This window comes from Pogoniulus pusillus, chromosome 1 (assembly GCF_015220805.1).
Source record: "Pogoniulus pusillus isolate bPogPus1 chromosome 1, bPogPus1.pri, whole genome shotgun sequence".
Classification (NCBI taxonomy): domain Eukaryota; kingdom Metazoa; phylum Chordata; class Aves; order Piciformes; family Lybiidae; genus Pogoniulus; species Pogoniulus pusillus.
In genome coordinates, this window is record NC_087264.1 from 16,758,413 (window position 1) to 16,902,591 (window position 144,179).

Sequence of the window (144,179 nt, forward strand, 5' to 3'; positions counted from 1 at the left end):
GTTTAAGTTGTACTTGCTTACTGAGGGGAGAGTTGGACGAGATGATCTTCAAGTTCCTTCCAACCCAACACATTCTATGGTTCTATGCTATGATTCCTAATGAAATAAAAGTAGATTAGCACATTTTTGCTGCAGGATTTGAGCATGCATACAGGATCTTATCAGAGTGTCTGCCACCTGCAAACTCCCATCCTTGCTTATCTTGCAGTAACCTGTTATAACTTCCTTCAGTTCAGGAAACTATCGAAATGGGCAAAACTGTAAACAAAAGAAACTCAGGATTGAAACTTAGCTCCCTTGAAAGGCTTTGAAGAAGCATCAACAGTTGGTGGTTTTACTGTAGATTTTGATGAGGCCACATCTTTTGTTCTACAGCAACAAATGTAGTCTGCAAAAGTCTTGAAGGAGTTCAGAGAAAATTTCTCAGGATTGCACCAGGCTGTGAACAGCTGAGGCAAAATATCAAGGCTCAACTTCATTGTACCACTGTTTGAACAGTTTAAGGGTCTACAGTTGGCCCTGAAGATGCCTGGGGAGAGAAGCAAATGCTGAGCAGAGACCTGACACAGACCTTGCTTAAATCAGGGGAGAAGGTTCCTCTTGTCATTAGCTTGTTTGAATGAGGATCTATTTGAGAAGCAACAGTCATCATCAGACAAGTCCAAAATGTTAATTCCTTCATATTTTTTCTGTCTTGCAGTTGCCAAAACACCTCCTGCTTTAGTAGCTATTGCAGAGTGTCTCTTCACTTGACAGGTCTTGAGCAACCCTTGCTTTTCCCCTTCCTTTCATGTGCCACAGCCCATTATTAAGCAACTTTAAAAATACATAGATCTATAATGTATACATTCTTCATTGACTGGCTTGTGCATTGATTGAAGAGTTAGAAGGAACATGTGGTGTGGGAGGTTTCGGTCTTATTATGGCCTGAATCCTCCTTTCAGCAGTTAAGTGGGAAGCTGCAAAGTGCCACTAATCTGCCATCACATCTCTGCAGGACATCCTAAGTCAACTAGCTTTCCCATGCTCAGTGTGGATGTGCTTATAATCTTTCTGCTCCCAAGCAGATCTAAAAGCATACTTAGATTTTGAGGATTTTCACAGATCACTGATTGTGGGACAAATGAGCTAAATAACTTGGGGCATATGTGATTGCCATAGTTTAATGTAGTGCATGGAACATTGCAATTATGATAAATCCAATTCCCTTTGCGTTTAGTGCCACAGTTGCAATTTGCACTGTTTCTTCAGAGCCATGAAAATGATTAAGGAAGTTGAGCATCTTCCTTATGAGGAGAGACTGGGAGAGCTGGAGCCTTTTAGCTTGGATAGGAGGAGACTAAGGGGTGACCTCATTCATGTTTACAAATATGTAAGGGGCTAGTGCCAGGAGGATGGAGCCAGCCTCTTCTTAGTGGTGCCCAGTACAAGGGGCAATGGGTGGAAGTTGAGGCGTAGGAGGTTCCATGTGAACCTGAGGAAGAATTTTTTCACTGTGAGGTAGCAGAGCACTGGAACCAGCTGCCCAGGGAGGTTGTGGAGTCTTCCTCTCTGGAGATATTCAAGAACCATCTGGATGCATTCCAGTGTGATCTGCTCTGGGTGATCCTGCTCTGGCAGGGGGGCTGGATCAGATGATCCTTCGAGGTCCCTTCCAGCCCCTGACATTCTATGATTCCAGGATTCAGTGACATACCCCACATTTTCTCAGGTAGAGTTTTCATCACTAGACCTTTTCTTCCTTCCTCAGACATACTGGCCATGCAATACAGTTACAGATAGTTCCAGTTACTCAGAACCATTTTGCTAGTTACCCTGGCTGACCAAGTTCACTACATCTCTGAGGTTCTTTGCTCCCTCTTTCAATGCAATTGCTATTGGTTTCTGCTGTTTATTGTCCCAGAGCTCATTTTCTTTGGTCTGTTGTCCGCATTGCCTAACAGAAAACCTTTCAGGAAGTGCAGCAAATCTCACATGATGTTTAATCTTCATCATAAGTCTGTTCATGGATGATCATGGTCTCCATAGACCACTGAATTCATGCTCATTACGGTAATTAATTTATTTTATAAGTGTGATTTTCACTCTGATTATGAAGTGATGGATGCACACAGCATCCCAACTCCCATTTCTTTGGAGTTATTCAAGCCTACAGAGCCCTTGGCTGCAGCTAAAAGACATTCAGATTGTTTGCTTTCTGCTAAATTAAATAAAATCCCATTTTGCTCATCTGTTTGCTTGTTGTAAACAGTGCAAAGTCCAGATCACTTTTAAAGCTGTCAGAGCTGTGGTAATGGAGCTTAGCTTTTTGAATACAACTGCAGATAGTTGCAATAGCATAGCTGGAAACAGCACGTATCCTGAACAATGGGTTGGTGCAGTGGACCAGAAGAACAACCACAAGTGTGGATCGAATATTTCACTCTAAGGTTATTTCATCCTAACAGTATTTCACAGAAGTGGAGAAAAAAAGAGAATTCCAACCAGTGTGAATAAGTCTCTATCTGCATCTCCTCTGAAAGAACAAAGTTTCTTCTTTCAGAAGGATGAAGTGTGTTCTGTTAAGTATGAAGCTCCAAAGTACATCCCATTGAGAGGTTACCTTTCAGATCTAATCTGCATTCCAGGCAGTGCTTTGCCATGAGACCAGGATCACAGGATCACAGGATATTAGAGATTGGAAGGGACCCAAGGAGATTATCGAGTCCAACCTCTCTTCCAGAGCAGGACAATACTATCTAACACAGATCACAGAGGAACACATCCAGACAGGCCCTGAAAGTCTCCAGAGAAGGAGACTTCACAATGTCTCTCAGAAGCCTGTTCCAGTGCTCTGTGACCATTACAGTACAGAAGTTCCCCCTTGTGTTGAGGCAGAACCTCTTTTGCTGCAACTTACACCCATAGCTCCTTGTCCTATGACACAGAGCAAGTCAGCAGAGTCTGTCCCACTCATCCTGGCCAGCCTTCAGATACTTATAAACATTTATTAAATCCCCTCTAAGTCCTCTCCAGGCTAAAAAGCCCCAGGTCCCTCAGCCTTTCCTCATAAGCCATGCCCTCCAGTCCCCTCATCATCCTTGTCCACTGGATCCTCTCCAGCAGATCCCTGTCCCTCTCAAACTAGGGAGCCCAAAACTGAACACAGCACTCAAGAGGAGGTCTCACCAGGGCAGAGTAGAGGAGAAGGAGAACCTCCTTTGATCTGCTGGACACACTCTTCCTAATACACCCCAGGATCCCTTTGGCCTTCTTGGCCACAAGGGCACATTGCTGTGCCATGGTTAACTTGTTATCACCAAAGAGCAATGGTACAATATTATTTTTATGCACTCTGCTTTCAGGAAGGAGTACACTTACACTTTTTTTTCCCCTCCCCCGCCCCCCCCCCCCCCCCCTTTTTTTTTTTTTTTTGTTTTGTTTGCTTGTTTGGTTGGGTTTTTTTTGTTTGTTTGTTTGTTTTTGTTGGTAGTTTGGTGGGTTGGGGGGGGGGGGTGTGGGTTTTTTTCTTTTCCATGCCTCTATTTCACACATTTCCTCAGTGTGCAGCAGCTTGCTGCTGTCAATTTTGAATCTAACTTGTGTAATTCCTACTACCCAAAGTTTTTGCTCAGTCACAGTTTCAATCATCACATGGGTCTATGCACCAGGATTCAGTTTACAACAGCCTGTGACCTCTCTATTTCCTAATTATTAGTAATTCATCTCCTGGTGCAATGTTGTCTATCACTCTATGAAAAATCCCTTTGAGTTAGAAGTCAGAAAGGACCTTGCTATGCCATACAACTACTGGAACTTGTGAATTTCCATAGTCATGCAGTCAGTTACATTTTTGCTTCTTCTTCTGCATTGTAACATCCATATGGGCTTGGGCTGATTGTCACAGAGGCGTGCTGAGCGAGTCTTGCAAGATTTGCTTATTTCTCTATCTTCTGTATGCAAAAGAGCTGTTTGCAGAGATATCTAAGCGAGCTCTGGTTGAACTAGCTTGAGTATCAGAAGCAATCATTCATTGTGGCATTCTGATACAGGGTACATCTTTCTAATTAGAGTTCCTATCTTGGTAGTACTCTGGAATCTCACACGTTTGAAACAGAGTGTGTGGGATACTGTCTATAGATTAATTCTCTATCAGACAACCTCTCTTAGTGCAATGCTAGAACTGCTGCCTAGGGCTATTTCTCATTTCATTCAAAAGTCCCTCTATGCCCAGAAAGCAAATCAGATCCTGGGCATTATCAGGAGAAGTGTGGCCAGCAGGTCGAATGAGGCGATTCTCCCCCTCTACTCTGCTCTTCTGAGACCCCACCTGGACTACTGCATCCAGTTCTGGAGCCCCTATTATAAGACAGATGTGGTCATGCTGGAGAGTGTCCAGAGAAAGGCCACTGGGATGATCAGAGGGCTGGAGCAGCTCTCCTATGAGGACAGACTGAAAGAGTTGGGACTGTTCAGTCTGGAGAAGAGGAGGCTCCTGGGTGACCTTCTTGTGGCCTTCCAGCATCTGAAGGGGGCTACAAAAAAGCTGGGGAGGGACTTTTTAGGCTATCAGGTAGTGACAGGACTAGGGGGAATGGAGCATGCTGGAGATGGGGAGATTCAGAGTAGATGTGAGGAGGAAGTTGTTGAGCATGAAGAGCGGTGAGAGGCTGGAATGGGCTGCCCAGGCAGGTGGTTGAGGCCCCATCCCTGGAGGTGGGGGTTGGAACTAGATGATCCCTGTGGTCCCTTCCAACCTTGACTGATTCTATGTGTTGAACTCCATTCAGAAGAATTTATTGGATGAAAGACTTGGTATTTGTGTTCAATTTGTGCAATGTGATGTCACACTAGACACCTAAGTTTGCTCTGAATAAGGTGATGTGAGTATATGAGAAGCACATTGTGCAGAGCTCAGTTGTCACATTTGAACAGTAGCATAGTCACATTAGCATAAATTAGCCTAAACATTTAGAGGCCTGCATGATTTCACCCTGCCTCAGCTATCTTGCCTTCAGTTCTGTGACAACCAAGTATTCTACTGCACATGACAGCAGTCTTTAGGGTTAGCTCCTGAAATGGAAAAGCTTGTTTTTCAGTCCTAATTTCTCACAGCTCTTTACTTAGTTTTATTTTTCCTTTGGTCCTACAGCCAAAAGTTTCCTTTCTGTGTCTAATTCCTACATGGAGAACAGTACTTCTTGCTTTGTAAGACACAACTTCTTCCTTACCCTTCTCAGTTAATAATCTCTGAGGTGTTACTTCATGTCTAGCAGAAGCAGCTTGAGAAGGTATTGCAGTTTAGGTTAATCTGTCAAATTCCTCCCCCCAAAACCTGTGAGACCAAAACAGCTAATGGATCAGATCACTAAACACTTGCTGATGTGTGTTTGATTACATAAAGTGCCTTGAGATTTACTGATGAAAAATGTGCTAGTATCTGAGTAAACTTTCTTTTTTAGATGCACATCATGAAAGAGTTCTGTAGATTGCCACTAGTCTGATTACATGCAAAAAAAAGTCTTTTGTTTGTTTTGAGAAAGCCATTTAGAAGGGAAGGCAAACCTGGGCAGAATAAGGAAGAAAAAAGAATTAAGATATTTTTGGTATGGTTGTATATTTATGAATGTAATACAAAGAATTTTCTCGTGATCAGTGTGAATTTTGTTTTGAATGCAGGGGAGGTTTTCATCTCTGTAGTGTTTTTCCCTCCTTCTTTATTTAAAATGTCAAGAGCATGTGATGGGGTCTGACAGTAGAAAGCCACTAAACTTGGTGTCTGCTGCCAAGGGGTGAGTGCTTTGGGAGAATCTGGGATTGTTTAGCCTGGAGAAGAGGAGGCTCAGGGGTGACCTTATTGCTGTCTACAACTACCTGAGGGGTGGTTGTGGCCAGGAGGAGGTTGCTCTCTTCTCTCAGGTGGCCAGCATCAGAACGAGAGGACACAGCCTCAAGCTACGCCAGGGGAGATTTAGGCTGGAGGTGAGGAGAAAGTTCTTCACTGAGAGAGTCATTGGACACTGGAATGGGCTGCCCGGGGAGGTGGTGGAGTCGCCGTCCCTGGGGCAGTTCAAGGCAAGATTGGATGTGGCACTTGGTGCCATGGTCTAGCCTTGAGCTCTGTGGTAAAGGGTTGGACTTGATGATCTGTGAGATCTCTTCCAATCCCAATAATACTGTGATAGAGATTGTTGAAAATAGAGGAAAAACAGTACTGTGCAGATTTCCCCAGCAGACAGAAGCTTAAAAGCTGTAAAATGTCACCAAAGGCTGATCAAGGAAAATCAGCAAGGATAAGCTGTTAAAATCACAAAAAAACTGAAAGAGTGGGACTCACAGACCACTTGCGAAGAGAAAAAAGAAAGGAGGTTTCTCTTTTAGCAGGAAAGTCCTATTTAGCTGAAGGATATGCTGAGAATGTAGGGAGAAACAATTCCCTGGCTTCGAGGAGAAGCCATGGGCAATAAACCAGTACCAGATCTTCAGTGGGGTGATTCTCCAGCTGTCTTGAGGCAAACTGCTACTTGTGTTGTGTCCTCACCTCTCCTTTATTTAACATTAAGGCTAAAGGAGATGCAAGAGGTGAGGGCAAAAGGTGTCTGTGGAGGCAAAGGGGACTTGGCAGTCATTGAAAAGTTCTCCAAGGTGTGAGTCATTTATAAAAAGCCCCATTTGCACTATTGTAGGGAAATAGGTGTCCCAAATCAGATGGATCACACAGGTTACATAGGCTGCATACTCTCATCTATTGTATTTTCAGGAGAAAGTACTGCCAGCTCCAGAAAAGTACAACTTAATACCAAGTTGTTTTCCAGTCCCTGTTGCCTCCCTTTTTAATTATGATTATAAGGAAGTGCTTTAGTTTCAATAGGACAACAAATTAAGAGATTCTTCTATCTCTTTGAAGGTATATACACACCTGGTATCTGTGGTTTAGTGCAGGAGAAGGAGGGGCTATGGAGTCTTGTTTATGCAGTAGAATTCCCTACTTATGCCACCAGAGGAACCTTGCATAAACAAACTTCTTTCAACCTCTTTACTCAAAGCAGATGTATTAACACTAAGTTTTGCCATCCTGGGCTTAAGCCACATACAAACAATTTGGTGCTGGCTGTGTTAAGCAGCATGGGAACTTTTTTAAAAGTCCCCAGTGTAGGTGACAGAATTTCCTTGTCACTAAGCAGATGATATTTTTCACACATGCAATGTTAATTTGTAACATCCCAGTCTTAAAAATGGAATTCTTAGTAAATAGGTTATGATACAAATGATTGTTTATAGTTATTGAAGTTTTTTCATCATAGGCAGGAACAATGCAGCTGGGTCAGGGACTGTTACCTTTTACCTACCTTCCTTTCATGGCTTGACACTGGAAAGATATGATGTTAGGAAAAAAAATTCTGTACAGTAAGTTCTTTACAATGAGGATGGCATAATACTGGAACAGGTTGCCTGGAGAGGTGGCTGAGGCCCCATCCCTGGGGATATTCAAGGTGAGGCTCAACAGGGCTTTGGATGACCTGATCTACTTGAGGATGTCCTTGCTCGATTTGATGACCTTTAGAGGTCCCTTCCAACCCTTCTATGATTCTATGACAGACAGTTTGGACTTTCTTTAATACTAGTGTCCAGAGATTCACATTATTCATAAAAATCGATCTTGTATTGGTTTTCTCTGCTTTCCTCCCAATTACAGGGGAGGCTTTTCCATGTTCAGTAGCAGGCTTTCTCCTGCAAGTGTCCTGAGGTGTGGTCTAGGCGTGTTCAAATCCAGCTTAGTCATTCATCCGTCACCTTGTCATTAGCATGGCGTCTGTATTTAATTGGGCTTCCTTCCTTTCTTCATCAGAAATCAGTTTTTATAGACCATGGAAACTGCAGCCCATTATTAAAAGTTAGCTCTGAGTGAGATTTTTGGCTCTTATTTATACAAGAAGTAGTGAAAATAGTATCTCAAGTGCTCTTTCAGATGAGAACACAGTACAGTACACTGCCCCAGAGCCTCCTATTTCTCAAGTTTTAGTTCATAAGCAACTGGTTTAAGAGTTTGGATTTTTAGTTTAGTTTTGTTTTGTTTTGCTTTTTCCCAGTCTATTGATTTGCTTGATAGGTGCTAATCATCAGCTTACATTAGTTCCATCTTTGCCTCTCAGAAATTGTTGCTATGTTACTACTATGGTTAGTATTTCAATTGCACCCAGAAAGCGTGTTGAGATGAGCCCTTCATCTGTTTTGTGTCGAGTAAAGATTAGTCCCTCCTCCAAAATGCTTGCATTTAAAAGGCAAAATGAGAGAAAACAATTTCCTCATTTTAGAACTGGAGACATGAGATGTTCTGTTTGGGGGTCTGAGGCTCCCAGTGGAGACCAAGCTGACTATGAGCCAGCAGTAAGCTCTTGCAGGAAATGCAGTCAACATCTTCTTGAGCTGCATTAAGGAGAACACTGCCAGCAGGTCAAGGCAAGTGATACTTCCTCTCTAATCATCCCTGGTGTGTGTGTCTGGGTAGCTGCATCCAGTGCTGGGCTGCCCAGTGCAAGAAGGGCATGAACATGCTGGAGTGACTCCATTAAAGTGCCACAATGGTGACTGAAATACTGAAGCATCAAACACATGAGGAGAGGCTGAGACTGCTGAAGCTGTTTAGCCTAGAGAAGAAAAGGTTTGTAGGGATCTTACCAATACATGTAAGTAGCTGATCTTTGATGGGAGAAGCAGTCCTTTCTCAGTGGCATCCAGTGAAAGCACAAGGGACAATGAGCACAAACAAAACTACAAGAAATTCAATTTAAATGTAGAGAACATTTTTGTTAGTGTCAGTGTCATTAAACATGGAAACACTGCATAGAGAGACTGTGGAATCTCCCACATTGGAGGAAGTCAAAACCCAAGTTGAACACTGTTCTGAGTGACTCACTGTAGCTAACACAGTTTTGAACAAGGGATTGAAACATATCACAGCCTTCAGAGAGTCACCTTCTTCAACGCTTCTGCTATTCTGCACCCATCAGCTTGCTCCAGCAGTCACAGGATTTTATTGTAATGAGTAGAGCTGAGCACAGGATAGCAGATGTCTGATCTGACCCAGCTGAACTTGGCATTCGATCAGAGGGGCCTGTTCCCCACATCCCAGATCACAAGATAGTAAGCTGATCTAAAGACTAGCTCTATTTAACACCCATGTTCCTAGGCTTCCGCCCCCTGTCCCCAGGCCATGTTTGTAACCAGGATCACCTGTGTGAGATGGCCTCCCAGCTGCATTCCTTCTGGGCACAGAGCCATGCAAGTGGCCCAGGAGTCACTTGATGCCAGTGGATTCCCTGTGTGGGAGTGTGGTAGTCACACATTCAGAGCAGCATTTGCTAGTGTAGCAAAACAGTGCTTTAAGCCCTGCACCAATTAGAGTCGTCACTGGTTCACCTGGAGACAGTCAAGCCCAGGCACAGATACGCAGCAGACAAGCAGGCTAGGTCACAAAAATTCAGATTGTCCCAGTGTATCAAACCTTGTCCTCCTGCCTTAATGGCATCAGGACTGTAGGCACTGGAAATTACTTTCAAGCTATTCCTCTATAGTTACTACTTCTGAAGACTTTTTGTTCATAAAATGGTAGATTTGGCTGTATGAGTGCTTGATATTAAGAAGAAATAGGTTCAGATTGAGGAAAATTGGTCTGAATCTAACTAGGATGATCACATCGTCATGAATAACAAAAAGTCACGTGTGAAACATATATTCAGCAAAGTTAGGTGTCCAGTAAAACTAGTTTCAACATTGCACTACCTAATCTCTAAAATTATAATGTGTGAGTCACAGCTCTTAGATGATCTTAACCTTTACTAGAGGATACCCTGCTTTGTGTTCAGCAGCATAAACAACTGAACAAGGACCTGTGCAGACCTAGTGAATACAACAGGACCCTTCTGACTGTACTGTAAGTAATGATTTTTTTTGTGTGTGTGTGTGGAAAAATTGTGAAACGTTCTATGCACAGTAACAGTTTCTGAATAGTCAGTTGAGAAATTACCAGGTTCATATCCAAGTCTGCAATGTAAAGCTTGTTTTGTTTGTTTGTGCTTGTATAGCATAACTCTTTTTTGGGAAAACTGAATTTTCCAATGTTTTATAGAGCTAAATTAAGTAAATGGATGATAATAAATGCAGACATGGAATGAAAGGAAGTGAAGGAATTAAGCATTGCTTTGTAAAGCTTCTAGAGAGTTTGGAAGAAGAAACTATGGATAGAGGTAAAGGCTAAAATAGAGTGATGGTGGAGCAAGTCAAAAACACATCAGAGCTCAAATTGAAAGTGAAATGTCTGAAATTGGTTTGCCATGGGGCTCAGGCCCTTCCTAGTGGTAGCAGTATTGAAATAACCATGATATTCAAAGGCTGTGAATTAAGGAATATTTGTAGCATATATTGTTAAAGCAGGGATCAGAATTCTGAGATCACTTTGTGTTGGTGAACTAAGGTATTAGAAAAATGGAGAGCAGAGATGTGGGCTCATAATGGGAGTTGATAAGAATTCCATGACTTTAAAAGGCATGAGAGTCTGAATATCATTTCTCATTGCAAGTCAGAAACTTACAATATGTTGCCCCTCTGAAAATTCTTATATTTTCCTCTAGAGAGTACTTATTATATGAAAGATTCTGTCAGTAAAGGGATCATATACCTACCACAGGTAGATGTTCTGGAGTTCCAGATATTCCATGTATTTACTTTGTCCTGTACATTGATAAAAGTTGTTGAAAGTGCCAAATGTGGTACAGTATTATTCTCTAGAGTTGAAAGTGTTGCCGCTTGTGTGAAGTGGATGATTTCCATGCTGCTGTTGAAAAGACTTTCCTGTTCTGTCAGTATCTTTTTTGTATCTTTGCTCCTCCAGAATTCAGTCGTTCTTCTTGATGTTGTACCACAGTAGCCTCCCCTGCCCAAATCCCCTTTAGCTATCTTTCTGGCGATGAACACCATGCCTGTTCTAGATCATCTTCTGTTTTATAATTTACTCTGTTTTTAGGTGCCTCGGTTCAGTCACTGGGCTGGACATGTCTGTGGATGCAGCAGGCACATTTGCTTCCATTTGCAGTTCTGTGTGCATACTCATTTTCACTTTTCAGCAAGCAGTGCTGTATTTCTAGGATCTTTATAACTTCCTGATTGCTCAAAGTACATTTCTCTCTGGTGTTAATGATGTGGGGTTTGTTTTGGTTTGGGTTTTATTTACTTCTTTGTTTAGCTGGAGGGGGGTTTGTTTGATTTTTAAATGGTGGTCAAATGCTCTGCCTTTATGGAATCAGTGTAAATCTTCAACACTTTCTCATTTATTAGTGCATTTGTTTGTCTTTGGTACACGACCATGTATTTTCACACAGCCTCTTAAGAGATGCCTAATGTTTAAATCCTCGCAGTGGAGGAACTTTGTGCCTTTCTTCTGCTTTGATTTTGTTTAAAGTCTTGCTAAATTTAACTGACTTGCCTTGACTGGCTTTCTTACTTACTGCTGTGTAGTCCTGCACTTTTGACTTAGAACTTTTTATCACTTAAAGCAACATTAAAAACAGAACACTGGAAGCAAAACTGCTGCAAAAGAATTGTAGCCTAACCTTAATGAAGGTGGCTTCAGTAGTACTGCATATCTCTTTGACTTCATTTTTTACGCTTTCATAATTTCTCCAGTTGAGTAATTTTCCAGAATCTACTTCCTTGAAATAGAAAGCTGGTGTCCCTGAATTCAGATGGCTTGGAATTACTGGTACCAAGGCAGCTCCATATAGCATGGGAATTGACTTATTGTGCTACTTTGAAGCTACCTAGAATGTTTTGGTGAGAAGGACTAGATCATAGGCTGCAAAATGAAAACAAAAGTGATGTCTACTTTCCTCATAGGCTTGCTGTGATGTATAAAAATATAAGTCAAAACATAGAGAAGACACTCGGTACACCACTCTAACTTGGGCTGCTGGCTGAGCTGCATCTCACTAACCTCACCCTCCATTTTGGACAAACCCACTTTGCTTCCTAACCCCCCTGGCCAAACCTCCAGTCTTCCTTGGGACTGGGGTAAGGTTGAGAGAGGTAGGGGGAAGGTGAAGGGGTGGCTGAGAGCCCCTCCTGGGGACTCAGGTTTCTGAGAGGGGAGTTGTGTTTCAGTATTACCTTTTTACCTTGTCTATTTCTGTCTATAACTGTATATACTGTAAATATCTGCTTGTATATTGTGCCAGCTGTAAATATAAGCTTCATTCATATTTCCAGAGCCATCTGAGTCTAGTCTGGGTGATCTCTAAAGTGGGGAGAGTGGGGCAGAGAACATCCAAACCATCACACTTACTGGTAAGCACAATGTAAAAAGCAAAATGTAATGTTTCTTTCTTTTTCTTTTCTTTTTTTTTTTTTTTTTTTCTTTTACAGAGCTATAGAAACATGAAGAATTTCTTTTTCCTGTGCATTTTAACTGTTGGGATCCCTACCAACACTTATTGCTATGGACGTAATTACCAAGGTGTAAGGAATGAAAACCAAAGAGGCCAAGAAAACCAGAATGTTGCAGAGAGCGCTGTAGGGAACAGTCTTTGTCGGTTTGCATGTTGTTTCTACAAAGAGATTTCTTCTCAAGACAACAGTGGGAATGTTTTCTTCTCTCCTTTGAGCATCTCTACTGCCTTTGCCATGCTGACTCTGGGTGCCAGATCAGACACTCAGGCACAGATTCTTAGGGTCCTTAGCTTTAACCCACGTGAGATTTCTGAAAATGAAATACATGAAGGCTATCGTGAACTCATGCAGATGGTAAACAGGAAGAACGAGGGGCTACAGCTGAATATGGGAAATGTCTTGTTTGTGCTTGACAAACTGAAGCCTCAAGAAGATTTTTTAAGTGATCTCAGAAGATTCTATGAAGGAGAAGCTTATCCTATGAATTTCAAGAGGGCCGATCAAGCCCAGATAAAGATCAACGACTATGTAGGACAAAGAACCAATGGAAAAATCAAGGACCTCATAAGTAACCTTGATCCACTTACTGAAATTCTTCTTATTAGCTATATTTATTTCAATGGTAAGATATAGATATCATATTCTCCTACTTCATATGTTATTTCCTCAGGTTGGTCTTGGACTTCATCACCTGTTTTCCTCAATATGATTCTCCAGACGGCCTCATAGCTTGTTTTCCTTTTGGTCTTCACTCACACTTAATTATAAACAAAGCTATTGGAAATTATGTTCTGCTGGTAACTGAGGATAATTTCTAGAAAAAGATAAAGCAACTTGTCCTACACCTTTAAATATATGTATTTTTTTCCTGCTGAAGAGTAAATGAGATACGCATTGAGGAAGGCATCTCTATTTATTCAGTAAAGCACCTAGACACTTAAAACTGAGTGGCATTTAAGCGCTTTCTTTACTGATTTGTTGGCTAGGAGTTAATTTCAAACCCATTTCAGCCATTTTTGGGTTTGTTTGTTTGTTTAGCAAGTTCAGTTCCATTCAAAGAACACTGTTAAATTAAAAAGTAGCATCTTATCTAAAAGAAAACATTGCTTATGTAGTAGTTTTGCTGTTACTGAGCGTGTGCAGGTATCCAGATCTAAACATCTGACAGTACCTTCAGTTTCACCTTTTCTTTTTCACTAACTGTGCCTTTTCTGACAGTGTAGCTGTAGTCTTGATGTGTTTAGAGGCATAGATTTTCAACTTTGTTTTTTTGATTTGCAGATTCTAATATTTTCCAATGAAGAGGTGGAACCACCAGTATCAATTACGAGCATAATGTTTTTCTTAATTAACTTGTGCAATCTGCTTAGATACAGTCTACAGACCTTCCTAGAGCTTTTCAGCCTGCCAATCTAATGAGAAGAAGAGGAGCAAGGCTGTAAGGCTCAATCAGTGGTCTAATAAGAGATACTGCACTTTCTTTTGAACCTTCTGTCTCTGCCTCATTTTATGGTATTCTGAAAGCAAGACAAATGTACTCAGAAAAATACTATTCTATAGCACATCTAATAAATATATCATCAAGCTTTTAAACTGAAGCAGAGGTGACATACTAGAAATGCTATTCTCTTAAAAGAAATGCTATGATTTCAAAACTCTTAACCTGGATGGTTCCATTCTCCTCCCCAGTATGAGACTGCCCTTAAAAGTATTTAAAAACCATATTTTTTATTTTGTTGTGCTTCTCGTCTGTGTCTCTGCTCCCTGCATTAATCTTTGAAGATTTGGCCACAGCTAAATGGAAGTGTTTGGAATGCAGATGATTGATGCTTCTTAATTCTCTTGCACAAATACTTCATCAAACTCAAGTAGTGTTTTCAAGACAGGCTTTTATTTAGCGTGAAGAACATCTTTCAAAACCAGGGAGAAAAATAGAAGAGCTGTTGATTTTTCTTTACTGAAAGATATTTGAAGAAGGAGTAATAAATTTGATTGCATAATGGGCAAAAATGTTTGAGAAATCTTGTATTAAAAATAACTTTGTCTTACAGATAACTTTTAGATCACCTAATAACAAGATCTGTTTAAAATGAGATATTTATTCATGTTACTGAATTAATTCCTCAGCTTTTCCAAAGCTGGTGGAGACTCAGTTTTCACTTCAGAAATTTTATCTTGAAATCAAGAAGCAGTTAATGTTAGTTGGTCTAGAAGCTGGTATTAATCTTGAAAGCATCTCTAAATGTCATATATCTTTATAGCCACTTTATGCTTCTTGGCTTTTGTCCACACTCTGTGCGTTACAACCTGCCTTGCACAGTACTGGTGACTCTCCCCCCACCTTGTTGTGGTGCGGAGTAATGTAGAAGTTCTTCCCTGGATTGTGAGTCTTGGAAGTCTGAAAAACAGTTTCCCCATTCTGAGCCCCCAAGCATGTCACTCTACAGTAAACCAGTTTCCTTCATCATGCCCTAGCCAAGCTGGTCACCACTTCAAGGTTCATGTTTTTCTACTTCAATACTGTGAAGTATCCCTGGAAGGTAGCCTCCTAAGAGAAAGGAGAGGATAGGAATGAGTTCATCTGAAACAGAAGAAAAGGATTACTATCATCTTTGTCTAATCTGTGTGCTAAACCTTACCATCTTACTCAGTTTTTAATCAAGTAGAGCTCTATCTGCCACCAGTGGGTGTTTTCTCCGAGTTGAGCATTCGATAAAAGTTGTTTGGGTGTTTCAAGACTTGTGTCATTGATGTTTCTGTGAATCATTCTGCCTTTATATTTTTTCCTTAAATGTATGAAGGCAGAAGCTACACCTGTTACATATCTGATGGTGGAAAATGTCACTGTTACTGAAGAACATAAAAGTGGCAACTTTTATGGTCTTCAATTTGATTTATATTTGAGTTGTCTATTTATATTTTTTTCAGACATGCACAGAGCCTCATCTCACCCTCTCCAAATATTAAATAATTGCTGTTTGTGTCTCTTTTACAGATGGTGGAAACAGCAGATGACAATTATTTAATTTGTACCCAGATGCCTAGTAACCATTTGTTCAAATAGAAATCAGAAGGCAAAAGAGGTTGCATCTTGTTTCATAGTTTTCTTGATGGTGTCTATTTTGTTGAGCATTATGACTACTTTTGAACACTAAATTTGTTTTAAAAACATATATATCAGTTCCAGAAAGCAAAATTTACTACAGAGCAACATGCCTTCCTTTAAAACAAAAGCAAACCAAACTTAGAAAGCAAACACCTCCTCCAAATTTTCCTCTTTTTCCAATCTGCTTGGCCTCTCAAATGGTGGATGTCTGGAATTTGGCATAGAAATCAATCTCTACTAAGAATAAGAATCTTTTAATGTAGACAGTTTGTTTAACTATGTCTAAGTGAGGAGCCTTAATGAGGAAATTTAATACTGTGAGTATCACAGCACAAAAGGTTTCTGTTATTGCTTTGTTTTGTTTTGTTTTGTTTTAACCTAGAAGTGTGGGAGAATTAAGTCCTTCATGACTTTATTTGCCATCAACTAAAGTAGCATATGAAATTCCTCTTTTCAATTAACCTGAATCCCTTAATTTATGGAAAAGACATCCTTCATGCAAACCTTTGCAAGGCTATTTTGGTGTAGAAACAAGGAAAGGAAAGAACATTTTTTTTCTTATGAGCTCTCCTTTAAAGGCTGCATTATATGAAGGTGTTACAGACTCCTTAAAACTCTTGCCATGGAGAAAAAGATGAGATACAACACTTGGTATCTCATCTAAATGGAGGACATTGCAGCCTTCTCTAAGATCTGAGGGAGTTTTTCACATTGCACTACAAACTGTGTATTGCTATTGAATTATTCTGAGTATTAAGTAAGACCAAGTGCTCGTTGCAAACTAGTTGTCTTTGAACTTAATCAGCTGTAACAGTTTCTGTTATCTACTAATGTTATATGGTTTCATGTTGTCAAAATATCCTGTAACTCTGTCTCTTATATTTCAAGCTGAATGGGAAAAACCTTTTGATCCAAAATACACCAAAAAGAACAAATTTTTTGTGGATGGGACAAAGACTGTTGAAGTCCCGATGATGTATGGAATGGGCATGTTCAAGCATGGCTATGATGAACAGCTGTCTTCCACTGTGGTGCAAATGGATTACAAAGGAGGTGCTTCAGCGTTTTTTGTTCTGCCTGATCGAGGAAGAATGAAGAAGCTGGAGAGAAGACTGTCTTGTGAACGTATGTCAAGGTGGAGCTCGTTAGTCTCAAAAAGGTAAAATCCTGCAGTTCTTGGTTCAGATGGCAGGCAGAGACATACCAGTTTCAATCTTTTGTACTGTGACACAGAATTAGGATAATAATCATAGCTCTGCTTTAATCTACAGAAGAATTCCCACTGACCAAAGCTGAAATCTGTCTCCGGTGTCTCTGTGTTTTCATATTCTGTACTGCACAACGTGAAAACATTCACAACTTTAGGACTTTTGCTGTTTCCACATTTTGCTTCCCATCTTTGACTGTCCAAAGACTCCATTTTTCTGTCTTAAAATATTTTCTTAATTTCTGGGAGAGATCTTCTGCCTTCTCCTTACCATTTCCCTCCAGCATTGTTTCTTATCTCTTGCTTCCTTTCTGCCTATTACAGTTACCAATAACTGCACTTTCAGTGCTGAAATAACAACTTGCTTTTGGCAATTGCGAGGACAAACCTCAGTGATAAGGGCATAGAGCTGCTGTATTCAGGTTCTCTAAAGAGTTAGGAATGGTGAAATTGAAATAAGATGCAGTTGCTTCAAGTTGATCTTGAGATTAGAAGGCAAAAACGTCATATGCTTTCCAAAAACAACTTTAGACTCCTCTTTAGTACCCTATATAGTAGTAGCATTTGGACAGGATAAAATAGTTATAAAATCACAAGTGCAACTTGTTTACAGAGTCAAGCTCTTTTGCTCCTTCATGAATCTGATGTGTCATGTTAGAGACCTTCACACGTATACATATGAATGTCATACTGTTCTCAAGACAAAAGGCATCCAAATACAGACAACTGAGAACAGTGTCATGCTCTTAACTCTGATTTACTGTTAAATCTTAAAACAAACAAACCCCCTAAAATTCTATTCATTAAAAAAAAAAAAAAATTTTTTTTGGTAATTCTCTGTGCACCTTCACTGTTTTGAAACTTGTGGGAGCAGCTGCGTGGTTTGTGACTAAAATCATGGCAGGACAAATGGTGAATCAAGACACTTAGGCATTGTTTTGTCAAAGGAATACAATTTCCTTACAAATTAGTCAGAAAGACACATTCCATGGAGGCATTCAAGGCCAGATTGGCTGAGGCCTTGAGTGACCTGTTCTAGTGGGAGGTACCCCTGCCTATGGTGGGGGGTTGGAGCTGGATGATCATAGAACCAACCAGGTTGGAAGAGACCTCCAACATCAGCCAGTCCAACCTATTCCCCCCAGCCCTAGCCAGTCAACTAGACCATGGCACTAAGTGCCTCAACCAGTCTTTTCTTGAAGACCTCAAGGGACGGTGCCTCCACCACCTCCCTGGGCAGCCCATTCCAATGCCAATCACTCTCTCTGGCAACAACTTCCTCCTAACATCCAGCCTATACCTACCCTGGCACAACTTGAGACTGTGTCCCCTTGTTCTATTGCTGGTTGCCTGAGAGAAGAGGCCACCCCCCACCTGGCTACAATGTCCTTTCAGGTAGTTGTAGACATCTTTGAGGTCCTTTCCAACATAAACCATTCTATGAGTCTATGATTCTAATTAAAATTTATGATTCTTCTCCTTGTCCTGTCCCTCCTCCCCACATTGGAGTAGTCCACCTAAAAGCTATGAACAGGAGGTGTAATTCTTACAATATAAATCAACATCACTCCTATAGATGAGATTGTTCCATGCAGCTCCACATTTTTCATTGTGACAATTCTCTCCTGCAAATTAATGATATGAACTCCTCCTTTTCCATCTAGTTTTCAAAGCAACCCATTGCCTTCACTACTGTTTGCAGTCCCTGTGGTGCCTTAATAAATGGCTTTAATGTAGGATAGGTGATGTTTTGAGGGTTGTGGCCAAGCTGGATTTGTCCATGTCTGTGTGCACACTGACATTGACACAAGTTGAAGAAATATTGTGAGGAATATTTTTCATTACTGTTGGCCATTGAACATGGGATAGTGTCAAAATATTGCCAGTACAAGCAGTTGAGATCTGTTTAATGAAAGAACTGTGGAGAAAACATCACTGTCTCCCTTGGAGAATGTATTGGTGTTTTTCCAGCCTGGTCATGTTGTTGCTGTGTGCCTTTCCCTTTCCTGCATGTTGAAAGCAAGTGTGGACTTGCGATGGAGTGTCTTTATGTAACAGGAAGACAGATGATTTAACAGCAGTTGCATCCTTACCTGAGACAGCAATCAGCACGGGCAGAATCAAGAGATGAGCAACCTGTTACCAATCCACTAGCACTCTCATTTTTGGTTACCAGCCAGACTTGACATTTAAATACTGTATTCCTCTGGAGGTATGGGCCTTTTCCTTCCCAACATATTGCTTGCTCTTTGGTGAGTTTCACTAAGTGCTCCACATCTCTGTCCCTGACCTGGAACCTTGTACTTGTCCAGATTTGTCACCAGAAAAGAGAAGCTACTGTCATCATTACTACTAACTTTTGTCTCATTATACTGCTTCTAGATGCAAATGTTGACTTTAACCTTTGAAAATGAATTGTCAGTTTCTTACTTGAAAGAGCAAGAAAGAAATTAGTCAGAAATATGGAGCCTTGGTTAGTTTATAGAAAGCATCAAACTAGTCACTTTCCAAACTAGATATTTAATAAATCAGGCCTTGGCCTTGACATATAAAAACATTTATCTTTTGACTAACTCCATTTTATTAAGGTGCTTTTATCTTTTTTTTTTTTTTTTTTTTGCCTTTTCATCCATAAAATCACCACCACATATTGTCCTATTCCTTTGTTATATCTCTTTTGTTTTCTCTATCCTGATTCAAATCTACATTGTCAGTAGTGGAGCAGGATGAAGATGTTTCCAGCAGGCTGTACAAAACACCAGTAACTTCTGAAAATGTCAGATGAAGGTCCTTAAGGTGGTACAGCAGCTCTGCTGTGCAGAAAGATCACTAGTTCAATCTCAATGTTCATGTGTTAGATTCCTGCACACAGGGAGCCAGCAGCCTGCAACCCTGTCCTCTCAACTAGCCTTGTATCATTGTTATAACCTTTATTTCCTCTCCTCAGATTAATGTTACTATACATTTCCCATGTAGGCTTGAGAGAGCCTGCAAGCAAAATGTATTTGGGCAGAAAGCAAAAGGAGATTATCTCTTGGGAATCTATGTTATACTGTGATATATGATCACAAGTCTCACCATATTCTTGCACTTCTTTTTTGGCAGGTCAGCAAATTTGTATCTTCCAAAATTCACTCTTTATGGGACATATAATCTAAAAGATGTATTATACAGAATGGGCATCATGGATGTATTCACTGATAAGGCTGACCTGTCTGGGATCACTGGGCAACCCCAGCACAGAGTCTCCCAGGTAAGTTATGTTTCTTTTCATTTTGTGGGGTCATGGTGACTGATATTTGCATCACTTTCTGTACACTACATTCATGATGCAAAACTTGTGTAAGGAGGCTTTCACATGAAAATGCAGCTGTTGGCATACAGAATACTTTGCACTATCAATACAACTGAGTTGGAGTAGGTTACAAGTCCAGTGTTTAAATTTGTGAGACCATTTTATCTTTAAAAGGTAACCTGATAAAACAGACATGACCAAGTCATCATCTCTCTACACTTTGATAACCTTCCAGCAGTGTGTTGTTACAGTCACTACACTGCCTCTTCAGTTTGTGTCTATCTCCTTCAGCCTTCCTGTGAGCAAGCAGGGAGCTGTAGGATGTATCCTACATGGATGAGAAGGATGGGAAAGGATGGATGAGAAGGATGGAAAGGAAAAGGACTGTTTGGAGGGAAAACGCAGTTAACAAAAGCTTCAAGCTTGTGAGCAATGACTGTCATTAGTGCCAGGACTAGGCAAAAGCTACAGATAAGTCATATATCAGCAAACTTAGAGCTTGAAACTGGCAATTGTTGCAAATTCCACTGTCTAATATGAGCAAAACATCCTCCTTTGTGATTTCATTTGGAGAATAATAAATTTGGTTCTGTAACTGTCTTGATTTTGTGAGATAAAACATATGTTTCTCTGCTCTAGCCCTTCTTTTCTGGCTCTTCTTTGCTCCTGTTTTTTTTTCCCCAAGACATTAAGAGCACAGGAAACTTCATTTCAGGATCTTATTCATTGTGTTAATCTGCATGTTAGTTCTTGAACTTTATGAGCTTTTAATAGTTAAATGCAATCCTGGTAGCTTAACCTTTAGTGTAGATCCACAAATCTGCACAAGTGGAAGCAGAGAATAAGAGAAGAAAGCAAGCAAATATTTTCAGAGGCAGGTACATGCTCCTTCACTGGAGCTGATCTTTTCCTCTCTCTGACTACAAAAACTAAGCTGTATGCAACTTGATTATTCTTTTTCCAACACTGCTTTCTGTGCAGTGGACTCATACCTGCCAATCTGATACTTGTTTCTCACCACTGACTTCTTCAGGCATTTTTCAATCAGGTTCCTATTTAGGTGATTAGGTTTTGTTCTCCTTTGACTGGTAAAATGTCTGTTTATTCACAGGCTATTCATAAGGCTGTGGTAAAGGTGGATGAGACTGGCACCGAAGCAGCAGCTGCCACAGGAATGGAAATAGTGCCTATGTCCGTTCCAGCTACCATTGTGTTCAACAGACCCTTCCTAATGGTCATAACTATGAATCAAAAGATACTCTTCATGGGGAAAATTGTGAACCCTCTGAAAAAAGATTAAGTTGATGTACATATTAGGTATGTGGTGATCACCACTGTTCAATCAAGTGTTTAACTTGATGAGTGTGGTATGGCTACAGAGGATCTTGTCCTCTTAACTGATATTGTTATTCACTGTTTTCAGATGACACTCTTCATCAATTCAAGTTGTCACAGTTACATGTTTGTTTGGGCCTTAGTTTGTTTTTTTTTTTACTTTTGTTTTGTTTTGTTTTTAAGAAATTTGCATTCATGCAGAACTGTCATTAGATCTAGGATAAGACAGGCCTGTGTGACACTGACAGCATACATACAATTTCTAGCAGGGGACGTGAGGAGCATGTAAGTGGAGGGAGTTGTGTAAGCCTGGTTGTTCCCTCACAACTGACTTTTCACCTTTATTTTTGCATTGATTAACAAATGGGTACAAGTGATGGGAACTTACTACTTGCACCCATTTTCCTACCAACATAAAGTTCATATCTAGCATAGCTCTTAACATGCATAATGCTTACTACCTTGCATAGTACCCTTGTTGTCCAATGAGTCTATTAAATCCTTGCCTTTCAGCTGTCATCCCAACTAAGCTACTTCAAAGGGGTCACAAAGAAGGTGTGATTTTTTTCCCTGCAGATATATACTGTCATGCTCACTGCTTCTGTGAAAATTTAATGTCCAAACTCATTCAAGAGTAAAAGTTAGAGGATCTAAGAACTAAGTCTTAGAAAAGAAGAGATGGACCAGATCTCTGCAGTTAAGTGCCCTGGAGCCAGCCTTTGTGAATCAGACATACAACTCAGAGCAGTCAGAAGACTTCTTTTAGCCTAAGTCTGCATCTAAACCACCTTTTGGAAGCCCCCAAGCAGCAGGAAACACAAGCCATCTCCCACTAGTGCCAGTGCTTGTGCCATTACCATCTGGCTCTGGGAGATTACCTATGGTAGTAAGCACCATTCCAGTACTATTTGTAGAATGGAGCACTCCTGTCAGTGACACCTGTACCCTACCAGTAACACCATGTCACTTGACATCACCCCTTCTGTTCCCAGGCTGTCCAGCAGTACAACACTGGTACTCTATTTCTTATCTGCTTCATAGTTAATACAGCCAAAATATTATAAAGGTCTGGTTTTGCCTTTAAGATACACCATACTGAAAGTCATATTCATAATTCACATGCTTATTTATTTTTATCTTGTCTTTCCTGTCTGTTTTTTCCTTCTATTTTTCACAGCATCTACCATTATTTTATTTCTTTGCTCATGTTCATGGTATACATCTGATCTCTGGTTGCAGGAGGGGTAAATTACTGACTAAAATGGGTTACTCTGTTAATAGATATTAAGCATTAACAGCAGCCTTTGTACAGCCTTGAAATATACAGACAAATGTACTATGGTAGAAGAACAGCAATGAATAAACATAACTCTAAAAAGTTTCTAATTTTGCTATTTTATTGTTGTAATTCAGAGTTCAGTTTTGTTCAAGAAGGTTTTTTGGCCGCTGTCAGCAAACTGCTGCTCATGTATTAATATACTGCTCGTGTACTTAGTTGAGGATGGCAATGCCAGCAAGGAGATTCAGAAAGCCCTCTGCTTTAAGCCTCAGAAGTAAATCCTTCTTTAGCCTATAGCAGGCTATCCCTGTTAGAAGACCTTTTTGGGAAGGTTAGGCACTTCTTTGATGCAGAGCTGCTTATTTCAAAGGCTATGGACAGCGCACTGCTTCGCTCTATCTAGTGTGAAGCTTTGTGTCTATTTCCTATCTCGCTTCGATAAAGCTCTCTTGACTCCCTCTGCAGCTCTTACCAGTCTTCACATGCATTTTGAGCTATGGCTCCTGCTATTTCATAAGCAAAATATGCTCCATCTAGACCATACTTCTTTAACAGATTATGAAAGGAAAGCAGGAAGAGTGCTTAGAATCGCCCATGGTTTTTGCAGTGACAACAGAATGAGACTCTCTTAGATGAGTCGGAGAGGAAAGACAGAATTATTGGAATGGGCTGCCCAGGGAGGTGGTGGAGTCACTGTCCCTGGAGGTGTTCAAGAAAAGCCTGGATGAGGCACTTAGTGCCATGGTCTAGATGACTGGCTAGGGCTGGGTGCTAGGTTGGACTGGATGATCTTGGTCTCTTGCATCCTTATTGATTATATGATTCTATATTTGAAAAGAAAGATACAGGAAAATTACAGAGATTATTCAGCAGTTCCTAGCAACCCCCTTAAATCTCCTCCATACCTGAAGCTAAATCTACACCCCGCAATGGTCAGCGCCTCTGCCTGCTGCTAGACCCAAACAGGGTCTCTGCAGCCATAAGGAGACCATTCCTGGCATCTTTACCTAGGTAGATAAGTAGCTCCTGACGGAAACAGCAGGCAGGAGGGAGAGAAAAGGAGAGCAAACTGGCCTCTACCATGAACTTACAGAGAGATAGCAGAGTTATGGGACTGAATAACAGTTTTATGACTCTTCTAGTCCCTAGAGGATTTTTTTAACCCTATAGTTCTCAGCCTGTGACAGAAGCTATCAGCTTTTTGCCGAGGATCCCAGTTTCGATTAAAGCCATAGTGCAGAAAACAATCATCTGTGTGGCATTTGAATTGAGTAACAAGGCAGAATATGTTCACTATTTTACATAAGCTACGTGTTATAAGTTTGTTCTCATTTAACATCCACAGCAAACCTGCACAGGGGTTACTTTTTTACAGGTTCTTGCAGATCTTTGTAATTTATGTTGATCTGGAAGCACTGCAGGTCTTGCTAGGTCACAGCTTGCCAATATGATAACCAGATCTTAGAGCTTGATTTCCTCTACAAGTATCTATCAATCCATCTGGATGTAAGTAAAAAAAAGCCTAACCCTTAAAAATGAAAATTGAAGGAAAAGCCCTAAAAAAGCCTATTCAAGGCCTGCTTACATGGGAAAGTAAATCAGGCATTCTGAGGAAAAGCTTCGAAGAACAAAATGGGAGTCACCATCAAACCAGGCAATGCCCTCCCCAAAAAATCAGTCCCACAATATTACATCTAAGACTGTAATACGAAAGCACAATGGGACCTGTGAGGGATAAGCTTGCAGTAGTTATAGCACATGACAGTATGTTCTTTTTCCAAGACATCAGAAGACACCATGCCAAAAAAAGACCAAGAGGCCAGTAGAGGCCAGAGGAAGGGTAGAAGTGCTCAGGGGTGTGTTGCAGAGGCAGGAATTAATGTGTGGCCGAGTTGGGAATTTATCAAAAAATAGTTATTTTTATTTTCCTAAAAAACCTGCCCCCAAAACTATATATACAAAGATTAATTTAGTTTAATTAGCCGATTCAGTCGCATGAGAATTAAACTACAGGGATACTATCAATAATCTGACTATTTTGGAAGTCAGAAGTTGGAAAAGGCTTTAGCTATTAATTCATAGCGGGTTTCTTAGTAAAGGTAAGCTGAGCCGAGTAACTCATGATCAGGCTGGCTTGCTCGCGGTCTGTCTTTCTCCGCTCTCTTTTGTGCGGCTCTACGTCGACGATTAAAAGTTGTTAAGAGGTATTCAGGTCTTCAAAGGCGTCAGTAGGAAAGCAATCCCTTTGAAGGTCTCTCTGCAGTCAAGGCGAGGAGAGTGGGGGAGCTCAGGCAGACACGAACGTCCAGGCACTGGCAAACTCCAAAGCGGGAACCCCAAAGGCGGGAAGACCCCCAATAGTTATAACCTTCGCTAGACAAAGGGCAGAGTTACCACACCTTAGGCGCGAAAGCGCATGGCCAATCCCAGCCTGGGTCCAGCGTGGGGACTCACGGGGCAGTCCTCCCCCCCTTCACGGCTGCAGGGCAGGCAAGGGCGGAGGGAAACCAGGTGGCTTTCCCCCTTTCCCCCGAAGTCAGGGCAGGAGAGGAATTTAGGGGTACAGGACTCCAGGACAGGGTGGTACCGACAAAACAGAAAAGCTCGACCCATTTCACATGTGCTTCCTTTGCAGTCGTAGAGCCTGTGTTGAACTAGCAGCAGTAGAAGCATTTTTAGAACAAAGAGTCAAAAAGCAAATAGCAACACATTGCTAGGACTGGTTAGTACGAGAGACCTAGTCATCTCAGAAAGAAAACTCTGAAGCTTTCTGCTGTGATGTATCAGTGAGACCTGCTGCCTGGGTGAGAGGAATAAAAAGTGACAAATGTGATTTTTTGGGTAAAGATGCAGGTGAGCATGCAGTGAGTTTTAGAACAGTTAGGCCAACGTCTTTTGTAGTTACAAAACGGAAGATTTTGTAGCATGACAAAATATTGAGATACTAACATGATTTTCACAGAATCATAGAATTGCTTAGATTGAAGAAGACTTTAATGACCAGTAAGTCCAACCGTTAACCTAATAATACCACGTCCACTACTAAACCATGTTCCTAAGTGTCTCATCTACATTCCTTTTAGTACATCCAGGGATGGTGACTCGACCACTTCCCTGGGCAGCCTTGTCCAGTGCTTAAAATTCTTTTTGATGATTTTTGTTCCCTCCTAACATCCCTCTCTTGGTGCATCTTGAGGTCTTTTACTCTTGATCTATTACTTGTACTTGGGGAAAAAGACTGACTCCCAGCCAGCTATAACCTTCCTTCAGATAGTTGTAGAGTGATGAGGTATCCTTTGAGCCTCCTTTTCTCCAGGTGTGGCCTCACCACTGCTGAGTACCAGGGGAGGGGCACTTCCCTAGTCCTGCTGGCCACAATTTCCAATACAAGCCAGAATACTGTTGGCATTATTGGCCACTTGAACACACTGCTGACTCATATTCAGCCAGCTGTTGACCAACATTCCCAGGCCTTTTTTCTGCTGCTCAGCTTTCCAGCTGTTCTTCCCCAAGCCTGCAGCATTTAGTGGGGTTATTTTGACAGAGAGGACTTGGCCCTGTAGAATCTTGTACAACTGGCCTTGGCCCATCAATCCAGCCTGTCCAGATCTCTCTGCAGGGCCCTCTTACCCTCAAGCAGATCAACATTTCCACCTAGCTTAATGTCATCTGCAGACATGCTGAGGATGCATTCAATCCCTGCGTGCAGGTCATTTATAAAGGTTGTAGACAGAACTAGCCTCAAAAATGAGTCCTCGGCAACACCATTTGCCATCAGCCATCGACTGGATTTAACTCTGTTCGTCACAGCTCTTTGAGCCTGGAGAATGCTGTGGGAAACGGTGTCAAAGGCTTTACTGAAGTCCACATTGACAACATCCACAGCCATTCTCTCATCCCCTAAGCAGGTCACCTTGTCATAGGAGGAGATCAGGTTAGTCAAGCAGGACCTGCCCTTCATAAATCCATTCCAACTGGGCCAGATCACCTGGTTCTCCTGTACATGCCGTATGATGGCACTCAAGAGGTTCTGTTCCATAGCCTTTCCCAGCATCCAGGTCAGATTGAAAGGCCTGTAGTTCCTCAGGTCCTCCTTCTGGCACTTCCTGTAGGTGGCCATCACATTTGCTAACCTTTAGTCAACTTACAGGTCCATGGTTAGGCAGCATGGCTCATAAATGACAGAAAGTGAGCACTTCTGCCTAGTCCCTCAATACCATTGTGTGGATCCCATCCTGCCCTATAGGTTGGTGTTCACTTACGTGATGTAGCAGGTCACTGATCATTTCAGGTTATACAGGCTCCATTCTGGACCCTGTCCCTGTCTTTCAGCTCACTGGGCTTGGTACCAGAGAGAGGTGGTCTTCTATGTTAGGAGGAAGTTCTTCACACAGAGAGAGCAATTTGCCATTGGAATGGGCTGCCCAGGGAGGTGGTGGAGTCACCGTCTCTGGAGGTGTGGCAGAAAAGCCTGGATGAGGCATTTAGTGCCATGGTCTAGATGACTGCATAGTGCCAAGTGATAGGTTGGACTGGATGATCTTGGAGGTCTCTTCCAACCTGGTTGATTCTATGATTCTATGAAGCAAAGAAGGCGTTAAGTGTCTTGGTCTTTTCCTCATTTTTTGCCACTGTTTCTCTCATCTTTTGCCATTGTTTCCCTCTAAATCCAACAAAATGCAAGAAATGAAGCATTGTTTTATATTTGGCATGATGGTCTCTTAAGACTGCCCATTCAGGATGGAGACTTTGCAGTGATGCAGGACAGACTGCTGAAAATGTCATCTCCATGATTAGTGCTGGTAAAAAAGGAAACCAAGCACTGAGAGATAATAAGTAAACAAGAGAGGGAAAGGAAACATTAGGGTGTCCCCTTGGCAGACCAAGCCTTTTTTTAACATGGTTTACAGTGGTCTTTTTCTAAGTTCTTTGAATGATTGAGATGGGTGAATTTACACTGGTAAGCATATTTGCAGTTTACAATTACTGATCATCCTTTTTATGGTCACACAAATGCCTTGCTATTTGCCAGTGTACCTTCACAATGACTCTAGCTAGATCTGTTATAGCTCCTAAAGTTTCTGGGTTTGTTTTTAATTTAGTCTAATAATTTTTAAATTTCATTTTTAATGGGAATTTCTCATTACTGGCCTGTTCTTCTCATCAGATTAATACCAAACTTTACTGTTTAAGATTTATTTTTACATGTTAATTAGGTCTCAGTACATCAATTCTAAACTAATTGTCCCCTACATCTCTGGTCTTACAGTATATGACAAATTTATTTTTAGTCAAATAGATAGATCATGTCTGTAGCCCTGTATTGGTGTTATCTTATCATCCCATAAAAGCCATTTCTCTCCCAAAAGGAATTTCAGGTTGCTGAATTTTCCAAAGTTGTGACAAAAAATTAAAATCTCAGCAATCTTCCTGAAAATTGTATTGATATTTGCTTCAATTTTGTTGGTGAATGGTAGCAAAGTTTACCACCTGATAGCATCTTATACAGTAAGTTAGAGTGGAGCATTTTCATCATTTCTGTTTGAAAATGTTAGCAAACCAAAGGCATTCCTTACATGGAAATTACTCCTTCAGATAACTTCCAAGATTTTTTCTTGAGAAAGAATTTTTAAAGAGGACAAGGGTGACAGAAAGAATCTGGATAGTCTGTGCAGGCTAATAAAATTTCTCAGATACAGAAAAGAGTCGAAGTGAAAAGTTGCAAAGTGGTTTGTAAGTAATACAACATTGAAGCCGTAGCTCAGTTATAAACCTACTTCTATCAAAGACGAAATAAGGATCCACGGTTTTTAGGCTTAGTCCTGGCTTGCAGGCTTTTGTTTCTGGTGAGGAGCTGGTAGTCATCGTGCCTCACAAATTACCTCAGCAGGAATCTCAATAATTCGGAAATCTCCAAAGAGCAGGGGATGCTAAGTGACATCTGTGCTGTAATATTTGGGTGTTGGGTTTGAAGTTATAGCAATTATGGATGTGGAGGCGAATTAGAAAAACAAACGTGTTTGTTAAGAGATTAGTTCAATCATCATTAGCATGAGAGCTGGAGCATTCACAAAGGCTGGAGACTAGTTCAAACTGGTTTTCATAATCTCCACCCACCTAAGTTCTACCAAAAGCATTAATTTAAGAGCATTGCATCACCAAGGAAAAAAAAAGTACTCTCACTGGCTGATCAATGAACCTGAGAGCAGCACATCGTCACCTAGAAAGTTCTTGTGACCTGATTAACCTTTTTGCTCTCTATGGCTGAGCTCCATTCTTGCTGACCCCAGCCCTAGGAGTACCAAAATGCTCTGCTACACTCTGGAAGAAGACATCTGTGAAAATCATTCTAGGTTTTCCCTGGACCACTAAGGTTGAGTTTTAATGAAGGCTCTTACTGTCACACATTTTTCAATAGCCTTTACTGGCCATTGTTCTCCAAGCTGATGGAGGGAGCATAGTGTGCTAAAAGGTGAGAGTGGTTTGCAAATTACTATGGGAGATGTGAAGAAAGGTAGGAAAAGAATGTCAGATATCAGTATGCAGTACATAAGAACCAGAACTAGGCACAGGGTAGAGAAATTCTGGTCTATTCTGAGACAGTCACAAATCCTAGTCATCTGTTAAAGGTAACGAGTCTGAGATGCTTGGCTGATTACATGGGAAAATGGCTTCATGTCTGCATGTTCATCTAAAGCTATGTAGTGTTGGCCTAAGTCTTATCCCAACATAGTTAAAATCAGTGGCCAGAGCAAAACTTAATCTGCCCTAATTAAAGATAAAATTGAATTCTGCCTCCCTTCTATGCTTGTTCCCTGCTGGACAAACAGTATGATTGTACCCCGATTTTCAACAGAGCTGCTCTGTATGAACAGAGAGACTGACAATGAGTAATAAATAACGTGAATTACCTCTGGTGCTTGCAAGACCACTTTATGGGTTCTTTCTCTGAGCATTAGCCAAAACGTCATTACTGTTTACTTCAATCCACTTTGATCAGCCTTAATTGATCAGCTTCATGATTAAAGGTAGGCCTTCAATTCAGTATCACTCAAGAGTACAGAGGAGGTAAAGGAAGCAATTCAGATGAGATGGTCTCAGATAGCAGGGTCAGTGGACCAAATGGGAAGGTGAAGAACTCTATAATGAAGGCTTTCCAAATAATGTTAGTTGCTTAAGTCTTGAATTACTCATTGGGATGGTTCTTGTTAACTATATATTTCCTGCTGTATAGACACACATTTATTACAATTTTAAGTACTATATTGCTGTTGAAAACCCATAATTAATTGATTAATTTCTTTCTTTCTTTCTTTAATGGAAGAACATTATTAGGAAAGAAGGCTGAGCCAGTAATTACACAGCATTGGGCTGGGACTTGGAAGTTTCTGCTCCTCTTCTCAGCTCAGTCACAGGTTCACTTTCTATAAACTTAACTTCTTCTCTGCTTATAGCTATCTACTGAGAATGATCATCCTTCCTCTCTTTGTTTAAACAGGCAGAACAGCATTCAGGTGCCTTACTATAAATAAATAATATGATTTTAAAAGCACAACGCTGGACTAGCAGTAGACAAAGAGGTTCAGGTGAAATGATCCTCACTGGCATGGTGCTTGTGTCAAACTAGAAGGTGAAAAAAACTCATTTTCAGTGAGCACAATGATCTTATCAGTCTCATTTTTCCTGTACAAAATCCTTGTATTGTAACTAGCAACAAATATTTGCATTTTCTAGTCATGAAAAAAAAAAAAAAGTCTGGTAAAAGATCTGTCTTGAGTAGTGTCATGTGGTGCATGCAAATTATTAATGCTTGCAATTTATGTGTGCTTCATCACCTCTCCCCATGCTGTAATTTACCTAGGTAGCTACCACCTCTTGGGTGCAAGTACTAAGCACACCAGGAAAGAAGACACTTTCTATAAAGGCTAGAGAACTTTTTTTACTGAAGATAGCAAAGCGAAGAGCATTTCCAATTTCACTTTGAAGATGTGTAAAGCTGCATCTCGCAGACCACAATTTTTCAACTTATGTCACTGTTACCCAGGAAAGTGCCAAGGGATCCAACTGATAAAAAATGATCCTGTCTTCATTAAACTCAATAAAGAACTGAAGTGATGCTCGTTATTTTTATGTCTTCATATCTCAGCAAGGAGGAAAACTCACACATCAAGGAGACAAACTCACACATATGTGATGCTAATTCAAATGAAAATCAGTTTTGTGAGCAGAACTCCCCCCTCTCCTCATGAGCGTTCTAGTGACTGTACACAGATTGAATTTTATCCTAATTTAACATTCCATTTCTAAATTAATAAATTTCAACTTCCTGGCAGGTGGATGGAGGAGATTCTCCAATAAGTATTGAAAACATGGCATGACCAATGTGTGTAGATTGGGCCTTTTTCCTTCATTGTCCAGCTCTTTCAGACTGGAAGCGCCATTGTTCATCAGACACGCATATATTAATCTTACTAATTTTCTCTGCATTCTTATTGTCCAATCCTCAACAAAGACTATTAAATAACTTCAAAACTATCTGAGGGGGAAGGGAAGACAATGTTCATTTAATTCCAAATTCCAGTTTCTATCATATTGCTGTGCCAATATGCTTGTGGGCTATCTACTTCACACTTAACAAATCTTAGCATTCCTTATAAAAGAACTATACAGATAAAGCTGTTTTATGTATATTTGAAGTAATCTGTGTCTCTATGAACCACAGACCCAGAACAGTTACTGTGATTGCTAAATTGACACAAACCTTGTCATTTCCTGAACTGTGAAAATCATAACAAAACCACTGAACAAGTTGAATGGTTCTGTTGTTGTTGAATATAGCAGTTACTGATTATGCAAGATCTTTTTAAACCTGCTTCAGAATGGTTTGTTCAAAACAAGACAAATGGGTGAGAAGTTGTTTGTGAGTTATTGCTAAATGTACAAATATCATATGGGTCTCTTTCTTCGAAACAAGTCAATGTGTGAATTTGAGCATGATAGACACTGACCTACTTGAAGAACACAGACTTAGGTAATGCAGATTTTCTCATGGTTTTAATTATCCAAAGGACTAAATCACATCTGTTTTGTTATTTCAGTATTTGTGATTTTTATTCCTATTAAAAATCAGTAGAGAGGCAAGATCTGGTTCAATAGAGGCAGAATCTGGTTCAATAGATAAATGATCAGTATGAATCTGGTTAAAGTGGTTTTGTGACATAGTTTTAGAGTGAAACTGTGGTCAGCAAAGAGGTGGGACGGTAAATGGCTCATGGCAATGCAAGGTACACCTACCACACATGCATATGTTCACCATTACAGTTTAAACCTCATGTAGCACCTCATTGCTGTTGCTATAATGAAACACTAGGTAAATACCTTGTTAAAATACAGCTTAACATTATTAAAGCCAAAACAGTAATTACAAGGTCTCATCAATGAAAAAGAAAACAAGAGGCTTATAAGCATTTTGTAACACAGTTCATCCTTGACCACCATGACGTATCATTCACCTAGGCTTTGATGAGTAATATAATCTCTGTGTTTGTGACCTTTTACGGTCAGAATTACAAATAACAAGCAAAAAGGAAAGGGGGGAAAAAAGAAACAAAGAGGGAAAACTAAGAAGGAGAAACTCAAGACAAGGTTTATCCATGTTCCGTCTCCACGTTTATGTTTATATTGACAAAATTAAATGAGTGAACAAGTACAGAGGAAAAAGAGTCATCACAAATGGGGAAATGTATTTCACGTCACCCCTCATCATGGTCTTTATTGTTTACTGGAAACATTAAGTCAATTTGATCCATTAGCATTTTATTCCTATTGGAAAACGTTAATAGAAGCAAGTAGTGCTTTTCTCCATTCCAGTAACTTCAATTTGTGTGAGAGGAGTCAGGAGAAGGAGAAGTCGGTGTGCACATGCTTGCTGCTTGTATTGCCAGTGTTTGTCTGAGGCAGTGAATCACATGCACACAAAATTGAGATACTAAGGGGCCACTTCAATCAGAGCAGGAAACCCATCAGGGAGACATGACTTACCCTCTCAATGACGTGCAATTGCAATCAGATCAAGAAGATACACAAGTAGTTCAGAGGCCATATTCAGGCTGAGGATGTGGAGGATAAAAGTCAAACTCTGGTCAGACTCTGGAGGAGCATGAAGATGCTGTGATGTGTGTCTGTGAGCTCTGTGGGTGCTTCACTTCTGGCATCTGGTTCCAGTGGCTTCAAGCACAACCTCCTGGTTTCCAGTAGGGTCTCAATTACATAGTATTTGTCTAAGCTCCTCCACACTGTCACAGGCAACAAACAGAAAGTCACAGCTACTATTCAAATGGCTGAAGATGTCCTCTCTGTTGGCTAAATTGCAGAGATGATCCTCAGATACTCCATCAGTATTTGTTCTGTTTCCTATTGTTTTTTTTGGCTGGGTCTAATTTTTATCGCATCTGTTTAATGTTTAACAGTGGAAATCAGCAGAAGATGATGTAGCAGTATAAGTAACAGTGTGGGGAAGAGCACAATCAGCTGAATACATCAGAGCTGCTGATTCTGTAAGTAATGCACATGCATTTTTCTTAGAGACTTGCAAATGATGCTTTCTGCTGTCAGTGGAATTTTCATGTTAGGTTAGTTTCATTTATCTGCTTGTGACGTGGTTGTGTGCAGATGCTGCAATGAATTATTCATCAAGCAAACATGCAAAGGACCAGTGGGACCTGCTGTTCTAGGGGAATGTACTTAGCCTGAAATGAGAATAAAATAACCTTTGAAGTCATGGGGGGTTATTAAGTAATCGTTAAAGCAGAATGATGAAATCACTTTTTATGTTGGAAAGAGCCTTCATGGTGACTCAAAGTTAGCAGAATTCCACTAGTGACCAAACAACACATAAACTCTTCTGGTGACCATGGAATTGATAAGGCTGAATTCTCTGATTAGGACCAGGGTAAGTGTAGGGGGTTGATGGAAAGCCACCATTTAAATGTAATTATTGTTTTTATTCCCATAGATGGAGAATTATTTCCTGAATTTCCCATTTGCATATAAAAGGTAGAGCCAAGATTTAATAAAGCCTTTCCAATTTCTTCAGCTTTGAAATGACAACAAAAAAAAATCTATGGCTGAAATTTTCTACTTTCAAAATATTCTAATTAATGTGATAGATATACCTAAAGAGAACAGTATGTGGGGAAAACTTGATGACAATATTCAGTGCCATCTAGCTGCTGGTAGAATTATTCCTTTAATATTTTTTCTAGAGAGCTGTGATACTGGGAAGAGGGTTTTTAAAACAGTCTTTTCTAGTAGAGGTTAAAAACAAAGTCATGCCTAATAGAAAACTGCTGCAGAAACCCCATAATCTGTGCATCAGAAATTCTTTGAAAGTTAAGGTAAGCTTTGTTTGGACACAGAAAGTGGTCATGGACAGACAAAATTTATCCTCTTTTTCACTTCTGTATGTGGTATCACAAATGACTAGAGAAAAGGAATGTGTGAAATGTTAAACCGCAAGTGCTTTTGAAACACCCTCTGTACTCAGGATTGCTTCATTTCTCCACTGTGCATAAAGAGAGGGGGTCTTGTCTGAGAAGAAGCGGGGAAGTTCTGCCTGAAACAGATGCAAGTGGTTGAATCATATTACCAACTAGGGCCGTGCTCCATCTATTGTTTAGCCTGGAGAAGAGGAGGCTCAGGGGAGACCTTATTGCTGTCTACAACTACCTGAGGGGTGGTTGTGGCCAGGAGGAGGTTGCTCTCTTCTCTCAGGTGGCCAGCACCAGAACGAGAGGACACAGCCTCAAGCTGCGCCAGGGGAGATTTAGGCTGGAGGCGAGGAGAAAGTTCTTCACTGAGAGAGTCATTGGACACTGGAATGGGCTGCCCGGGGAGGTGGTGGAGTCGCCGTCCCTGGAGCTGTTCAAGGCAAGATTGGAGGTGGCACTTGGTGCCATGGTCTAGCCTTGAGCTCTGTGGTAAAGGGTTGGACTTGATGATCTGTGAGGTCTCTTCCAACCCTGATAATACTGTGATACTGTGTGATATTGGATTAAGGAGACTAAAGTTTAGATGTGCATGTCATACACAGATCCTAGCAAACATGAGAACACACAGCTAGTGTGTATCGTTGCTATAAACAAAAGAAAAATCAGCATGCTAATAAAAAAAAAATAGTACAGCAACTGACTAATCTCCAAGAATCCTGGAACATGGGCTACCATCAGAAATTCCATCTAAATCTTGATTAAATAACAGGTACTGATATTTATCTTTCATCCTTCACGTCTGGGAATGAATACTGGACTGAGAGAACTTCACCTTGGCAGACATGGGAAAATGCATTCCTGGAAGAGACGGATACAAAAAGACTCTTCTCCCAGGCAACCAGCAATAGAACAAGGGGACACAGTCTCAAGTTGTGCCAGGGGAAGTATAGGCTGGATGTTAGGAGGAAGTTCTTGCCAGAGAGAGTGATTCACATTAGAATGGGCTGCCCAGGGAGGTGGTGGAGGCACCGTCCCTGGAGGTGTTCAAGAAAAGCCTGGATGAGGCACTTAGTGTCATGGTCTAGTTGACTGGCTAGGGCTGGGTGCTAGGTTGGACTGGCTGATCTTGGAGGTCTCTTCCAACCTGATTGATTCTATGATCCTATGACTATATTGGCTGGAAAGGAGTCGTAAGAGCAGAAAAGTTCTAGAAATGTTTATTGCAGAAAAGCCATGAGGGCAAAAACCTTATTTTCATGGATAGGAAAGATGTCTTAACAGAGACTATCATGAACTTTGGCTCCATACTTCCATTGCCAATGAGGAGAAATACCTTTTCAAGGCAATGAAATATTGTGGGCTTATTATGCTTGACATTATAATTTAGCATTTGTTTGAATTCATTAATGACATTTGACACCTTGAATATCCTATGTATATTAGATTGTTATAGCTGCAATTTATAATCTTTATGTTAGCAAACTATTATTCATTACTGTCAAACTCAATTACCATCTGCTCATCTAATGATTGTTTATTTTGTGACAGAATAATTTGAAAAGAAGATGAAGTGTCTCCTGCGCCTCTGTTTACTCCTTACTGTTCTTTGTGCCGTGACCCATTGCCTCCATCAAGATGTTTGCCATGAAGTCAACAGCACTGATCTACACGATGGAACAGAAAACTTGTTAAAATATAACTGTGACAAGCAAGCCTCCAATTATGCAGATTTTGCATTTAGGTTTTACCAGCAAGCTGTATCAGACGAAGCTGATACAAATGTTTTCTTTTCTCCCTTCAGCATCTCTACTGCATTTGCCATGCTGGCTGTTGGTGCTAGGTCAACCACTCTGTCTGAGATTCTGGTGGGGCTGGGTTTTGCCAATCTGACTGAAACTGACATACATCATGTGCATGAAAGTTTTTATAAGGTTTTAGCGGTAACTAACTGCACTGGTGTTAACACCACACTAAATATAGGGAATGCCCTTTTTACAGCTGATGGATATGAACTACAGGAGAAGTTTTTAAAAAACACTGGGAAATTTTATGATGCAGATATTTTTTCTAGCAATTTTCATCAACTGGAAGAAGCTAAGAATCAAATCAATACATATGTGAAAGAGAAAACCAAAGGAAAAATTACTGAATTAATTGATTACCTTGATCCAAGTACTGTATTGGTTCTTCTTAACTACATTTATTTTAAAGGTAAGATTTTTAAAGTGATTTTCCAACAGATTATTTTGATTTAAACAAACAAAAAAATGTAGTGAAATCCTGATGGTTTGTTAGCAGAGTCACTAGAAAAGCACCAAACTGTGCAGGACCTTCCCAATAATGGTTTGGGCTGGTCAAAAGCAGTATATATGATTGCTGATAAATACTGACTGCCTGATCTTGGCCCAGTTTATCTGAAGCTGTAGGCAGAAAAGTCCCACACTAGTGGGACAGGGACCCAGTGCATGCAGTGTCATTGGTTTGAGGATGTAACGACTAAAGATATTTCCAAGACCTCTATGCTGATTTTATCTGCCAGTCAAATTGAGTGGACTGACGTCCTTGCACTTCCAGAGTGTCCAGTAGAAATATTAGGTACACTGCTTGAAAACTCGGTACATAGCATTTGGAGAACCTGTGCTTCTGGGAGCTGGGGTTGTTTAGCCTGGAGAAGAGGAGGCTCAGGTGTGATCTTATTACTGTCTACAACTACCTGAAGGGAGGTTGTAGCCAGGTGGGGGGTGGCCTCTTCTGCCAGGCAACCAGCAATAGAACAAGGGGACACAGTCTCAAGTTGTGCCGGGGTAGGTATAGGCTGGATGTTAGGAGGAAGTTCTTGCCAGAGAGAGTGATTTGCCATTGGAATGGGCTGCCCAGGGAGGTGGTGGAGTCACCGTCCCTGGAGGTGTTCAAGAAAAGCCTGGATGAGGCAGTTAGTGCCATGGTGTAGTTGACTGGCTAGGGCTGGGTGCTAGGTTGGACTGGATGATCTTGGAGGTGTCTTCCAACCTGGTTGATTCTATGATTCTATGAAGCCCTGAAGCATTGGAATGGGCTTCCCAGGGAGGTGGTTGAATAAAAAACCCTGGATGTGTTTAAAAGTTGTTTGGATGCGGTACTTGAGGATATGGCATAAGGGTGAACTTGCAGAGTAGGGAAAATGATTGGACTTGATGATCCTGAGGGTCTTTTCCAACCAGCATGTTTCTGTGATTTCTGTGAGTACATAAATGTTAGGATTCTTTATTCTGCTGATTAATTCCACACGAGGCTGAGTGCAGTCAGCTTGCATCAGGTACTGCCTAATAGGAAAGGGATAACAAAGTACTGTGGTGCAATTCAAATGACACAAAAGGCACAAGTGATGAGAACACAGGGCTACAACAGAAGCAGGTATTATTAATTATTCCATTGACCCTCGCTAACCTTTGGTTGTTTTTTTAGCAAGACAGGACTCACTCACGCTAACTATGCTGAACATATCTCATGGATGAAATGCCTTCTTGTGTGTTATGCAGAAGGTTGAAGTGATGTAGTGATCCTCTTCTCCCAACACCAGCCCTCCAGCATTTTAATGTTTTTTTATGACCTTCACAGGTTTGAACCTAATATCTTCTCTTTCTCCCCTTTAGCTGCTTGGGAAAGATCCTTTGATTCTTTGCGTACGCGCCAGGATGATTTCTTTGTGAACGCACATACACCTGTTAGAGTCAACATGATGCAAAGCGATGCTCATTACAAAAGTTACTATGACGAAGACCTCTCTTGTGAGGTGGTAGAGCTGCCTTACCAGGGCACTGCACGAGCATTGCTAATTCTGCCAGATGATGGAAAGATGAAGCAAGTGGAAGACGCTCTTTCCAAGGAAACTGTTTGCAAATGGAATAGAAATCTTGAGACCAGGTAACTGCGGCCATTTGAGCTAGATTTCTGGCTCAGACACAGGGAGAGGTGAACATTCCAAGGATAGGCCATATAATGGCAACAATGGATAAGTTAATATCATTTCATTGGAGCATCAAGAGCTTTATGCCTAGAAGTACAGCTTGTCCTTTCCCCCTTTTGCTGGCTTCTGCTGCTTCAGCTGTGCCTGCCTGCTGTCTTCCCCCGCTGCTGTTTTGGCTGCTGCTGCTTTTGCTGTTTGACCCCTTCCCCATCTTCCTTAAGGTTATTATGCTTTCTCTAGTAATTTATTTCACTTTATACTGTTATACTTAAACTATAAGAAATACAATTTCATCTTTCCCTGACTTTCAAAAAAAAAATCCATGTTGTGGTGAGCTTATTCTACCAGGGGAGGGATCCACCTTGACCCGGGACAGCAACTTTAGGTAGATGGATTACTATTTTGAGGATGTATCATTATTTATACTGAAAAGTCTCCCCCTGGCTGTAATGTCCCAACTAGGGATTCCCAACACGAGTCAGAGCAGAACATAAATAAATAAGCAACTGGAAGCCCTCTGATCTGAAAGAAGGGAGCATATCATCTTAACAACTGCCTCAAGACTTGCTTGGCTACTTTTTGGTTACCATAGCTCTTAGGTTTTATCCTCCATTTCCCTTCTAGACTTTCCACAATTGGTCTGCTTACTTTTTGTGTCCTCTAAATACAAAACTCTGCTGGCTGTGCATATGGCAGTGGGATGAAAGAATGACAGTGAAGTCAGTTTCTTTTCTCCAAAATCAAAGAGAGAATGTAGGTGCAAGAAGATGGTGCTCCTCTCTGGATGCTGAAATTTCTCTGGGAATACAATTGCAACCATCAAACAAATTAGTGTTCAAAAGAATGCTTTTAAGTGTCACTGTATTGCATAATATCCAGCTTGCTGGATGAAATAAGGCTGCAATGCTTCATTGCTGTTTTGTTTTCTTTGTTCAACAGGTCATTACATCTGCAGTTACCAAAGACTTCTATTACTGGGTCTTATGATGTTAAAAAACTGTTCATGAAAATGGGCATTGCCAAAGTATTCTCTAGCGATGCTGATCTGTCTGGAATTATTACTGGCAAACATGATCTTCAGATTTCACAGGTAGGTGAACAGACATTGCTGGTGATGGGGTGACATTAGGGTATGCTGATCAATTGTACCTAGTGTTTTTTAAGATTTGCTTTCTGGAGCTCCATGTCTTACTGAAGTTGTAGGTAAAACTCACAATGACATGTAGGGGCTTGCTCAGTACTTGAGTTTTTCTACAGAGAGGGTCTGCTGTCCCACCTTTGTATTGTTTTAATATTTCTATTAAAAATCTGGATATTAAGTACATGGAAAAGTTGGACAAGGCTTAAAATCATTTAGTGTCCCTAGAAATATACCTTTGCTATTGTTTATATGTTTGCTTACATGAGATAGTATCAAACAAATGCTAAATAAGGAGTATGCAATGACATTTGTGTTGATTTTCACATTCTCAAAGTTTCCAGGAAACTTCCAGTTTACAGTAGCAAGATTTTACCAGGTCAATTTAAGCTATAATTTCTTGTGGCAAAGATGCTCCTGTTATTAGCATTTAAATAGCAATCTTCCATTAGCCTTAGAATAACAGAGAAAGTGCTGCTAGTGGAAGTTCAAATCATCTAAGAAAATAAACCAGATGATAGCACATGGGCTGTTATTATTCCACTCTACTCAGCACTGGTAAGGCTGCATTTAGAGTGTGTCCTTTTTTGGTTTTGCCCCTCCTCATTCACTCCTGACATGTAAAACACCTTTGTAGGTTGTTGTGCAGTACAATAAAGTTGATCCAGTGGATTTTACCACTCCTTTCTTCTCCAAAATATTCCATAAGAAAAGATTTTATAGCCTGCTTGCTGTCCTCCCTCTCTCTCTCTCTCTCTCTCTCTCTCTCTCTCTCTATATATATATATATATATAAACCAAGATGTTTGCTCTTTTTCTTGCAGGCAATTCACAAGGCTGTGCTGGAAGTTGATGAGGCTGGAACTGAGGCTGCAGGAGCCACAGCCTTGATTGTAAACAGAGGTTTCTTTCATTCTGAGACTGTCAAATTCAATAGGCCCTTCATTATCTTGATTTATGACAAAGAAATGAGCACAATACTCTTCGTGGGGAAAATTGTTGATCCTACTAAGAAGTAATTGCTGACTTAGACATCAGTTTGCACATGTGGGCCATTTAGTGCTGCTAACTACTCACTGATTGAGAAATATTAAGAAGTAAATGAGGAATTTTCCTCCCAACAGCTGACTGTTTTTAAATGTAACACTTTCCCAAGTTGAATAATTTCAATTGTAAATACTTTTTTTTCCAAATTTGCTTTGGAAGATAATCTTTTTGTAAAAGCCTGCTGTTATTTCTACAAGTGAGTTCTCTCTGCTAAGCAGTTTCATCCAGACTGCTTTCAGTTCTGGATTATTCAGCAAAAGCTTTATCCCAACAAGTAACAAATCTCTTACAATTCAATCACACCTTCTCCAGGACGTGCTGATGGTCAGTATTCACCTGATCCCTACAGAGATCTTTCTTGCTTACATAGCCCTTTGCTGACTAGGCTTTTGTAGGTTTCCTTCAGCCAGTCTATTCTTTCTCACATCTTACAGCCCTTTAAGTAGGATGTCTTAAAAAAACAATGACAAAAAAATTAATTAAAAGAAAAAATATCTCCAAGACAATGGACTTTGAGAGACAGTGAATTCAGGCATAAACTGCCAAAGAGCTGTTCTGTGACACCATCCATTAATTATTTCTATAGCCAATGAATCAAATAAATACCATTATTTAACATCCATCACTTAAAGACTGACTCCAGTGTCCTGGTATCACTCTACAAATCTTTCAAAGTCAACAGAACTTTCAGGCATTCTTACTAACATAGCAGCATGTTAGTTACAAAATGTTACTAACATTTTGCAGGCTGTTAAATGGCTCAGACATTTTTCACATGAAGATGACAATTATTTATATTCTCTTCTTGTATGCCTACTTGGATAAAGCCTGTTTGCAAGAGATACACAAACACACAGGAACTTCAATGAAGCACTGGGGTACAGTGCTCAGCCTCACTGACCTCTACAGCAAAGCCTTTATTGCACAACTTCTGTCCCAAGGAAGGCTGACACCTGCTGCAACAGCTGATCTCTCACCACACTGTTTTAACTCATGCCATTGCATATTCACCTCAGGTGAACTTTTTGCAAGTGTAGTTTAGTTCTCCCTGGCAATATGAACATACATGGCTCATGTCTACAGTGGTCCTAGCAACGTGTTGTGAACAATGTGAAGGCAATGCAACCCCCAAATCAACAATAGACAAGCTCACTATCCCAACATTTATCTGCCTCTCTGACCTGTTCTCCCAAACTCGCTCCACTCTGCAGTTAAGTGCTGTATTGAGACCCATCAGTGATATTAGCATGAGTTTGGTGTACAGAACTCTATGTTTCTTACTCAAAGACTTGGAGTCTGCTGCTTTGTACTACTCTCTTTGCTCCAAGCAGTGAAAACACATTGGAAACCCTGAGGTATTGCTTCTGCTGGAGAAAGATGCCATCCTTCAGTGGACTAGGAGATATCATGTCTCTATGCAAAGCAGTGTCTTTTACAGAGCTAAGGTCAATGATAACATGCTGTGGTGTGAGGCAGACCTTTTTGTGGTGTTGTAGAAACTCAATAAGAGCTGGGAGCAGCTCCAGCGAGATCTCATTCTGATAAATCGGTGTACTGGTACTGATTAGAAGGTAGGATGGTGAGATTTTTATCAGAGCAGGCTGGCAGAAGAACAGGTTCTTGGTCTATTGCTAAAGGGAAAGATATTAGGAAAAGTCTTACAGTTGCTAGGACAAAGCAGAGGCTTTGGGAAATAACACGTGGAGCAATTTCCTGCTCCATCTACCTCCCAGTGCTTTGCTTTTGAGAGTGGAGGCAAAGAACTGCAGAAGAGCTGCACCAGGGTTCTTTGCACTAGAGTATGAGTGGCTGAGTCTGGCAAAAGTATCAAAGCAGACACCTTTTAATGTTGGATGGGTTTGAGCGGAAGCTACTGAGGTGTGGGACATCTCCAGCTGAAGAACTTAAGATTGATAGGAGCTGTGATAGGGATCTGGATCTGGAATAAGAAAAGAGATCATCTTAAATTTCTCACAAAGGAAAGGATGAGTGAAAGACAGGAAACAAATTAGTCTTGTGCCATACATATGTCTAAGGCATGAGAATGCCTCTAGTTCACAGTATGGAGACCTGTAGAGCCTAAAGACCAAACCTACCTGGATGATGTTATTCTCAGCATAGTCCTGATGATGTTCATTAGGAATTGGACAATTTTGCCAAGTTTTTTTGGTAGAGAGAAGGGGAATTTTGTCCTAATTCCAAGAAAATCTGACTACATTGGCTTACCTTGAATTACTTGTCGTTGTTGCTTTTGTCTATCTTAATGTGTGCCAGGAAACATCCATCTTCATGCTGTCTTGTTGTATTAAAGGTAAAAAAGGAAATGAAGGATTCTGGTAGACATAAACTAATTTTTTCACGTAGGGACTGTGCATTCATTCTACCTGTGGTAAACATGTGTATTGTAGAGTGTCATTCATCTGTAGTTGATTTTATTAACATTCTTCAGCATTCCACTACAACAAAACTGGCTCCTATTAGGACAGCTTAATCTTACACATGCATTTTCCCAGTTTATGAGACACTGGATTCAAACTAAGCCCTGAAAGAGAACTAGAGCTTCTTTAAACTCTACTAAGTGCCATTGACATGACTTCCATCAGTGACAGCCATCAGAAAGGGATAATACAACTCTGAATGGAGTATATGACCCCACCTATCAGAAACACTTGAGACAAATGACCCTTTGTGGGTGCATTAGCCATGATCTGACATGCTGACAGGAAACCTTGAGAAAAAGGACTTACCTAAAGAGCAGGTATCTAAACTGAGAACCCCTGTAAGGGAAGATGGAGTCGCTGGGCTGTGTCCCTGAAAGGTAATTCAACTGTGCCCTATGAGACCTCAGTGCCAGCCTTCTCCTGGCAGCCTCTGAGCCACGTAGGAGACAGTGAGTTTGTTCTCTTTGACCTTGTTCGTGGTCTGCTGAAACTGTTTGCTAATGGAATAGCATCTGTTAGTAAAGCTCTGTTTGCTCTACTCCATGGCAGAGTCCATGTAATACACTGTCACAAGCCATGAAGCAGTGGAATCACAGAGCTAATGTGATATGTGTCCAACGCATTTTATCTTTCATCTGTAAGAAAAGAGGCTTACTCAATGCCTAAAGGCACAAAGCAGTCAGACAGTCACAGAAACACCAGTTGCTCACATAAGCTTTTTCATTCCATTTTTACCAGTACTTTGGACTTTCTTACTTCCAGCTATGGGATTCAAACCTCAACTCTGGTATCTGGAGAACTTGCCCTTGAATGGACACACCAGTCCTCTATCCACACCTATGTAATTCATTTGGCCCTTGATTTCAAGGAAGTATGAATTCACCCAGATGTAAACCAATCCTATTCTAATCGTTTCATTAGACTCAGTACAACATAAGGCCTTTTCCCTGCATTCACTCATTTCAAGTAGACAACCACTAAGCTCTTAAAACCCAGGTGATTAGGATAGACTACAGAGTCGGTTTTGACTGTGGATTCTGAAAACAAAGAGTACCTATTTTGAGGCAGTCTCAGTGCCTCAAAATCCAGATCATCTTTGACATGAAGAAGCAGATGATATATCCTATAAGCAGCTTGGAGAACTCTCACAGTTGTTAGTCCTTGTTCTCATGGAGGACTTCAACTTACTGCTAAGAGGAAATGATCAGTGACCTGCTACATCACTTGGATACACACAAAGCCATAGGGCAAGATGAGGTTCACACAATGGTATTGAGGGACCAGGCAAAAGCACTCACCAAAACCTTTCCTATCATTTATGAGCCATGCTGCCTAACCATGGACCTGTCAGTTGACTAAAGGTTAGCAAATGTGATGGCCACCTACAGGAAGTGCCAGAAGGAGGACCTGAGGAACTACAGGCCTTTCAATCTGACCTGGATGCTGGGAAAGGCTACAGAACAGAACCTCTTGAGTGCCATCATACGGCATGTACAGGACAACCAGGTGATCTGGCCCAGTTGGAATGGATTTATGAAGGGCAGGTCCTGCTTGACTAACCTGATCTCCTCCTATGACAAGGTGACCTGCTTAGGGGATGAGGGAATGGTTGTGGATGTTGTCAATGTGGACCTCAGTAAAGCCTTTGACACCATTTCCCACAGCATTCTCCTGGAAAAACTGACTGCCATTGGCACGGATGGGTGTGAGCTTTGCTAGCTTAAAAACTGGCCAGGACCTAAGAGTTGTGGTGAACAGAGTTAAATCCAGTTGCTAACCAACCATAAGTGATGGTGCCCAGGGCTGAGTACTGGGGCCAGTTCTGTTTACTATCTTTATTAATGACCTTGATAAGTGGATTGAATGAACAACTCAGTGCTTGAGGGTAGAAAGGCTCTACAGAGTGATTTGGACAGTGTAGGTTTGATGGCCAAGGTCAGTTGGTAGGTCCAACAAAGTCAAGTGGTGGATCGTTCACGTGAGTCACATTCAGTGCTACAGGCCTGGGGAAGAATGCCTGGATAGCTGGCCAGAGGAAGAGGACCTTGGAGTGTTGGCCAATACCTGGCTGAACATAAACCAGCAGTGTGTCCAGGTGGCCAAGAAGGCAAATGGCATCCTGGTTTGTATAAGAAATAGTGTGGCAATTAAAAGCAAGGAAGGGATCATGTCCCTAAACTCAGCTGCACCTTCAACACTGTGTTCAGTTCTGGGGCACTTACTGCAAGAACGCCCTTGAGGTGCTGGAACATGCTCAAAGAAGAGAAACAAAGCTGGTGATGAGTCTGGAGAACAAGGCTTATGAGAAATAGCTGTGGGAACAGGAGTTGCTTAGTCTGGTGTAAAGGAGGCTCAAAGGAGACCTATCACATTCTACAACTACCTGAAAGGAAGTTATAGTGAGGTCAGAATTGGTATCTTCTCCCAGGCAACAGGAAAAAATTTCTTCCCCATAAGGGCTGTAAGTCTGCCCAGGGAAGTGAATGAATCACTATCCTTATAGGTATTAGAAAGTCTTGTAGACATGGTGTTCAGGGATATTTTTCAGTGGTAAGCTTGGCAGTGTGATTGCTAACACTGCCAAATCTCTATGGTATTTTCTAGTCTAAATGACTTTATGACATGAGTCTAGGTAGCTTTCCAAAGTATAAAAAAAAGCTTCTGGCACTTACTCCCTAATCCTGCATTCAGCTTTTGCCTTCAAAGCAAAGAGGCACCAGGGTTTCCTAGCATAAAAAAGTGAAAAAAAAAAATACAAAGACTTTTTTACATGTGACTGTTCCACTGAAAACTATAAATATTCACTGCTGTGGGAGCTAGAATGAGTGCAGATTCTCAATAGGGAAAGGAGCATGAAGATCATCATGGACTATGTATCTTCAAGTCCTTCAATACAACTTTCAAATCTTACCTATTCATTCAACATTCCCTGTGTGGTGCACCTCTGTCCCTACCTGCACAAAGCTATTTTCTTAACATTTAAACCGTACACATGGATGATATCATCCATTCTCTGTAAACTGTTAGTCAGCAAAACTGGTATGGAAAAGTCATAGAATCATAGAACCAACCAGGTTGAAAGAGATTTCCAAGCTCATCCAGCCCAACCTAGCACCCAGCCCTAGCCAGTCAACTAGGCCATGACACTAAGTGCCTCAGCCAGGCTTTTCTTGAACACCTCCAGGGACGGTGCCTCCACCACCTCCCTGGGCAGCCCATTCCAATGCCAATCACTCTCTCTGGCAAGAACTTCCTCCTAACATCCAGCCTATACTTCCCCCAGCACAACTTGAGACTGTGTCCCCTTGTTCTATTGCTGGTTGCCTGGCAGAAGAGGCCAACACCCACCTGGCTGCAGCCTCCCTTCAGGTAGTTGTAGACAGCAATGAGGTCACCCCTGAGCCTCCTCTTCTCCAGGCTAAACACCCCCAGCTCCCTCAGCCTCTCCTTATAGGGTTTGTGTTCCAGACCCCTCACCAGCTTTGTCACCCTTCTCTGGACACATTCCAGCACCTCAACATCTCTTTTGAATTGAGGGGCCCAGAACTGGACGCAGTACTCAAGGTGTGGCCTGACCAGTGTTGAGTACAGGGGAAGAATAACCTCCCTTGTCCTATTGCCACACTGTTCCTTTGTTAAGCTCCCAGTCCCAACAGAGAATAGCTTTAAAAAATAACTGGGTAATTGTGCTTTCTTCAGACTTACAGTTTACATTAAAAAAAAACCCTATAACTCATTCATTTCTTGTAGATTTCCTTGAATATGATTAATACCCTGATTACAGGAACTCTGCCCAGCATTGATCTTGCTGCAAATGACTGATAGCTACTTGTGAAAGAAAACTTCCACGACAAAGGCAGCTTTTCAGTTCAACCCTACCCCTCAAGATGAACTTATTACAAGTGAATTAGCTTGATTTATCCAAATGTGTCTTTAATTCTCTTATTTTTGGCTTCATTTTTTAGTTTCTTTTCCATGAGACATTTGGAAAAAGAATACTTAGGATTTATTAGAGTAGTAAACCAGAACATACCCTCTGTGGTTGGAAAACTTCTGTTAACAGCTATGTAATACTTGTATGGAAGGTCTAAAGGGACTGCTTAACTTATGCAAATATTTTATGAAGGAAAATATTGCTGTATTGTTTACTATATCTCATATAGAAAACACAGATCACATGGAAGATGCTCTGCTGAAGGAAAACAATTGGAAAGGAAAAAATAACAAAGTAAGGTAATTCACTATGTGTTGTAGTTCTCACAATGGCTTGGTCACAGATAGGAAAGAATCTCTGAGTGAGAGAAAACATCTGTGCACAGAGGATATAAAAGATGTAATGAAAAGTGGGTCTTAAAATGCATACAAATGCAAAAGAGAGCATGCTCCTAGACCTATTTAAAGTATGTGGTTCACACAGATGCAGATTCTTTAGCCACCAAAAAAAAACCATACTCGGGGCATGGATGGTGGAATGTACAGCCTGAATTTATTTTCTGCTCCTGTATCTTCTCTCTTTTGAGCCTGAGCTCTGTCTCTCTGTTAAATGCTATGGGTTGTGGCCAGGAGGAGGTTGTTCGCTTCTCTCAGGTGGCCAGCACCAGAATGAGAGGACACAGCCTCAGGCTGTGCCAGGGGAGATTTAGGCTCGAGGTGAGGAGAAAGTTCTTCACTGAGAGAGTCATTGGACACTGGAATGGGCTGCCTGGGGAGGTGGTGGAGTCGCCGTCCCTGGGGCTGTTCAAGGCAAGATTGGATGTGGCACTTGGTGCCATGGTCTAGCCTTGAGAATTGTGGTAAAGGGTTGGACTTGATGATCTATGAGATCTCTTCCAACCTTGTTGATACTGTGATACTGTGAAATGTTAAGACAGTTGCCTGAGCCAGAGGTTAGTGTCTTGTGCTGGTGCCTGTCACTGTGCTGTGTGTCGTAGTCTTGATGTATTGACAGTTATGTCTATGTTGTCTGAGAAGCAGCAGCAAATGCAGGAAAATATGCTTCAGCAGTTCTAGATGCTTCTAGGATGGTAGAGTAGGAAAGATGATGCAGCAATCATGACAGAAAGCCTGTGTAAGTAGACACAGCTTAGATATCAAAGTGTCCTCTGGTGTCATACTAGCGCAAGCCAATGATGGAAGTAGAATTGTGCTGAACTGCCAGAATGTGAGCTACAAAGGCTAAAGATAACCACATGGCCTCTTCTTTTGCCTCCAGTGAAAGAGGGAGGAAAAATATTGCATTAAACCATCTTGGTGACCTGTCAAAATCATATAATATATCTCACTTTATTGACTATATTCCTTCAGCTTGTTGATCTGCCTTCTACCTTTTCACCTTGGCCCGCAATATTAGATAACAACAAATGATAGCACTTAGAGAATTTTAGCCCTGATACTTTCTAGTTGGCTTTGGGTGCTGGTGTTCCTCTGCATAAAAGACAAGGGCTAAGAACACTTTCTCGAGAGAGGGTTCAACTCCAGCCCAAGGAGACTCAACCACCTCTTGCACTGCCAAGCTCAAGCTTTTGTTATTGAGGGAAAATGCAAATTCAAGTAACAGAAAAGGTCAGAAACGACCTATGTTTCTCCAAGTCCAGTGGGCAGACTCACTATCATAAGCTGGAGAATACAGCATGTTGTGTCCTTCTTCTGTTACACAGGTACTAACCCAAGAAAAATCTAACCTCTGAACAGCTGCCTTCTATCTTAGAAACATATTTCTGCATGGGAAAAGTTAGTGTTTAATGCTATCTATCCATAAACGTAGCTTTTGCACTGACCATAAAGCAGCAGAAACTTAGGTAAGCTGCATTTCTTTGGTAAGCAAACCATTTTCAGTCCAAAGTATGCAAGGAACAACAAGTCAAAGATGCATCATTTCATCATTCGCTAGTTCCATAGTTCACTATCCATGCCTGGAAAACTCTTTTGAGATTACTTCTGCAGGCCTCTATTTTAAGACTCAGTCACAGTTATCGCAGTAGATTTTATCAGATAAGGAGAATAAATCTTAGATTGAGGAGCACATTGCTTGTAGATTTTTTTTTCTTGAAATTCTCTTATTCAGTAGTATCCATTAATGAATGACACAAAATCCCAAGCGAGATATGCGATGATATGGAAAACTCAGTCTGTCCTACTGTATCATTTGCTTCGCCAAGTGCTGGGCTGCCTGTGAGCTCTTCCTGGAGAGGATGAAAACCAAAAGTTAATGATGGTATAAATGAAGACAGATAATGATTAAAAGATAACATGTAATACTTTTTTATAAGTAAATGTAAGTATGATAAAAATATTTGTAACAGCTATTTGAGAAATAGAAACACGTGGAATATGAAAAGAACTGAGAAAGTTTGACTCATAGAACCTCAAGTGCAAATCAAATAGAATACTCAGCCTGGTTTTCAAAGGAAATGTCAATGTTTGTAGCCACTTGCCTTCTCTTAACTGTTCTCCATAATCTTGCAGCTTATTGGCAAATTTCAGCCAGGCTTAACAGAGAGGAGATTTAAAAATATGATTCTAGTCTGTGAAAATTAGTGACATCCAAGTATGTATCTGCTTTCAGGAAGGCAGACAGGACTCAGCCACTTAAAGCTGGCTGTGTGCAGCACTCAATGAGCATGTAGCAGGGAGCCCAAACCCCAGTTCTAGTCCCAGTCTTAGCCCCAGCCTTAGATTAGCCTTAGCCTCAGCCCAGCTCTCCTGCCTGGTGGGAGTCATCTTGGAGGCCATGAAGAAAACCTGTGGTAAAGTAAATCATAAATACTTGTTAAACTAGGCTTTATTAACTCCACTGCTTACAGAACATTTTATTAAGTATTCTGTCTTTTCGTCTGTATCAGAGGTTAGTTTTAGGTTTGGGTTTTTTTCTTTGTTTGTACTGTAAAAATTTCATATGTGGTGTGAATCAGCACGTTGTGCTACTAAACTGCACTAGACCAGAACAGAGGGATAGGCTCTGGTTTTTAATTTCGTTCATTTCTCCAGGCCAGCTTGTTGGACGCTATTGAAGTTGATGACAGGATAATTATCCAGAGGATAGTCCACAGAGGAGCTGGATACATCATAATACATGAAGACAAGATAAGACAGGAGTTTCTTTCTCACCACAACTTGCTGGAAGGAGTCCATGTCTAACTGAAAATGAAATGTTAAAGCAGCGATAACTTTTTACAGGGTCTGTTGTTACGACAGATTGACTGAAAGAATTCATTTCTCTTAGCCAGGATATTTACAGCCTTATCAACTTATTTCATTGTCTTTAAACACGTGATTTTTTTTTTTAACCTTTCATTTTCAATTAACAGTGATTGCCAGGTTTTTCTCCCAGGCAACCAGCAATAGAACAAGGGGACACAGTCTCAAGTTGTGCCAGGGTAGGTATAGGCTGGATATTAGGAAGAAGTTCTTCACAGAGAGAGTGATTGGCATTGGAATGGGCTGCCCAGGGAGGTGGTGGAAGCACCGTCCCTGGGGGTCTTCAAGAAAAGACTAGATGAGGCACTTAGTGCCATGGTCTAGTTGACTGGATAGGGCTGGGTGCTAGGTTGGACTGGATGATCTTGGAGGTCTCTTCCAACCTGGTTGATTCTATGATTCTATGATTCAACAAATCTACGTAAATTAATGCCATTTTACATCACTGCCTATCAGGATGGAAAAGAAAAAGAATCCTGGTTTTACTAGCTCTTAGCAAAAAGCCATTTAAAACAATTGCATATAAAACCCTGATAAATGTGCAGCTCCTCAAAGCTCTTAAAGGAGTGTTTTCAAGGTATTGTTATGTTAACGAAACAGCACAATTACTTTGAGATAGCATTTTTTTCCAGTTCAAATCATAATGCGGTAATTATCGCCACAGGTTCTGATTTAGCAAAGATAACAATTATCTGGAGCGGATGTACTCATATGAGTAGAATTAATAACACTTGCACATCTTGTGCAACCAGGTATCACATTCAAAAACAACTCCTAGGGGCTTTGTTTCTTCCACTTGAATTGACTTGGAGGGAAACCTCAATTTCCTATCTCCCAGGCTTGTACTTGCATTATTAGATTAACACACCACAGTAGCTGAACTTCCTCTGGTACTGTGAAGATCTATAGATGTGTGCACATTTGGGCACATAAATATTGTATGTCTTTCACAGGTAGATGAAAACACACATAATTACTCACACATGATTATCTACAGTCTCTCATAAGCAGATCTTTAAGCAGATCATCCTCAGGAGAAAGGCTGGGAACTGTCATTCTCTTCACTTTGTCATCATCCTTTTGCAGCCCAAAGATGAGATGTGCCTCTTCCAAGTGGATTTGGGTATGATTATCTCAGAATGTAAAACCTGGTAGTTTGTAAAACTTGAGGATCTTGTATGCAGATCAAATGATCAGCCACTCAAGTCACCAGATAGTAAGCAAAAGATGATTACTGCTGAGTTAAAAAAGCAGATGTTGTGTCTTGCCTTGTTTTGCTGCTGGATTATACATAGCATACAAGCTATGGAACAAGACCCTTGGTTTGAGATTGAGCAAAAGAAGGTGCAGTTCCTTTTCCAGTGTTGCCTTCAGACAATCTAAATGCAGCTCCCTACCAGTATGCTCCCATTCAGATGCACTGAACAGCTCATGCAGGGCATTTTGACATCTGATACAGTTTTAGAATCAACCAGGTTGGAAGAGATCTCCAAGATCATCCAGCCCAACCTATCACCCAGCCCTAACCAGTCAACTACACCATGGCACTAAGTGCCTCATCCAGGCTTTTCTTGAACACCCCCAGGGACGGTGCCTCCACCACCTCCCTGGGCAGCCCATTCTAATGGCAAATCACTCTGTCTGGCAAGAACTTCCTCCTGACATCCAACCTATACTTCCTCCGGCACAACTTGAGACTGTGTCCCCTTGTTCTATTGCTGGTTGCCTGGGAGAAGAGGCCACCCCCCACCTGGCTACAACGTCCCTTCAGGTAGTTGTAGACAGTAAGTTTAAGGTTTCCTCTCTGAAAGCACATGCCTGGAAGCTCCCAGAGAGGTACATGTGTGCTGAACTGGCCACTGCTCTTTGATATGCATTACTATAGCTCTCCCTCCTAGCACTGCCTCTCATCTGTACTAATGTTCTTTTCAAAGAAATGTTGGAATTCTTCACCAATGCAGTAAAAAAAAAAAAAGAAAAGAAAAGAAAAGAAGTGAAAAGAAAAGAAAAGAAAAGAAAAGAAAAGAAAAGAAAAGAAAAGAAAAGAAAAGAAAAGAAAAGAAAAGAAAAGAAAAGAAAAGAAAAGAAAAGAAAAGAAAAAGTACCTTTAAGTATCTTCATAATTTACACCCTGTTTATTTTTAAGTTTGCAATTGATAAGAGCATCTGCCAGATTATGTTCTCCTGCATGTAGTTCATCAGCAAGTCAGCAAACATGTGAGCAGGCCACATCCACACAACAAAATCCTTTTGGATTACAGTACATGTGTCCACTTTTCCTCAGCTTTTATGTTGAAATTCAGTTATCAATATATGGAGAATGAATTTCAGGAAGACAGGAAAAGAGAAATCTGCATGAAGTAATGAGCACATCCTGATGAAGGAATGCCAGTTCAAATGGAGGATAGAGTTAATGGAAAAAGAGAGATGTCTTCTAGATTAGTCCTTGTGCTGGTTTTGATTGGGGTAGAGTTCCTTTTCTTTACAGTAGCTAGTATGGAGCTATGCTCTAGATTTGTTCTTCATACAGTGTTGATATTTCATGGATGTTTAAATTACTGCTTATTTCATGGATGTTTAAATTACTGCTGAGCAGTTTTTACACAGAGCCAAGGCCTTTTCTGCTCCTCACACTAACTCATCAGTGAATAAGCTGTAGACGCACAAAAAAATTGGGAGCGGACAATTGACTCCAACTGTCCAAAAGGATATTACATACCATATGACATCATACACAGCAATATAAAGTTGAAGGAAGAGGAAGAAAGGGGGAAACATTCAGAATCTCAGTGTTTGCCTTCCATTGTGACCATTATGTGTGATGGACTCTTGTTTTCCTGGAGATGGAAGAACATTTACCTACCAGTAGGAAATGCTGATCAGATTCCTTTTTCTGCTTTGCCTATGTGCATGGTTTCTGCTTTACTTATTACATCATCTTTGCCTCAGTTCACAAATTTTCTTGCTTTGACTCTTCTGATCCTCTTCCCACCCCACCAGCATGGAGGACTGAGGCAGTGGCTGTGTGGGGCTGAACTCCCAGTTGGGTTTAAACCTTGACAGTCCCTTAAGAGAACTTATTGTCAACATGATCTGTCAGTGAAGTATACAAGTTGGTGAAAGTTTGAAGAAGCACGAGAAAGTGCACTCTCTTTTCCAGATCACTGAATTTTTTAATTAGCAAGGGGTATTTTATTCTCTCCCTCCAATACCTTGGCAAAACATGATAAGCATAGATATATATATATATAGAGATATAAATAATGAGCAATGTAGAAAGAATTTGTCATTCTCAGCAGAAGTTATCTATGTTTTTCTTTAAAGGCAAGATGTGCTACAGCATACCAACAGTGATTTATGGATCATGGATATTACTCTAATGTCAAACTCTGACTCTTACTGTCAGTCTCTTGGGGTGTTCTGACATTGTGAAAGCAATAAGATGCAGACTGCATATTTCAGAACTACATCATGGGAATGTCAGTAAAACTGAGGTTGGATGACAAAATTGTCCTGCACAGTGGAGAGGAGTCCAGTAGGGACAAACAGATCTGCTAAAAAAAATAATGTATTGCTTGGACTGTCCTTGAGTGATCTGTTCATATATGATATTCAACCCTGAACATCAACCAGTGATGTCAGCATGTCTTTAGCACTAGCTGAAAGGCGCAGTGTCTTTAGGACTACTGACTGGTAGCTTTTGTGTGCTGCTGAGGCTCATTTCAGTTGTACATAATACAGAAGACTGACATGATTAAAAAGGTATTCACTGACCACCAGTTGGTGTCTGGAACCAAACAGTGTCAAAACTCTTCACTAAACTCCTAAATAGTCACAGATGATGGCCTACAGTAACAAGGGAACAGCTGTGCTGACTGTGTGTCAACAAGAGTAGTATTCTCTAAAGAAACCCAGACATCATTCACCAAAGACATAGAGCCTGCTTCCAGTAAGAAAAGCTTCAAAACCACTTCAGTCTGGTGTCAAAGGTTGTGACTGAGGTACACAGTAAGACAGAAGGACTTTCTAAATCCAACACTTGTTTTGAAATCCTAACAGAGAGCTTATGACTCTGGCAGTGTTCTCATTCCATCAGTTGGTTCCCCAGGACCAAGCTAAGAGGGTGGTCAGGCAGGGAGGCTGTGCTCCATGGTGAGCTGTGCTTCATTTCCTGCAGCCAGATCCAGGCAAGGAGCAACCTTCACCTGAATTCACAGTGTTTCACTTCAACTACAAAGGATATGTCTATGACTGTCCTGCCAGGCACCCACAGCAGTGTGCTTCTCATGTCAAATCACAAGTACAAAAGCAGCTGGCGACACAGTCCCTCCTCAGCTCCCTCTCATCCGCAGCCCCACCACACAGCACTGATAGTTTGTGTGGAATCACAGCAATGGGTTGAAGAAAACTATCCAGAATATTTGGCATTTACTGCTTGTTGTGCACCCCTGCTGTCAATTTTTATTTGAGTTAATTAATGATTAACAGGAGTACTCTGCTTACTCCTGTTCAATGGTACTGAAGAGAGGAAGGAGCAGACAAGACCAGATGGACACAGCAAGATCTTTTCCATATCAGTGTAAGTACCCTTTTAGTTTTCCCTCAGATTGTTGTGATATTTTATTTATGTTATTGCCTGGGAAGCAAGGGGGTATACATGTTATGCAAAAAAGTCAAAACGTGTCAAAAGACATCAAGAAGTGGCTGCTACGGAAGAGAGGATACTTCACAAAATGAAATAAAATCAGTTTTGGTAACAACAGAGATGCCAATATACTTTGTTATCACAGCAGTCCAATATTTTATCTTTGAAGGAACTCTAGAAGTAATGTTGTGATTTTGGCCCTGGACAGTATTATCTCTGTTTATATTTTATCTGTTATTTAAAACAGATTTAATTATCTAGTTGTTTGGTGAATGGAGGAAGACCAACAGGGCTGCAGTAGCTGAGTACAAATCTAACCTCCCTACAAAGAGAGACTGAGAAAACTGGAGCTTTTAAATCTGGAGAAGACTGAGAGGAGGTCTTACTGATGTATACAAATATCTGAGGGGTGGGTGTCAAGTGGATGGGGCCAATCTCTTTTTACTGGTCGGCAGCGATAAGACAAGGAGCAATGGCCACAAACTGGAACATAGAAGGTTTCACCCCAACATGAGAAGAAACTTCTTTACAGTGAGGGTGACAGAGCACTGGAACAGGCTGCCTAGGGGAGTTGTGGAGTCTCTTTTTCTGGAGACTTTCAAAACCCACCTGGATGGGTTCCTGAGTGAACCACCCTAGGGAATCCTGCCTTGGTAGGGAAATTGGACTTGATGATCTCTGGAGGTCCTTTCCAACCTCTAAAGTCCTGTGATCCTACCATGTAATCTGGGGAAAAGCTCACAAGCTTCCAGTTATTTTCAAACTTAAGAAAATGTGGTCCTGTGCTTATTTAAAAAAAAAAAAAAAAAAAAAAAAAAAAAAAAAAAAAGAAGTTAATATAGAATCATAGAATCAACCAGGCTGGAAGAGACCTCCAAGATCATCCAGTCCAGCCTATCCCCCCAGCCCTAGCCAGTCAACTAGACCATGACACTAAGTGCCTCATCCAGGCTTTTCTTGAAGACCTCCAGGGACGGTGACTCCACCACCTCCCTGGGCAGCCCATTCCAATGCCAATCACTCTCTCTGTGAAGAACTTCCTCCTAACATCCAGCCTATACCTACCCTGGCACAACTTGAGACTGTGTCCCCTTGTTCTATTGCTGGTTGCCTGGGAGAAGAGGCCACCCCCCACCTGGCTACAGCCTCCCTTCAGGTAGTTGTAGACAGCAAAATTGACCAAAATTACTTCTTTGGAGTACTTGGAGAGAGTATATGGTTATGCAAATAGTGTGTCTGGAGGTATATTCCTTCTGCAGATCAGTGGCAGACATCAGGACTGTGAAACATAAAAGTGTGGGATTCTGGAGAACAGGTGTTTTTACTTGGCCAGGGCACATGACATGAAGAAGTTAATTTCCATGCCATGTTTTGTATGTCTATCTCTTTTTCAGAAACAGTTAAAAGGAAAATGAAACCTACCTTATCCTTGTGTTTGTTGCTGGCTGGTTTATGTGCTGTTGTCCAGTGTCGGCACCCTCGCTACCGCAGTAAGCAGGATGATCCAAAAGCATCATATTACCCAGGACGCAGTTCTCGTGAGGAGGTAGTTTATCCATTTAGGAACAAAACCTTTGCTAAACTGATTCCCAGCAATGCTGACTTTGCATTTTCATTTTACAAGCTGGTCACATCCGAAGCAACTCATCAAAATATTTTCTTTTCACCCATAAGCATCTCTGCTTCCTTTGCAATGTTGGCACTCGGTGCTGAGGCAGCAACACTGACGCAGATTCTGGAAGGGCTTGCCTTTAACCTGAAAAAGACTCAGGAGCAGCAAATACATGAGGGTTTTTGTCAGCTCCTCCACATGCTGAACCGTTCAGACAGTGAGCTCCAGCTGAGCCTGGGTAACGCCCTTTTTATAGAAGAGGCACTAAAACCACTACAGAAGTTCTTGGATGATGTCAAAAGCTTTTACAATTCTGAAGTCTTTTCTACTGACTTTAACAACTCCTCTGGTGCTGAGAATCAGATCAACAGTTACATTGAGGAAAAGACCAATGGGAAAATTGTTAAACTAGTAGAAAACATTGATCCTCTCACTGCAATGATTCTCGTTAACTATGTCTTCTTTAAAGGTAAGAAATATTGAAGGGTGAGAAGCTTGCAACTTAGATCTTACTGAGCAAATACTTGAGAGAAAGAAACTGTAGTTTAAATATATTAAATAGAGGAGACCATGTTTAGGATCTTGAAAATACTTCTGTAAAACCATATCTGTGTATTTTTTGCTAGCACAAACATAATCTCACCTGGTTAAGTGAAGGAGTATTGAGTGTGGTAAATTCTTTAATGTGATTGCAGACTCATTTTTCTAGTGAAATGCGGTGTTTTCAGAATTATCTGTCCGAAATTGTCTTTAAGCAGTGCTGCAATATTTGAGGATGCAATAACTTTTAAAAAGTATTTGCTCTAATCAAAGGAAGGCTGTGGGACTGGATTCTGGTTTATTCACTGTGACAAATTCATCTTCATATTCCACTGAATTATTCCACTGAATTATTTTTCCTTTTGTCATAAGCCCATTGGGAGAAGCCCTTCAGTACTTTGTATACAAAACAGGAGGATTTTTTTGTGGATCAGGAAACATCTGTAAAAGTTGACATGATGTATCGAAAGGGTTACTACAGAAATTACTTTGATGAAGAGCTGTCCTGTTGGTTGGTTCAGATACCTTACAATGGAAATGCTGCAGCATTATTTGTTTTGCCTGACGAAGGGAAGATGAGGCAGGTGGAAGATGCTCTCTTGAAAAGAACTGTTTCAAAATGGGAAAAGCTCCTCCAAGACAGGTAAGGTTTTTTGCTAAGGTAAGAGGTGACCCTGTTATAGATTAGTATTGTTTATCTCACCAAGACAAAACATTAAAGACCATGTTACTGAAATCTGTTCACTTACTGGTCCATCTTTGTGCAGGACCAGCCTTTTCTGAGCTGGGAAATGAAAAAGACCTGTGGGTATGGAATAAATAGGACATTGAATTGGAATCTATCTTGGCCTAAATTCTCTGCTCAATGACAAGTTACTTAGCATCATTATGAACTGAACAGGCACTTGCTTCATATAGGTATTGTGAAACTACTTAAGAGCAGCTATTGGATGTTAGGATGTGACAATGCCACATGTAAAAGTGGAAATTTTATTCATTAACCATTGTTGCAACTACTGGGCAGTAGTAGCTCTGATTTCCAGAAAGTTGGTATGGTTGTGTCTTCCACCCCACTACTTGAGCCCTGCTGTGGAGGCAGAAAATAACATGGGCTCATTCTGCTCCAGCTCTGCATGTTAGATATATAACCTCTGAACAAGATAGCATTTAGAAAAGTAAATGTGAAGTGTCACTACACTGAAGCCATTGATTATTACCAAGATGACAATTTGTCCATATTTGTGTTACTTGTTACAGAAAGATACACCTGCACGTTCCAAAATTTTCTATTTCTGGTACCTATGATGTGAAAAAGATAGTCAAACAAGTGGGTATGATTGATCTGTTCACTGAACAAGCTAATCTGTCAAGGATTACTGAAGAGCCTGGACTGATGGTTTCAAAAGTAAGTCAGCACATGAAACACAGCTGTCACAGGGTCTGTCTATTAATATTGCATGAAAAGTGCATCCCAATCTCTCTGAAGCATCACTAAATCATCAACAACTGCCAGTCTGAAGGCAAAGCCAGCTGTGCCTTTGCTAAACCTGAAGCCAGATCTGTGTACAGGGGGTTATGGATACATGGGCAGAGAACAAAGAAGAAAGCATACATGTAATTAAATGTTCTTTGGCTACTAAACAAAATTCTGTAAAGGTAACACATTAGCTTTGGTAAAAATGCCTCTGAGTGTGCCTACAGAGGGCAAAAGGCTGCTACTCACACTCTTGAGTGTTCTCAAAGAGTTTTTTTCTTCAGTTCGATGATGGGGTAAATTCACAATAATACATGGAGCTGCCAAAGACAGAACGAAGTCTAAGATAAAATTACCAGGTTTCTTTGCTTCCAGTTTGTTGCCATCAGTAATCTTGAGTGCTCTTAGGCAGTCTGTTGGTTAAAGGTTGCTCAGTGAAGGAGGCTAGCAGGACTGGTCTGATGGCTGGATTGCACTGCGGTGGGAAGGCAAGTGGCTGGTGATGACCTGCCCAGAGGCTGGTGCTGCTGAGCCTTGCCACAGGCAGGAGGGGGACCAGCTGCTCTCCTCTGGCTCGCCTGTCAGCTGGAGGTTGTTTTGCTTTGTGTCTTCACAGGTGATTCACAGAGCTGTGCTGAATATTCATGAGAATGGCACTGAAGCAGCAGGGGCCACAGTGAAGGAGATTACTTGGAGATCTGGCGATTTTCCTCACCCTCCTCGAGTCAAATTCAACAGACCCTTCCTCCTAGTAGTCCTGGACAAAAACACCCGCACGGTCCTCTTCATGGGGAAAGTAGTGAACCCTCTGAAAGGATGACTGGTCAGACAGAGAACATGTACTCAGTGCACTTTGCTGGATAAATTCCTGTCATCCAGCACCTACTGCAGTGTCCTAATGCTCATCTTCCAGCCTTTCTCTTTATAGACACTGTTAATCCCCTGGAACATAAAAGCTATCTTTCCTTGTCCAAAAGTCACTGGTATTTCCCCCTCGTGTATATAGCTCGTAGTGGTAATGAAATCATTCCATTTTCACCATTTTTTATAAAAAATCTGTCTTGACACGCTCCTTTGAGGTTTTTGAGGGTGTTCAAAGTCTACAGATGATGTAGCTGTGGCTGTACACACATGGTGTGAGTGGAGGATAGCAGAGGGGAAACAGGAAAGGAGGTGCATGTGCAGGTCCTGTCTGTCCAACTCAATATTTGCTGACAAGTCTTACGTATAGATTCCCATTCTATTGGAGTGAATTGCCCTCAATTAATCTGTTTTAACCAAGTATGGTATATGGTGTGAGGCTGTAGGACCAGTGGCTGGGATATCAGAAGATCATAGAATCAACCAGGTTGGAAGAGACCTCCAAGATCATCCAGTCCAACCTAGCACCCAGCCCTAGCCAGTCAACTAGACCATGGCACTAAGTGCCTCAGCCAGGCTTTGCTTGAACACCTCCAGGGACGGTGACTCCACCACCTCCCTGGGCAGCCCATTCCAATGCCAATCACTCTCTCTGTGAAGAACTTCCTCCTAACATCCAGCCTAGACCTTCTCTGGCACAACTTGAGACTGTGTCCCCTTATTTTATTGCTGGTTGTCTGGCAGAAGAGGCCAACCCCCCACCTGGCTACAATGTCCCCTCAGGTAGTTGTAGACAGCAATGAGGTCTTCTCTGAGACTCCTCTTCTCCAGGCTAAACAGTCCCATCTCCCTCAGCCTCTCCTCATAGGGTTTGTGTTCCAGGCCTATCACCAGCTTTGTCACCCTTCTCTGGACACCTTCCAGCACCTCAACATCTCTCCTGAATTGAGTGGCCCAGAACTGGACACAGACTCAAGGTGTGGCCTGACCAGTGTTGACTACAGGGGAAGAATCATCCTGCTGGCCACACTATTCCTGATAGAGGCCAGGATGCCACTGGCTCTCTTGGCCACCTGGGCACACTGCTGGCTCATCTCCAGCCTACTATCCACCAGTACCCCCAGGTCCCTTTCTGCCTGGCTGCTCTCAGCCACTCAGTCCCCAGCCTGTAGCACTGCTTGGGGTTGTTGTGGCCAAAGTGCAGAACCCTGCACTTGGCCTTGTTCAATCTCATCCCATTGGCCTCTGCCCACCCATCCAGCCTGTCCAGGTCCCTCTGCAGGGCTCTCCTATCCTCCAACAGATCAACACCTGCTCCCAGCTTGGTGTCATCTGCAAACTTACTGATGCTGGACTCAATCCCCTCATCCAGATCATCAATAAAGATGCTGAACGGGACTGCTCTGAGATAAAATTATGGTTCACAGTCTGTGACATTGCGCCACATTCCTTTTAATGGATTTGTTGTCACTCTTTTCTTCTGTTGACACTGCCTTCTCTATCACACTTTCCAGCTAGGAGACTTCTCAGATTTTGGTAGAAAACAAGAGGAATGAAAAGTTATAACTGCATAGGGTGTATGTTTCCTCAGTAGGAACAGTAGTGTTTTCCTAGGCACTGTTAACCTTCTTTAAGCTATCATAGACACACATACAAAACACAGATAATAGCTGAGCAATCACTTTTCTTAATGTTAACAGTGAGTTAGTGTCACAGAGTGAAAACATAGTGACTTGCCTTTTGTAGCCTTTCACTTCAAGGGTTTTGAATCTAACTTATTACTGTTGTATTGTTGCCCAGTGGCTCAGTTGACATACTGCCTACATTGGACAGTTGTACAGTAATGAAAGGAACTCAGCAGAAAAACACATTAAAACTTTTTTCTTTTATTTTTTTACAACAATATTCTATACCATGTCATACTAAAGTACAGAAAGCCAATGAAATTACATGCTGATGAAATTGTTTGCTGCAGGATGCCTCAAAGCAGTAGGAAAAAAATAAGTAAAATATAAATATAAAAATAAAAAGAAGTAAAATGTAAATACAAAATCATTTTAGACTTTAGTCCTGTAAATGTACAACAAAAAATAGAAACTATGGTAAATATTTCTGAAACATAATTATTTTGGTTGCTTTGGAGATAATTATTTCCTTTTATATTTAATTAATGTATCAATGTTAGAATATTCTAGATCTAAGTAAGCATATCAACCAGGAATAGAAGAACCTTTCCATGTCTGTCAGCCATGTAACACCTGGCATTTACCATCAAAGTCCTCCTCAAAATCATGTAAAGCAGTGGTAAAAGTTTCTTACTTAAAACCATGTTGTGATGGTTTGGATGTTCCCTGACCCCCACACTTTGGAAATCACCCAGACTAGTCTCAGCTGGCTCTGGAAATATGAATGAAGCTTATATTTACAGCTGGCACAATATACAAGCAGCTATTTACAGTATATACAGTTATAGACAGAAATAGACAAGGTAAAAAGGTAATACAGAAACACAACTCCCCTCCCAGAAACCTGAGTCCCCAGGAGGGGCTCTCAACCACCCTTTCACCTTCCCCCTGCCCCTCTCAACCTTACCCCAGTCCCAAGGAAGAATGGAGGTTTGGCCAGGGGGGTTAGGAAGCAAAGTGGGTTATCCCAAAATGGAGGGTGAGGTTAGAGAGATGCAGCTCAGCCAGCAGCCCCAGTGAGAGTGATTAATGTTTTTGTTTCTTGTTCCTATACATCTCACTAAGCCTATGAGTGAAGCAGACATCACCATTGTTTTCCTTTTACAGCCTGCAATCTAGTTCTTCTCACCAAAACATTCTAGCCTGCTTCAAACTAGCACACATGTTCAGTCTGTTCAGCATTTAGTAACAAACAGTTGGCTTCATGCCTCTAAATCTATAAGGACTTTGTCTTGGAGCACCACAGATAAACTGATTCTGCAGTAAAAGTCGTTGGCAAATCTCAGGGCTATTTCAGGACAGAATGTCAAAGTCCATCTATGCCATGACAAATTACTCCCTAGGCAAATACTAAGAGACTTTATGTTTGTTGTACCTTACAGACCTCAGATCAATAGTCTCTGTCTGTAAGCAGGAAAACAACCATTCTGCCAATCAGATCTCTCTTTGAGAGGTAACCTTGTTGCTTAACTCATCTGAAGGTGGGTGGAGAAAAATTGATCTGGATTAAGAACTGGGTAATCAAAAAATACTATGCTGGTAGGGAGTCATCTTCAAATGAGATTAGAGATTACACACTTGTGTCTTGCCTTGGTTTTCTTTCTATTTTGACAAAATACCAGGGAACACCCATCCCTGGCAAAGTGCAGCAGACAGCAAATTTCTGTGGCAAATAATGAGTACAGAAGGATTGCATGACTCCCTGAAACATGTCAGCTTTAAGGTTGTGACAAATACAGTGCAGTCACAGTTTGCTCAGGACAGTGTTGCTTCTTTCAGTCTGTTGGGGGGGCGGTTGCTGCTTCTTTTCTGGATCCTTGCTTTTTGTTTCCTTGTTTGTTTGCTCACTGACTGTGAATTTAGAGAGAAACCTTAGTGCAACAGTGCAAAGACTTTCCTCTCAGCTAGTCGAGAGATTCTGCTGTTGTGTGTAAGTACTGTGGTGCGTCACCTCAATGCAGTGACATTGGTAGAGGATGGAATTGGCTTGGTAAATCACCCAAGGGTCAAAATGAAAAGGATACTTTCTAGCCCAGCCTGCACCAAAGCCTATATACAAATCTGATGTAGGAGTGCCTGCAACCAGCACTGCCTATGTGGACTGAAAGAGAAATTTGTGATGTTACAGTGAAAAGTAATCTTCTATAAAAGCTATTTCAGGTTAATGGCGCTACAAGAAGAATTGCCAATACAGTAGAAGCTTTAGAACAGCACACAGTAAGCATGTCTCTGTTGCTGGCTGGAGAGCAACCCTGAGGAAAGGGACTTGGGGAGCTGGTGGATGAGATGCTCAATGTGAGCCAGCAGTGCGCATTGCAGCTCAGAGAGCCAACCAGATCCTGGGCTGCATCAGAAGTGTGGCCAGCAGGTTGAGGGAGGTGATTCTCCCACTCTATTCTGCTCTGCTAAAACCCCACCTGGAGTACTCCATCCAGTTCTGAAGCCCTTATTACAAGAGAGATGTGGACATGCTGGAGTGTGTCAAGAGAAGGGCCACTGGGATGATCAGAGGGCTGGAGCAGCTCTCCTATGAGGACAGACTGAAAGAGTTAGGGCTGTTCAGTCTGGAGAAGAGGAGGCTCCCAGGTTACCTTCTAGTATCTGAAGGGGGCCTACAGAAAAGCTGGGGAGGGGTTTTTTTAGGCTATCAGGTAGTGACAGGACTAGGGGGAATGGAGCAAAGCTGGAGATGGGGAGATTCAGAATGAACATGAGTTGTTGATCATGAGAGTGGTGAGAGCCTGGAATGGGTTGCCCAGGGAGGTCATTGAGGCTCCATCCCTGGAGGTGTTTAAAGCCAGGCTGGATGGGGCTCTGGCCTGCCTTATCTAGCGTAGGATGTCCCTGCCCATGGCAGGAGGGTTGGAACTGGCTGATCCTTGTGGTCCCTTCCTACCCCGACTGATTCTATGATTCCATAAGGAAGAAAGTAAAACAAGGACTGTGTAAATAGCAGTAAACTGTGTATATGCTGTCACGACTTGGAAGGAGTTAGCTACAGAAGTTAAAAAAAGAATAGTCTAAAATGATAAATAAGGATCTCAGAAGCCAGGATTAATCCATAGTGGAGATAGATTTAATGATTACCTACAAAGCATATCACGTTCAAAAGACATCTGAAGAAAACTAGCAGCCATTTTGAGTAGCACTAAAGATCATAAAAGAAGGAAGAAGTAAAAAGAAGCGAAGTGTGTATGCCTGCTGGGGCAGAAAGTGAAATTATAAGCTTGAATTAAATCTAATAAAATAACATATTTCAAACGGTCAATGGTCAGTGCCAAAGTGCAGGTCTATTGTCAGTGTTGCATCTGCTAAGAAGAAACTAGAGGCGTGCAACCTGCAACACATGCAGCAGCCTTAGAGGCCATGGGCTGAAAAGCAGATTGCATGTTCTGCTGAAAAGACCTACTCACTCTATGTTAAATATAAGCACAAATAAGAACCCATATTTCAACAATGGTTGAAAGCACAGGATGTTTAATGAGAAAAATTCCTAACACAGCTAAGGTGCATAGCTCAAATCCTCATCAAGCTGTAGTTAACAATCCTTGCTAATTCTTGGCAAAGCAGACACCTTTTAATTTGTTTTCTAATATGTAACAACTAAATAATCACATTTTGTAACATTATCTTTTTGCTGAATAACCTCCGATGTTCTTGTACTGTATGGCACTGTTCTTTCTGTATGTTACACTTAGGGTATAACAACAAGGTAATTTTAGCATGATTTGAAAAGTTCTGGTGGGCACTGACCCCGCAATATTTTACATATGGTAGGATAAGAGTCTCTCCTTAATGACAGCATGCCTTTCCTGGTGCTCATCATTGATCAGCACATCCACAGCATTAGCATTACCTTAATAGGAAAATAGTTATCCCTTCAGGCTGGAGAGCTGGGCAGAGAGGAACCTCAAGGTAACAAGGGCAATTGGGAAGAAATAAACCCATATATCAGTACAGGTTAGGGATTCACTTGCTGGAAAGCAGCTCTGCAGAGAAGGACCTGGGAGTGCTACTGGACAAGTTCTCCATGAGCCAGCTATGTGTCCTTGTGGCCAAGAAGGTCAGTGGGATCCCAGGGTGCATTTAGCAGAGTGTGATCAGCAGGTTGAGGGAGATTCTCCTCTCCCTCCACTCTGCTCTAGTGAGACCACACCTGGAATGCTGTGTCCAGTTCTGTGATCCCCAGTTCATAACAGACAAGGAACTGCTGGAGACTCTTCAGTGACGTGCTACAAAGATTGATCAAGGAACAGGAGTCGTTTTCTTATAAGAAGAGGCTGAGAGACCTGGTACTCTTTCAGTTAGAGGAGACTGAGAGGTCTTATCAATGCCTCTAAATATCTAAAGGGCAGGTGTCAAGAAGATGGGACCAGACTCTTCATGTCCCTAGTAGTTGGACAAGAGGCAATGGGCACAAACTAGAATACAGGGAGTTCCACCTGAATATAAGGAAAAGCATTACTGTGAGGGTGACAGAGCACTGGAACAGACTGCCCAGAGAAGTTGTGGAGATTCCTCTGGAAACTTTCAAAACCATTCTGGATGGTTCTTGTGCAACCTGCTCTAAGCAAACTTACTTCAACAGAGGCATTGCACTGGATGATCCCCATAGGTTACTTCCAACTCCTACCATTCTGTGGTTCTGTGGGAGTCTGTGAAAACAGTGCCACTCATGGACCAGGCAGCTGGGGTGTCCAGGTTCTCAAAATCAGTTGTCATGTGTTTCATTATGTAATCAGCCCAGCAATTATCACACAATTAGTAATTAACAGATATTCCTGGGCAATAGGATATGAGTTTCTCAGCTCTTCAAGAGCTTTGTGATTATTCAGGGCTGAAAACCTAGCTTCAATTGTCATCAGGAATGAGGCAGCTACAGAAGTACTGTGGCTAAGATCCGCGCAGCCAGCATCCATCACCTGCTAATCACACTAACACCTAAGCTCAGGAAGCCCATTTGAAAGATGTATTGCTCAAGGCAGTGCTCTCCTGCTCTCTTAGTAATTCTAAATACCATGTGTATGTTGCTGACATGTGTCAAATGGAGTTACCAGCAGCATAACCACCTACATGGAGTATGTCTGAGGCTCAAAACCGGGGCTCTGAAGGCACCAACAGTTCAATTGAAATGAATCTAAAATATGTTTTCTGAAATGGAGTGTATTTAGTTGTACAACTGGCTGCTAAGAGACTACAAAAGCCAGCATGAAAAAAAAAGTGAATTCATTTCACACAAATGTTTCCAAGCCTTTTTAATACAAAGCTTTAATGTTAGCACAGTAATTCTGCTACATATTAGGTTTCTGGCTTGTGCTCTCTCCTTCGGCTAGGAGAAAAATTGTCTGTGACGAAGAGTGGAAGGTCTGTGATTATTTGACTCCTTCAAAGGCTTGTCAAAGAGTTGTATTTCTTCTCTTCAAACATAACATGTTTTAGTCATGTCTGTCTTAGACATAGCATGACATTTCCTTCCAATTAGGAAAATACACACAAAGAAAATCCAGTACTACGACAGATAGATGTTGATGCACAGAGGCAAGTCAACCACTAGAAGTGCTGTTGCCCTTCACTCCTTTACTTTTCTTGTTTGAACCTTTCCTTCTGTGTATGTGGAAGTTTACTTTGTTCCAGGCTACAACTTTCTTCCAGACAAAGATTCACAGAATGCTTTTTTCTGAGAACTGCTTTAGGACTATAGCCTCAGAGGGTGAAGTTATAGAGCTGTCAAAACACCTCACTACTTCACCTTTCTGGGAATAGCCACATGTTTCAGCATCCAGAAATCTAAGGCTGGCATGAACCAGAAACTATTTCAGCAGTAAACCGTTTCAGTCGGGAGGAAAGGGATGGGAAAGAGGTAAGTTTACAATGAGCATCAGAAATCGATGGCTCCATAAACAAAGTATGCTCTAGCTAAAGCTGTTTCCTTTCCATCCCATTCTTCATACCTTTCATGCCCTCTGTGTAGCTGACATTTCTTGTGAGAATTCTTCACTTTAAGTGGACCTGAAACTGTTTGTTATGAGTGAATCAACAAATACATCTCAGATTTCCACCATAACACCTCTAGAAGCACTGCAACAACTATATTTCTGCAATTAAAAAAAAAGAATAAAGAAAGGAGTGAAAAGTAAAGGACCTTCCTCAGAGATTGATTTACAGCATCCAGGATTATTATTTTTAGCTTTTATCACAGAAACACAACACAGTAGGTGATGGCAGGGACCTCTGGAGATCATCTACTCCAGTTCTCCTCTAGTTCACCTATTCAGTTACCTGATGCTGTGTGAAGTGCAAGCATAGAACAAAGCGCAGAAGAGGATATCTTGACTAAAGGGGCATCTTGCAAGTGGCATGGGCATAGAATCATAGAATCAACCAGGTTGGAAGAGACCTCCAAGATCATCCAGTCCAACCTAGCACCCCAGCCCTAGCCAGTCAACTACACCATGGCACTAAGTGCCTCAGCCAGTCTTCTCATGAACACCTCCAGGGATGGTGACTCCACCACCTCCCTGGGCAGCCCATTCCAATGCCAATCACTCTCTCTGGCAAGAACTTCCTCCCGACATCCAGCCTGTACTTCCCCCAGCACAACTTGAGACTGTGTTCCATCGTTCTGTTGCTGGTTGTCTAGGAGAAGAGACCAACCCCCCACCTGGCTGCAGCCTCCCTTCAGGTAGTTGTAGACAGCAGTGAGGTCACCCCTGAGCCTCCTCTTCTCCAGGCTAAACAACCCCAGCTCCCTCAGCTTCTCCTCATAGGGTTTGTGTTCCAGGCCCCTCACCAGCTTCGTTGCCTTTCCCTGGACACCTTCCAGCACCTCAACATCTCTCTTGACTTGAGGAGCTCAGAACTGGATGCAGTACTCAAGGTGTGGCCTGACCAGTGCTGAGTACAGGGGAAGAATAACCTCCCTTGTCCTACTGGCCACACTGTTCCTGATACAGGCCAGGGATCATATATTTACTGAGGCTTTAGAGCTGAAATACTCTCTTCAAGGCTTTTCAATATGAAAATACACAAGCATTTTGCACATATCTTTGTAATCAAGTTGTGTTCCTCACTGCTTTTTACATAAGTAACTGTTAAAAGAAAAAAAAAAAAAGAATACATTAAAAAACCTTGGAATATGATATTTGTTATCCTAAACCCATGATTCTAATGGTGGTCAGGAACTGAACTCATGCTGTATCTTGCTGGACTGACAGGTAAATCCTTGTTCTATCTAGATTCAGTGAGAATCATAGGTATACACACCTTACAGGTAATTTGATGATACTGTTCATCATTGCACCTTCCATAGTCATAGTTTGAAATGGTTAGGTTTACCGCTAAAACTGTTCACATCACTTTATTAAAGACACTATAGAGTAACAAGCTCCTAACTTAGAGGTTTCGTTCATCTCCATCTACATCATAAATGGACAGGTAGGACCGGTAAGATCAGCAGGTTAGTCTCTTCAGAAGCAGGTCCTGAGGTGGACCGGCTGTTGTCTCTGCTGACCCCCCCTGGCAGGAGAATAGATCTCTTCTTCAAGCCACCACCACATGAGAAGCCTGCTAATTAAAACAAAGAGGCAGATTTTGAAAGTTTCCCAGTCGGTTCACCCTGACTTTCAACAAAGGAGTAGTGCAGATGAATGTCTGAAAAGCAAAAGTAGCTGCATTTGTGACTCTGCCACAGTTTTCTCACTGTACTGAATCACACTTCGGTTCACCTCAGAGCCATGCAAGGAATTTGGAATTAACCTCAGTCCCTGTGTACAACTCTTCTTTACAGCATTAAGTCTCTCTGCTGCTACCCTGCAGCTGGCCCACAGATACCTAGAGGTGCAGTTATCTGCAGCTACTTGCAGCTGCAGATAGCCTTGTAGCTACCTACCTGCTGGACATGCAGCTGAAGAGGACTCCACTGCCCAGGCCTCCTCTTCCGATGTGACTAGACCAAGGCTCAAAGAAGGGCTCTGAACTTGGGATTGTTTCTCAGCTGATGCTAAGTTCATTTGGGGAGAAAACATGAGTTGCATGCTAATTACCCCTCCTGCTCTGCTTTTCACAGAACTCAAGTCCACTTGGTTTATCAGCAGGCATCTGAGCTGCGCAGCCAGGAAACTATAGCTCCAAGGCAGTCCGTAACATGCCTCAGGAGGTACTTTTGAAGTTGTTTCATTAGCTAGCAGTAAGCTAAGAAAGCATATCTGGCTGTAGATACTTTGCTGGGAATCTAGCTGCATAACCAAGCCATGCACTGAAGGCAGCACTGCTGGGAACTGGGAACTGCTGTGCTCACACAATTCTAGTTACATGTTTTATTTACGCAACTCCTTGGCTCTTCAGGATCCAGGGAATTGTGCTGGTTTGCAACTTGCAGCAAAAGCACAGGGGGACTGAACAGGCATTCTCCTAGCTGGCTGATCAAACCATAAATCTAAGTAGTCCATTCAGCTATGGACACCTGTAAGCCAGCTTCACAGCACCTAGCTTCCTTTGGAAGAGTCCTAGGAAATCAAAATACATCTTTGCAAGAAGCTGAGACTTACTATTTGAGACTGCCTTGATTTGTTACTAGCTAATGCTATTGGCTAGCTGTCTTGTGTGATTAATTATTGGTTGAGAGATTGGGACTTGGTTTACTGTTTATATATGTTCCAGCAGTTAGATTTGTTCAGCATTGTGTTCAGGTACTCACAGTGACAGCACGTATATTTCATACAGCCTTTTCCAGTGCTGAATTCCACATAAAGTAATTTTCAGATCTTTGTATATTAGGTGATCCTTAACAGAGACACAAAGAGAATTATTAGGTTGTGAGAAGACACTGTGTCTGAAAGATTACAGGATTGCCATCCAATAGGCAGCTAAAATTTACCATTCTTGCAGGAATGAATGAGGTATCTGCTTTATTAATGAGGATGAGAGGACCCACTGGTTTCTGAATAGTGACTAGTGGGGTCTCTACTCTGTAGAAATAAGAGATGAGATGGTCCCACTTAGGTGCAGTTCAGTAAACTGAGTAGTATGGCTGAGCATAAGTTGTTCTCCTTTAGTCCTGACCCTGATATTCAGAGTTTAGCATAGGGTAAAATTCGGTATCTGCAGATGAGCAGTTATCTCCATCTCTGGTAGCACATAGCTTAGAGTAGCTGCTCTTGGCACAAAAACCTCACTTACAATAAACATTTGCTTAGGAGTTGCATACTCTTTGGGACACAACACTCCCCACTGCTGATTAGCTGGGCCCTGTGGACTTTGCTCTCTGTTTGATGTGGACACATGCATACCGTGTCCAAGAAAACTAGCTTCATCAGCATTCAGCTTTGTCCTTCTACGTAACATGTGTTTGAAGTCATCATTTTTTAAAGCAGCAAGAAACAGCATGAGGATGAGTCCTGGGTTGCTCAAAGGCCATGTGGGAGACTGGAAAGACATGAGCTTATACCAATAGGATACACAGAAGGTCAATCTGTTTATTGAAGCTAAGAGTGATACTGACATAGTGGATTTCAGTACATATGTGCATAATTTTGATAGGCTCCACTAACAGCAACACTTGCTTCATTCCAGGGCTGACCAGCCTGCCTCCCTTCAAGGCCCCCTCACACAGCTCAGCTACAGAGAGCAGCTAACTTTCTCAGCTTCTCTGCTAGCCTCCCCAAGACCACTTCCCTGCAGCTGTGCTTCTTATGAGAGTGACCTTAGCCTTACCCTGCCTGTTCTCCTTATTTTTCAGACTGATCAATTCTGCTCAATTCTACTCAAACCCCGATAAATCAGATCTCTTAAAATGTACTGTAGGCACTTGGTTGTCTTTACTTGTATGGCATTCAGCTAATGAGTCATGAAGCACATCCATTTTCAAGGTTTCTGAGGACTCAAATGGCAGCAGAACTTAATTTCAAGAAATATTGAATAGCAAATCGTGAGTACACCTTATAGTGACACTGCAGAGTACAACCCTGCTTTGAATAGTTATCTCAAATAGCTCTTTCCTACCTAGAAGAAGAGATATTATATCAAATATCTCTTTCCTACCTAGAAGTCTGTTTCATTAAAAAGGAGAAGTATCCCAACCATCTATCTTAATTTGTATCATTACTAATGCTTACAACCATGTAACTGGAACTGATGGAAACGAGCTGTTTATTTCCACCAACACGGGCCAAAGGGATTTGCAAATTGAATTTGCTATATCATCCTAGCCTGGAAGTCCTGATTTATTCAGATCTCACAAAGCAAAGCCACGAAAGGACAATTTGGCTCTTTTTCATCAGATCTTGCCAATCAGAGTGCTGATACAATGTGAGGGAAAGCCAAGAAACATCTCATGTGCTCTGCCATAAACATGTTTCAGAGTGCATTTGACATTGACGGTGGGTGAGCAGCTAACTCATGTGATCTTCCCTGAAGCTGTTCTGCTTCAGGTAGGAACATTGGGTGAAGGCTATTAGGAGTTGCCTTTCTAGTCATTACTGCAATTTTTAATTGGAAAAACTCTTTTCTGACAGATTAGACACTCTAGACACCACAAATCATCCCAATACATTCTTGAACTAATCTGCAAAAGAGAAAGCAGTGCACAAACATGGAAGTGGCCACAGTTACTGGAAATGGCCAAGATGTCACAATCCAGGCTCTTTACTGAGCATTCCTCTGGCCACAGATCTGTTTGCCATACAAAGGGATGCATTCCTGCTGACACAAAATTTGGAAAGAGAGACCCAAGCCTGCACTAATGACCTCACTCCCCTATGACCAAAATAGGAGTACACACAGAGAAGGAATATATCTGTCAGATGTGTCACATGAATGGTTGTTTAAAATGAAAGACTATATTCTGATCTAATCCAGTATTGAAGCAGAAAGAGTTTAGCATCTCTCGTGTGATTAGACAGTTTGTATCAGTTTGTATGTCAGGAATGAGAGAAAGAATACAATTTTTTCACTTGTTCTCTTCCTCTGATTCTTATTTTTCCTTAATACTCACATGTTTCTCCACATTTCACCAGTAACAAGGGAATTTTGTATCTAGATAACCGAGTAGGCAGCAATGGATAGGAATTACAGGCATACTCAGGTGCACAATGATTTAAAAAACACTTCCATAGTAAAGGAGCAGATCAGGAGCGGTTGCCAGATAGGTGTTGAAACTAGTAGCAAATAGAAACAAAAGATGGGATGTTGACACAGCTCTCCTCTAGCATCCAAGACCATTTCATTCTTTGTACAGTAGCTGCAAAGGATAATGAAAGCCATCCTCCTCGTGTGCTTACTGGTGGTCGTGTTTCACCTCACTGTCCGTAGCCTGACTAGTACTGACCAACACAATGACCAGTTCAAGGCAACTGACCTCCAGGAGTATCCCCATAAGGGAGATCCTCTTGGGTCCTGCTGATGGATAGTCTCCAGCGACAGGGACTTTGCCTTTCAGTTTTACAAGCAAGTAACCAAACAAGAACGTGGTAAGAATATTTTCTTTTACCCAGATAGTGTCACCACTGCCTTGGCCTTGATGCCTTTGTATTTCCAAGCCACTAGCTAGGCACAGGTGCTGGCAGTTCTGGCCTTTGACACCACTGACAAGTGAGAAGAAATAGAGGACACCTTTCATCCCCTCCTCCTCTTGTCATTACTTGTAATTCTGTGAGCTGTACATGTCATTTCTAAGTTATCATACTACTATATTTAAGGGGTTTGTGTATGGTCTTATCTACTTGACTTTGATGTATCTTTTGGAAAAAGAAGTTCAAGCTACAATCCAATGTGAGAGTAAGTTTTTGGTCTTACAGTCCACCTGAAACTTAAAAAAACTTTGTAACTAGTTTTGAAAAGCCTCAGCAATATCAAGCAGGCCTACAATTAGGACATCCTCACCCAGGAACTTGATGGAAAATATATCAGTAAAACCTGAGATGAACTCCCAGTGAGAGAGAGATTACTCATCTTGAATATTAAATTGTTGCTTGATTGACTCCAATGGAATTCACATCAGGCCTCAGATGCTTGTATGCTCTTGCAAACACATTTCCTTTGAGTTCTAGGAGATTAGGTACAGAGAAAGCAGAAAAACTAAAGTAGCATTTTCTGCAAACTGAAGAAAGCCAGCACATTAGTGGAAGTATCTGTTATGAGAAAAGGATTTGTGTGCTGGAAATAAAAGAACTTTATTTCCTTCTGGGATATAAACCAGAATCAAATAATAATATTATTAGATTCTGTTAGTATATCTTTCATCTTGCAATCTGTGCCTTCGTATGAAATTTTGATTCAGAGATTCCTATTGCATTGCTTAAAGAAGCTGGAAACAAAGCAGAAAAACTCCACCTTTTATTCCTGGTTTTATCTTTGACTATTTGCTTACCCTTCAGATTTTCTCTTTCTGTCAGTCATGCTGGCTTTTTAAATTGAGCCACAAGAATTTCCCTCTTCTGAGGTGAAGAGATTCATAAGACAGGGAGATCATTTTTGGGGTGCCCTTTAAGGAAACAGAGAAAAACACAGAGGACTTGATTTTCATTCTAACTACAAAAAAAAAAAAAAAAAAAAAGTTGCAATTGTGCTAATCTCCTAATTTTTATGGAGTTATCTATGTCAAGAAGTTTATTCATATGAACTTTTGCAGACAGATCTTGAGTGATACATCTTTGTATGGCAACTGGAAATGGCTGCATAAGTTCATATTTCTCTTGCTCAATCCTTATCATCTTGCTGATGTTGTCTTTCCACAGTAAGAAATAGTTTGCTCTGTAAAACCAAGAAATAAAACTCACAAAGCTGTTGTACAATACCCTGACAATCAAGTAGCAACAGGAGTAAGTTAACAACATGGGGTGAAACTGCTCCTTTAAGGAGGAACCAAGACATTGCATAATGGAGCAGAGACAGTGGCAGACAGTAAGGAAGAAGATAATGAAATTGTTCCTTAATCCCTTCCATATAAGCTGTTATCATCTAAAGGGACAAGCGCACATAACCCTTTGATATGGCTTTCCTAACTCCTGGGTCAGGAGTCCCTCTGTTCCAGTCACTGCTTTTCTAGAGGCATCCAGGAGCTCCATACCCTCCTCTGTTTATTTCCCCTGGATGGATCCCCTTCCTGTAAAACTCTGTGCTGACTTTTCAGTTTGGTCTCACATTTCACAGTGACTTCTGTTCTGGGGACATAGCCATTTGCACCAGCAGAAATATGGAGAGAAGTAACAAGCTACTTTTGCCTCCCTGAATTCTCAGCCATTGCCACCTGGCAGCTATGCCAGTGAGACCCATGTGTGCTGATTCACTCTTGCATTGCATTCAACAGGAGAGATTTATGCTTTCCAAGAGTCTGTTTCTGATGGGTATGACCTAAGGGAATTTTTCAAAGGACTAAGTGTGACTGATGCACTCATTAGCCATGATGATCTGTCTGGAATTGTTGAGAAGTTGAACCATTAGAAATTTTGTTGTGGTAGGCCTAAGCAGGCCAAAATAAGTTTATACATGTCCTGGCTTGCCCAGACATGTTTTTCTGCTCTCCCTCCTCCTGTTTTGGGGAGAAGCAACCACAGGAAATAGGACAAAGAACCTGGAGCCACTGAGTTTAAGGACTCTGGCCTGCCCAGACATGTTTGCATCCCGTGATAAACAAGATACACACGTTTAGCTTGTGCCTGCCTCATTCAAGGCCTATGCTTTTCCCAAATTTGGGTAAAGCAAGCCCACAATTTTACCTAATATGGTCAAGCTTGACTAACTGCCATTCTTATTGCTTATTCTGGGTCCAAAGGTCCATTAGTCTCTGGCTACATTGATAAAAAGAGATATGCAGGTAAACACAACGTGCTTTCCTGCTGTATTTGTGCCTGCTGCTGCCTGCTGCCACTCTATGCTAAGCTATAAGCTAGCTCTGCCAGAAAGTAACAAGCCCTGATACTAGGGATTTGTTTGCCTGGAATCTGTCTGCCTCAAGTTTATCAGGAACGGGCTCTAAATGTTTCCATGCGATTGGCCTGCATAGCCAGAGTGACATTGTGCTACGGCTGCACATCACAAAGCATCCTGCCTACACCTGAAAGTCTCCTGCCAAGATGGGAAGTCCTGGATACACAGATCATCCAGAGGAGAAAAGTTAACGTCAGAGACAGTCTGCCTCCTTTCCCCAGAAGCCTGGGAAGGATCAGAAGTCTCAGCAGCTGACAAGACAGTAACAGAATTTCCTTAAAGCATTTAGGTACTATCTGAAGCTGTAGCTAGCCTCATGAATCAGGAGATAATTTTGTGAGTAAATACTTAAAGCCTCTTGCAATTCACCATTGCCTTCTAACATAAGCAGAAAGAAGCTCCTTGAGTCCATCGAGTGGGCATGCAGTATATTGTCTGCAAGTGGTACACTGACTGCAAGAACCTTCTCTTCTAGTTCAATTAATGGTTATATATTTTTCTATTTATTTCTAGATCCTCTAGTTATTCCTTTGTATGTTTCCATGACTGTGTGAAGAACTGATTATTATTAAAACTAGTGGTCAGGGGTAGTGAAATTTCTGGATATCAAAATTAATAAGTAATATTAATTTTGGAAAAATATCATCTTGCATTCATTAGTTAGCTCTCTACAACGTATTTGTGGACAAAGACTAATTTGTGAGTCTGATGTAACTGCTGGTCTTAAGCTTGCCTAGGAAGACTTGGGCCAGGGTCAGAGAAGCTGGTGTCTGGGCATGGTGAACAGGAACAGCAGCAAATTTACACTTTTCCCCTGACATACTGAGTCTTGCTGCATGTCCTCAGAGAAAAGAGAGGAATCATTGCAGAGGTTCTGCTCTTCCCTCCTGATGAAAACAGTGGCATTCTTAAGACAGTTAGCCAAGTGTTAGGGCTGGGTGGAAAAATTCATACAACCTATGCAGGCAGGCCCAGACTTGAGAAAAGTAGCTTGCTTTTGCTAGAGTTAAGCAACAGCATACTTGCTTCTGTTGAACCTTGGTCATTTTACATAATACTGCAATGAAGATTTGGGGTACTTGCACATATCCTGATGAAACAAAGACCCTTTCTGTGGAAATATGTTCTGAACAACTCTGCCTCTGTCTTTTAAGAGACGGCAGTCACACAGCAATAACCATGCTGTGTTCATGGGTAGATTCATATGTGCATCTACACTGCAGATTTACCTGGAGTGAAATGATGTACATTCAATGGAAATAATCAGTCATTGCTAATTAGGATGAATACCATGTATGTCATCTTATAAATGTCTAAATTCGGGCATTTTCTCTCAGCTCCCTCTGAGAGGAATCCCAAGTCACATACAGTATGCATAGAAATCCTGCCTACCCAGTGTGCATGTAGCAAGGTGTGAAGAAGATCTATTTTCTCCAGATGACATGGTAGACTGCTCATTTCATTCTTCCATTTGTCTTCTAATTTTTGCTATTTTCCAAACCATGCTAATACTTTAATTTTCTCTTCAGTAGTTTATTAAAATAATCACCAAAGGCCTCTCAAAAGAGCTAACCAGTGCCTCTGACTATGCTTTATCTAATAGTTTAACAAGTCCTTCTAATATCACCAGTTAGGGCAAACCTGCATTGTGCACTTCAGAGCAACAGAGATACTGAGCTGTTCTTGACAAAACTTGGATACTGCCTTCGATACTCAATTAACTGGCATAATTGGATTGGGATCTTCCATGCAGGAAGTTCAATGGAACACATCATCATATTTATAAACAGACATTGCTTTGGTGCTATCACAGGTTTCCAGTTCTTCCTGGAACCAAAGATCATTTACCAGGGTTACGCCAGGCTACCTTGTAAGGCTCTTTTGAGCACAATTTACTTTGAGTCCAAAAGTAGCAAGGTTATTCCTTTTTATCTCCCTTCAGAGCCCTAGGTGCTGGCATCATTCCATCTATATGATGGGAAGAGATGTCTACAATGTTTGATGTCCAGAAAATAACAGCTTACTCAGTCTTTGCTCTGCAAATAAATCTTATTTGCTCTGTTTAATATTTACCAATAGGCATTAATTTAATACTCCCCTACTAAATGAAGGATAGGAAAGAAGCACTGTGAGAGAGAGGTCCAACACCGTAAGTACCATATTATACTTTATTACAAGTCTTTCATTTCATGTTAACTGTGATATCTGCCATTTATAGCAAAAGATTTGATTCTGAGATGAATCTATTTCATAAAGTAATTAGAAATTATTTTAGCTTCTGCCAGCACGTTTCAATGTTGGAAGCAGCATTCAATCAGTGATTCAGCTACTAGGTATAGAGGCAGGATGAGTGGGACATGAGATCCAAGATGAAAATTCATTAGTCAATATCGTGGGGGGGGGAACAAAACCCTGTTTCTGCTCCCAGAGGAGTAAATGTAGTTGCAGTGTTCTGACTACTCCAGGCTGATTCAGGGCTAATGAGAGTAGCATCCCTGTACCTCCAGTGTGCTTAAAGACCAACCTACTTGCAGTCAAATGGCCTGGAAGAGAAATTAGTCTCTTCAAAAGCAGATTTGGGGAACTATGAAAATCATTCTTACCAGACCAAAATTTATTGCCTGCATTTAGGATGCCTCTTTTTGTTGCCTTTTTTTTAAGACCTGATGTTTTTGAGCAAATATTTTAAACATGCTGAGCACAGCTCTTCTAATCAACATTTATACCTTTAGTGTCTCAGCTTACAACTCTATGGTTTCATATAAGACAGCCAGTAAAAGGGGAACCCAGAATTCGCAACCCTCTCTGAAAAGTTTGATGTAGGAACTAAACCTGGAATTAAACACACAGCCTGAGGCAGACCTTGGGGCAGAATCTTAATGCACATAGTCTCCATTTTCCTGCAGGCCACAGCCTGGTTTATGTTTTTGAGTTTCTGTCATTTGAGATAATTTAGGTGAGGCATCATATGAAGAACATTCTTCTCCAGTATATTCCATGGTTCTTCCTCTGAAAGCACAGACGAGAGACTGTGGAGTTATGTGGAATTGTCTTATGTCAGTTGAAGAAGTCATCAAATTGCCCATACACAGCAAAGAAGATTCCATTACAGTTTTTCCTGAGTTCTTGAGTCTTGGGCTTTGCAACCTTATGGATAGCTCACGTGCAGTAGAGACAGTCAATAAACTTTCTTGATTTATCCTCAATTTGCTCAATCATTTAAGGTAATGTTTTGGACAAATAGAGTTCTTGAGTTCACAGATACTATGACAATTTAAGGGATTGAATGTTTAGATGGGTCTTATTCACAGCTATAACTGACATTATTCCTGCATCACTGCCGTGCTTGAAAATCCAAGTCATAACAAAACCATAGGTACTACAAAAACATATCAGCAACAGTTGGTCCCTCTACCAAAGCACTTCCCAAAAGGGGAACACAGCCACGCATCCAAAGGCACTTTGGAGTGCAATGAGGCCATGGATGCCACATTAATATCTTCCTTTCTTTGCTCATTGGTCAGTTTCTGAAGAGAGCAGTAATTCTAAAGACTGCTATCTGAAATAGAATACAAAATCTAATTTTATGTAGGCAAGATCAAATTCTCTGGATCTAAGAGTTGCTCTATACTTTCTTCACAGAACTATTGAGAAGGAAGATGAAGTCTGCATTGTGCTTGTGTCTGTTGCTTCTTGGACTTCAAGTCCAGGGTCACCATAGACCCAACCTCGATGAACAGCAGGAACAAAAAAAGTCCCATTCTCTGAAAGACCTTTCCAAGGATGAAGGTGAAAACTTGGCTCATGCCAAGATAACCCGCAGCAATGCTGACTTTGCATTTAAGTTTTACAGGCAGGTCAGCGAGGAGGCAAGCAACAAGAACATTTTCTTCTCTCCTATGAGCATTTCCATTGCGTTTGCTATGCTTACCCTGGGGGCCAGATCAGACACTCTCAGTCAGCTGCACAATGCCCTCGTCTTCAACCTAACAGAGATGGAGGAACGGGAGATCCATGAGGGATTTCAGCATGTCCTCCAATTGCTGAATGATCCTCAGCAAGAAGTCCAGTTGAGCTTGGGCAATACTCTGTTCGTAGATCATCAACTGAAACTGCTCCAGAAATTTTTGGATGATGCCAGAAATTTTTATTATTCAGAAACTATTTCTACTAACTTCCAGAATCTTGCAGAGGCTGAGAAGGAAATCAATAAGCATATAGAAACAAAAACCCATGGGAAAATTGTTGATTTCCTCAAAGATCTTGATGAGGATACCATGATGGTTTTGATTAACTACATTTTCTTTAAAGGTGAGTGACAAACATGGGTAGCAGTTATGCACATAAGTTCTATAAGTGCTATCCAGATCTAAGAAACATTAGTTTTTTTTCATATTGTGAATTATAGAATCATAGAATCAACCAGGTTGGAAGAGGCCTCCAAAATCATCCAGTCCAACCTATCCCCCCAGCCCTATCCTGTCAACTAAACCATGGCACTAAGTGCCTCAGCCAGTCTTTTCTTGAACACCTCCAGGGACGGTGCCTCCACCACCTCCCTGGGCAGCCCATTCCAATGGCAAATCTCTCTCTCTGGCAAGAACTTCCTCCTAACATCCAGCCTAGACCTCCCTCAACACAACTTGAGACTCTGTCCCCTTGTTCTATTGCTGGTTGCCTGGCAGAAGAGGCCACCCCCCACCTGGCTGCAGCCTCCCTTCAGGTAGTTGTAGACAGCAATGAGGTCACCCCTGAACCTCCTCTTCTCCAGGCTAAACAACTCCCAGCTCCCTCAGCCTCTCCTCATAGGGTTTGTGTTCCAGGCCTTTCACGCAGCTTTGTTGCCCTTCTCTGGACACCTTCCAGCACCTCAATATCTGTCTTGAATTGAGGGGCCCAGAACTGGACACAGTACTCAAGGTGTGGCCTGAGTGCTATCATCTAATTTAAAATATGTCTTTCTACTTTTAAATGACCTAAGGTAATATTTGAAAGCTATGTGTTAAGATTATTTTTATATGAATGTTAAAAGAAAGAAAAGAAAGGAAAAGAAAGGAAAAGAAAGGAAAAGAAAGGAAAAGAAAAGAAAAGAAAAGAAAAGAAAAGAAAAGAAAAGAAAAGAAAAGAAAAGAAAAGAAAAGAAAAGAAAAGAAAAGAAAAGAAAAGAAAAGAAAAGAAAAGAAAAGAAAAGAAAAGAAAAGAAAAGAAAAGAAAAGAAAAGAAAAGAGATAAGATCAACAATGTACTGATTAATGTCATATCAGTTTTAAACCAGATTTAGATCCTGAAACATTCAGTAAGGGTGAACATGGGAATTTATGATCATTGTTCAATGGCACAGATGTTTGTCTGTGCAGGACATGCTCAAACATGGATGACACTTTGATGAAAAATACAAGCCTGGAGCTTGTATAATGTGAGTCTGTGCAATTTTTACCAGTTTGTATTAGCAGGCAAAATCTCCTATCTTTTCCATGGCAACTCTTAGCCTATATTTCTCTTGTGTAATTTTTATTACAGCCATTGAAATGATCTATAGCATTTCTCCATAGAGTGGGAATAAGCATCCTTTAACTGAGATGGGCTTATTGTTGCCTTTACAGTTCAAATACACTGTTTTAAACATGAGCTAATGTGGCATACCTCTATTAGTCCTTTTTTTTTTCAGCTTATTCAATATTATACTCATTCTTTTGTCAAAAGGCTACTGGGAAAACCCTTTCAATGAACGGGCCACTGCAGACGGTGACTTCTTCTTGGATAACAAGAATTCTGTTAAAGTGAAAATGATGCATCAGAAAGACTTCTTTAATGTCCATAGGGATGAGAAGTTGTCTTGCTGGGTAGTAGAAATCCCATACAAAGGAAATGCTGCTGCATTGTTTATTCTGCCTGATGAAGGGGCAATGAAGCAGGTGGAAGATGCTCTGGTAAAAGAAACAGTGTCTAACTGGACTCAGTCATTTCAAAACAGGTAATCTTTTAACTGCTGCTTTGTTTACCAGGGAAGTAAAGCTCAGGATGCCACAGTGAGTTGCTAAACTCAGCTCTGAGAAACAAGCATTGCATTGTTTCTTTACGTAAGGTAAAATCTCAGGCACTTTCATACCTAAGGGAAACCCTCTACTCGACTGCCTGATTCACAGCAAGTGGGAGTGCTACCAGCTGTGAAAATCCTGCATATGGCTACACTGCCCTCAGGAACCTGTCTTGAGTAGGAAGATTCCAGTTCAGTATAAAATATCATTTACTTTTCTCCAGTCTGGATGATGCTTTCCAGACAGTCACTTTCATAATCCAGCTCAAGGTCCCTTTACCACTGACCAGACTGGCTGGTAGCCCTGTTGGAACAAGTCCAGAAAAGGGCCACAGAATTGATCAAAGATATGGAACACCGCTCCTGTGAAAACAGGCTAAGAGAGCTGAGGTTAGTTAGGCTGGAGAAGAGAAGGTTCCACAGTGAATTTGTTGCACCCTTTCAATATTGGAAGTGGGCCTATGGGAGAGATAGGGATAGTCTCTAGCAGGGCGTGTTGCCATAGAACAAGGCATAATGGCTTTAAACTGAGAGAAGACAGATTTAGGCTAGATAAAAGGAAAACCATTTTTACAATGAGGTTGCTGAACTGCTGGAACAGGATACCAAGAAAGGTGGTAGATGGCCCACCTCTGGGAACATTCAAGGTCAGGCTTGATGGGGCTCTGAGCAGTCTGATCCGGTGAGAGACAGCTCTGCTTACTGGAGGGCAGTTGGACTAGAAGACCATTCTATGAGTCCATGCTTCTCTAACATCAAATTTATCACTGTCTTAGAAAGCCAAGCCTTAGATACGCAGGTGTTTGCAGTGACTATATACCTGCAACAGCTATTGCCCCGAGGGATCTTGCAATAATAAACTTACATTTTCCTTCTATTTTTCAACAGGAGAATCTACCTGGACCTACCAAAATTCTCTGTCTCTGGCTCCTATGATCTTAAGAGACTGTTTATGAAAATGGGTGCGACAGAGGTGTTCAGTAACAGCGCTGATCTCTCTGGAATATCAGAACGTACTCTTCTGAAGGTTTCCAGAGTAAGTATGCAATGAAGATAGTAATCGAGAGATGTGCCTGCCTTAGTTACATGGGGGTTTTGTATCTGCAAATAGGCTGCTACCACTTCTGGGGAATCACAACTCACCAATGGTAATAAAGGAAGAAGAAAAAGAGGTTGGGGATTGAATGGTTGTTGTTCCTACAGTTTAATTTCAATTATCTCTGAAGAAGAAAACAGAACTGGAAAGTATAACAGGAATAATTTCACAAAAAGCTGATGTGAAATGATTAACAAACGATGAGTCATATTTATAAGCTTGGGAATAACCATTCTTATCCTATGTATAGACCTTTCATTACTGCATTAGCTGACCACCTCAGAAGTATACATGGACAGCCGATTTGTGGGACTGGTTTGCCTCATTTCACAAACAGGAAAGTGGGATGTAGATAAGTGAAGTCATTTCCCTAGAGTCTCAGACAATACATGCCCTGTATCATGAGGGAAGTGATCCTTCACCTCTGTACTTGTGAGCCAACATCTGGAGTAGTCTATATCCAGTTTGGGGCTGCCTATTGGAAGGAATATATGGACATACTAGAGCAGAGTGAGCCCAGTGGAAGGTAAGAAAGATGGTTATGTGGCTGGAGCACGTAACCAAGAAGAAGCTGGAAGACTTGGAGTTGTTCATCTAGCAGAAAGGAAGATGAAGGGAGTTTCTTAATGCAGTCTACAGACACCTATTATGAGGGCTTGAAGAAGGCAGACTCAGACCCTTCTCATAAAATGTACATTGACAATAGATGATGAACACAAGAGAGAAAATGGGGAATGCTCATCAGATATTATGAAAAAAAAAAGTCACCATGAGAGTGAACAAAAACTAGGATGGTTTACCCAGAGGCTAGGAAAATTCAGTCTTTGGACATACTGAAACCCTGACTGGATGAGACCCTGAGAAACCTTATGTGGTGTCAGAGCTGACACAGTGCAGAGTAGCTGGTCGATCATAATGGATGATCTCCAGAAGTCCTTGGAACTATATTGTTTAATGTTCTTATGGTTCCTCACACTGAATAATACCTTCTTACATGTGTAAGCACCTGGATTACAGATGCAGACAAGTAAATAGATGAAGGGTAGCAAGACCTTATGAGAGGACATTTCAGAGGCCTTGTGGACAATGAATTAAAAAAATGAAAGGCTGACTAAAGACAATGGAATAAGATCACATGAATTTGGAAATACGAATTTGCTGCACCTACCACAGAAAAACCTGTAAAGTCATATCAGTGGGCTGTGTGGCAGAAAGACATCCTATAAATTCATGCAAAGTGGTTTTTTTTCTTCTGTGCTAAACTCTTACTCTGAGAAACAATAGAACAGTAAACATTTCACATGTTGCTCAGTCTCTGCAAGCAGCCAATCACGACTCTGCCAGAGTGTTGAAGAAAACTCTCCCTGAACTCAGAACAAACTTTGATCATCTGGGTGCTAGGTTGGACTGGATGATCTTGGAGGTCTCTTCCAACCTGGTTGATTCTATGATTCTATGATTCTATGATCTGGGGAAGGCTGGCCATAAGTATCTTTTTCATAGAATCATAGAATCAACCAGGTTGGAAGAGACCTCCAAAATCATCCAGTTTTTGACACCAGTTCTACATACATTCTGTGTTTTCATTTAAAAACTGCCTTCTCTCAATGTTGAAGCAAGCAAGTCTATCCCCTTCTGTTTCCTACCCTGGTGTACATAAATTTTTCTCTTTTCTTGTCTTGCAGGCACTTCACAAGGCTGTGGTAGATGTTAGAGAGAATGGCACAGAGGCTGCTGCAGTGACCGTGGTAGAAATTGTACGATTGACTTCAATGCTTTCTTCTCCTCCTCACATCACATTCAACAGAGCCTTCCTGATGATGATTGTTGACAAACCCACCCGTAGCATCCTCTTCATGGGAAAAATTGTGAACCCAGCTAGCAAGGAAGATTAGGCCAGAGCTCTTGTGATCTCAAGTGCAGAGAAGAGAGCTTGTGCTCATCCCAGGGACATCTTTGCAAAAAAAGGGACTGTAATTCCTTCCTAACTAACAAATAAATCCATATTACATGAAGTTTTTCTTCACTTACAGAGAGTTGGGAACAAGCATGAGTGGGCCATGTTTAAAAAATCATAGAATCTTAGGATGCATTGGTTGAAAGAGCATGATGACCTTTAAAGGTCATCTAGTCCACTCCTCTGTGATAAGTAGTGGCATCCTCAATTAGGTCAGGTTGCTCAGAGTCCCATCAAGCCTGTCTCCTGGGGTGGGGCCTCTACCACCTCCAGTGCTCCACCATCCTCATAGTAAAGGACTTTTTCATCTGTGGTGTCTTAAACAGATGAACATCTCCCTACCTCATTCACTCATCATCAGTTCCATGATCTCTTCCTTGCATACCGATAAAGCTTCCTACTCCTGAGAAAATCCTAATGCTGACCACTTCCTGCATAACAAGTCCTCAGCCCAGAAATCACTAATGTATCCCCTTCAGTTGAGGAACCATCCTTTACTTCCCTCTCATTCCACTGCCAGTCCTAGGAGGGCTTTGTCTTTGAGGTCTCTCCAGGACTCAGTGGCTAAGAAGGGAAACAAAAACACAGACATGCTAAGACTTTCCTCTCCTAGATGGCAGATACCCCTGGTTAAAGAATAAACATTTTACTTCCAACCTGATAACTCCTACCACCTCCAAGTTCTTGCTCCCATCTCCATTCCTTGTTAGTTACTTCACTGTAAAGGGCTCAATATTTCTGGCAGGGCAAAAATGTAGGTTCTGTATCAGTGAAAGCTGCACATCATTGCACAAATGGTTATCCTTTATGGTCTTGTGCATGTACAATAATGCCTTGTCTCCCTGGGAGAAGTGGACATGGCAAAATCCACCCTCTGGAGACGTGGATATGGCAAAATCCACCCTCTGGTTCTAGACACTGGTAATATCAACCTGTGACATCATGTCTCCATTGTCCAAATGCCAGCTAACCATGCTGCTCTCCACCTGCTTCTGCAAGCATGGGCTGATGACAAACACTAAGAGATTCCTTGCTGTTAGAATGCTGGTGACCTGAACACCTTCTTGACTGTTTAGGAGGCACAATCCAGTGTTAACAGCAGCATGTCATGAGCCAAGAGCTGAACTGCAGCAGATTAATTACATTTTATAACAATGAAAAATAAAGTAGGATGGTAATAAACAAAGATATAATTTACAACATCTTCCTCCCATGTATCCCCTCTTCCCAGCCTCAATATCATTCTTCACTCTCTCCCTCCTCCATCTGAGCAGCTTAGAAGAAAGGGGAATGGAGATATGGGAATTGGATTCAGTTTAGAATGCTTCATCATCCCTGCTTCAGCATCGTATCCCCACACAGGAGGCAGTTCTTCACAAACTGCTCTGACATGAGAATTTCCTACAGGGTAGACTCTATCAGACACAGGCTGTTCTAAGTGGACTCCCCTCCATGTGGCTACAGGTTGTGCCAGGACCCTGCCTCAGGCCAGGCTTTCCATGGGCTGCAGCCTTCTTTAGGTCACATCCACTTGCTCTGGCATCAGGTCCTCCGAAGGCGGCAATGTGGATGTCTGCCCCACCGCAGTCCTGCATATATGTGGGGGAAGAACTTGTCTTATCACAGTCTTCTCCAGAAGCTGGAAGGGAATCCCTTGTCTGGCACCAGGAGCACCTTCTCCCTGCCTTCTTCACTGACCTTTGTGTCTGCAGGGCTGCTCTCTCCTACTTTTAACTGCTCCCTCTCACAGCTCTAACGCAGTGCTTTTTACCATTTCTTAAGTATATTTTTCCAAAGGTATCATCATCTTGGCCGAGGGCTCAGTTTTGCCCTGCAGTGGGTCTGTTTGAGCCAGCTAGAATAGCCATGCCTGGCAAAGAGCAGCCCCAAGCTGCTGGCACTTCTGCAAAGGCACTCAATACACAGAAATGCAATCAGTGGTAATGTTAAGTTCACTAAGGGTAATAATGTTTCATGGATAGGTACAACACTTTGATGGCTCTAAGGAAACGTCTGGAGCTGCCATTAGTACCCTTTCAGTGTCATCTCAGCATCAGGAACTGGTGGGCCTCCATGCACTTCACAAAGGCATCCTGAGCTAAGTGGCAATGCCTTCTGCCAGCATTTCCAATCTCTACCCTGCTTTCCTCCTGTGGAGGGGCTGGAATTAAAGCTTCACGTGAGAGGGCTGGGGGGAGTCCTTGCCACGGCTTTGGCTTCTGGCTAGGCTGTGTCAGGAATATGCAATGCTTCTGCCATGGTGGCTTGGTTTGCAAAGCCCTGACAGGCCACATGGATGAGAGAAAACCATGGTATGCATATTTGCAGTCGGAGGCCTTTCATGTGGGCAAGTAGAGACTTTTTCCCAGACCTGTGGGTAAAAGAAAACAGCCTCTTGTCACCTATTTGCACAGACCTACAGATTTGCTTAATGCAAAATATTTTCTGTATAATCATCCCTTTGTCTCCAGACTGTAAACAAACAGCAATGCTTTAAAAGGGCTTTCTGGAAAATCTTAGTCAGATGTATCTGTCTGACTGATTTTCAGAAAAATAAAATTAGTTGTTTCAGCAGTGCTTGAAGGGGTAAAATCCTGCTGCTGGAGCTCAGCCAAGGATTTCAGCTCTGCACGGTTCTATGTCCTGCTTGAACGGGCGGGCCCAGAACTGAACACAGTACTCCAGGTGAGGCCTCACCAGGGCAGCACAGAGGGGGAGGAGAACCTCTTATCACTTGCTCCCTGTGTTAGGACAAGGAGCAATCGATGTTAGCTGCAGCACAGGAGCTTCCATCTCAACACAAGGGGGAACTTCTTTACTGTAAGGGTCACAGAGCACTGGAACAGGCTCCCCAGAGGGATTGTGGAGTCTCCTTCTCTGGAGACTTTCAAGGCCTGTCTGGATGTGTTCCTCTGTGACCTGAGCTAGATCATGGTCCTGCTCTGGCAGGGGGGTTGGACTCAATGATCTCTTTGGGTCCCTTCCAGCCCCTGATATCCTGTGATCCTACAATCCTGTGATCCTCTGTCGACCTACCAGCCACACCTCTTTGAATACACCCCAGAATGGCATTGGCTCACCTGGCCATGAAAGCACATTGCTGGCTCAAGATCAACCTCCCACCAACTAGGACCCCCAGATCCTTTTCCCCTTTGCTGCCTTCCAACAGATCAGTCCCCAACCTATACTGATACCTGGGGTTGTTCTTTCCCAGGTGTAAGACTCCACACTTGCCCTTGTTGAATTTCATTACATTTCTTCCTGCCCAGCACTTAGTAACTCTGCCTCCTTTGTGTCCTCTGTCACCAAGGCACCCACCTCATTCAGCAGAGGGCCTACATTGCCTCTAACCTTAGCTTTTCCTTCAGTGTATTTGAAGAAGCCCTTTACTAAAAAGTACATAGCCATCCACAACTACATTCCAGTCTCGTGAGCTGTCCCACCATGTCTCTGTAATTGCCTCCAGGTGTGGTGCAGGGTTGCACGGGCCTTAAATGGCCATGTTTACAAATCTATTCATGCCTGGACATGTTGCCCCCCCCCCCCCCCCATAGGGTGTTGCCCTACCTATACTTGGGGTAAACAAGTTAAGGGGGACAAAGGGACACAATAGCCTTGGTGCCTTCCAGTCTGGGTTGCCTCCTCGAAGGTCGAAGTAAACACGTTACATAAGCTCACGTGCCGAGGGTGGGGAACCCACCTGAGGCCTCTCCTTATTTGGGGGTACCGGACCCCCAGACTTCACCTTGTTTGGTATGTTTTGGCCTGTTGCCAAGCCCTCATTGGACAGAATTGTGGCCCAAAGACCATCAATCGCGGGGTCAAAACTCATAAAAAGGGACAATACAGTGTCCCTGCTACCTACCTACCTACCTACCTCCCTCCCTCCCTCGCATCTTGCCTCTCGCTCCTTGCCACCTCCTACCACCCATCTGCTTCTCCTAGCCGCTTCTAGCCGCTTTTAGGGACCATCGCCGCTGCATGACTCCAGCCTACAGCACCAGCCCAGGGAACTGACTAAGGCCTCCCGGCCAGCTGCCGCTTCAGCTGCCGCTTCTTGCTGCCACTCCTAGCTTGACCGTGCCCATGGAAGCTCCAGACAGCGTGCCCCAATAACCCCTGAATTATTTAAACCCATGACATTTGGGACCATCAAAACTGACTCCAGCCAGTGAGATCATAGAATCATAGAGATCATAGAATCATAGAATCAACCAGGTTGGAAGAGACCTCCAAGATCATCCAGGCCAACCTAGCACCCAGCCCTAGCCAATCAACTAGACCATGGCACTAAGTGCCTCATCCAGTCTTTTCTTGAAGACCCCCAGGAACAGTGCCTCCACCACCTCCCTGGGCAGCCCATTCCAATGGGAAATCACTCTCTCTGTGAAGAACTTCTTCCTAATATCCAGCCTATACCTACCCTGGCACAACTTGAGACTGTGTCCCCTTGTTCTATTGCTGGCTACAATGTCCCTTCAGGTAGTTGTAGACAGCAATGAGGTCACCCCTGAGCCTCCTCTTCTCCAGGCTAAACAGGCCCAGCTCCCTCAACCTTGAAACTCGATCCAAGCCAGCATGAACTCTCAATAGCTTACCATTGGCACTTTCATGCCACAGACTCTCTTCCTAAATCCTTTCAAACCTTTGCTAAATTCCCAATTTGTTGTACATAGACATTCTGTAATATAATCTCGGAACTGCATACAAAGAACTTGTGTGGGGTAGCTGTAAATAAGTTTGGGGAGGGGGGATTCCTGGTGTATATAATATTAAATTATTTAAGCCCTTTAAAATTCGGCCTCATATTTCATTCCCCCAAAACCCAGACGAACTTCTCCACGACACCAGGTCACAACCTCATGGCCGCACACGGGTTTCTATCTCCCCTTGTTTATTGCCTGTGCTGCATGCATTGGCATACAAACATTTCAGGGATGGAGTCAAGTATGTAGTTTTCAGCCTTGAAGGGGGAGCTCTCATGTTTTGTCCCTGGCTAACATAAATTTGTATATCATAGAATCATAGAATCAACCAGGTTGGAAGAGACCTCAAAGATCATCCAGTCCAACCTAGCACCCAGCCCTAGCCAGTCAACCAGACCACAGCACTAAGTGCCTCATCCAGGTTTTTCTTGAACACCTCCAGGGACGGTGCCTCCACCACCTCCCCGGGCAGCCCATTCTAATGCCAATCACTCTCTCAGGCAAGAATTTCCTCCTAACATCCAGCCTATACTTCCCCCAGCACAACTTGAGACTGTGTCCCCTTATTCTGTCGCTGGTTGCCTGGGAGAAGAGGCCAACCCCACCTGGATACAGCCTCCCTTCAGGTAGTTGTAGACAGCAATGAGGTCAGCCCTGAGCCTCCTCTTCTCCAGGCTAAACACCCCCAGCTCCCTCAGCCTCTCCTCACAGGGTTTGTGTTCCAGGCCCCTCACCAGCTTTGTCACCCTTCTCTGGACCTCAAAAGCATACTGCAACATCTTGCTGGGTTGAAGCCTTTTTCTCAGTCTTTTCAAGTCCCCTTCCCTGTAGGGTTACAGTCCCACTCAGTGCAGTGAGGGTTACCTTTACTAATGATATTAAAGTATTAGCTTTACAACTGTCTTGCAAGGAATCTCAGGTACACATGGGTTAAAAGAGTTCCTTAAGACTGAGAAGAATGCACTCAACTCCCTTGGTCAGAGAGCCAGAGACTGGGAGCCCACCTGGCACGAGTTGTTTCTATCAGTACTTGGAGCTCCTTGGCGGCTGAGTATTCAAGCAAAGAATTTCTCATGAGCCCTTGGGAAAACTACTGGCTTAGACAATAGCTATCATATACACAATTAAGTGGATTTTCTTGCCAACTGTATTTCTTTAAAGATCTGGCAGTCTTTTAAAACTGCAGCCATTACTAGCTCTGTTAATTTTTCCATTGTTACTCTTCATTTGTAAACCTGTGAGTCTCTGGGCAAGTAAATCACTTCTAGTTCAAATTCTGGCATGCCTACATGCTGTGTGGACATCAATGGGAGTTGTAGATACCTATTGACTGTACTGCAGGCAGGATTGATTTTAGCATTTCAATATGGCACTGAAAAAAGAAACTGAAATCCACAGCCTCTGCCTAATTTGCAGACCTTGTTTCCAAACTTCTGAGGGGTCCGTGACTTTCACTGCACACAGTGCTTTTGCATGGTTCTTTGCTCAATTGCCTAAAGCTGAGCATTATCTGCAATTCTGTTCCGTGAGGGACAGTTTTAAACCCTGGACATTCACCTTAAGACCTAAAAAAAATAACCTCAATAATTGAAGTGTTGTGGCTGTTCAGAAAGTGACCAGGCTGACCCTGATGAAGTAGTTCACAATGAAGAAACAGGTCCCTCCCAAAAGCAGCAGATGGTATTAGACTAAGTTTGAGATGCTGGTTCTCAAATGTCCCTGTTCCTTAATCAACAGCCCTGATGAGGCCCACACGTGCACTTGCGTGAGAAAGGGAGAAAGCAGAATCCAATTTGACCAATGCAATTTCCAATCTATCAGGCTGCTAAGTGTAAGGATGTTTGGCAATCCATAAGGGTTGTAGGTGGAATATGAATTGTGTGAAAGTCCTCTCATAACTTGCAAATTAATTGCATTGTGCCAGCAATTCTAGACAAACAAAACAAAACAAGCCAAAAAAAAGAGAACCCAAGGCCCTATAAGGAGAGGCTGAGAGAGCTGAGATTGTTTAGCCTGGAGAAGAGGGGGCTCAGGGATGATCTCATTGCTGTCTACAACTACCTGAAGGGGGACTGTAGCCAGGTAGGGGTCAGTCTATTCTGCCAGGCAACCAGAACAAGGGGACACAGTCTCAAGGTATAGGCTGGATGTTAGGAGGACATTCTTGTCAGAGAGAGTGATTTGCCATTGGATTGGGATGCCCAGGGAGGTGGTGGAGTCACCATCCCTGTATGTGTTCAAGAAAAGCCTGGATGAGGCACTTAGTTCCATGGCCTAGTTGATTGGACAGGGCTGGGTGCTAGATTGGACTGGATGATCTTGGAGGTCTCTTCCAACCTGGTTGATTCTACAATTCTATGAATTCTATGATTCCATAAACAAACAAAAAACCCCAACCAAACCAACAAACCCAAAACCTCCACCCTGTATTTTACATTAAAAAAAAAATGCTGTCACTTTCTCCTCTAGGTTCTTATCTCTTCCATTCCCTGTGCTATGACAGAATAAAAGTAAATTCCATGCCAGCTAAGTATGAGTCAACTCTCAGGCTCAGCCTTTGAACCACATGTTGTAAAGGGTTGTGTGTGAAGAATTTCAAAGGCACCAAGGAAATAGAAGGATCATTAATTTCTATAGGTTTCTTAAAATGAAACAGTCTGAACTGGAACTGATCTGAAACACATGCAAGAGCCTCAGTGTAACAGCAGTAACAACTTAGAAAAACAGTTTAGCAAACTGCCTTTCCTAAAACTGTGGATTTAAGGAAAATCAGTTCCCACTCATTTCACATGTTTGCCTTGCACCAGGAATATTGCTAGCCAATAAAACTCTCAGAGCACCAGTAATTATGAGTATTGCTCAGTGAATCTGGCCATCTGGTCACAGGGTAGATATTTCATTGCAGAAATAACATTTCTGTGGTCAAAAAAAACCCTGAATAATTGTCTAAATTGTGATTTGTTGGATATTTCCTGATCTTTTAGCTTCATTTTCCGCTATCTCAAAAGCCTCATGAACAAAGAAGTTCATTATAAAAGACTGAGGATCATGTTTGATCTGTCCTGATGGCAAAATATCAGTTAAAGCCCAAATGAGGACCAAGGTGAATAATTAGAGTAAACCTCACAAACACTGAGGCTCCTGCCTGGGTGGTGAAATCTCATAGACACAATAAATCTCCTGTTGTTTATTTTACAGAAGGGAAAATGAAAGAGGCATAGAAGGCCCATTGGAACAAAACACTAAATAAACACAGGGAAAAAAGTGTTGGAGTACAAATCTTTATCAGTTGCTATGTTTATATACACTTGAGGCCAGAACAGCTCAGAAATCCATGGCTTGATAGTACAAGTGTGTGCAATCTCTTGGTTTTTGTACACTACTAAGGGGAGAAGCCTCTGAAGGGCTACTTTCTGAGCCCTTTTGCTTTAAAGCTCTGCTCTGCAAGGGAGAAGTGCTCCTTCCTGTCCTGGTCTCATGGGACAGGACCTATGATTCTATAATTCTACTACAGGCCAGCCATGGTCAGCAGGCTATCAGCAGGTAGAAATGCTGTGGCCAGAAGGGATAGGGAAGTGATTGTCCCCTTGTACTTGGCTCCGGTGAGACCACACCTTGAGTACTGTGTTCGGTTTTGAGCACCTCAGTACAAGAGGGATATGGATGAGCTGGACTGAGTGCAGAGGAGGGCAATGAAGCTGGGAAAGGGCCTGGACAATAAATCTTATGAGGAGTGACTGAAGGAGCTGGGGATGGTTAGTTTGAAGAAGAGGAGGCTGAGGGGAGACCTCATCTCTGTCTACAGCTACCTGAAAGGACATTGTGGAGAGGCTGCTGCTGATCTCTTCTCAGTGATAGAACAAGAGGGAATGATGTCAAGCTGTGATGGGGTAGGTTTAGACTGGACATTAGAAAACATTTTGTCACAGAAGAGTGGTCAGGCAGTGGAATGAGCTGCCCAGGGAGGTGTCTGAGTCACCAAACTGGAATGTTTTAGTGACTCGGTGATTCTATGAGTCAGTCAGGGCCACTGACCCAAGCTGGCACACAGGTGTACCCCACACCATAATTGTGGAAGAGACTGGAGATGGAAATCTTTAAGATAAAATGATGCTTCTCCAGATCTAAGAGTGTATAGCACTTCCAAGAAGACTATCTAATGCTTCAGGGGCAGCTCAAGTGAAGGAGGAGCGAGTTTCACCCCCTGGGACACATTTCTGACGTTTCTGCTACAGCTAGGGACTTCTGCCACAGCCCAGCTTTCACCCACTGCCTACTTGCCTAAAAACACACACAGAGATGCACACACTGTTGCTCTTAATATTTTAACCTCCTTGCATTTTTATTGTGCTTAGACCCATTAACCAAATCAATCTTCCTTCTGCTGTCTTCCTCAGCAACCTTTCTATGTCTAGATCAGAAGCTATCCAACCTGAAGCCCTGTGCCCTTCAGGATAAAAAGGAAAGCCACTGAAAGGCGGGGGCCAGTAGGATGTCACATTTGGTAATTATTCCCTACATCTTGAGATTCAGGCAGATGATAGAGCAGGAGTGAGAAAACAGCACTTACAGGAGGAAGAGGGGTTTCTAACAGAGGCAGCCCTGTAACCCAAAGCTTGTGGTAACGTCGATATCCTGGGATGGCTGGAAGTGACTCCAAGAAATATGAAACTCTTCAGATCAAGACAGATTCTAGAATATGTTTCCAGGAGACATTTTGGGATGGTCCCGAGGAACAGAGACCTAAGAAGCTATAGAGGTATTTGAAGAGGCAGTTAATTTCTTTATTCCAAATGATCATTTCAGACACTAGTCACTTCAGAGCCAATGGAAGACATTGTCCAAGGTCAACAGGCTGCTACTCTGCACAACAGCTCACTAAAAGCACTTTCTTTCAATTCTGAAAATCTCACCATCCTTAATGCAAGAGGAAACAAACAAAAGACATGCTGTACTCAGCCTTTCTCTGCACTGTCTGTGCTACTAAAACTGGATTTTCCCATTTCCCTTCAGTGGAAAAGAGCCACCAGCCAGTGCCCATCACTGCCACAGGCATAGTAATAGGGAATAGGGAAGCACAGCAGCTATTCAGGTGTTCATACACTAAAATACTCTAGCCAATGATACTGTCTCTAACTCAGTTCCTATCTCTTATGGTTTGCTTTGTGTATAGGCAAAACCAGAAAACAGTGTAGGGAGGCTATATAGTATCACTACCACTCATGCTGCTATTTGTACTGATCATGATAAATGCCTGGCTATTGGGTTACCAGGTAAGAAGGTACCAGGAGTCCTACATGCTTTTACTACAAGGGCAAGGCAGCCATCCATGAACTACAGTCCCACTGGTTCTTCTCTCTCTTTATTGCTCACAGATCATCAACTGAAGGAGCACTACCAGCTGGTCACTACCAGTAAGAAGTAGGGATAATTAACAAAACATTCTGCTTCAGGTCTAAGGAGAAAAGGAAAGAAAAGGAAAGAAAAGGAAAGAAAAGGAAAGAGAAGAGAAGAGAAGAGAAGAGAAGAGAAGAGAAGAGAAGAGAAGAGAAGAGAAGAGAAGAGAAGAGAAGAGAAGAGAAGAGAAGAGAAGAGAAGAGAAGAGAAGAGAAGAGAAGAGAAGAGAAGAGAAGAGAAGAAAAGAAAAGAAAAGAAAAGAAAAGAAAAGAAAAGAAAAGAAAAGAAAAGAAAAGAAAAGAAAAGAAAAGAAAAGAAAAGAAAAGAAAAGAAAAGAAAAGAAAAGAAAAGAAAAGAAAAGAAAAGAAAAGAAAAGAAAAGAAAAGAAAAGAAAAGAAAAGAAAAGAAAAGAAAAGAAAACTATGTGCTTTAGAGATGCATAGATTTCACAATGCATTTGTCATCTCATGAGCTACCTGCAGTTTCTTGTTGGTTCTCTTCCATGATAATTCTCTTTTTGATGCTGACCAGAACGACAGCCTTCTTCCTGCAGTTTTTGCAAAGGTGAGATCAATGAGTTGAGCAAGTAATTTTGCATTTCACCTTTCTAGATTGCCCTTTTCTTACACTGTCTAAAAGGCACAAGGCCTCCTCTGGCTGAGGTGACTGTTTTCTGTCTTAGACCTGGGACCAGCCACTTTCTCACAGCAATGAATATTGTTGTCCTCAAACATATCTGAAGAATTTAGGAAAAACAAACAACAAACAAACCCCTACTACCATAACAAACCTCAAATAAGTTTCTTAAAAGCAATGCTATTAATACTATTTCATAGTAACTGGTTGCCAGAACTTTCCATGCAGAATTTCTGTCTTGTATTCATCTCATTTGGAAGTTTCAGTCACCAGAAGTAGGACTCAGCTGCTGCTGAAGGGAGTGTGCGTGGGATGGAAACCTTTCCTTTTGGAGGCAGGTTGAAGCCTGTTCATAGTCCTTCACACCCCTTCCTAATCCTCACCAGTCTCATCTGCAGATCTGCTCCCAAATGAATGAAACACCATTCCAGCATGGTGCTAACAACCAGTTCCAAATTTGCCCTTTGAATGAAAGGCATCATCAGAAAACCACTTCTCAGTTTCCCAGGAACGCGCAGAAGGGTTCTCCAGGCCATCAGCAGGTTTTGCCTTACCACAGCTGAAGACTGCCCATTACTGAGATGGGGGAAGCATCACAGTCAGACAAAATTTGAAAGAAGCTTTTAAAAATACTTTTCCTGTTCAGAAACTGTCAAAGCTTTAAATTTTCCTCTTGATACTATTTGGGGGGAAATTATGCAGCAGATTCAGCAGAACTTTCAGGAGTTCCTCTGAGCAAGCCGACACAACATGTTTGGTTGAAGACAAGTTTTAACAAGAGAATTTCACCCTGTTAGAGGCTCTTCTCTCTTCACAATACAGTTGACCTCACTCTAAGTGGAAAGTCCCTCAATATGTGTGAGAAACATAGGCAATGTCTACATTACTTGCCGCTCCTCAGGAATGACTGTCTTTGATCTAGTTAATGTTAGGGATACAGTTTGGGTTTATAACACCGTTCAACAGCAGAAGGAACATGAAAAAGAGAACAGACTCAAAGATCTTCGCTGGTTTGACCTTCTCCTTCTGCATTGGAAATAATTCACTAGAGCAGGAACAAGAGTTTACAACAAACGGCCAGATTTAGAAACAGCCACTGAGCAACAAATTTTCCACAAACCGAATCCTTCAGGAGCCCAAAGAAATCGTCAGTAGCAGCGCTGAGCAGTTCCTTTTAGCTTGTGATGTCTGCGGCCACCATCTCCAATAGCTGGGTGGGTGTGCTAGTTTGAAGCCAGCTAGAATGTTTTGGTGAGAAGAACTAGATTACAGGCTGTGAAAGGAAAACAATGGTGATGTCTACTTCCCTCACAGCCTTACTGAGATGTATAAAACCATAAGTCAAAACATAGATAACACACTTGGCACACCACTCTCGCTGGGGCTGCTGGCTGAGCTGCATCTCTCTAACCTCACCCTCCATTTTGGGCTAATCCACTTTGCTTCCTAACCCCCTGGCCAAACCTCCATTCTTCCTTGGGACTGGGGTAAGGTTGAGAGGGGTAGGCGGAAGGTAAAAGGGTGGTTGAGAGCCCCTCCTGGGGACTCAGGTTTCTGGGAGGGGAGTTGTGTTTCTGTATTACATTTTAACTTGTATATTTCTGTCTATAGCTCTATATACTGTAAATATCTGCTTGTATATTGTGCTAGCTGTAAATAAACAGCTTCAATCATATTCCCAGAGCTGGCTAAGTCTAGTCTGGGTGATTTCTAAAGTGTGGGGGGATGGGGAACATCCAAACCATCACATATTTTAATTTGCCAAAGATCTCAGCAAGCCTGTGAGGGAAGTAGACATCACCCTTGTTTTCCTTTCACAGCCTGTAATCTAGTTCTTCTCACCAAAACATTCTAGCCTGCTTCAAACTAGTACAGTGGGTTTCTGATTTGCCACAAAGAAAGGCAGAAATTATAAAGACAGGAAGCTTAACAGAATCACACTAGTCTTCTCAACATAAACAAAACAAGGTTTACAAGCGCAGTGGGCATGAAAACACATTTTTACTGAATGAGAGGTATTTCAGGCCATTTCTCTTCATGAGAAGGCATGGGCTAACTCTTGCCTGCTAATATCAGTGCACACAGGACTCTCTGTGGCCAGATTGTGCTGGATGTATGCCCAGGTTACTTGTGGTGATGGTCAAGACCAGCTGGGTCTGTTTGCTATGATCACTGTCTTGTAGATAGGAACAAACAAAATACAATCAATGTCAACTAAAATCAGAGCTAGATCAATGCTGAATTTGCTCAACTGTCTGTTTAGACATTAGGAAACAGAATTTAATGCAGTGCTGACAAATGTGTCTCAAAAATCTTTACATATGCTTTTGAGATGGCACTTTAGTTTGGAAAAATGTTGGATATTACTTATCTCAAGTGTAAGCATATCTGTGGTTGGAAGTGAGAGTGAGTTTTCAGTGGTTTGGGTTGGTTTTGATATTTGGTTGGGTTTTTTTTTTTGTTTTGTTTTGTTTGGTTTTGGTGATGGTGTTTGGTTTTTTTCAGCTTGTATTGATCCAATTTAAAGTCATAACATAGAGTAATGTTGGGAAAAAAAAAAAACAAAACCAAACAGTCATGAATATCTCAGACACCTGATAACATGGCAGGGGGATATACAGATGGCAGGACAAGCTGAACAGAAGTATAAGAAGTATTTTTCCTCAGGTCTAGCAAGACAACTAGCCAAAAGGTTCCCCTTTAACTAGAGGAGGGTGAATAGCCCTATCACAACAGCACCAGAGCAAATACTGGATAGGAATAGGCTGGATGTTAGGAGGAAGTTCTTGCCAGAGAGAGTGATTTGCCATTGTAATGGGCTGCCCAGGGAGGCGATGGAGTCACCATCCCTGGAGGTGTTCAAGAAAAGCCTGGATGAGGCACTTAGTGTCATGGTGTAGTTGACTGGCTAGGGCTGGGTGCTAGGTTGGACTGGATGATCTTGGAGGTGTCTTCCAATCTGGTTGATTCTATGATTCTATGACTCTATGTCAGTAGCAATTGTACTCTTCCTCTTGGCCTCTCTGACCTACAGCAATGAGAAATTTGGGTGTGTCTGTAATGCTCTTTGGCTTTGTGAGATTCCTCACTGCCACCATCCCTCCTGCACAGTAGCTCAAGTGCAGATGATCATTACGCAGATACAGATCAGCCTGACAATGCACAACATGTAAGTCAAACAATAATAATTTCTGAAAGCCTTTCTTCTCCCCACTGTCATTTCCACTGCTTTTGCAGTGCTGGTGTTGGGTAACAGATCTGCCACGCTGATCAGAACACCACAATATATTCTTTCTTTAATTATCCAGAGAGTTGAGGAAAAGGAGACAGGCACTAGATTGTGTCATCTCATTAAGCTGCTACATTATTCATAAAATATCCTCATAAAATTAACTCTGGGAAATGGCATGTTCACTGAAAAGTGGCTACAGCCATTACAGATGTGAAAGATGTCTATGAAGCAGGCGCCTTCTCTTATGACCTACAGCACTTCACCAGAACAGTAGAACAGTAACTGTAAAGAGCAGAAAACACATGAGAAAATTATTTGTTTTGATCCCACAGATGAGGCAATAATTCTTGTCAACATCATTTTTCTCAGCTGCAGAAAGCACAATGCAAGAATAGCAGGTGCAGTCCTGCCGGGTCTCACTCAGTGATGTCACCCAGCACTCCCTGGCTTGTGCCCAGCCACCCCTGGGGTCACAAAGAAATTCTAGAGACACTGTGTGATATTGATGCCCAACAAAGAGCACATGCTGTAAGCAAGGACTCCAGCTCAGAAAGACTTTGAAGGAAAGAAACTTCTGGTTGCTTGTGACCCTGTCTGACCCAGAACTCGGAGCCTCTTATGTAGAGCCAGAAGAATGATGAAAGCTTTCAAAATCAGGAAGTCTGATATGATATAAATTCCAGAGACATCATCTCGAGGCTTTCCAGAGAGAGGGACTATGCAGTTTTTAGCTGCAATACAGTGAATACTGATGAGCAGTTATGAACTCAAGTAGAATAGCTCTCTGAGAAGTATGGATTCACAGCAGGTTTCCAAGAAAACATTAAAAATTAGATATCTTGGACAATATTGGTTTATTATTGGCAGAAACAATAAAGTAATATTCAAAAGATCTTAATTTGCAAATATGCAAGTATAAATTCTTCTGCGCCTTCCTCTATGGTTACCTCCCTTAGGAAACACCTGAGGCTTTTTCACCCCACCTGTTAAAGCACAAATGAAGAGAGGGGACAGAAAATAACTGTCCAGAAAAAATTCTGAGCCATGGGGAAAAACAATTTCACAAGTGACCTTTCAGTTGCTCCTTCCTCCATGGTTATTTTAGATAGGGATAAAGCACCAAATTGTGAACCATAACATACTTTTCCCTTGCCTAGAGGATTAAGCAATAAAGAAAACAAAACCAGTCAGAAATATGGTATGCATTCAGGGCAGGAAGAACAGGCTCTGTGGACAACAGAGCCTTAGGGCAACAGCTGGCTCCTCTCTGGGTGAAGATGAATGTATTCATAGAATCATAGAATCAACCAGATTGGAAGAGACCTCCAAGATCATCCAGTCCAACCTAGCACCCAGTCCTAACCAATCAACTAGACCATGGCACAAAGTGCCTCATCCAGTCTTTTCTTGAACACCCCCAGGGACGGTGCCTCCACCACCTCCCTGGGCAGCCCATTCCAATGGGAAATCACTCTCTCTGTGAAGAACTTCTTCCTAATATCCAGCCTATTGATTCCTTCTAGGAGCTCCTATCATTGATGTTCAGCCCTGAGAAAGACAAAAAGCATCTTTCTTATAAAAAACAAACAAACAACCCACACACACACAAGATTCAGGAATTAGAGGCTGCTCATCCCAATTCTAGCATTCTGAAGAGTGGAAATATTAGTAAAGCATCTAGAAAATAATATGATAAATAGCAAGGGGGAAAAAAAAGGCAAAATAACAAAATGAAAATGGTTTCGTCAAAAACTAACCACATCAGACCATCCTACTCCCCTCCAACGGCAGAGGGACAAGCCTTGTCATCAGGAAACAGTTGACCTAAAGTGCATCTTAGCTAAGCAATAGCTAGGTCATGTTTGGGTTTAGCAAGGCATTATTGTCTTACACGGCGTATTCTGACACAAGGTACAGAAAACATGCGCTGCAAGGTCGGTATCACAGTATCACAGTATTATCAGGGTTGGAAGAGACCTCACAGATCACCAAGTCCAACCCTTTACCACAGAGCTCAAGGCCAGACCATGGCACCAAGTGCCACATCCAATCCTGCCTTGAACAGCTCCAGGGACGGCGACTCCACCACCTCCCCGGGCAGCCCATTCCAGTGTCCAATGACTCTCTCAGTGAAGAACTTTCTCCTCGCATCGAGCCTAAATCTCCCCTGGCGCAGCTTGAGGCTGTGTCCTCTCGTTCTGGTGCTGGCCGCCTGAGAGAAGAGAGCAACCTCCTCCTGGCCACAACCTCCCCTCAGGTAGTTGTAGACAGCAATAAGATCTCCCCTGAGCCTCCTCTTCTCCAGGCTAAACAACCCCAGCTCCCTCAGCCTCTCCTCGTAGGGCTGTGCTCAAGGCCTCTCACCAGTCTCGTCGCCCTTCTCTGCACACAATCTGGTGTGCGATTTGAAACCATTTGAGACAGTTGTAGGGACCCATCATTAAGGAGGAGAGTTTCCTAGGCAATGTGTTCTGAAGGTAGGGCGATTGAGTATCTTCGTTATCGTTGTTGTGAAGGCAGCAGGTACGAGCAGACACCAGGAGAGGGAGGCAGAGCGCAGCCCAGGGGCAGAGTGCAGCAGGCGGCTGCAGGAACTCAGTTGTGCCTCTGAGGATGTATCACAGCAATTCGGTCCCCCTGAAGCACGGCTTCGGCAGTCCCCTGGCTGGCCAGAAGAAACCCGCAGCACCGCCACCTTCGTCCTGGTATTTCCTCACGGTAGGAATTTGCAGTTAATGTGTTTTGTCAAGGCACCTGGCCCATGGCAACCAACCCGAGAGCCCCAGATGTTTTCCCTGCAGTATCCCATGCTGCCTGATTCTGCGGTGTCTGAGTATGCGATAGTTACTGCAGATGGTGGATGGGGCAATGAGGAGATTCTGGAGGAAGAAAGGACAACGCAAATGCTGGAGTAACCAGCCTAACACAGGGGTGACGGTAGACTTTATAGGAGTTAAAACCGAGCCAAACAACAGAGTAATTTCCAGTCTGCTGGATATTTCTGTGAGTGGACAGCCTCTGATCTCCTAGCCATTTCAGAAAGGTAGAAAGGCATCCTGGCAGAACTGACGTGCTTTTAAGGAGAGATCTGAAAGAAGAAAGTATTTCCACAGGAGACAATCCAAAGCTGGTAACAGTCAGGCAGTTTCCAATCTCTTACAGATCCTCTGTCTCAGAACAGAGTAAGAGGTGTGCTGGCATTTTAAACCTGCAGGAACCTCGGGCTTTGCTTTGGTGAAATGACCAACTGTTGCCAGAATAAAGATCTAACACTGGTTGTGTTCAGATCACACCATTTTGGAGCACAGAAGCAACAGGTCCACTGAATTGTCCTCTTCCTTCTCCAGATAGAACAATTACAGACAGACAGAAAGAGGAAAGAAATTTGCCCAGATAAAAGGTAGAGCCTGAGGCTGTGTCCTCTTGTTCTGGTGCTGGCCACCTGAGAGAAGAGAGCAACCTCCTCCTGGCCACAACCACCCCTCAGGTAGTTGAAGACAGCAATAAGGTCACCCCTGAGCCTCCTCTTCTCCAGGCTAAACAGTCCCAGCTCCCTTGGTGCCATGGTCTATCCTTGAGCTCTGTGGTAAAGGGTTGGACTTGATGATCTGTGAGGTCTCTTCCAACCCTGATGATACTGTGATACTGTGAGCTGTCAACATTTGTTTTCAGACCTAATCATATACTGCATATTCATGGCAATAAGTCTACTCAGATTTAAAAAAAAAAAAAGTAAATGTACAAAACACATTAGCATGCATTTGACCATTTTATAATCTCTGTGCCTCTTTGCTCTTAGATTTTGGCAATAGAGACAGCTCTGCCCACTGCAATTACGCAAGTTCGTGTTTGGAGATGTTTTACCTTGCTCTGAGGCTAGACAGCAAAGAATCAGATCTGTTGAGACAATTGCAGGCAGTTGCGCCTGTTGCATCTCTATGGAGAAGTAAAGGGAGTTAAATCACAACTGCTTGAATGCCCCACTAAGGGCACGTCTGAAAAAAATACCGTATGAATGGAAACGTGAAGGAAAACGTTTCTTTGGCAACAACTTCTAACTTTGAAATAGCCCATTCAAGTCTGCCCATTCCAAGGTTCATCATTTTCCTTCACCCCTCCCACAGAGTCTTTTAAAAAGCCTGTTATTAGCGGGTCTTAATTAGAGGCAGAGCTAAGGCAATCAAGGCAGTTACATGGATCTCTACTAAAATCACAATCGACAGTGGACATTTTCAAAGTCTCCAAGCAGAAAAGCACAGTCCTGCACAGCACTGTAAGCCTGAGCCCAGGCAGCATCATGGAGGAGCGTGTGCTGACTGCCATGGCTGTGTCATGCTGGGAGCATGGCAGATGGTCCCCCAGATTTGTTTGTTCCCAGTACGCATATTGTGTGCTGTGCTCTGGCAGAGCCTGTGTCTGGGCTGCCAGAAGGGAATCTGCTTGCCTTGTGCTGGCTCTGCTAGGAAATTTCAGAGGACCTTCCAAGCAGACTGGGTGTTTCAGAGAAATCTCTGGAGTGAGAAGTGGAGGGACGTTTCTTTTCAGAGTGAGGTGCAAACTTGTAAGTGTAAATGAAGACAGAGACTCCTGAGAGCACAGTTTCACAATCGTTTTTATTAGGAAAGTTGAACAATTTAGGTTGGAAGGCATCTCTGTAGGTCATTCAATCCTACCACCTGCTCACAGCAGCACGGGCCCAAAACCTGGCTCAGGCTGCTCAGGGCCATGTCCAGTTAGGTTTTGGATACCTCCAAGGACAGCAATTTCATGACCTTACACAGTGGAATGCCCTTGTTTTTCACCCCCTTTTGAACACAAGTTTCCTTGTATCTAACTTGCATTTATCTTGCTGCAGCTTGTGTCCCCTGCCTTGCACACCATCACTGTGCACCTGTCTACATCTCTCTTTAATGTAGCCTATTACACAGGGAAGGACAGCAGGTACAACCTCACAATTTGACTTCTCTTCTCCAAGTTAAACCAGCCCTTTTCTCCCAGCTTCTTCCTGCTTGTCCTGCACTCCAGCCCCTTGCCCATCCTGGAGACATGGCAGGGATGTAGGAAATTAAGACACTTCTGGCAACAGCATCCCACACTTTTATCAGGTTACAGCAACCAATAAACTGCAGCCACAGAGGAGGAGAAAGCAGACTCAAAGCCAAAGTTTTAGAAGCAATGGAAAGAAACAGATGATAGAGTAAAAGCAAGGGTAGACTCATTGCAGTGGCCTGGGGCAGTGCTGTGTGTGTGTCCCCTCCTTGAGGTAAGAATTAATGTCCCAGTGAGACACTCTCCCTTGAAGTGAGCCCAGACCTATTTTGTGAGGCTAGCACCTGAATACAATGCAAAATTATGGAAGGAGCAACTTCAAGGTGAAAGTCTTCCATATTTTCACTTGGAATGACTGGAGCAGATACTTGACACAGTTAGACCTGATCTTTATTGGTGCTGTGGTTAACTCATTCCGTCAAGTCATTGTTGAACTGTTCATGTAACCTTGAGTGCATTTCCCTTCAAAACACAGCAAGAGACAAAGCTAAACATATCCTGGCAGTGGAAAAAAAAAGATGTAGCCTTCCCCAGCTCCACATTGTTGTTTGATCTCAGCACTATTGAAGGTGAGGTACAAAGATTCATGCTCTTTGTATTGCAGAGGGCACCATCAGAACAACAGCCACTGCCTTTTAAAATGGATTTTGAGGTAATTAATTAAATATTTAAAGAAGTTGAAAGCATTTTTTTTTTTTTGCCAGAGAAGCAAGCCTCCAGTTCTTCTGAATTAAATAATGAATTAATGTTGGACTATAGCCAACCTGTTTCCAATGGAATTTGTGCTGCATAACTCTTGTTAATGTTGCCAACTTAGTAAAAATGAAATAGTATTATTAGGGTTGGATATAAAGTCATAGAATCATAGAGTCAGTCAGGGTTGGAAGGGACCACAAGGATCATCTGGGTCCAACTTCCCTGCCATGGGCAGGGACACCCTACCCTAAATCAGGCTGGCCAGAGCCTCATCCAGCCTGGCCTTAAACACCTCCAGGGACGGGGCCTCAATCACCTCCCTGAGCAACCCATTCCAGGCTCTCACCACTCTCATGCTCAACAACTTCCTCCTCACATCCAGCCTGAACCTACCCATCTCCAGCATCGCTCCATTGCCCCTCATATCCTGGAAAGTCCCTCCCCAGCTTTTTTGTAGGCCCCCTTCAGATACTGAAAGGCCACAAGGAGGTCACCTTGCATCCTCCTCTTCTCCAGACTGAGCAGCCCCAACTCCCTCAGTCTCTCCTCATAGCAGAGCTGCTCCAGACCTCTGAGCATCCCAGTGGCCCTTCTCTGGACACACTCCAGCATGTCCACATCCTTCTTGTAATAGGGGCTCCAGATCTGGATGCAGTACTCCAGGTGGGATCTCAGCAGAGTAGAGGGCGAGAATCACCTCCCTCAACCTGCTGGCCACACTTCTCCTGATGCAGCCCAGGACCCGGTTGGCCCTCCAGGCTGCAAGTGCACACTGCTGGCTCATGTTGAGTTTCTTGTCCACCAGCACCCCCAAGTCCCTCTCCTCAGGGCTGCTCTCCAGCCACTCACTGCACAGCCTGCATTTGTGCTTGGGATTGCCCCAACTCAGATACAGGACCTTGCACTTGGTCTTGTTGAACCTTGTGCGCTTGTCTTGTGCCCACCTCTCCAGCCTGTTCAGGTCTGGATGGATCCCTTCCCTCCAGTGTGTCTGCTGCACCACACAGCTTGGTGTTGTCAGCAAACTTGCTGAGGGTGCATTCAGTGCCTCTGTGCATGGCACTGACAAAGATGTTGAACAAGACTGGTCCCAGGACTGATCCCTGAGGGACTCTCCTTGTCACTGGCCTCCACTTGGACATGAAGCTATTGACAGCCACTCTTTGGGTGCGGCCATCAAGCCAGTTCTTTATCCATTTAGTGGTCCACCCATCAAACCCAGATCAAGGAGAAAATTAAAGGATTCTTAAAAGCATTGACTGCAAAGGCCTGCTGCCTGCATGAAAAGAGTGCTACGGGTTCATATATAACATTTTCTGCTATCAAATATTGAAAGTCTTTGCAAATTTCAAGGTAATTGACACGATTGGATGAAAGCTGCATATTCCAAGGAAAATAGAATTTTTCATAGTATTTTTATCTCACTTATTCACTTGCATGCCACTGCTATGTGAAAGGATTCTGTGCAGCCTTGCTGGTCTTAGAATCATAGAATCAACCAGGTTGGAAGAGACCTCCAAGATCATCCAGTCCAACCTAGCATCCAGCCCTAGCCAGTCAACTACTCCATGTCACTAAGTGTCTCAGCCAGTCTTCTCTTGAACACCTCCAGGGATGATGACTCCACCACCTCCCCGGGCAGCCCATTCCAATGCAAATCACTCTCTCTGGCAAGAACTTCCTCCTAACATCCAGACTATACACCCCCTGACACAACTTGAGACTGTGTCCCCTTGTTCTGTTGCTGGTTGGTTGGGAGAAGAGACCAACTCCCACCTGGCTTCAACCTCCCTTCAGGTAGTTGCAGACAGCAATGAGGTCCCAAATAAATTTGGTATGGCATTGCATATGACATTGAAGACTGATAAGGATTAGATTTTATATTATTCATTTTCCTTCTTGGACACCCATAGAAATTTCAGCAAGTAAGGGGCACTGTTAAGTGCAAGACTAAATTGCACTTAAAATTTAGTTGGTTTTTTTCTTTATTTTTCTCAGTAACATAGCTGCATCCTTTTTAATTGTGTTCTCGTTCACCTCTTGGCATACATATTATTCATCTTCAGTCTGCACATGTTCTAGGTAAAGCTCTGTAACTTTAGCGGCTTTTTTCATTTGTTACTTCAAAGAGAAACAGGGCCCAGATGTTACACCAACTGGGAAACAATTCAAGTGCATGTCCTAGCAGCCTGGATAAAAACTTGCACTGAACTGCTGTGCTTACCTTTGCACAGGTGAAAGACATGCACAGAGGAGAAAGACAGGAGAAGCCAGGAAAGAAAGGACCTTCAGTAACTCTGGCAGCCCTGCATGCATAGAAGCCTCCATGCTGTACCTATTGGTAGTCTCACAGGTGCAAATGTACCTTCGGGAAAACAGAGGGAAGTGATTTTTTCCATTTGCTCCCACCAAAATAGTTATCATACTATTGTAAAGAATCTTTCTGGAAGATTCTTCTCTTCAAGTACACTACAAGAAAAGACATTTTCACTAGAAGCAAGATATTGAAGTGCTGGAGCATGTTCAAAGGGCAAAAAAGCTGGTGGAGGATTAAGAGCACAAGTCTTATGAGGAGCAGCTGAGGGAACTGGGGTTGTTTAGTCTGGAGGAAAAGAGGCTCAGGAGATATCAACTACCTGAAAGGAGGTCGTAACAAAGTGGGTGTATTTCTTCCAAGACATAAGTGATAAGACAAGAGAAAAGGTCCTGAGTTGTGCCAGGGAAGGTTTAGATTGGATAGTAGGAAGATTTTCTTCACCAAAAGGGTTGTCAAGCACTGGAACACACTGCCCAGGGAAGTGGTTGAGTCATTATCCCTGGAGGTATTTAAAAGATATGTAGATGTGGTGCTTAGCTACATGTTTTAGTTGTGGACTTGGCAGTGAGGTTTGCAGTTGGACTCAGTGATCTTAAAGGTCTTTCCTAAACTAAGTGATTCTATTTCTGTGAAACATAGCACTTTTCCTCCTGCAAATCCTGTGCCTCACAAGGGGTTTCTCCACCTGACTGGAAGGTATTCATCCTGGCACTTACTTTGTGACTTTTTTCCAGTCCACACACAGATTAAAACAGCTCCTGTAGTCGCTCCTTCATGGGTCTTGCTGGAGCACAGCCCCTGTATGGAGTTTGGCTTTAAGGAGGGATCACGTAGAACACAAGAGGCCCAACCACATGGGTCCACCTTTTTGGAAAGCATGACCTGGTATGCCAGCCTGACACCTCCTTGCCCACATTTTGGCAGCACCTGTACCTTGTGCCAGCCTACGCACAAGGAATATAGGGCAACATTTTCTCCTTCAGTGCATTGCTGCATGACGTACCAGGTGACTCCAGTTCAGCTGGGGGTGCTGGGCACCATAGGCTCCTAAGTGCCCATCTCTACCATCATGTTGCTGTCCCTAGAGCAACCCTCTGCCACCACAAACACCAGTACTACTGCTTTAATTTGCACTTTACTGGTGATGTTCCCACAAACTGCCCTTATTAATGGCAGTGTAGTTAATTAAAATCTAGTGGATCATTTCAAAGAAATATGCTAAATAAAAGCCATTAAAAGCTGATGTAGAGGAAGCAAAACACCTCAGACAAAATACTGAGATGAGATCTGTCTGCAGCATGCTTTCTCCTGTCTTTTCCTTAGGTTCTTGTCTAGTATGTGTGTAATTTTACTCATTTCAGTACTCATACTGAATCCATTACGTTTACAAAAGTTAATGATGCATATGAAGTATTTGCCAGAGTGAGGAGCTGGATTGCAAGCAGGAAGATATGCAGAAATGTAAGAGCACTCATGACTGTGGTAATGAAAGTCAGGGTTTGGTCATGCATATACAGCAAAAGTCAGGTGCCGCCCCCAAGAAATTGTCTTCACTGTTTACACTGCTCCACTCCTAAAGTAATAATGCTTGTCTGACCTGGTTAATGTTTTCTAGAGGACACTTTGCTTTCATAATGCTATTTAACTGTATAAATAAGAGAAGGAGCTGCAGGGTAGTCCTAGTGAAGACAACAGTATCCCGGGAAGCTGCTGTAAGTAGTAGGATTTTCATTTCCTATAGCAGCTTTAAGAGTGTATCTTCTTGCTACATGCAATTGATTTCAGGTCCTTCCTAGGTAACTGAAATTTAATTCTGCCTTAGCTAATGTTCCAGTGATAAAAAGGCTTTTGTTTTGTCAGCTGTGTATAGATGACATAGGCATCAGAATTCAGGCATGGACTTGGTGCGCGTTGTCAGGTGGCTGGAAGGAATCTGGTGAGAATCTGAAAGAGGGGTTGGCCTCTTCTCCCAGGCAACCAGCAATAGAACAAGGGGACACAGTCTCAAGTTGTGCCAGGGTAGGTATAGGCTGGATGTTAGGAAGAAGTTCTTCACAGAGAGAGTGATTTGCCATTGGAATGGGCTGCCCAGGGAGGTGGTGGAGTCACCGTCCCTGGGGGTGTTCAAGAAAAGACTGGATGAGGCACTTAGTGCCATGGTCTAGTTGACTGGCTAGGGCTGGGTGCTAGGTTGGACTGGATGATCTTGGAGGTCTCTTCCAACCTGGTTGATTCTATGATTCTAGGACAGAGCAGGGTGTCTCGCTGAATTGCACAGAAACAAGGTCGTCTCTGGTGCCAGCGACATCTAAGCACCTAAAATGGGGCCTTTTCCAGATGTACATCCTGCTGGGGGAAATTCTGCTCTATTGAAAGCCTGAGGAAGGGTGATTAGAACTCCTTTTAAATATAGTGGTGATTCTTTTTAACTAATTCTGCTCATTTTTATATTCAAGGTCTACAAAAAATATCTTTGTTTAGGGAATGAGATATCTAAGGCCGGGTTCTCTTTCTGGTAAAACATCTCCTTATTTCTCTAATCATCAGATTACAGAATCATTGAGAGAGGAGTGAAAATGGCATTCTACACATGCTCAGGGGAGCTAAAGTCAGAGTAAGGCAAATACATTCATGAAGCCAGAGACTGGGCAGTGGTCATGTATGCACTTGAAAGTAGGAACTGGGAACCTGGTCTAGTCTATTCTTGGGACTGCTACTGCTCTGCAGAGAAAAGAAAATCTCTGTTCCACCTGATTGCCCTAACAATGTCACTGATTCTGTGTTATCTTATTTTATGCTCCGGCCTCAGTGGCACTTTATCCCTGAGTATATGCAGTAAGTAACTCATATTCAGCTGTGAATACTGGTGATGGCCTAGCAGAAGAGCAAGAGCTCATGTTTACCTGTTCTCCAGGTAAAAGGAGACCTAGAAGTGGGTCATGCCAGTCTTTGAGGGTGCACCTCCTAGGTGAGGTCTCCAATTCTAAGTTGTCTTAAAGAAAACAGATGACACTTGGAAGAGCTCTGAGAAGAGTCACATACATTGCTAAAGGGTACTTTAGACTATCTTCCAAGTTTCTGCTACGAAAGGAATTACTTTTAATGAAATCACAGTATCACAGTATTATTAGGATTGGAAGAGACCTCACAGATCATCAAGTCCAACCCTTTACCACAGAGCTCAAGGCTAGACCATGGCACCAAGTGCCACGTCCAGTCTTGCCTTGAACATCCCCAGGGACGGCGACTCCACCACCTCCTCAGGCAGCCCATTCACAGTGGTTGAATTCTGTACAGGATCCAGTATCCCTGGCTTGTACTTGCAACCTTCGCAGGGACTTCAGCCACAGAAGCATCAAAACTAAATTGTAAGAGAAGTACATGTTAGTCCACAAAAACCCTTGAGCTTGTCCAAGTGCTTATGCTGAGCCATGCAAAGGGCATCCTGGCCAGCCAGGAAAGCACACTTGAGTTTCTGGTGCTCCTATGACAGTCCTGGACAATAGGTTTCTGAGGTAATTTTCCCACACACAGAGGTGCCCAGAGAAGAATTTCTGTTGTGGCTTTGTGTGTGTGCATGTGTGTGTGCTTGAGCAGTTTGGGTTTTTTAATTGGATATGGCAGTGAGTAGTTGAGATTAGCTCACAAACACTGCTGGTGATGGTGTGAGTGCCTGGAACCCTCATAGTACAGCTGTCAGGAAACACATTTCCCAGATTTCTTCATTTAGATGCAATCAAGAGGGAAGCAGCACCATCTGGTGAGCAAACAGCTTTTCTATTTTCTGCCTGACTGTGTTTCTGAGCAGTGCAAATTTTCATGTTGTCCGAGATTGGATTATTGATCAGAACCCCTTATGGAAGTAGCACGAGATGAATATGCACCTCCCGGGCTATTACATGGGGCTCTAAAGGCAGGAAATTGTCTTCAGAATTGCCTTTCCAAATCGTGGAGGTTAAACTCAGCCCTAAAGTGGACAAATTAGCTTTGTCCAATAGGCAATAAGTTCCGCCAGTCAGAAAGCTTAATCCATTTCACTTCCAGGCTTTCTGGTGGAATTATTCTAGGTAACTTCAGCTAATCCCAGATTTTTCCACTTTCTCTCTAGGATATACTGTCCAGAATAAGTTCTGCCATTCTGGGTTACGTGGTAGGGAAGGTGGTATGATACAGAAGAGGTAATATATTCAGCAAGTGTAGTAATTATGTCTATTGCAGATAAAATGCTTCAAGGAGCACTGTTCTCCAGTGTTGGTATGCTTTTGTGGCAGTGTGTGGTTTGATTGATGATTCTTCAGGAAAGCAACCTTTCCTTGAATATTACAAATATATTGTCATTGCTTGAGATAGACAAGGAGAAGAAAATACAGAGAATCAGATGAGTTTCTTTCCAGGCTGTTCCACAATTCAGTGTCTATTTGAAAGTAGAACTGAAGACAAATAGTCTAGCAGGATTCATGCCTTGCCAGGACACTTTCCCACTCCCATGTTTATAGACAAACTGTTTTTTTCTAGATTTTATATGAACAAAGATCTTAAAACAGGAAACTTCCTGCAAAATTAGCCCCTTCAGACTGAAATTCTCTAATTGCTTCTTAGCACATGTCCTCAGATCTTTATTTTTAATTAACAGTAAGCAAATGTACTTGGTAGAATTCCTCAGTCATTTAGACCACATGAAAATATGCACCTTCTGCTTCATGGAAGGGTCTCGTCAGCTTATCACTGTCTGATCACTGGCTAACCTAGAAGCTATAATAATATCAAATGGAACAGTAAATAGCATGCATGAAGTAACAAACCCTAGTCATATTCTAAGGGTTTACAGGATGCAAATTCTGTTATAAATGTGCCTTACATTTCAAAGAAGGGCCTAACAGAGCAGGTCACTTGAGTCTTCTAAGCTTAAATGACAAAAAGACCTCTACAATCTGCAGTTGCTGAGTCTGTCATAACCTTATCATTTTTAAACCAACCCTTATGAAGATTTTTGTGAGGGCTGATATGATTGGCCAGTAACAGATGGATGATTCTGATTCAGATTGTTAGTTAATTATCTGTGAATTCAGAGCTGTAATAAAATGAAATTAATTTCATGAGAGTACATAAATTAACCAGAAAATTCAAACATGTCACAACCACACAGAGCAAAAAAAATCAGGGTAGGAAAAAAATTCAGGAAGATGTAACCAGTATTTTAGAAAACACTAACAGTATAATCATGCTGTATCTACTAACTATAATTTTAAGGCCTAATTTGTATTCTAAATGAAGATAAATTGGCAGTTCAATGGGTATATTAAAAAGTCCATCTGGTTCCTGTAAATGTTAAATGTGATGAGATAGGGGACAGGTGGCAACTTAAATTTCAAATTAAATGTTCCATTCTTTGATATTCACCTTATTCCTAATAAATTATGACTGCAGCTGAGTAAATAGTTCACAGTGAGTGATTTATCCAGAAGCAGCTTCTGAATCGTCCTGCTGGATATTGTGGAAATAGATTAGGCTTAGCTCTGATGCTTTGCTTTGGGAGTTGATTTCTTTTCAGTGTCTGACTAATATGTTGGCTTGCAGGTATCACTTTAAAATATGTAGAATTGCAGCTCTTATGTTGAATTAGCTAGATACATTAAGTATCATTTCAGTGTTAAAATCACAGAAGCACAGCATGCCAAGTTGAAAGGGAAACCAAGGATCATGTGGTCCAACCTTTCTAGGTGATAGTATAGTTAAAATTAGATGACCCAGCACCTTGGGAGAAGGCCAAAGTATAATTCAAAAATTACTGTGCACAGTAATGGCAAATATTCTGTGCTAGTTTGAAGCTAGCTAGAATGTTTTGGTGAGAAGAACTAGATTATAGGCTGTGAAAGAGAAACAAGGATGATATCTACTTCACTCATAGGCTTGCTGAGAGGTATAAGAACAAGAATCCAAACACAGATAAGGCATTTCTGCTTGGGAGCTCTGGGCTGCATTTCTCTCTCAAGCCTCTCTGCCATCTCTCTAGTCCACTTTGCTTCCTAACCCCTTGGCCAAACCTCCATTCTTCCTTGGGACTGGGGTAAGGTTGAGAGGGGTGGGAGAGGGTGGAAGGGCAGTTGGGAGCCCCTCCTGGGAACTCAGAGTTTCTGGGAGGGGAATTGTGTTTCTGTATTACCTTTTACCCTGTGTATTTCTGTATATAATTGTACATACTGTAAATATCTGCTTGTATATTGTGCTAGCTGTAAATATAAGCTTCGTTCAAATTTCCAGAGCTGGCTGAGTCTAGTCTGGGTGATTCCCAAATGTGGGGGGGGTGGGGCAGGGAACACCCAAACCACTACATATTCTCACCAAGAACCCTTATGGTCTTACATACAGCAGGTATCAATGCAAATAGACCTGCTTTTTAGAAATACTTTTTATCAAACACAGAAATGTTTGAATATTTTATTGTAGCTTGAAAATGGTTTCTTGTTCTTATGCAGGTCTAGTTATATACTGGATATTCAACTACTAATACAAATCCTCTGATGTTATGAGGAAAGTAGGACCATAAGCACAGCACTTTCTGATGACAGTCTATCAAGTTGAATCATGCCAGAACAGAAAGCTGCATTCAGTTCAGTATGTCTCTCCTTGCACAAGTTTTAACAAATCTGCCACATTTTCTCCCCAGATCTTTTGCAAATCTCTCGCCATTTCTTTGCTCTAGGTTCCTTCTCTGAAATGAAGCCTACTGGGTCATTCATATCTACATTTCCAAGGTCCCTTTGTAAGAGTTTGTATAGTGCAGAGTGTCAGCACAGCAAAGGAATGCAGCTACCACAGCCAAGTGTAACAGGTTGATAAATGTATTGCACTTTGACCAGCAGATCGTCTGATAAAAACAAGGCCCTGCTTCTGTTAATGAAATTGACACCTTATGCTGTGCTGAAGAGGAGCCCACTGCAATGGTTTGATTTGTCTATGGAGGGAAAACTTCATGTTCTTATTTAAAAATTTTACATCATTTTTATTCAAGCTGAAGGAGAACCTATCCTTAGAAACACAGGGCTTTAAGAAACAGCCATGATTCATCCTCTCTTGTAACAGGGTATCTTATCAATCTGACCAAAAGTTTATTGTTCCAATTATGTTTGCGTGCAGCTCTTGATTCCTGCCCACTTGCATGGATTTCCTCTTTCTCACTTTGCCTACAAAACATCCAAACTTCCTCTATGACGTGCTTCCCAGGAATTATTTTACACCAATAGTATCAAAAGCTGCTATCACAGCCCTCCAGTAATTAGCCATGATGTGCTTTCTGATGGATTATGTGCTGTTCTCTAACCTGCTGGCTGTGTATTCTGTTAATCCACAATAAATTTTGCCTTTGCAGATATTTAGGGTGAGGGTGGCAGAAAGACTTGGTGGAGTCTTGCCAGGAGGCCTGGGACAATAAAACAATATTGGGAGAACATGGAGACTGCAGACAAAAGAGATAGGACTTCTCGTTCAGTAGGAATGACAGAATAACTGATTCTACTTAATTGAGTCGCCTTCATAATAACTTCCTCTTTCTTCCATAGAATTTTAGTACATGAAGATGAAGACCACATTCTACCTAAGTTTGCTACTAGCTGGACTTCATGCTGTTACCCATGGTCAGCCCACACCCAGCTACAACAATGGACGTGACTCGAAGGAACCTAACTACCACATGCACCATGAAAGTGAGGCAACTGCTTGCCTCAAGCTAGTGCCAAACAATGCTGACTTTGCATTCCATTTTTTCAAAGAAGTTGCACTGGAGGCACCCAATAAGAACATTTTCTTCTCTCCTGTAAGCATCTCCACTGCATTCGCGATGCTGGCCCTAGGGGCTCGATCGACCACTCAGACTCAAATCCTGGAAGGACTCAACTTCAACCTTACAGAGATTCAGGAGAAAGAGATACATGAAGGCTTTCACAACCTCATCCACATGCTGAGTCATCCTGAGAACGGAGTCCAGCTCAACATGGGGAATGCCATTTTTCTAACAGAGAAACTGAAACCTCTGAAAAAGTTTTTAGATGATGCCGAAGCTCTGTACCAGCTGGAGGCTTTTACCACTGACTTCAGCAATCCCACAGAGGCTGAGAAGCAGATCAATGATTATATAGAGAGAAAAACACAGGGAAAGATCACTAATTTGGTCAAGAACATGGATCCTCAGACTGTAATGCTTCTGGCTAGCTTTGTTTTCTTTAAAGGTAAGGTCTCTATGAGTCATATTCATGTTATTCATTCTTATTCAACAGAACTAATGTCAGCTACCTCAATTGGAAATTGCCCACAGAAACATGCCAAAAGCTCTCTGCAGTGCCAGAAGAGTCCATAATGGCTCTTCTAGAGGAGGCAGAAAGGTGGTGGGATGCCACTCAGCATGGGGAGGCATCTGAGAGCCATGCAGGCACGATTCTCTTGGTAATAGCCATGGGAGCTCTGCTGCAAGCTGCAGTCTCTCATGTAGCCTCAGCTAGCATTCATAGGTTTAGCCTTAACTCTCCATGGCTCCATGTTCTTCCAATTTTCAGCAAAGGTGCTGAGACACATGCATGACCTAACCATTTTAATGACTTTCTTTAAAGGTGTGCATGATTCAGTGACCTAATTTACTACACGCTTTCTGTTTGTTTTTTGTTTGGGTTATTTTTTTTTGGTGGGTTGTTGTTTTTTTTTCCTCCTATAAGAGTTTTTTTATGCACTAAAGTATTTATATATGGAAAAAACTAATGATCATAGAATCATAGAATGGTTTAGGTTGGAAGGGACCTCAAAGATCATCTAGTTTCAACCCCCTGCTATAGGCAGGGACACCTCCCACTAGAAGAGGTCACTCAAGGCCTCATCCAACCTGGCCTTGAACACCTCCAGGGAGGAAGCATCCACAACTTCCCTGGGCAATCCATTCCAGTGTTTCATCACCCTCACTGTAAAGGATTTCTTCCTAACATCTACTTTAAATCTCCTCTCTGCCAGTTTAAACCTGTTACCCCTCATCCTTGTAAATAGTCTCTCCTCAGCCCTCCTGTAGGCCCCCTTCAGATACTGGAAGGCTACTATAAGGTCTCCTCAAAGCCTTCTCTTCTCCAGGCTGCAGAACCCCAATTCTCACAGCCTGTCCTCATAGCAGAGGTGGCTCTTCTCTGGACTCCCTCCAACAGTTCCATGTCCTTCTTGTGTTGGGTCTCCAGAACTGCACACGGTACTCCAGGTGGGGTCTGACAAGATGAACAGGGGAGGACATTTTAAGGAACAAAGCAGAAACAGTGTATTTCTGATGTGGGTTAGATGATGTGCCCTCAATACTCAGCCATGAAATATTACATTAATTTTATCTACAAATTGCCTCTTGAGATTAAAATCAATAGAAATGAAATGTGTCTGGTATGTGAGTACATACTTGATAGCAGGCAAGCCCTTAAATGCAGCTCACAGAAAGGCCACTTAGATCACCTGAGCAGAACAGCAGTGATAGGTTCAAAAAGAATGCCTAACTACTTCACTATGGACATCTGGGGGAAAAAAAGTGAAATTGGAGTCTAATGTACTATTTTAACCAGGTAAGAGATTCTTGAAAATTCTGAATTTTAAAGAGTGAAGAAATAGGTGAATGTTATTAGTAGTTATCCAAAATTCAGTTTATGATGGTATGGAATGTTCAGTCACATTCTCCTTTGTATCAGGCAATTGGGAAAAACCTTTTAAACCAGAGCATACAGAAGAAAGGGAGTTCTTCGTGGATGATGAAACTACTGTGAAAGTCCCTATGATGTACCAGACAGGCAGATTTGACTTCCATTTTGATGAGGACCTGTCATGCACCGTGGTACGTCTTCATTACAATGGAAGTGCTACTGCATTTCTTGTTCTGCCAGCAAAAGGGAGAATGAAGCACCTGGAGCAAACTCTGGTCAAGGAAATCATCCAGGAGTGGTCAGACCATCTCTTCCAAAGGTAATCTTCTGCCAGTCAGCTGCAGCAGCACCTAGGTTTATAGCCTTTTGTCTTTCTTGGGAAAGCAAACACTGTGAACTTCACAATTCTGGGAACTAAGTGGGTTATTTTTGAGTTGTGCCTCCTAGCTGTAAAGATCTTGCAGCTGGTTTCTATTTAACTATTCTCTTGTTGGTGCCTGAGTGACTTACTGATGCCCCAATGAGAACAGATGCCATCCTGATGGACTCCCAGGAGTCCCAAATATCAAGGCTTGACTGGCACTTCTAAAACAACCCATTAACTGAAGGGGGAGGTGACAATTCTAAGGTAAATCTCCTATACTGAGGTTTCAGCTAATGTGTTTTACCTGTCATATGTCACTGACACACCACGACTCAGACATATGTCTAGACCTTGACTGAATCATAACCTAAACAGTTTGTAGTAATGGAGGCACGCATAATATGTCCTACACAAATATCTTCCTCACAAGAACCATCACAGCACACAGTGGTTTTTAGAACAGGCTAGTGATTAACTGTGGGTGTCCTGATTTTCTGGCACTTTGGTTTTGAAACTATAAAAATCTAATGAGGTTCTCTTAGCTCCTACCATTACACTAATAGCTAGCACATTTTACAGCCTTGTTTGTCTGGGAGGGAAGAAATCTTAGTACCAGTAGATGAGTAATATCAAAGTTAGTATGTGCCTAACTTACCAAGCTCTGCACTGATTCACATCTAATAAAGCTGTGCAGTTCACAAACATGATTCTTGGTGCATCATTATAGAAATGCCAGCAAGGTTAATAAAAACATAATGGGTATCAAACTGGATATGAGCTAATAACATGACACCTCAAATAAAACCATATCATTCTTAGCTGCAAAATCAGGAAAATCTTTATCTAAGTAAATTCTTGCAAATTCCTTCAAGATGAAATTAGGAATACATTCTTTATGAGAGAGGCTGTGAGAACCTAGGTACAATTTCAGTTCTATTATTATGTTGATGCCAGTGCTAATACACTTGGTGCCATCATCTTCTGGCAGCATCACATAAAGGATACCAACGTGGGGTTTGGATCCCATCTGTTCTGCTATCCAACCCAAGCTGTTGCTGAGTGAGACAGCAAAAGACTAGATCTACCTAAAATGTAATCACTGCAGTAGATGATTTGAAGGCACCAAGGACCCTTAGTGCATAAAGAGAAATCCAACAAAAAGCACACCAAGCAGCAGCTGCCTACAGATAGCTCACAGACAGAGGCAAACTCTATCATGGCCAGTCCATGGAAGGAAGAAAATTAGCAGATAGGGTGTCCAAAGATGCAGGCATCTCTGGGACATGAACCTTCCCTGGAGCCATGCTGAGTGCCACGGTTATGCCAAAATCACTGCTTTGCTTTGATGTGCTGCTGTTTGCCACGCTTGTCCCAAGCAGGCTTTATCTATGCGCCTCTTCAGGTTTACACCTGCTTGAATGACAGGGGCTGTCACCTCCACACCTCATCAACTCTGGCTGTAAGTAGGCTTTCTCTTTCTCATTACTGTCCTGCTTGGCAGAATATTCTCAGATTTGTCAAACCAAAAAACTAGACAAACACGATGATGATGATGATGATGATGATGAGCAGTGACTGTATTACCATGAGAAGCATCAGCAATTGAATTAGTGCTTATTGTACACTCAGGATCCAACCTCTGAGGATTTGACATTCTAGAATTACACAGCTTTCTCACCATCATTTACCTCAGTGAAAAATCCTTCTCACCACATTCCATGTTTCATTTTTACCTAACAGGACAGTGAGGCTCTACTTCCCCAAATTTTCTATTTCTGGGAGCTATGAAATAACAAACACCCTTAGGAAGATGGGAATTGTGGATGTGTTCACTGAGCAGGCAGATCTCTCTGGCATCACTGGCACTCCAGACCTGAAGGTTTCTAAAGTAAGTCCATGGTTGCTGACCCTTTCTTTCATGAGCATGGAGAAAAATCCCTCTGTTGTAGCATCCAGAAACATCAGCTACATAGAGCTCCTGGCCTCCCATCTTGCTTGCAGCTGAGCTCACCTTGGCCTCAGTCTGCAAGCTTACACAAGGAGTTTGGTTCTTGGTGACAGTGGAGATCATATTAGTTTGTTGCATGCCTGTTTTTTCCTAAGACTAGTATCAGAAGATTTCTTGGGTGGTATCTGGAACATGAGAGGATCAATTCCCAGCTCAAGACGAGCCACTAACACTCAACTCCCAGGCACACCACAGCCTGTTCCCCCAACCTGGAGTCTCAGTTTCAGAGATGCACACAAAGTCATCCCAAGTGGAGCCTCCATCCTTTATCCAGTATTTGGGACAGAGAGAAAATAGTCTGCCCTGCCCTGCCCTGAGCCATTTTTCTTAGGAGGTTTCTGTAGCTCTGTCCTGGTGCTCATTTAAAACAGCCATGACGACAATATAGTTGACAGCTCTCCTGCCTCTACTCACCTCTCAGTCCTGATTGAAAAGGGGTCTGATTCATCTTTCAGGTGGTTGCTGTCTGCCTAGAATGACACTCTTTTTTTTTCCTTCTTCCTAGGTTGTCCATAAGGCTTCTCTAGATGTTGATGAGAGAGGTACTGAGGCAGCAGCAGCAACGGCTGTTGAAATAATGCCAATGTCTCTTCCTGCAACCATTGAATTCAATCATCCCTTCCTCATGCTGATTTTCGATAGAGATACAAACAGCACACTCTTCATAGGAAAAATAGTTAACCCAACTGTCACTAGCTGAAGTGATTTATGAGTTCTGCTTGCTATTACTGATTAAAGAAGATGTGAAACTGCATGATATGATTTCTTTCCATTTGTACCAGCTTAGTATATGGTTCCTTTCTAGCAAGAGTTTTAATTCTATACCATTATAAAAAAAATGCTGGTATCAACTGTGACACTTGCTTAAGAGAAAGCCAAGAAAATGTTTTAAATTCAGCTAGTGAAAAATGCCCTTTTTACTTGATTGAAAGCCGTTAAAGACTGAAGGTTTGCCAGCATTCAGAGAGAGAAAGATTTGTATTGCAATGGAAAACTGCTTACTATGTAGTTGTCTGTCAGGAAACTGAAGCTTCTAATGGAGACAGCACTGAGAATGTGTAAAGCTGTCTTTAAGAGATAAAGAAATCTGTTTTCTTCCCGAGAGACCTTTTATCATTTGTAGTATTAATCTAGCAGCAATTCTTCATGATTTTCTGCAAAACAGAGCTGAAGGGTCAAATCTGCTCATGAACCTGAAGACTTTGAACCATTCGGGCTGTCCAGGGAGGAGGTTGAGTCACCAACCATGGATGTGTTTAAAAGTCATTTGAATTTGGTGCTTGGGGGTATGATTTAGGGTGCACCTTGTAGAATAGGGTTATCGGTTGGACTTGGTGATCCTCAGGGTCTTCTCCAACCTGAGTGTTTCTGTGATTCTATGACTTGACATACAGCCTGAATGTAGCTGACTGATGGATACATTGATAAGATGCACTCTCAGCCTTCTCTTCTGCAGGCTAAACAGATGCAGTTCTCTCAGTCTTTCTTCATAGGCAAGATGTTCCAAGTCCTTTAATCTCCTCATAGCCATCTGCTGGACTTCCTCCAGCAGGTCCCTATCTCTCCTGAATTGGGGAGCCCAAAACTGGACACAGTATTCCAGGTGTTTCATAGAATCATAGAATCATCCAGGTTGGAAGAGACCTCAAAGATCATCCAGTCCAACCTAGCACCCACCCCTAGCCAATCAACTAGACCATGGCACTAAGTGCCTCATCCGGTCTTCTCTTGAACACCTCCAGGGACAGTGCCTCCACCACCTCCCTGGGCAGCCCATTCCAATGGCAAATCACTCTCTCTGTGTAAGGGAGTGAGTTTGTCTGGGTTTGGGGGAATAAAATGCGAGGCCAAATTTGAAAGAATTTAAAAGATTTATTATTATAAACACTAGGAATCCCCCTACCCAAACTTATTTGTAACTACCCCATGTAAGTCCTGTATATGCAGTTGCGAATTAAATTACAGAATGACTATGTATAAGAAATCAGGAATTTAGCAACAGTTTGAAAGAACTTAGGAAGAGAGTCTGTGGCTTGAGAGTGCCGCTGGTAGACTTATTGAGAGATTATTCTGGCTCAGATCACGTTTCTCAGTTACTCACTGTCCGAATTCAGTTTGAAAGTCCCAAATACCGTGGATTGGGGAGTGCTTGGTCCGAGCCAAGCTTGGTATCACAGTATCACAGTATCACAGTATTATTAGGATTGGAAGAGACCTCACAGATCATCAAGTCCAACCCTTTACCACAGAGCTCAAGGCTAGACCATGACACCAAGTGCCACGTCCAATCCTGCCTTGAACAGCCCCAGGGACGGCGACTCCACCACCTCCCCAGGCAGCCCATTCCAGTGTCCAGTGACTCTCTCAGTGAAGAACTTTCTCCTCACCTCCAGCCTAAATCTCCCCTGGCGTAGCTTGAGGCTGTGTCCTCTCGTTCTAGTGCTGGCCACCTGAGAGAAGAGAGCAACCTCCTCCTGGCCACAACCACCCCTCAGGTAGCTGTAGACAGCAATAAGGTCACCCCTGAGCCTCCTCTTCTCCAGGCTAAACAATCCCAGCTCCCTCAGCCTCTCCTCGTAGGGCTGTGCTCAAGGCCTCTCACCAGCCTTATTGCCCTTCTCTGGACACGCTCAAGCATCTCAATGTCCCTCCTAAACTGGGGGGCCCAGAACTGGACACAGTACTCAAGGTGTGGTCTAACCAGTGCAGAGTACAGGGGCAGAATGACCTCCCTGCTCCTGCTGACCACACCATTCCTGATGCAGGCCAGGATACCATTGGCTCTCTTGGCCACCTGGGCACACTGCTGGCTCATGTTCAAGTGGGTATCAATCAGCGGACGTCCGTCCAGAGGCTAGTGCAGATCGAAGCGCTGACGAGTTGGTTCTGTAACCGTGCCATCCCGAGCCATGCTCTGTGTGTGTGTGTGTGTGTGTGTGTGTGTGTGTGTGTGAGCGAGCGAATGGTGCAAGCAAGAAAAGGGGTACTTTATTAAGGCAATGCAGTGGCTTTTATAGTGTTTCAGAAGAGGTGTGCCAGCCAAAGTTGGGTTGGCACAAGTGAACAATATAGATTGGCTCAAAATTAGGTGTAAGGCATACATAGGCTGCTTTTTACCCAAAACAACCTGTAGTACCACCTCAGGGGTCAGCCCCCAGCAGGTGTGTGTAGGGTGCTCATAGTGTCTCAGACCCAAGGTCTTTTTCCCAAAGCAACGGCTCATGTTTACAGCTTTATGTCCCTCTGGTGGAGAAATCTTCCCACAGCTAGAAACGGCCGTTGGGACAGCAGCTGTGGTCATGCAGGCAAATGAGAGCAAGGTTTCGACTCCTCAATTGATGGTCTTTGAGCCACAATTCTATATAAATGAGGGCTTTGCAAGAGGGCTTTGTAACCCTCCACCACACTCAGGCAAGAACTTCCTCCTAACATCCAGCCTATACTTCCTTTGGCACAACTTGAGGCTGTGTCCCCTTATTCTATTGGTGGATGCCTGGGAGAATAGACCAACCCCACCTGGCTACAACCTTCCTTCAGGTAGTTGTAGACAGCAATAAGGTCACTGTTGCGGAGGGCAGAAATTCGTGGCCGAGAAGAAAATTTATCAAAAATAGATATTTTTTATTTTTACAAACCCGCCCCCACAACTATATATACAAAGATTAATTTCGTTTGATAAACAGGTTAAGTTGCATGAGAATTCTACGAGGATACCATTAATAATCTGACTATATATATTTGGAAGTCAGTTTTTGGAAAAGGCTTTAGCTATTAATTAATAGCGGTTTCTTACTAAATTAAGCTAAGCCAAATAACTCACTCAGGCTGGCTCGTGCAGTCGGTCTTCCTCCTCCAGCGGCTACAGGAGTCGTTAAGGGTCGTTAAGGGTCGTTAGGCAGACAAAGGTGTGTGCCTAACACCAAAGCAAGTCCTTAGTCTCTCTGCAGTCCAGGCACAGGAGAGTGAGCGAACTCGTCCAGGCACACGTAAAATCCAAAGCGGGAACCCCAAAGGCGGGAAGACCCCCAATATTTATACCCTTCGCTAGACAAAGGGCAGAGTTACCACACTTTAGGCGCGAAAGCGCACGGCCAATCCCAGCCTGGCTCCAGCGCGGGAACTCACGGGGCAGTCGCCACCCCCTTCTCGGCTGCAGGGCAGGCGAGGGGGGGGGGAAACCAGGCGGCTTTTCCCCTTTCCCCCCGAAGTCCGGGCAGGAGAGGAATTTAGGGGTACAGGACTCCAGGACATCCCACCCCGGTGGTAATGAGCATCTTTGTCTAGAACTTGAGTGAGAAGTGATCCCCCTTCAATTTAGGAACCTATTAATATATATATATGGCTTAGCCTTTTCCAACATTAACAATAGGTAATACATTAATCGCCCCAACAATATTTAACAATACTTAACAAGGCTTAACAATAGCCCAAACAGTATTAATAAAGCTACACAGTCAATTTGAAGATTGCTCTGTTCCTGGTAGAGCAACCAAGTTCATGGCAGAGCCTTAGATGCTCTGAGTCCATGGCTGGAGGTCACAGTCCGTGGGTCCGGATGCCATCATCCACTGGCCACCCCGGTGATATGACTCCATCTCTCGTGTAGCTGGTTCTCCTTTTCCCAGGTGCTGGTCAGGTAGTCAGGAACTGGTCCTCTGCCTCGACCTTAACCTGTAAGGAGACAAAATCCGCCTCGGCCTCTAAAGGCCAGGCTTAGCAATTAATAGTTGGGGACGATCCATCGTGTACTGATCCGGTGGCCTTTTCCATTTGCGTCTAGGGCTTCCCAGGCATATAAGCCTCTGGGTTTACCCCATGCCATTGGCACTACCCCTATAGGTTGGCCTTTTGTACTGGGGCAGGTGGTCAGTGACCACGTGGCTCACCTAGGCAGCAGGTCTTTATTCTGGGGGCTTCTGTAGCTCTCCCCGTGACTGCTGACCATTAAAAGCTGCCGAGCCACTATTACACTAATTCAGTGTTTTGCCTCCCGTGTGGGAGACGAGAAAGGGTTAACCTTTCTGTCTGGGGACGAGCTGCAGTTCCCAGCGGGGGGGCTGCCGCTTCTGGGCGAGCCGCTCTGGGAGCCACCGCTGGGCGAGCCGCTGGCCCTGGGTTTCTCACGGCTGCCTCTGGATTTTGCAGCCGATTTCTGAAGGCACCGCACTAGATCCTTCAGCTGCCAGTCTGCCAGCTGCCTTAAAACAGTCTTTGGTACCCCTAAAGTCAGGGCTTGTCTATACCAGCTGTTCTTTTCTCTGGGTCTCCAGTCACTCTGTGGGTCTCTGCCCCTTCCCCTCGGGGAGAAGCCTGAAGGACCGGTCCCCCTGGGGGGGCAGTCCTGCACTGGCCGGACCTGCCTGCGCAGAGTCCTGGGATTTTCTGGGGGAGAAGCACGAGACTGTCTCTCCCCAGCCCCTTTTCCTTCAGGAGACCCAAACCCAAACTGCAGCCCGTGGGCATTCAAGTCAGTTAACAGTTCAGCCCAAGTCATTACGTGCTCTTTAGCACCATCGTTCTCTGCATTTTTTCCAAGCACACGTTCAATTTTCTCAACATTCTTCATTAGTTGGATTTGCAGAGTTGCTGGCAAACCCTTCATAATAGGGTGCAGTCTCTCCGGGTCCACAGGGGCATAAAACGGGCAATCGTAATGTCCCTTATCATAGATAGCCTGGACACAGGCAAGTCTGCGGAGAGCAGTGATGAGCTCAGAGGAGCTGGTGACCTTTAGTTCCGTCGGCTCCCCCCGGTAGGCTGGGCGGACGCTGCTTGCCCAGTAAGCTATCCGAGCGGTGAGGCTGTGTGTCCCCTCGGGTTCACGTGTCAGGAACACATCGTCCCCCCAGTCTCCAGCAGCTTCCTGCGAGTCTAGAAGGACCCGGTCCCCACCGGCTCGGGACACTCGATACACATAGTCAGCGACTGAGTCCCCAGGATCTCTCGCATATTTGACTTGTAAGTCACTGAGCTGTGCATCTGTAAACTGTTTTTTGATCACGGTGGTCCCTGCACCGCCTTTTCTGCCCTTCACGGACTCAGTCCTGATCACAGGCAACACGTGCTTGTGCACCGCGGCGCCCTCCTCACCGGAGCTCTCTTCTCCGCTAGCTACGGGAGAGTCCGGTCGGGACCTGCGCTTTCTGCGTGGCTTTGAGGCTTTCTGCCGCGCAGAGGCATGTGCAGAGGAATTCTCTGAGTCTCTTGCAGAGTCTTTTGTGCCTGGTTTCGGGGAACTCCTCTCCCCCGAAGAGCCCCTCGGGGCATTCTCTGCCTTTTTCCCCGATTCCCGCGAATCACTCCATTCAAATTCAGACACGGAGACCGAAGAGGTGGTGTCTGCAGGCGTTACAAGCCTTTCTTTCATCCGGGCAGTCAGTGCCGCGGTCAGGCTCTTTGTCTGCGCCAGCATGCTTTCCCAGATACTTTGGCATTTAGCTTTTTCGGCTAATAAATCCTTTTCCAAGGCCTGAATTCTTTTTTCATAATTTTCAAATTCGGCCAGAGTCTGGGTCACGACTGACCCCAGAACAACAGAGAAATGCTCCGTTGGAGACTCAGAAATCACAGGGTCTGAGCGCTCAGCTAATTTCTCCAGGATTTTCTCCGGATTTTTACAATTTTTCTGAGCCCAAATTAAATCAAGACCTGTGATTAGGCATCCCTTTTCTTGTAGAAATTCTATGATTGAACTACCCTGCATACACTGCGCCATAATGTTGCAGAGGGCAGAAATTCGTGGCCGAGAAGAAAATTTATCAAAAATAGATATTTTTTTATTTTTACAAACCCGCCCCCACAACTATATATACAAAGATTAATTTCGTTTGATAAACAGGTTAAGTTGCATGAGAATTCTACGAGGATACCATTAATAATCTGACTATATATATTTGGAAGTCAGTTTTTGGAAAAGGCTTTAGCTATTAATTAATAGCGGTTTCTTACTAAATTAAGCTAAGCCAAATAACTCACTCAGGCTGGCTCGTGCAGTCGGTCTTCCTCCTCCAGCGGCTACAGGAGTCGTTAAGGGTCGTTAAGGGTCGTTAGGCAGACAAAGGTGTGTGCCTAACACCAAAGCAAGTCCTTAGTCTCTCTGCAGTCCAGGCACAGGAGAGTGAGCGAACTCGTCCAGGCACACGTAAAATCCAAAGCGGGAACCCCAAAGGCGGGAAGACCCCCAATATTTATACCCTTCGCTAGACAAAGGGCAGAGTTACCACACTTTAGGCGCGAAAGCGCACGGCCAATCCCAGCCTGGCTCCAGCGCGGGAACTCACGGGGCAGTCGCCACCCCCTTCTCGGCTGCAGGGCAGGCGAGGGGGGGGGGAAACCAGGCGGCTTTTCCCCTTTCCCCCCGAAGTCCGGGCAGGAGAGGAATTTAGGGGTACAGGACTCCAGGACAGTCACCCCTGAGCCTCCTCTTCTCTAGGCTAAACAACCCCAGCTCCCTCAGCCTCTCCTCATAAGGTTTGTTTTGTCTCACCAGGGCAGAGTAGAGGGGGAAGAGAACCTTCTTAATCCTGCTGGATACATTTTTCTTAATGCACCCCAGGATGCCATTGGCCCTCTTGGTCACAAGGGCACATTGCTGTTCCATGGAGAACTTGCTGTCTGCTAGGACTCCAGGGTCTTTTGCTATGGAGCTGCTTTCCAGCAGGACAAATCCTAATATGTACTGGTGCCGATTGTTATTCCTCCCCAGATGCAAAACTCTGCACTTGTCCTTATTGAAATTCATGAGGTTCACTTTCTCCCAGCTCTCCAGCCTATCCAGACCTCACTGGATGGCAGCACAGCCTTCCAGTGTGTCAGCCACCCACCCCCAGTTTTGTAGCATCAGCTGAGGGTACACACAATCCGCTCATCCAGGTTACTGATGAAGGATGTGAAGATTCTATTTTCCTCCCACACTGCAGAAAAATGAGTCCACAGAGCCATTAGGAGGGAGGTGCAGGGGAGGGGATGCTGCCACACAGGACTGACACTTCATACATTGTGCTTCCCCTCTCACCGTATCTTCTACATGATCACCCTGTGTTTGTAAAATTTGTTGGAGAGCTTGCAGGGACAATGGCTGATGCAGTACTTGTGTACTGGGAAGACACAACAGTGGTGGTAAAGAGGCGTCTGCCATTCCCACAGGGTATTTCCTGCCAGTGTCAAGACTGGCGTCTAGGAGCCGCCTGCCAGACTTGCTTCATCAGGCAATAGCTCCTGAAGTACTGACATCATGCTGTGATTTTCCACTGCAGGATTTGCCAGAGACAGTGTTGAAGAAGAGGCAGGCACCACACTTAGCACAAAAGAGCAGCAGACAGCTTACTCTCTGCCTACGTCGGTGCTGCTCTGAGCAATTTATGTGGCCCGTTCTTATTTCTCTCCCTCATCCAGCAAGTCCTACTCCCCTGATCCTGCTCCTGTCACTTGCAAGCAACACCAAACAGATTTTCCGTATTACACTGGTTCTTCATGTTTCCTCTCCACACCAGGGCTTTTTCGCAGCGTCCCACTCTCCCTCCTGCAGACTAACGTTTCATCCCTCCCACCCATTGGTGCCATTTGTTCGTGTGGGAAGTGGATGCTGGCAGCTTGGCTGTAGTGCCTGCTCCACCAGCAGGTTCTGCTCTCCTCCTTCCTGTGAAAAGGAGGGTGGGAGGAGATGAGGTTCTTTGCCTCCCACAAACCATCACAAGGACACTCATGGCAGAGTGGAGAAGACTAGGCATAAGGGCAGAGTTTCATGCCACTGAATTATTCCCATTTGGTGTGATGGGCAATGAATAGATATAAACCAGCCACAGACACATCTCAGGAGCAATTAACACCAGGTTCGTTAGCCACTGACACAGCTGACACAGGTAATTAGTGTGGGAACAGGACTCACAGCTGTGCTTGTGGTGATGTCAGGTTTGGGTGATCTGTTTGTCCCCTGGCCAGGCAGAAAGTCCTGTTTCTTTGACTGCCTCAAGGCCATGCCATCAGCTGTAGCTGGGTAGCCTCCAAGTGCTCCAAGTACCACATCTCAAGACTATAACAGCCCTCCTGGCTCACACACTATTTCTGGAAAGAGGTCTTCAGAGCACATTTTGCTCTTTCACAGTATCACAGTATTATTAGGATTGGAAGAGACCTCATAGATCATCAAGTCCAACCCTTCACCACAGAGCTCAAGGCTAGAACATGGCACCAAGTGCCACGTCCAATCTTGCCTTGAACAGCTCCAGGGACAGCAACTCCACCACCTCCCCAGGCAGCCCATTCCAGTGTCCAATGACTCTCTCAGTGAAGAACTTTCTCCTCACCTCGAGCCTAAATCTCCCCTGGCACAGCCTGAGGCTGTGTCCTCTCGTTCTGGTGCTGGCCACCTGAGAGAAGACAGCAACCTCCTCCTGGCTACAACCACCCCTCAGGTAGCTGTAGACAGCAATAAGGTCACCCCTGAGCCTCCTCTTCTCCAGGCTAAACAATCCCAGCTCCCTCAGCATCTCCTCATAGGGCTTCCGCTCGAGGCCTCTCACCAGCCTCATCGCCCTTCTCTGGACACGCTCAAGCATCTCAGTGTCCCTCCTAAACTGGGGAGGCCCAGAACTGAGCACAGTACTCAAGGTGTGGTCTAACCAGTGCAGAGTACAGGGGCAGAATGACCTCCCTGCTCCTGCTGACCACACCATTCCTGATGCAGGCCAGGATGCCACTGGCTCTCTTGGCCACCTGGGCACAGCTTGTCCCTGAAGGAAGGGAAATCAAAACTCCCTTCACCTCCTACCCCACATCCTTCAGTCTCTACAAGGAGGAGTCAAGGGGTAGATTGCCCGTTTGCACTTCAGGTGTAATCTGAGAGCTCTTGTTCAGCATGAAGAAAGACACAGGTCAGCATAACCTCCAGCTTTGCAAATGCAGCAGTATTATTACTCATAAAACAGCTACCTGCTTTGTGTTCAACTAACAGCACAAGCCTCGGGTCTCAGCATTTTCACACTTTCCTTGGGCTTGTCCTGGCCTGTCTGGGGTTTTGTTTTAGCTTCTTTGTCACATTAATTATCCAGCAATCATGTGCCATTACCCAATTTGTTTAATTTTTTCCATGCCTTTATAAATTGTATGGTAAAACATCTACATATTGTTACATATATATATATTTTTGTAACTAGGAGATGGGAAGAGCAAGTAGTTCTGCATAGGGTGAAGTGTCAGTAGCCCTGGAATGAACAAATTAAAGGAGTAGAGGCATGGAGAGATAATAGCGGGAGAGGTGCAAGTATAGGCACAGGATGACACTGGAGGCCTCAGGACTATAAACAGCTCACCAGCACTCTGTTACTGGTCTTCAAAGGACTGCAACCTTGGGAGCTGGGTAAAACCAGTTTTGGGGGATAACAAGAGATTGAGCACCTAGTGTATGTAAAGCACAGCACAGGTAGTAAACATGTGTAATGTGGAGCTGTGAACCAATGAAAGAAGAGCGAGAGGTAGACCATGCAAGCAAATATGTAAACCGACCCCAAGCAGGCTCCAGAGCACAGAGGTTGCATCCACCAACCTCGTACTCCTTGTGGCAAGGACATAGGATGCAGCCGTCCTGCTATCCCCTGTCCTTATGGCTGAAGTTACCGACCTGAGGAACTGGTGGGGTGGGGAAGGGGTGAGTATTACAACAGAGTATGAGGAGGATATTGAAAAGTTTGTGTGTATTAATTTTAGCTACATGTAAACTGAATTGTAAATATTAGTGTTGCAAGCAGACTAACAATCTTGGGTAGGACTGTTAAGATTTTAAATAGACCACTGATAAATTCTCATCTTTGCATACCAGGCCTGGAGTGTTTGCACTATAACAGGACTTGGAAAAATTATTGACAATACAAGACGCCTACTCTGCTACTTGGATGCAAGTCAGCCAATGAGTTCCCTGCACACGGGGTGAGAGCCGGAGAGCAGAACAGACCTATCACTTTCTTGCTTCCCATATGCAATATGAAAATATTCTATATAATGCAAGGTAATCTCTGCAATGAGTGCATCTGGGTTAGGGTGTTTCAAGGAGAGAGAGTGCTGTCAGAAAACAGTTCTCCTCTGATGGACTCAAGGTGGGGGCTGTTGCAAGCCACAGATGTGGCAAGCACAACTAATACCAGCTTTCGATGCCAAGGCACCAGTGCCTCCTTCTTCATGACTGTCTCTAGCTTCCCTTCCATCTGCCAAGCAACACCTGAAAGGCTGACATACCACATGCAACCCGTCTCTTTGGCGAAAGGCTAAGGCAGCAGCTGAGCAGCCCCAGGGCACATTGAGTCTTCAGCACCAAAATTCCAGTTTCAGCTGCAAGTCGGGTGCACTGGAGGATGCCAGCATACATGGGGAGGTGGAGAACATGGTGTGCATAGTGTCCCAGTCATGAGGGGATGATGCTGGAAGTTAAGAAGGGAAGGGGGGGCAGGAGCTATGAAATATGCAAGAGACTTACATGTGGCCACATGCTGGATCCAGACAGGGAATGGTAAAGCTCACATGGATGCCAGCTTTCTGGTATTTGGAGCAGGAGTAAGAGCACATCCTGAGTTTACCCAAAAGGCAGTGTTTCATCACAAGGTCAGCTTCAAAGACTGATACCAGCATCACAGAGGTCTCTTCTCCTTGTGCCTAGGTCTTGGCAGCACACAAAAAAATGACATTATGGGAAGAAAACACCCCTAAAAACCCATCCCTTTGCAGTAAGCTCTGACAGCTGCTGAGCACTTGTGGACCAACATGTGACATAACTAAAACGTTGGTGCAAGAGAAGGAAGGGAGATTTGGAACAAGGAGACAGCCCTGGGTGGCATCCAGGTCTTTATCCTCCAAGGAGCTTTGCCTGCCCTGCCATGTGTGAGACTACAGAACTTCTGTCTCTTTTCCACAGCTGGGCTGCAAGACCATAAGGGGGAATCCTGACATGGGGCAGTCCATATCGGAGAGGCACAAGATTTGGGTAGCCACAGACAAGGAGACCCTGATCACTCCCACTCACTCCGGGTGCAAGGGAACATCCCAAGGAGGAGGGGAGTGGGCTGTGACCTGCAGTCCAGAGACCACTCTGGGGCTAACAGGCTCTCCTTCACTCTGTTGAGGCAATCAGAGGAGACAGCTCCATGAACAGTATTTTAAACCACTTCATTGGTCTTGAACTAAGGAAGGCAGTACAACACACACCAGAATGACTCCTTTGCCTCTTTATCTTATCTGATATACTGAGACTCTGTTATTCAGTCACTAGATATGTAGCAACCTGACCAAAAGCACCTGGTTGTTTTAGGTTTATTTGGTGTGTTTGGGTTTTTTTGGTGTGATTTCATCATTATTTGTTCTGTCTTATCTTCAGTAACTGGGCCAGTCAGCTAGAGATTAGTGGAAGGTTTCAGCATGTCTGTGGCCAACAAGAAGGGACAGCAGCTCACCAAAAGGAAATTAAATCACAGCTAAAACTGTAGTAGATAATATTTTCATGGTTACATGGAAAAACTACTTAAAACCAAATCCCCCCAGCTGCAAATGACTGTGACTGTCCTTCTCTGACAGTGACACAGATGTTCCTATGGCAAAAGCCCTGCATGCTCATTCTCATGTATCAAAATCACTGGTTCCAGAGTGCCTAGGCTCTAAACAGAAATTGAAACACAGAGTTTTTTTGCTGCTGGTGCACTGACAACACGCAGCATTTGTAAGGACAGCTTGTTGCAGGTCAGGTGCAAAAGTGGTTGTGTGGGTTATTGGTGGCCAGTGTGAGAATGTGTTTGTGTTTGCTCTCCAGGCAAGTGTGTATTTGAATTTGAGGCATTTGTATTATAGCTTGATCTAGTTCTAGCCATTATTTTCTATCCCTGGGTTTGCTCTGTGTTTTTACACAACGAAGCTAATTGCCTGCTAAACTGTGCAGCTGAGGGAATATCAGACTACCCAGTGTGTTGAAATAGCCGACTTCAAAACCAGAGAGGTAACTGTTTAACTAATGCAACTGGTCTGGCCACAGGTAAAGGTCTAGCAAGAGTTAATATTTGTAGAACATACAACATTTTAACAAAAGCTTTAGCTATATATGCAAGAGGGATTTGTTTTTCATATATTCTCAAAAGATATCCCGAGTTCCCCACGCAGTAGTGTGGAAAAGATACACTTCCAGACAGGCTTTGTAGTGGAAATGAGCTCAGCCTGCCACATTGGACAGCAAGGATGATGTGATCCTGTGTAGTCCTCTGGCATTGGTCAGGGAGGCCTGGATGACTTTGGCAGCCCTCCCAAACAGGCTGGTCTCATATTCATTTTTCTTCACTGAGTTGCCTTCCTCTGATCAAAAAAAAACTCAAAACACTTTATAATGATTCCAGATTTTAATGAAATGCAAATGCAAAGTTCTAGAAGCAAAGAGTGTTTTTAATCTGGCTGCCTTAGCCTTCCAGGGCATCACAGGAGGTTAGCTTGGTCTGCTTCTGCCCACAGCCACCAAGACTGGTGGTGCAGGGGCTGAGCTTCGCCACTTCAGTCAAGAAACTGGGATCACCTCTACAGCAGGGGCTGAGGATAAACAGGAGCTCGAGTGGAAGGAGCCATGGAGTTGTGGTTTGGTACACAATAGCAGGAACCTGTGCATCTTAGGACATTGTCACACATGATCCACATTGCTCACAGTCTAGGAAGGAGCTGAGACTTAATGTCTAGAGCATGTTAGAATTAAAGGCATTTGCCTATGCAATCCTATCCATATGGAGTACAGACAAGGTGGATTATGACTGAGTCTGACCTGCCACAAATATCAAAGTTGGTCGAGTGACTATATTTTTACTATAGAAAGGAACTGCACAACATCTTTATGTCCAAGCATAGACCTTCTAATGTGTATTATAGATACAATGTGCCATTTGGGTGACCAGCATGTGATCCATGATGCTAAAAAGAGTCTGTTCTCAAGTGCCCTCTTGTTACAGAGTCCCCAGTTTCATTCTATTACTGTACTGGTGTTTAGAAGAACACTTGTTTTCCTGTTGGTCAGAAAGGGCAAGGTTTTGTTAAATATAGCCACTTGCTCAATATAATGTGGTTGAAATATTCACCCTACATTTATCTTCTACTAAATAGAAATGTTGGCTGACAAGAAGTCTGGCCACAGGACCAGCTGTCCTTTAGAAGGACAATGACTGGAACTTGAAGACATCACTGCTCACTGAAGAAGAATGGGTGGTGATGCAAATGCTTCCATGCTCATTACAGTGCCAAAAAGAAAAATGAATACCTCCATCAAAGGCAAATTACATGATGCAGAAATTTCATATTCATTCTATAATCAGCTACTGACCAAGGTTACTGTCATTCAGTATGGAGTGACTCCAGCAGGATTCAAAAGCTGTTTCATTATACAGGGAGCAAAGTAGGTGCTTTCAATCAAAAATGACTAAGGGAGAACAACTGAAGACAGAAAACGATGCCTTCAGAGAGGCAAGAAGGATGCCATCAGTGTGTTCAGTGACTTATTCTGATCTGGACACAGATCCAGACAAGTAAGACTGCTGCCACACTGGAGACAACACTGTCTTGAAAGGAATACTGTATTGCAGGCTTTAAAATGCCTTAGCTTGGCACAAAATCCTGCCTGTAGGAGCCCAGGAATCTTTCCAAGAAAAGGCATATGCCATAGAGAGCAATGTTGATACTGTGCTTATGGCTGTAGGACAGAAAAGCAAGACCAACTAACAGCTGAATCTTCACAGATGGTCAAGGTGCCTTAAGATGGCCCATGGGCCACATCCCAGGGGAACACAACCTTCTACTCCCAAGTGAGTTAGCATCCAAACAAGACTGCATTACCAGCATCGGCTAGCAAGTACTGACTCTACCCAAGCAGCAGGCCTTGGACGGCCAGTTATGTGTCATGGACTGATGAGTGCCTCCAAGAACTACTATTTCTGAGCACTGCTTCCTGCTCTAATTGTCTTCCTTTTCTTCTCCCCTCCTCCCAGCTGTCCTATCACCCTCTAGGTGTGGATACTCATTAAAAAGCTGCTCAGTGTGAACACATTTCTCCACTCTTTGTTACCCAGCAAGTCAGTACTTACCTCCAACACACTGACAGGCCAAACTTACCAGCACAAAAATATCCCAAAGAAAACCTATAAAACCTATGTGCTTTCTTGGGTGTATATAAATAGTTGTCTGGCCTACAGATTCATTGAGACCTGGTTTCCATAGCTGCTCTGGTGTGGATTCTCTGATGTCCAGCAAAGACAAGCTCGTCAATCCTCCCACAGCACAGGCTGGAAACGTGTCTCTAGCCTAGATCAGGTCAGGGAAATTGGGATGTTTCAGACCATTTTGTCAGATTGGACACAAAAAGGAAAACTTTCAAAATACATAAAATGGAATGGTCAGGCCACACCTTGAGTGCTGTGTCCAGTTCTGGGTTCCTCAAGTCAAGAGAGATGTTGAGATACTGGAAGGTGTCCAGAGAAGGGCGATGAAGCTGTTGAGGGGCCTGGAACACAAACCCTATGAGGAGAGGCTGAGGGAGCTGGGAGTGTGCAGCCTGGAGCCAGCAGGAGTAGGGAGGTGATTGTCCCCTTGCACTTGGCTTTCGTGAGGCCACACCTCAAGTATTGTGTTCAGTTTTGGGCACTGCAATACAGGAGAGATGTGGAGGTGCTGGAGTGGGTCCAGAGGAGGGCAACAAAGCTGGGGAAGGGCCTAGAGAATAAACCTTATGAGAAGCTACTGAGGGAGCTGGGGCTGTTTGGTTTGAAAAAGAGGAGGCTGAGGGGAGACCTCATTGCTGTCTACAACTGTGCTAGTTAGAAGCAAGCTGGAATGTTTTGGTAAAAGAACTAGATAACGGGCAGTGAAATGAAAACAATTGTGTCTCTTCACTCACAGTCACACTGAGAACTCTGGGAAGAAGAAGTAAACTTTCTCCATTTTGTTTTTCATTCTGCCTTTGCCTTCAGACCTAGTCACATCTCTTTAACCTTGCTCCCACTAACCCTGCTCCCTAACCTCTTGGCTGCACCTCTCTTCTTCCTGAAGAACTGAGGTAAGGTTGAGAGGGCAAGGGGAGGTGTTGGGGTGGTTTGAGAGCCCCTCCTGGGGACTCAGGTTTCTGGAAGGGGAGTTGTGCTTCTGTATTGTTTATCCTTTGTATATTTCTGTATATAACTGTATATACTGTAAATATCGGCTTGTATATTTGCTGCTGTAAATAAATAGCTTCATTTATATTCCCAGAGGCCATCTGAGTTAGCTGGGGCAATTCCAAAACTGGGGGGGGGGGGGGGGGGGGGCGGGTAAGAGCCCAAACCATCACAACAACTACCTGAAGGGAAGCTGTGGAGAGGCTGCTGCTGGGCTGTTCTCACAACTAACTGGAGACAGACCAAGGGAGAAAGGCCTCAAGCTGAGACTGGGTAGGTTTAGACTAGACATTAGGATAAAGTTTTTCACAGAGAGAGTGGTCAGGCACTGGAATGAGCTGCCCAGGGAGGTGGTTGAATCACCAATCCTGGATGTGTTTAAAAGTCATTTGGATGTAGTGCTTAAGGATCTGGTTTCAGGTGAATCTTTGTAGAGTAGGGTTACAGGTCGGACTTGGTGATCCTAAGGGTCTTTTCCAACATGGATGTTTCTGTGATTCTGTGGTTATAGATGTCTCTTGTATGTAGCAGCTTGTGGCTGGATATTAGGAAGAAGTTCTTCACAGAGAGAGTGATTTCCCATTGGAATGGGCTGCCCAGGGAGGTGGTGGAGGCACTGTCCCTGGGGGTCTTCAAGAAAAGCCTGGATGAGGCACTCAGTGCCATGGTCTAGTTGATTGGTTAGGGCTGGGTGCTAGGTTGGACTGGATGATCTTGGAGGTCTCTTCCAACCTGGTTGATTCTATGATTCTATGATTCTATGATTATTACTCTTCTAATTCAAACTGACCAGAACTATGCTGTTGCCATATGACAATTGCATATATGTGAAGAAAATATTCATGTGTTGTCAAAGATTCATTTATCTGCCTTCACCGCACCACTTCAGTTTTATTGTTTTCCAGTCAACTAAGATACTTTAAAATCTTAAGAATGGACTGGTCCCATTTATTTGACATTTATTACCCTTTGTGCTAGTTTGAAGCAGGCTAGAATGTTTTGGTGAGAAGGACTAGATCATAGGCTGTGAAAGGAAAACAGTGGTGATGTCTGCTCCCCTCAGAGTCTTGCTGAAGAAGAAAGGAAAACATTAGATAACACTCTCACCATTTTCACTCACTCTGGCTTGGGCTTCTGGCTGAGCTGCATCTCCCTAACCTCACCTTCCATTTGGCCTAACCCACCTTTGCTTCTTAACCTCTTGGCCGAACCTCTGTTCTTCCTTAGGACTGGGGTAAGATTGAGAGGGGCAGGGAGAAGGTGCAGGGGTGGTTGAGAGCCCCTCTTGGGGACTCAGGTTTCTGGGAGAGGAGTTGTGTTTCTGTATTACCTTTTACCTTGCATATTTCTGTATATAACTGTATATACTGTAAATATCTGCTTGTATATTGTGCTGCTGTAAATAAACAGCTTCATTTATACTCCCAGAGCCAGCTGAGTCTAGTCTGGGTCATTTCTAAAGTGTGGGGGGGCAGGGAACACCCAAACCATCACACCCTTTTAATTCAAACTGACAAGAACTATGCTGTTGCCATATGACAGATCCATATGATATTTGAAGAAAATATTCTCAAAGATTCATTTATCTGCCCTTACATCTCCACTTCAGTTTTATTGTTTTCCAGTCAACTCAGATATTTAAAAATCTTAAGAGTGGACTGGTCCCATGACCAGCATGCAGAAATGCACAGATACAGACTTGTCTCACTGAAAGCTATGAAGGGTAATACAGTGCTGACGCAGTTTAAAGACAGACACCATGTTCTACATGCAAACTAATCCCTGCTTAAATGCTTTGTGAAAGCACGACCAGGTAGATACGTTCTCTAGGAAGAAGGGCTGCTTTTGAGTATTCCCCACATGCGTGCCACAGGCAGCTCACCCACAGGCCATAAGAGCTAGTATCAGACCTGTAGGAACTGTAGCATGTTTAAAAGGAAAAACAAATTAAAACACCCTACCCCCACAGCACCCATCCCCACCCCCTCTCCGCAACCCTATCCCCACCCCACAACATAGGTACTTTGGGCAGTGAAGATAACACTAACTTGCACTCATTTGGTACTTCGTCAACTTCAGCACATTTCACAAGTGCCAAGAGGCCATCTTTTGCTATGAGGAGAGGCTGAGCGAGCTGGGGTTGCTTAGCCTGGAGAAGAGGAGGCTCAGGGGTGACCTCATTGCTGTCTGCAGCTACCTGAAGGGAGGTTGTAGCCAGGTGGGGGTTGGTCTCTTCTGCCAGACAACCAGCAACAGAACAAGGGGACACAGTCTCAAGTTGTGCCGGGGAAAGTATAGGCTGGATGTCAGGAGGAAGTTCTTCACAGAGAGAGTGATTGGCATTGGAATGGGCTGCCCAGGGAGGTGGTGGAGGCACCGTCCCTGGAGGTGTTCAAGAAAAGACTGGATGAGGCACTTGGTGCCATGGTCTGGTTGACTGGCTAGGGCTGGGTGCTAGGTTGGACTGGATGATCTTGGAGGTCTCTTCCAACCTGCTTGATTCTATGATTCTAAGCCAAAGCACAGAGATTTCTTCATTATACAAAGTAATTGCTTCAGGCCAGACAAAGACTGCAAGTTCCAGCAACTCCATCATTACAGCAGTAAGGAGATGCATGTGCAGTGCATGTAAACATGGGATTTGGATAAGGCAGAGTGGGAAAATACATTGTACTCCAAATGCAGTTATCCAGAAGACATCGATGTAAGCATTCCCTGCCCTTTTTAAGAGGTGGTAATACATTGTGTTTGCCCCCAAGACATACCAATCTCTTAGACACTTTGCAATTCCTGCCTTTAAAGACGGGTTGGTTTTGGTGCCGGTTTTGGGGTTTGCAATATTTAAAAGCAAAATACACTTGCATTTCACATCTACTGGATAAACCTTGACATGCCCTCCCTGTACAACAGAAACATCTTCCAGTGTCATGTTTTGAAGTTTGTTTCTCCTGCCAGCTGAAGTCCTGCCACACAATGCAGACTTAGCAGGGCACAGAGGACAGATGTCCAAATGCACAAAATTATCCTTCTTCCTATCAGAAAAATAAAGGTTCTGATGACACCTGCTGGCTCCACGGAGACTAAGCAAACCCCAGCCTCTCCTGCCACCACTCTCTTGAACTCTTGTATGTAAAAACACAGGACAAATAAATCATTGAGAATGAAAACGTTCTTTTGCTGCGAGAATCGCAGGAAACAAGGCTGGGAGTGACTTCAACAGGTTGTTTACTCCATTCCCTGGAATAAAGCAGGGCTCATGCTACTTCCTCATGGATCATTATTTCACCCGTTGCTGAAAGTCTGTACTATTTCTCTAGACCCACTACCACAGCATCTTATCAGAAGTACATTTTTGTGTGTATAGGGTTAACACTCCTGGGGGAGTGACCCTGAACCTGACCCTAGGGGTCTTGGCCCCTCCTCAGGGGTGGGCCACACTCCAGGTGATGGTTAGCCCACTCCCCCCACTTCCTGTGGTATAAAAGACAGGAGTTCTCCTGTCTCTTCCTTTTTTCGCCCTCTTGCTCACTACCTGCGTTCATGACCGCACACACACACTGATACTGTATACCAGCCACGAGGCAGAGACACCATCACACTACTCGGGTTGTATCCATCCCTGTTTTGTATTTTGCTGTTTTTCCCTTCCTTATCCTTTGTAAACTCCCCTACCTCCAATCCCTTTTTTTCTAAGTTATTGTTAAACTTTTCCTTTTTAACTTCCAAATCGAGTGAGATTGATTTATTGGGGTGTCCCTACCTTTTATCTCTCTCCCTGTCTTTTGGGGAAAGGAGGGGGAGGAGGGGAGGGCACTCTATAAACTCTATAAATTCTATAAATTGTCATTGGGTCTACCAAATTTATAAGAGTCTCTGGGAACTTGCATTTGAACCCAAGACAATTTATTTGGCGTCTCAACGTGGGGCTAGGTAGAAAGAATTCTTTCAGAGAAGATTTGGAAGTTAAAAAATGGATATTCTGACAGTCTTAATCATTAACGCTTTTGGATGTCTGTTTTGGGGCTGGCTGTTAAAGTTTATAAGTTCCCATGTCTTCTGGATTGTCATTGATATGCTCTGGGAATATTCTAAGCTTTTGCCTGCCCGAGTCTATGCCTATTTCCTGAATTCTGTTAGTAATATCACTGTGTTTAGAAATGTTTCTGGAACATGGAATCAGTCTGAGTATATGCATTGGAGCACAGAAGCTCCAGATATTTTGGGGGAGAAATGGTACTGGATAGCTGTTATTTCACTGTGTGTAAATTTGGGTTTGGGAATTAATAAGATAGCGGTGAACTGGGACACGTGGAAATATCGAGTGGGCGCCGCCATTAGGGTGCTTAGGGGGAGGGGTAGTCCTCACTGCCCGAGCTGCAGCTGCGGGGGTTGGGCGACAGGTCAGGCCGTTCCGGCCGCCCCCAGCGCAGGCACCGCCCCTAGCGCGGCTCCGCCCCGAACTCCGCCTCCGGTCCCGCCCAGGGCAGCCCCCCGGACCCTGCCCCCTCAGCCCAGCCCCCTTCACCTAGCGCCAATTACGACGCGGCCAGCAAGATCAAACGCAAATCCTCCCGCAGATACCGATCCAGGGCAAGGGACCTCTTCGGGAACCAGCACCCCCCAGCAACAGCAACCAGCTGGAAATGGACCTGATAATGGAGTGATCCTTATCAGCTCCACGCCCAGAAAGGAAATCAGGCACATAAGGCAGGAGTATGCAAGGGCAAACGGACAGTCCCTTTTATCCTGGCTTTTGAAATGCTGGGATGCAGGAGCAGAAACAGTGGACCTAGATCACAGGGAGGCGAAACAGCTGGGATCCTTGTCGAGGGATGGAGGTGTGGATAAGGAGCTGGGAAGGCTCGATGGTACCCACTCACTTTGGGCCAGGCTTCTGATAGCTGTGAGGTACAGGTACCCGACTAAGGATGACATGATTTTCCATCCCCTTAGATGGACAGATATGGAACAGGGGATCTCATACCTGAGGCAAATGGCGGTTCAAGAGATAATTTATGGAGCCGACCAGAGGCCCTCGGACCCTGATGATGTCCGCATGAAGCCAGCCCTCTTAAAGAAACTGACTCAGTGTGCCCCTTCCACATATGCCCCCACATTGGGAGCACTGCTGCTGGGCAGAGACCCCAACAACCTTCCCACAATCAGGGAGTTTGTGAATGACCTAAGACAGTTTGAAGACAGTTTGTCGAGGAAAACCTTAATTGCCACTGTAGAGACCCTCACCCAAGAAATGAACGAGCTGAAAGCCTCTTTCTCTGAAATGCAGAAGGCAGAGGATGACTGCTCCTCACCTTCAGAATGGGTGCAAGTCTCAGCTGTAAGGAACACACGCCGCCGTGCTCCTCCTCCTCCCCGCAGGAGACCAGCCCAGAGCAGACAGGGTACACACAGGGGGTCACTCTGGAGAACACTGTGTGACCATGGGGAAAACATGGATAGATGGCATGGCCAGCCCACCTCAGCTCTATGGGCCAGGGTAAGGGAACTGCAGGGGACAAACACAGGGAATAACTCCTCCAGAAGAGGGGTTGCCCCAGTGTCCCGCAGGCAGCGCTCTCGCTCAAGGGGTGGTGAAGCCAGTAACTCAGGTCCATGTGCCTCATGCAGTCACACTGCTCAGAATTAGAGGTGCCCTGTCTCCAGCCAGGCGGAGGCCAGGGATAACAGAGTATATTGGGACGTGTTTGTGAAATGGCCTGGCACTTCTGAAGCCGAGAAGTACAGAGCGTTGGTAGACACCGGTGCCCAATGCACTCTGATCCCCTCCAGCCACAGGGGGACAGATACTGTTACAATTGCAGGAGTCACTGGGGGGTCTCGGGAGTTGACTGTGCTGCAGGCTGAGATAAGCCTCACCGGGAATGTGTGGGAGAAGCACTCCATAGTAACTGGCCCTGATGCACCTTGCATCCTGGGGATCGACTTTCTCCGGGAAGGGTACTTTAAAGATCCGAAGGGGAACAAGTGGGCATTTGGCATAGCAGCTGTAGAGACTGCAGACAAAGAGCAGCTGTCTATCATGCCTGGCTTGTCAGATGACCCTTCCGTGGTTGGTACCCACAAGGTGGAAGATGTCAAGTTACCTATTGCTTCTCGTGTAGTTCATCGCAGGCAATACCGCACCAACAGAGACTCCCTGCTACCCATACAGCAGCTGATTCGCTGCCTGGAGCAGCAGCTTGTCATCAGCAAGAGCCACTCTCCCTTCAACAGCCCGATATGGCCAGTGCGAAAGGAGACAGGGGAGTGGAGACTCACGGTGGATTTCCGAGGCCTGAATGAAGTGACTCCTCCAATCAGCGCAGCCGTGCCTGATATGTTGGAGCTGCAGTATGAACTGGAAACAAAGGAGGCCAAATGGTATGCCACAATTGACATTGCTAATGCTTTCTTCTCCATCCCCATTGCAGAAGAATGTAGGCCGCAGTTTGCCTTCACCTGGAGAGGAGTCCAGTACCACTGGAACAGACTGCCTCAAGGGTGGAAGCACAGCCCTACAATCTGCCACAGCATCATCCAGACTGCACTGGAGAAGGGTGGAGCTCCGGAACATCTGCAGTACATCGATGACATCATTGTATGGGGTGAGACAGCAGAGGAGGTCTTCCAGAAGGGTGAGAAGATCATTAATATCCTGTTGGATGCTGGTTTTGCCATTAAGAGAAGCAAAGTGAAAGGGCCTGCCAGAGAGATCCAGTTCCTGGGAGTTCGATGGCAGGATGGCCGACGCCACATCCCTATGGATGTGGTGAATAAAGTGGCCACTATGGTGGAACCCACTAACCGGAAGGAGACACAATCCTTCCTGGGGTTTGTGGGCTTTTGGAAGATGCACATTCCCGGGTACAGTCAAATTGTGAAACCCCTCTTTGACGTTACAAGAAAGAGGAATAACTTTGAGTGGGGACCTGAGCAGCAGGTGGCATTTGACCAGATCAAACGAGAGGTGGTCCATGCCATGGCCTTGGGACCAGTTCGAACCGGCCCAGAGATTAAGAACATTCTCTACACAGCAGCCGGTGAGAATGGTCCTAGCTGGAGCCTATGGCAGAAAGCTCCTGATGAGACAAGAGGCCGCCCACTCGGGTTCTGGAGCAAGGCGTACAAAGGCTCAGAGACCAAGTATACCCCCACAGAGAAAGAAATCCTAGCTGCCTATGAGGGAGTCAGAGCTGCCTCTGAGGTGATTGGGACGGAGTCACCACTCCTTTTAGCTCCAAGGCTTCCAGTCCTGACTTGGATGTTTAAAGGGAAGGGTTCGACTCCGCACCATGCCACAGATGCCACTTGGAGTAAGTGGATGGCTCTGATAACTCAGAGGGCTAGGATGGGGACTCTCGAGCGTCCAGGCATTGTGGAGGTCATCACCAACTGGCCAGAGGGCACTGACTTTGGAAAGCCAGCAGAAGAGAAGGCAGTGACCCGGGCTGAGGAAGCCCCCCCATACAGTGACCTTCCTGAGGAGGAAAAGGCATATGCTCTCTTCACAGATGGATCCTGCCGCCTGGTAGGCAGCAAGCGGAGATGGAAGGCTGCCGTCTGGAACCCCACACGCAGGGTTGCAGAGGCAAGAGATGGAGAAGGCGAATCCAGCCAGTATGCTGAGGTGAAAGCCATCCAGCTGGCCCTGGACATTGCAGAACGAGAGCAGTGGCCAATGCTATACATCTACACCGACTCATGGATGGTAGCAAATGCCTTATGGGGGTGGCTGAAGGAGTGGAAGAGAAATGATTGGCAGAGAAAAGGGAAGCCTATTTGGGCTGCTGATCTCTGGCAAGACATTTCTGCACGCCTGGACAAACTGCCAGTTAAAATCCGCCACATCAGTGCTCACATCCCAAAGAGCAGAGCCACTGAAGAGCAGCAGCATAATCACCAAGCTGACCAGGCTGCCCACATCTGCCAGATTGACCTGGACTGGAAGCACAAAGGTGAACTGTTCTTAGCTCGGTGGGCACATGACTCTTCTGGTCACCAAGGAAGAGATGCCACATACCAATGGGCCCGAGACAGATCTGTGGACATATCCATGGAGGCCATAACTCAGGTTATCCATGAATGTGACATCTGTGCCACCATAAAGCAAGCCAAGCGCATGAAGCCTTTGTGGTACGGGGGAAGGTGGTCAAAGTACAGGTATGGGGAGGCCTGGCAGATTGATTACATCACTCTGCCTCGGTCTCGTAGTGGCAAGCAGTATGTGTTAACCATGGTGGAGGGAAGCACGGGGTGGCTGGAAACCTACCCAGTACCTCATGCTACTGCCCGTAACACCATTCTGGGCCTGCAGAGCCACATCCTGTGGAGACACGGAACCCCAGAGAGAATTGAGTCAGACAATGGGACCCATTTCAAGAACCACCTTGTAAGCAACTGGGCAAAAGAGCATGGGATAGAATGGGTTTATCACATCCCATACTACCCACAAGCTGCAGGAAAGATTGAGCGACACAATGGCCTGCTGAAAACCACCCTGAAGGCTATGGGAGGTGGAACTCTCAGAAACTGGGAGAAGCACCTTGCAGAAGCCACTTGGCTGGTGAACAGCAGGGGATCAGTTAACAGAGCTGGTCCTGCTCAGTCTGCCCTACTGCCCACAGTTGAGGGAGATGGAGTTCCTGTAGTCTGTGAAAGGAATCTACTGGGAAAGACTGTGTGGGTTGCTCCTGCCTCTGGTGGGGGAAAACCTATCAAAGGGGTGGTATCTGCAGAGGGTCCTGGTCACACATACTGGGTGATGATGGAAACTGGTGTTATCGAGTGTGTCCCTCAGAGAAACCTCTCTTTAGCTGAAAAGGTTTTGAAATCTCAGAGTTGATTCCATGTGTTCCAGATACTTTCAGGTTATCTTGTATTATAGTTGTATAATAGTTGTATCATAGTTGTGCAATACTTGTATCATAGTTGTGCAATACTTGTATTATAGTTCATAAGGGGTTACAAGTTGTTTTTGTAGTTATACCCTCACCACTACACGGCGTCCAACAGAACCTACATGACAGCAGCAGCTATCCAGAGTCCTACAACATCGCATCACACCACGGCGTCCAACCAGAACCCTGCATCTGATTCGTCACTGATGCCCTGCAGTGAGAGACTGTTCCTGATTTCCCTCCAGAGGATGTCTACAGCCATCTCATCCACACCTGTTCCCCTGATGCCAGACATGAAGAGACTGTTCCTGATGTTTTCTTCGCAGAGGGAAAAGACTTTTTCCTGAGTACCAACAAGAACTGTTCCTGATTCACTGACTTTTCTTCCGTTCCTGCCCTGCTCACATCTCAGCAACCTGCACCGGACCAGAGGAACACATCGCCTTGGGATACAGCCGGGGACCAAGAAGGACTTCACGAACTCTTAACCCATGGACACTTTTCCCATCTTTGGAGAAGAAGACTGTTCTTAGGAAGGTGGAAGTGGTCTAACCAAGGGGTGGAATGTATAGGGTTAACACTCCTGGGGGAGTGACCCTGAACCTGACCCTAGGGGTCTTGGCCCCTCCTCAGGGGTGGGCCACACTCCAGGTGATGGTTAGCCCACTCCCCCCACTTCCTGTGGTATAAAAGACAGGAGTTCTCCTGTCTCTTCCTTTTTTCGCCCTCTTGCTCACTACCTGCGTTCATGACCGCACACACACACTGATACTGTATACCAGCCACGAGGCAGAGACACCATCACACTACTCGGGTTGTATCCATCCCTGTTTTGTATTTTGCTGTTTTTCCCTTCCTTATCCTTTGTAAACTCCCCTACCTCCAATCCCTTTTTTTCTAAGTTATTGTTAAACTTTTCCTTTTTAACTTCCAAATCGAGTGAGATTGATTTATTGGGGTGTCCCTACCTTTTATCTCTCTCCCTGTCTTTTGGGGAAAGGAGGGGGAGGAGGGGAGGGCACTCTATAAACTCTATAAATTCTATAAATTGTCATTGGGTCTACCAAATTTATAAGAGTCTCTGGGAACTTGCATTTGAACCCAAGACATTGTGTTTTCAAAGAGAATTAGACAGCATTTGACTGTGAAGTTGAAAACATGAAGGAGATACTTCAAACCTATGTTATGAAATACTACAGCTGTACTGCCTTGTCCATCTTGTACAGTAATGCATTCATCCCACTCCAGGTGAGGTGCAGGAATACATGTGTTTCAAAGATGCTTTCACTGCAGGAATCCTCCCATATGAACAATTGCATAGGCCTAGTTCCCTCAGAAAAAGG

General features: G+C 43.2%; 4 protein-coding genes and 1 long non-coding RNA gene across 5 annotated transcripts; 4 read left to right on the top strand and 1 right to left on the bottom strand.

The window, feature by feature from the left end:
* Nucleotides 1-12,390: 12,390 nt before the first annotated feature.
* LOC135173188 (uncharacterized) lies at nt 12,391-40,893 on the top strand (the record flags this gene model as incomplete). The annotated part of the gene is made up of 8 exons (XM_064142130.1): nt 12,391-13,042; nt 16,415-16,685; nt 19,839-19,986; nt 21,140-21,322; nt 35,697-36,342; nt 37,764-38,034; nt 39,017-39,167; nt 40,040-40,893. Coding segments are annotated over 8 exons (2,517 nt in total), but the record flags the coding sequence as incomplete, so codon positions are not given.
* A 7,524-nt stretch (nt 40,894-48,417) lies between these two features.
* Nucleotides 48,418-56,262, bottom strand: LOC135180561 (uncharacterized). Its single transcript, XR_010304492.1, has 2 exons — nt 55,968-56,262; nt 48,418-48,885 (listed from the first exon to the last, which is right to left on the bottom strand). It is a non-coding gene; the product is annotated as an uncharacterized LOC135180561 (long non-coding RNA).
* LOC135180556 (alpha-1-antitrypsin-like) lies at nt 54,448-59,209 on the top strand. The gene is made up of 5 exons (XM_064153080.1): nt 54,448-54,479; nt 55,940-56,626; nt 57,070-57,340; nt 57,955-58,102; nt 58,788-59,209. Exons 2-5 carry the CDS (start codon nt 55,957-55,959, stop codon nt 58,989-58,991), a joined length of 1,293 nt encoding a protein of 430 aa, XP_064009150.1. The 5' UTR covers nt 54,448-54,479; nt 55,940-55,956; the 3' UTR covers nt 58,992-59,209.
* A 17,561-nt stretch (nt 59,210-76,770) lies between these two features.
* Nucleotides 76,771-84,403, top strand: LOC135180564 (alpha-1-antitrypsin-like). The gene is made up of 5 exons (XM_064153103.1): nt 76,771-76,789; nt 78,283-78,951; nt 80,344-80,614; nt 81,566-81,713; nt 83,459-84,403. Exons 2-5 carry the CDS (start codon nt 78,300-78,302, stop codon nt 83,666-83,668), a joined length of 1,281 nt encoding a protein of 426 aa, XP_064009173.1. The 5' UTR covers nt 76,771-76,789; nt 78,283-78,299; the 3' UTR covers nt 83,669-84,403.
* A 28,936-nt stretch (nt 84,404-113,339) lies between these two features.
* LOC135180569 (alpha-1-antiproteinase-like) lies at nt 113,340-118,542 on the top strand. The gene is made up of 4 exons (XM_064153116.1): nt 113,340-113,988; nt 115,465-115,735; nt 117,521-117,668; nt 118,294-118,542. Exons 1-4 carry the CDS (start codon nt 113,340-113,342, stop codon nt 118,486-118,488), a joined length of 1,263 nt encoding a protein of 420 aa, XP_064009186.1. The 3' UTR covers nt 118,489-118,542.
* Nucleotides 118,543-144,179: the final 25,637 nt, after the last annotated feature.

Excerpts from the sequence above, each read along its gene's own strand:
- LOC135180556 (XM_064153080.1), top strand. The coding sequence starts at position 55,957 with ATGAAACCTACCTTATCCTTGTGTTTGTTGCTGGCTGGTTTATGTGCT. Across the intron at positions 56,627-57,069 it reads TAACTATGTCTTCTTTAAAG|CCCATTGGGAGAAGCCCTTC; the intron begins GTAAGAAATATT and ends TTTTGTCATAAG. Across the intron at positions 57,341-57,954 it reads GAAAAGCTCCTCCAAGACAG|AAAGATACACCTGCACGTTC; the intron begins GTAAGGTTTTTT and ends TACTTGTTACAG.
- LOC135180564 (XM_064153103.1), top strand. The coding sequence starts at position 78,300 with ATGAAGTCTGCATTGTGCTTGTGTCTGTTGCTTCTTGGACTTCAAGTC. Across the intron at positions 78,952-80,343 it reads TAACTACATTTTCTTTAAAG|GCTACTGGGAAAACCCTTTC; the intron begins GTGAGTGACAAA and ends TTTTGTCAAAAG. Across the intron at positions 80,615-81,565 it reads ACTCAGTCATTTCAAAACAG|GAGAATCTACCTGGACCTAC; the intron begins GTAATCTTTTAA and ends ATTTTTCAACAG.
- LOC135180569 (XM_064153116.1), top strand. The coding sequence starts at position 113,340 with ATGAAGACCACATTCTACCTAAGTTTGCTACTAGCTGGACTTCATGCT. Across the intron at positions 115,736-117,520 it reads TCAGACCATCTCTTCCAAAG|GACAGTGAGGCTCTACTTCC; the intron begins GTAATCTTCTGC and ends TTTACCTAACAG. Across the intron at positions 117,669-118,293 it reads CAGACCTGAAGGTTTCTAAA|GTTGTCCATAAGGCTTCTCT; the intron begins GTAAGTCCATGG and ends CCTTCTTCCTAG.